The sequence below is a fragment of the Wyeomyia smithii genome, chromosome 2 (assembly GCF_029784165.1).
Source record: "Wyeomyia smithii strain HCP4-BCI-WySm-NY-G18 chromosome 2, ASM2978416v1, whole genome shotgun sequence".
NCBI classification, from domain to species: Eukaryota; Metazoa; Arthropoda; class Insecta; order Diptera; family Culicidae; genus Wyeomyia; species Wyeomyia smithii.
In genome coordinates this window covers 265,193,661-265,299,795 of record NC_073695.1, presented here as the reverse complement: position 1 = coordinate 265,299,795, position 106,135 = coordinate 265,193,661, and the positions used below count along the sequence as shown (strand labels likewise).

Genomic DNA, 106,135 nt, shown 5'->3' with positions numbered 1-106,135 from the left:
ACTCATCCCGTTCGACGATTCACTCCTCTCACCAATCCATTTGCAGTAAAACACACAAATGACGTCACCTTATTCAATCATGTATGATAGTCATCTCGCTCGCATCAAAGAAGTTCATTCAACTTCTTTCTCGCTTCCCCTTTTGGCTTGTGCAATTGCAACAGTGTTTCCGTGTGTTGTATTAACACGTAAAACCCGTTAAACTTACCACCGTCGTCGTCGGTGCGAAGCCGAACAAACTGGTCTCTTTGCTACTGGCTGAGCGAGCTCGAACTCAATCGTTTCGCGGATTTCGAGCAGAGTGGATGTGGTTTTGGTTTGTTTCCCGCTCGGCGGTGTGTGTGTTTCTCGTTCTAGTACTAGTGCTATCTCGCTCGGTGTCGCGCATTGCGTGTCCATTAAAACCATTTTTTCTTCTTCCTCATGACTCGGTCTTTATTTTTCGTGAATCGTGCGTGCGAATTAAGCCTGGACCATTGAAGTTTCTCGGACAAATTAGTTGGCAGTTTTGTGACAAAAGCGTGTTTGCCTTTCACTGAAAATGTTGGGCTTTCTGCGGTAGCACAACTGGCAAGTCGTAAAAGTCAAACAGTTTTCAGAGGCGTAGAAGTCGAAGGCACAGACAAGCGAAAAAGAAGCAGAACAAGAAGAGGAAGACAATATTTGCGGCTCGCGTCGCGTTTGCGACCCCAAACCTGGCCACGGGCCACAGGAAGAAGCGAAGGAACACAACCAAATATCGGTGTATATAAGTGGGCTGTGTGTGACTCTTCGGTGGCCACCTTGCCCATCATCAGCAGGAGAAGCTAACTCGTGAGCGGTGTATCATCATCATACAAAATAAAAGATTTACAAAGGTGCTGCTGCAGGTTGCGGCAGCGAATTTGTTTTTCTTTTTATGCTGTGCAGTGCGTTAACGTGTGTGTGTGTCTCCGTTTGTGTAAAATTTACAACAGTTCCTAAAGAACCGCTCATTGCGGCACGCCGCGCCTGACAGTGAACAACAACAAAGCAACCAGTTCTCTGTGCTAAAGAACAACAGTTTGAGGGGAGCATAATATTGTTTTATTTTTGATGAATGATTTCATTCTTTTGCTCGTGTGTTGGTGAATGTGAATTGCGACAATAACAGAAGAGCCCGTTTTATTCTTTTTTTTATTGTTTTCATCAAAGGAGTATCTTATAGGAAAAGGTAGTAAGTTAGGGGTAAAGTGCAAATTTTGTGTTTATATGAACAACAGTTAACAGATTGTGGTAAAAAGGTGGTGTTGATGCCGGAAAAATAAGTGACACCGGAGCGCATTGCAACAGGAGACAGAGAAACAGCGAAGCGGCAAACGGAAGAAGTGGATCATAAGAGCATAAAAAGAGCCTCACCGGAATACTTAATAAGGTACAGTGAACAGACCAACCTTTCGTTGTTGCTTCACCTCACCAGCACCACTACAGCAAGCAAGCTCGAGGGAGGGCTAAACGCATGAAGAAACTGGATATTCGGCTTGCTAGTGTGGTCGATATATGTATAGTTGGCAGACTTTCAAAGTAACTTTTATTCAGCCACCACCCATTGATGATGGTGATGATGAGTGGGTTGTGTGGTTGGAGTGAGTTGGGTTTAGTAAAAATGTAGTTTAGGCGTTGTCGAAAAACTATAGCCCTCGTGTCATCACTGGCATGGCGGTTTAACCGTTTTTTGACTTCGAAAGAAATAATTTAACGATGTTTTGTACTTGAACAAACTTGTTTAAAGGGTTATGATTATTATACCATGAAATAAATGAGTTATATTTTATTTTGCTGACCTACATATGTCAGTAACAAAGGAATTCAGAAACGTTCTTTAAACAAAGCTTGAGATTTCTTACGAAGTTTTGATTTGGAGAACATTCTGTAACATCGGGAATAAGATTTTATATCAGATTTCAAATGGTTCAAATGGTTATAGTAGCGCCTATTTTTATCATTCGGAAAAACGGGCCTCAACTTCTGAATTTTGTCAATATTGACAACTTTAATTACTTGAACGAAAAGTCTGATTAACTGGCTGTCTTACGAATACCTAAAATACCGTTCAACACAGAATTTTTTTAAATAAACATCAAACGAAAAAATCAACCAAAATTGCAGTCATTCAGACCATGTTCGAGGGCTGAAGAAATTCCCCTGCAAAACAGATGCAAACTGCCCTAAATAGGTTCGGGATGATTAGAAAAGTGTCCCTCGATTGGGAACTTTAACCCTCTAGTGCCCAAATTATTTTCTAAACGGACTTCGATAAAACCACTATAGACCATTTCAAACACTTTTTAAGTATTTATTGAAGCTTTTCGGAACTTCGACTGAAGTCCGCCAAATGGCGGTATTGGGCACTAGAGGGTTAATTGATTACACTGTGCAACAAATGAAAAAAAAAATGCAAGAACTTCTGAAGTGACCTAATGTAGGTTGTAGGTCTTGTTGAGTGTAACATTCGCTCATACTAGAAATTTTCCAAACACCCCCAAAATCTGTAGTTTGGTCAAAATACGATTTTTTGGACTTCGGCGCATATAATATTTTTTAACTCAGTCATTTGTGAACCGATTTTTAATATAAAAGCAGTTTTTAGAAAGAAGACAAATAGAGCTTTCAAAATATATACAGGTTTGTTCTAATATCAATAAAACATGTTGAGTTATTTGAGTTTATATCTAATTTTTTAGACTTTTTCACGCAATTTTTCAATTTAATTTTAAATTTGCCGTCTATTTTTGTAAGAAACATACCACAAATACACTATAATTTTGAAAGTATATTCAATTCCGAATTAAATGAAAGCAGTTTTGTGGAAATCGGTTGATATTTGGCTTAGTTATAATTTTATAAAGAAAACAAAAATTTTTGGCTTCTATCGCACATTTATTTCACGGTGCTACAAATGATGAAAAAATGCAAGAACTTTTGATGTGACTTAGTGTGGGTTGTAGCTTTAATCAAGTGTTACTTGCGCATTTACTTGAAGTTTTTCAAATACCCCGAAAATTGAAAGTTATGTTTAAAACCCTGTTTTTTACCTTAGCTCTCATTTTTATGTTCAATGCGGCTATTTTTCAACCTTTTTTTTATATTTTGGCTGTTTTGGAAAGGCGAAAAATAGAGCATTATTATAAATATGTCTAAAAAGTTTACTTATATGTGATGGATAGTTTTAAACTAAATAAGATAGTTTATGATATTTTCAAATTTTTCCAAATTTATTCGCAATTTTTAACACATTTTTGTAATGATGCAGCTTCAATTGCTGTAAAATTTGGAGAGTTCTTTTTAGCACCAAACGAAAACAATAAATGTTGTTAATGAAAATATGTTATAATTATGCTGAGAAATGATTTGATGAAATCTAGGTTTATGGTGGAAAACATCAAGTCATATCTCAGCCAAATTATAACAGATTTTCATAACAACACTTACTTTTTTCGTTTGGCACTAAATGTACTTTTCAAATTCTACAGCAATTAAAGCTCGTTGATTACAAAAATGTGTAAAAAATTGCGAATAAATTTGGAAAAAATTAAAAATAACATAAACTATTTTATTTATTTTGAAACTATTCATCACATATAGGTAAAATTAAAAAAAAATCATCTTATTTTATTGAATATAAATCATCTTATTTTATTCAAAACTTTCATCACATATAGGTAAACTCTTTAGAAGTATGTATATGTTTCAAGAGTTCTATTTTTCGCCTTTCCAAAACAGCCAAAATACAAAAAATTGGTTGAAAAATAACTGAAATAAACATAAAAATGTGAGCTAAGGTAAAAAACCATAACTAATAGTTTTTGGGGTATTTGAAAAACTTCAAGTAAATGCGCAAGTAACACTTGACTAAAGCTACAACCCACACTAAGTCACATCAAAAGTACTTGCATTTTTTCATAATTTGTAGTACCGTGAAATAAATGTGCGATAGAAGCCAACAATTTTTGTTTTCTTTATAAAATTATAACTTAGTCAAATATCAACCGATTTTTACAAAACTATTTTCAATTGATTCGGAATTGAATAAACTTTCAAAATTATAGTATATGTGTGGTATGCTTCTCACAAAAATAGACGAAAAATTGACAATTTAATTGGAAAATTGCGTGAAAAAGTCTAAAAAATTAGTTTTAAGCTCAAATAACTCAACAATATTTTTTTTTGAAATTAGAACAAACCTGTATATATTTTGAAAGCTCTATTTATCCTCTTTCTAAAAACTTCTTAAATATTGAAAATCGGTTGATAAATGACTGAGTTAAAAAATATTATATGCGCTGAGGTCCAAAAAAGCGTATTTTGACCATAACTTCAGATTTAGGGGGTGTTTGGAAAATTTCTAGTACCTATGAGCGAATGTTACACTCAACAAGACCTACAATCAACACTAGGTCACTTCAGAAGTTCAAAGTCGCTGTAGCTCAGTGTTATTGATCAAGTTTGTTAACTCATTTTTACAACTTGAAGACAGAGAAAGGTAGAGAACAAATTGATATATTTATGTTTGAATTTTACCCAATACATTTTAAGTACTTCATCTCAAAACACAGGCGGTTACTTAAGCTGCTTAAAATATGTCCCCTACAAGTTTGGAGTACTCAGTTTGGATATTGTAGCGCCCCCTGAATTTTTAGCATCACCTAGAATAGGCAGATATCACGTGTTTCCGGAAACCTGGAAAGTTGCGGTTCTCAGCAAATTTGTTCAGAGGATCAAAAATCAATTTTTTCAAAGAAAACAATATGGCGGCTAAATCCAATATGACGACCACCAACTTTAATATTTGCAAAACAAGGCCCTATATTTTCCCTTTCTAATGATGGGGCTTATAGCTCTTTAAAATTTATTTCTTAACTACAAAAGATTAGCTAATGGGTGCCTGTCCGATCATAGAGAAAGGCGAAACAAAGAAGTTTAAATTGTCCAAAAAAAAAATTACAGTGATCTAAGAATTCAAAATAGTCTCAGGTGTCGATTTTTGGCTTCTGTGCATCATCTTGATCATTTTAAGCTGTTTTCTAAAAAAATTGGTTGAAATATGTGTTTCATTTGTGTGGGACCTTTCCCCCCATCCCAGAGTAAGGAGGGGTGTAAAATCATCGTAGAAACATTTTTTGTACTCTGGAATCCTTACATTCCAAGTTAAGTTCCATTTACCTGATTGGTTATAAAATGGGTTATGTAGAAATCTGTGTTTCATTTGTATGGGAGCCCTTCCTCTCTGAGGAGGGAAGGATATTAAACCACCATAAAAACATGTCTTGTCCCCTACCAACCTTCAATTTGCTTGGTTAGTTCTCGAGTTATATAGAAGTTTGTGCCCTCCTCTTCTAGGAGTGGAGAAGTCTCGTACAACCACATATAAATATTTCTTACTCGTCAAAACACCCACTTGTCAAATATGGTTCCAAATGCTAGATTAGCTGTCGAGTTATGCAGAAATTTGTGTTTCATTTGTATAAGACCTCTCCCTTCCAGAGGAGGGAGGATTGTCAAACCACCATAGAAATATTTCTTGATTTCAAAAACATGCTAAATTTGGTTCCATTTATTTGATTAGATTTTGAGTTATGCAGAAATTTGTGTTTCATTTGTATAAAACTCTTGCTCCAAAAAACTTCTACGTACCAAATTTGGTTCCAATTGCTTGATTATATCCCTTAAGCTGGAAGTACAAAGTCAGCAGAACAAAGAGTTAATAGCATGAAAATTTAGTGCTCAATCGATGCTCATTTAATGCCATATCGCCGAATTTAATGCTCATTCATTTCTTTGAAAAATGCTCTTGTTTGCTAGCTTAAGAAAATAGCTAGCAGACAATATAAGAAATTTTTAGTCACAAAACAGTTCTGTAACGGTCAAAAACATTTAATGCTTATTTAATGCTCTTGAAAAAACCTGATGATCATGATAATTTTATTGATTTTGTATAAATTTTTCAATAATATGATAACCCGATCAATCAATTATAACAAACGGGTATCACAAATATATCTGAACTTGATAGAAATAACAAAGCCTGCAATATTCTTGATATGCCAGAATGATAAAAAGTACAGAATTATATCATATTCTGTTATCATACACTTGAATGTTCAAAAGTGTGTTTTTCTAAAGCATATTTATAACAGAATTTATTATTAAATTGACAAAATAGTGTACATTCTAACTACTAACTACTAACTAGCTTAAGAAGAAAGTTAGCAGAACATTGGCCAGAAACAGCATTTTTAAGCAATGAACTGTTGTAGAATGGTCATAATAATTTAATGCTCATTAAATGCTCTTGAAAAAAACCTGATTTTCATGATAATTTCATCGATTTTGCATTAATTTTTCAATAATATGATAAAAACATGATAACACATAAATAGCTTCAATTTTTTCAAACATTTCCTCTGAAAACAATCAGAATCCTTTTGATACGATTAGATACCAATTAAATGCTTCCATATGCGACCAGTTTCAATAAATTAAATGCATTTTCCATCAAATATATAGCACATCAAATTCAGTACCCAGCGAATCACGGGTTGAAACCCTTATTTCGTACCCTTTTCTATAACAATAGCTTCTCTGGCTATTTTCTAGCAACTGTTGGTCTCTTTTTTCGATTTGTTGGGTACTGTTTGGTCACGTTTTACATCAACTTAGTCACTAAAATAACTGTTTCTGACATCGTTGACCACTACCAGCCCTGCTACTTAGGCAAGGTTCAACTATTATAATATCAGTGAGATGTTTTTCAACTGATTTTTAAGTTTTGCACTATTCATTATTTTTTAAACCTTGCGGTTTTGTCGAATCTCCCTATACCTTTCTGTAAACGTAAGATGTTTAAATACTTCCCTCTCTCACTAAATCCTTGCGTAATTGTGCACACGGTGCACACACAACATGCTGAAGTGATGAACACACACTCTAACGTCAGTGTCAGCTTCAAATGACCAAATGTCCTAAAACATATTAACTATGCTTCAATATCCTATTCACTTTTTTTATTACTCCTACTGGTGAGCAAGTTGCATAAAATCTCCTGTCTTTATCCTTCTGCACAAAATCAATTTCTCTCTTACCATCGCAAAGCATAATAAGTGACGGGCTCACGAGAATTTTACGCGCGAGTTGTCTCATGTACGCGACGCACATGCACCTCATTCGTTTTGTCAAAAACGAGAGATATCTTTGTGTACGTCGCAAAAGAATTCCCATTTCCATGTGACGCGCAGTCAGGGAAACCAGATGTGCAGATTTGTCTGCAAAACGCAGATTTTAAGTTTCTGTGTGTAGATTTTTATTGCTTCGCAGATATTTGCAGGTTTTCCATAGTTTCTGTAGATTTTTGTCAGAGTCTCCTTATATTTGCGCAGATTTTTTCAAAATGTGTGCAGATTTTTGCAGGCGCGAGCGAAATTTTTTTCATTCACGGATAGTTTTTCTTTCAGATTTCAAGCAGATTTTTCCGGTTTTTCGAGCAGTTGCAGACATTTTTCAAAAACATCTGGCATCTCTGCGCGTAGTGGCGTAGGGTCCCCTGTGCAACATGTGCACTGCACAGGTACTCTGTTACCTAATATCCAAACTCATGCAATAGGGTCCTAAAGCTATACCGGTTTTTATATATCATTCGAAAAAGCCGCGTTTTCTGAGCAAAACGTGATTTTTAAAAAACGTTTATCGTTTTCCTTCGATTTTTAAATGAATAATAGAAAAACTGCTCGAAAGGTCTAAGGTGACGTTTCGCCCATGTACGGTATATGAGAGAACTGTCATTTAAGGCATTTCGAGCAGATTTTTATCCTTCATTTGAAAATCAAAGGAAAATGCTAAACATTTTTTAAAAATCACGTTTTGCTTAGAAAATTGCACTATTCCAGCTAATATATAAAAATCAGAAAACCGTTTAAAACTTTAGGACCCCATTATCGAAGAATAATAATAATTTAAAAAAAAAAACAAGTGAGCATGCTAGCGAGGCCTTTTAATTCAAAGTATGGAACGCTGTTGTTTGATTTTCTTCTTTAATTTACGGAAAAAGAACTTAAGTTAATGTTTGTGTACATGTAGCAAAATCAGCCTCGCGACGCCTTTGGTGACGCGACAAGGCTCGTAGGCCGAAAACACACTGGCGCGTCCTGCCGCGGGTTAATATACAGCTCTACTACTCCGCGGCGTGGGTCGCGCCGGTGTGTTTTCGGCCTACGAGCCTTGTCGCTTCACCAAAGGCGTCGCGTGGCTGATTTTGCTACATGTACACAAACATTAACTTAAGTTCTTTATTATTCATGTATTATCATATTATTGAAAAATTTATACAAAATCAATAAAATTATGAAAATCGGGTTTTTTCAAAAGCATTTAATGAGCATTAAATTATTATGACCATTCTACAACAGTTTATTGCTTGAAAATGCTGTTTCTGGCCATTGCTCTGCTAACTTTTTTCTTAAGCTAGCAGAACAATATTTTTGAAAAAAATATATTTAATGAAAAAATGCACATAAGTTATTGAAACTGCTCGCATATGAAAGCATTTAATTGGTATTGAATCGTATCAAGAGGATTCTGAGTGTTTTTAGAGGAAAATGTTTGAAAAAATTGAAGCTATTCATGTATTATCATATTATTATCATACTATTGAAAAATTTATACAAAATCAATGAAATTATCTGGATCATCAGGTTTTTTCAAGAGCATTAAATGAGCATTAGATGTTTTTGACCGTTATAAAACTGTTTTGTTACTTAAAATGCTATTTTCGTATACTGTCTGCTAGCTATTTTCTTAAGCTAGCAAACAAGTGCATTTTTCAAAGAGATGATGGAGCATTAAATTCGGCGATATGGCATTAAATGAGCATCGAATGAGCACTAAATTTTCATGCTATTAACTCTTTGTTCTGCTGACTTTGTACTTCCAGCTTAAAGGACATTGCTTGATTAGTTCTCGAGGGATTTGTGATTTTTTTCAATAGGGGGGGGATTGTTTGTAATGATATATTTATGTACTAATATCTATTCAGAATTAATATTGTGTGTTCTGTCACAAATGGTGACTTATCAACACTGTCATATATTTATTTGTACGCTTTTTTATATCATTGAATGTTATTAGCTTTCGCAGTTAAGTTAATGTAATTGTAGGAAAATTATTAAACCTACTTGTCAAAATTTGTGAAATTTGTGTTTCATTCGTATGGGACCCCTCCTTTCGAGAGAGGAGGGTTGTCGAACCACCATATAAATATTTCTTGCTTCAAAAAACCTCCACATACCAGAATTTGTTCCGTTTGCTTGATTAGTTCTTGAGTTATACTGAAATTTATGTATCGTTGTGGTGGAATTCCGAACTAAACTAATAACTAACCAGAAGCGCCTTTGAAACAACTTTCCTTGGGAACACAGCTTTCTAAGTGGTTGGATTCACGAGATAAAATTAGTTCGAATAATTCAAAACTACATGCACATTAGCGCCAGGTAGTGGCTGAATTCCATACCAAACTAAACTTATCTTGAACAATCTTGTTGAATTCTACAACTTTTTAGATGGTTCGATTCACGAGACAACTTGTGTTCAAAACACTCAAAACGATATGCACTCTAGTGCGCGTAGAGGCAGAATTTCGAAAAAACTTTCAGCTTTGAATAAAACCATTGATCTTCTGAACAACATTAGTGAAGACTAGAACTTTCTGAATGGTCAAATTCACGAAATACTTGAGACTCAAAATACTCGAAATTGTACCAACTTAAAGTCCATGATATCCTGAATAACTTAGTTGAAGATCGGTACTCTCTAAGTAGAGGAATTCTTGTAATAAATCAAGTTCAAAATACTCTAAACTACATGCACTCTAACACTGCGTTACAGATGAATTCTAAACCATACTATTTGCCGTCCACAAGCCCTTGACCTAATGAACAACTTTGCTGAAGACCAACTTTCTTGGTTGCCGGGATCACAAAATATAATAACATAAATCTGCTGCTAAACTTGTCGACAGGCCCAGATTTAAGGGGGGGAGGGACAAAGGGGGCAAATGCGCCGGGCCTTCCGACTCGAGGGGCCCCTCTAGTCCTGGGGCAGACGTGAAGACCTTTTTTTTACTCGTCACCTGCCAAAGTCATTTCACAATTTGAAATTTTTTTATCTAGAAGTTTTAAGAAAAGAAGGCCCACTGCCCCGGCCCCCCAGTACCTAAACCGGCCCTGCTTGTCGAGGGCTGGCGGGTATTGAATATTGAGTTGTAGACATACAATTTTTTTTCTTTTTCACTACTTTGCTATTCTATCAGATATGAGGGGGTTAGGGGGACAATGGCTGTATGGGAAAAAATTTCATCATCCAATTTCAAAAACCGATCATGTACATTTTGTTTTCTGTCCCAAAAAATGACCTGTTCGAAATTCCAGCTCAATTGGTCATGATTTAGGGGTGCTTCAAAGCGCTCAAAGTTGTGATTTTTCGACTCTCGAAAATCTACAAAGGGGGGAGACATGAAATTGGGAAAATCGAAATTTTTTTTTGACGCCATATAACTTCAAAGTTCATACAACGTCGAGATCTATTGTTGACCCAAGAAAAATTGGCCCGAAAATCGACTTCCTGGGGTTTAGCCGTTGTTTGGGCAACAGAGGGTCCAATAAGGGATATTTTAGAATTACCTTTTAAAATAACTCAAAACTCACTTAAAACCACGTGTAAATTATTCTTGTTTATTAGGCACCTCCAACCAGATTTTCAGTAGGGTGGTTCATTTATTTTTCACTAGAGAGGTCCAAAAAATGAATAAAATGAAATTTGTTTTTATTGAATTGAAAAAAGAAATCTTTTTACATTTCGTTGCCTGCACTATGACTAGCAATATCTATATGGGTCATTCCATACGAAGTGTACATACTTTTTGGACACGACCATCACAGGATTTGCTCAAAGTTGGGTGAATTATTAATCTAGTGTCACTTTGAGAAAATCCCAATTTTAGTGTCGATTGAGACACCCCCTGCTCTGTGGGACCTCCCTCTTTGTTGCAGGATAACGCATTTTTTTGTCAAAACCACTTTTTTCGAATTCCTACAATTTATAGGCGTAAGACGTCCAAAAAATACTGGTGGGTGATTTTTAAAGGAAACAAAGCAGAGAAAATATTATTTTTGACCGGAAGTGTTGCCAGATAGATTATATGTGTCTTTAAAAACTAAATTTGCATTTTCTGGCAAATGTAGCCATTCTTATTTTAAATTTGATAATTTCGTCATACTTCTCAGAAAATTTTCATAAGAAACACTCACACCCCAAAGTAATATGAGCCAATCTCGAGATATAACATTTCATTTTTATGAAAATAGTTTTAAATTTCGTAATTATTTTTCTACAATGTATAGACGTAAGACGCTCGTGAAACACGGAAAGGTAATTTTCGAAGAAGAAAAAACAAGGAATCCAGAAAAAAATACGCAAGTGTTGCCAGATAGATTATTTTTGATTTGAAAAAAAAATTGCATTTTTTGGCAAATTCAGTTAATTTTATGTTGAATTTGATGAATTCATCGTGTTTCTTGGAAAATTTTACGTAAGACGCACTTATCACCACGTGGTAATATGAGCCAATCTCGAGATATAACATTCTTACGGAAAATAATTACGATATTCAAAACTATTTTCGTAAAAATGTTATATCTCGAAATTGGCACATATTACCACGGAGTGATAGGTGTTTTTTACGTAAAATTTTCCGAGAAATACGACGAAGTTATCAAATTTAAAATAAAATTGGCTTAAAAAAATTACAATCATGCCCGGATATGTTCAGCAATGCTATGCAGTTGGTTCGTGTGGAACGCTGCGATCGAATGAGTCGCCCGCTCAGCTTTGCTGTGCTAAAATCAGCTGCTTTTCTGAATTTTGGTGGACGCATAGCTAATTTGACAATCGATTGCTGAATGAAAAAAAATGGTTGAAAACTAACTGAATTTCAAGCATTCGAAAGTGGACAATTTTCGTGAACTTGCTCGATGTTTTCGGTCATTCAATTTGTACCCCTTATATATGTTTGAGCAAGACGCTATTCTACGTCAAAAAAGTAGTCTAAGTAGTTTCTTTTTCCTTGGATAGAATTCCTGACCCTTCCGCTATCAATTATACATGCCAAATGTTTTGGCCTAAGCATGGTAAACAAGTTAGGATCATTTCTTATATTTTGATAACATTTTTGGCAAACTGACCGAATGGAGTTAACTACACAGAAGTCAACATTCCGCTAAGCCAAAAATACAATATTATCAGTGCATTTCAAAGTGTTTCGAAACGTTCTCGTATACGAACAGTACACCATTCTGTGGATGATTAAGTCTAGGGTGGTTCGTAAATCCTATAGTTTTGGAGCAACTCATTTGCTTACAAAACTTGAAAAAACTTGAACAAAGTTTTTTGGTAAAACTATTTCCTATATGAGTATTACATGGGTTATCCATAACAAAACATATCAGCACTAGGAATAACCCTTTAGACGCTTTATTTTTTGGGAAAAAATTGCTCGAGGAAATGTTTGAGTGTTTGCCTCTGCTCATAGAATGGCCCGGATTTTTTTATTTTATATCCTTTTTTATTTTCACAGCTGTATCGTAGTATACGGTACTTTCTGTTGAATATCCCCTATTCAAAATTAAGTCTAGTTTTTTTCTACATTCCACATGCAATCGAATCGAAAACCTCCTAATAAATGCATACTCTGACCGTTAAGCTCGTTGAACGCGTGAACGTGCAACAAAAAATCAGTATTCAATCATTCAAAATTTCGCGGAAATCAGTCCAACACTGGTGCGCAAAATTTAAATAGAAATGACATAATAATCACCCTGGTGACTAGAGCAGTCGTTCGAAACATGAACAATCCCCACCAGAGTAGAGTAGAACACACTGCAAGGTTGAAGAAGCAGCAGAGATGTGAACAAACAGTCAAGAATTTCACGGTTTTCCTCTACCCCGGTCCCTCTATAGTCTCGCCAACAGCAACAACAACTACGACAACGACGACGACGACGACTAAATGAGCCGACCGCGACCGGTCATCAAAGCACTGAATGATGATTAACATTTATATATAAACGCACACATCACACAGTACACACACACTAACTTTTCTGAGCACGTTAACTTGCTGAGCGCGAGTAGGCCCATATCGATCGGACCAAAACATATCGTTGCTGCTGTTTCTGGTGGTATGTCTTACAATGTATAGATATTAAACGTCATCGGGCTTAAGACGGAATGAAACCTCTGCGAACACATACGTCATTTTGGCGCCCAGGTGCGGCTCCAGCTCCACAATTCTCTGGTATGGGGTTGCGATTCGTTCGTTCGTTATGCGGTGTTTCGATGGTTTGGTGAAAAACCTGCCGGAGAAACTGGGCGTGTAGAGTGCATTAGTGTGTCACTCAAACCATCCAATGCAAACAGGCAGACGGGCGAAGGGGGGCCGTTCACTACTTAACCGTCGATGTCACTTGGCGGTACGATGGCTGCACAAACATAGCCAAAAATCCTCGACCGAAACCGGCGGCAACGAGATTGGGTGGTGGCTGTGCAGTGCTGAAGAGTGTTCTGTGTTACCGTTACTCTGCCGCGGAGTGCTTTTTTGGGTAATTGAAACTTTTGCCAAAAAGAAATACGACACGGTTCTGGGAATCTCCGGAAAAGTCAGCGCGCTTTCAGACACTCTGCCACAGGCGACTTTCGGGCTCCATTGCACGGTGAGAAGCAACCAACCTTCAACGGACAATTGTCTAAGTGGTTATACGAAGAGCACGTGCATTGCTGTGCATGCGAACGTTTGAAACTCGTTTCTTTTGATACCGGTTATGAAGTGGTGTATATTTATTCTTTTTGATAATGTGTAATTGGCCTTTGGAAGTTATTAGTTTAGACAATTTCTTATGAAATTGCCATTAACAGTTTCACTATTAAATCTTGCTTCAATAACCCTGTGATCATAAACCTAAGCGTTGTATTCCACGCCCACTGCGTTGGAATATAAAACCTAGTTAATAGTTAATTATAAGATTAATATCACGAACTAATCTTGTACCCGACAAGAAAGAAACTCATTTATAAAAGCGAAATTCCTTAACGCAGTTACTATAACTAATATTGTTCTTTCTGTTTCTGAGTTTTATTAGACTACAGAATAGCAAAATAACACTAAATATGATTATTTTCGTAACCAGAGCAGTTCCACAGGCCGGAAAACAATTCCGAACGCCACTTTGAAGCCCACCATGACAACTTTTGGTTTCTGGAATACTGCTTAAAGTATCCAAACACCATCCCATGTGGACAATCTAAAAAAAAATCTCTGATTGTTTTTTTCTGTTTTCCATAATATTTTCAGCATCAAATGTTGATGCTGGATCTCTACTGATTGGTTTCATATCCGGTCGAAAACTTTTTTCACTGGAATTTCAGAGTTGTGTTCGTCTACGTGGCACTTTTTTGTGCTGAAAAATATCAGGGCAAATTGAAAGTTATGTACTCGGCAATTTTAACACCCGAAAGTGCTCGGCAGGGGCAGGGTACTCGGGTAGCCATGAAAATGGAACGCTTATAACTTTCTCAATCCTTGACCGATTTCGGATCTTGACCCGTCGAGAGATTGGAAAATTTGTTCATTTTCAGTATACGGGCCTTAAAGAACTGTTTTTCCCATATGGTTTCTGTAAATCTGGATCTCTGGGACCATGTTCAAGATTAGGAATCTGCGTCGGAATTACCATTCCGGAGACAACTCAATTAATGAAAAACAACTCCTGGAGTGATTCCATGAATTTTGATACGTTGTTCGGTTTCATTGACAATTGTACTAATCTATTTCACCGGAATATGGTCCCGAAGATCCGGATTTACAGGAACCAGATGTGGTTCTAGATTCCTGTTGGTCCCGGATGCTAAATTTTCCAATCTCTTGACTGGCCAAAATGCAAAATTCAAGAATTGAAAAAGTAAGAATCACCCGAAGCATTTCCTTTCTTGTGGGGTAAAAAAATTCAAAGCCCCTCTCTTCGACTACCTCTTTTGCTTTAAACATTCTGATGATGGAAAATGGTTTATTCCCACTAGTTAGGAGCATTATATGAGATTATATGAGCCAGCTGAGTTTAGGTTAATCTTGTTTTTTTTAACAATAATGTTTGAAAAGGTACCCAGGTACGCTGCCAAACGCTTAACGGCTGAGGTTTTATCTCAGGGAAACTCAGGGAATTTGATTTTGAAAACTTTTTCGCCACTCTGGTGTATTTTTTTTTGTAATAAGTGAAGGAATACGCTCGATTGTAATTGATCAAGGTCTGAAGCGATAAATTTCGGTAATAATTCTCTTTCAACTCTTTTTAACGCTATGATTACTACAGTGAGGAAAATTCGTTTAAACGCAGTCTTATATTTTACCGTTCTGGTGAGTTAGTGTACATTATTAAAATTTATCACTGTTGCATATGTTGGCTTATCCAAAGCATAGTTTCTTGCACTATTGATTTTAATTATAAGTTCTAATATGACTGGGTAAGAGAAAAAATAAGTTGTAATCAGGGAAATTCGTTTAAACGCACGCATTATTTTTCAATGATAACAAAGAATTTATTTACATTAAAACATTAACCAATACTCAATATTTAGTTTGCTTTCCGTTCATACGAATAGTTTCGAAAATTCGGTTCGGCATTGAATTTACGAGATTTTTCAGCGTGTCAACAGAAATTGACTCCCAGGCGTCTCTCACAGCGGTTTCTAATTCCTTAACTGTTCCGTACTGCTTTCCACCTCGGTATACACGTCGAGCGAGGATTCCCCAGAGGTTCTCTATCGGGTTTAAGTCCGGGCTACGTGCTGGCCAGTCCAAAACCCTGATTTCCCGCTCCGAAAACCATTCCATACTTCTTTTGCTGTCATGAATTACCGCATTATCTTGCTGAAAAAAGCAGTTTGTTGGCGTATAATCCTCGATAAATGGAATCAGAACGTCATCCAGCAGTTTCACATACATTTCCGAGTTCATCCTGGTAGAAATGGTACAAATCGGAGTCTTTCCGTGAAGCGAAAAACCACCCCAAACCATGAGTGTTCCGCCTCCAAAGTTTCGGCTCAGTTTAACCTCGGTTTCCTTTCTCAAATCATGCCAATAGTACGCGCAACAGTCAGGGCCATCTAGATTGAATTTCTTTCCATCTGAAAATATCACAGTATCCCATTCATTTCGCCATGTCATATACCTTTTGGCAAAATCCAGTCTCATCTAAATATGACGTTGCGTTAGATTCGGTTTCTTGACCTTTTTTGTATACCTAAAATGTCCAGATCCACGCAGTATCTGTGCAATTCGTTTATTGGTAATCGGGAGTCCAAGTTCCTTCTTAATATCCGACGAGTTGAACTTTCCAGTGCCAGCCAGCTCCAAAATGCGGTTTCTATCACGATTACTTATTTTGGTATTCCCCTTAGTTCTTTTCTTAACACCGTATTTATCACCTTTTTTAGCAAATTTCGAATCACTGTTTCGGATCTATTTACTCTCCTCGCAATACCACGGTTACTTATACCCGTTTTTTTAAGTTCCATAGCAACTTTTTGCTCTGACTCACTCAAGTAAGGTTTTTTCGCCATTTCGTAACCTCAGATCAACAAAAAAGCCAGCATCAACTTGAGCTCCGCGTACTAACACTACTACAATACTAATCTAGATCGTCAAGGTTTTCGATATTGCAGGTGAGCCTGTTGATGATTCTTAATGGTGTGCGTTTAAACGAATTTCCCCCCCTTGAAACCTGTTTTTGTCTCTAACAGCGCCGAATGGTAATTTGAAATTAAAATCAGTACTGCAATTAACTATGATTTGTGTTAGCTAACATATTCTAATGTCTTAGTTTTATTATTGTTCGTCATATTATCGGAAGAATAAAATATGATGCTGCGTTTAAACGAATTTTCCACACTGTATAAATTATCTAAACTGTGCTGGCCATAAAGAAATTCAAAATGGTAACTGGATTTAATTCACGGTCTCTGGGCATCATTCCGACTCCAGAAATACTTATAATAGGTGGTATTCGGGCGTTCTATGCTGTTTTCCAGGTACTGATTTCGTAAGTACTCATGTTAAAAAGGTATTTGGTCATTTTTGGTTGTTTTCTAGAAACATGAAGTAACAATCTTAAGTTTCAAAATGGTGTTCGGGATAAATTTCCGTCCTCTGGATATTATGCCGGTTTCGAACGACATTTGGCTTTATGTTCAGCTCTGATTGGTCCAAATCTTCGGTCACACAAGGCTGTACAATAGTGAATCTTCAGATCAGACTTTTTCAAATTTTGAAAGACACTTAGCTAATTTTACAGTTGGTTGCTGCCAGAATGAAGAAACTCTGTTCAAAACTTACTGAGTGATACGCATTTTTCATGACGTTCTCGTTTTGTATTTTAATTCGCATCCCTATCCCAGAATGTTGCCGTTAGACGTAATACAACGTCAAAAGTCAAAACTTTTTAACTATACTAATTAATAACTCCACTAACAATTTTGGCGATGTAATATAATTGATTATAAATTACGCAATGTTTGGAACAAGCAAATTTTAGATTATGGTCAATATGACTCCTCCAACATTCATGTCTTCAGCTCGTAGTCGGCAGCGAGGATAAAAAATTTGCTTTTAGTTATTAAGATACTTTAGAAAGTAAGCTACCAGATATAATTGGCGCCGTTAAACATTGAATTGTATTTGTGCCGTGTCAAATAAACTATAGATGAAGAAAAAAAAACATTCATGTCTTGTGGCCAACTCACTGTAACCTGTGGTATTTTATCAGTTTGGCCATTCTCCATTATTTCACTTTCCACCAAGTGTCGGACGCAGAATCCTACGTTCGAAGACTCCAAGTACTCGCCGGTATTCTCCTTCATTGATTACAACACTCATGAGAGTCCATTGGTTAATATGAATAGTATTAATATCAGTGACAGGTCTCCCAGATGGTCTTGAGTTACGATGCTGGCCTAACAAGCCAGTCGTCGTAGGTTCGAGTCTCGGCTCGGGAGAGACTGTTAGTGTCAGTAGGATCCCGGAATTGTCCTGTACACTATAAACAGTCGGCTGCGAAGTCTGTGTATAACAAACAGAAGGTCAAGTTCCAAATCGGAATGTAGCATCAAGACTTTGCTTTGCTTTTAACATCAACGGGGTGAAGAAAAAAAAACATCAACGACAAAAAAAGGAGCTATTAGACTGTGCAAGGCTATGATACCGAATCTTTGCACGCCCGCTCTCCGTATTACACTTCCCATTGCAATTTTCAAAACACGCGTCATGTGAAACTGTCAAATCTGTCACGAATGAGCATAATCAGTTCTGTGGGTAGACGTGTTGAGGTATAATTCCCCATTGCGCTTAATTGAATCGTACGCCGCCTTGAAGTCCTTCTGAGAACCCACTGAAGTTCACTGATAATTTACCTTAGACCATCGGTTCTCAACCTGGGGCGCGTATCCCCAGAAATACGTACGTAAATCAGCAATGCAATCAGCAATACTTCATTTGTTTTTCAATATTACTCCTTAAACATACCGGAACAATAAAAAAAAATCATAGTTTAACCCACTCCCCGCGGGACATATGACATCACCTGACATAAACTTTGATAGCAGTTTATATTCTAAGCAGTTAGATAACAGTTTGATCTTCAACAAGCAATATAGTTTGTGCCAATTATGCTTGCAGTTGCTGAGTTATAAGAGTTTGGATGTCATTTTCCAATGTAAAAACTGTATTCTCTCTGCGGGGATAGGGTTAATTTGAAACTTGAGATAGACCACCACATCACTACTCACTACCACTCTGCGAGAACCAATCCAGGGGGTACAATTGATTTGGAAAATATCGCCAAGGGGTACGAAGACAAAATAAGGTTGAGAACCGCTGCCTTAGATTCCCACTCCTAAGAAGAGTTGTTGTATTGCACGAAACAGCTGCCCGCTACCGGCTGCATCTACCGGCTACGAGGCCATTCTTTCTTTACATATGCTGACTAGCTTTTTATACCTTTACAAGCTTTCTTGAACTTCATTCCTGTCAACAGCTCCAATCTCTTCAACAACACCCCAGATTTTGTTTTCAAAGCCCCTCCAGCGTCCCATCGGTTTTCGTACTCCCTTCCCTGTCGTTACACATTGCTAGGAATCGGTACAGTTCCTCTCCCGAAATTGTTGACTGCTTCATAACGGATGACAAATAAAACTTTGGAATTTTTTTAAAGCTCTTTTACTCCACAACACGCTGAGAGGGAAATGAGAATAAGTGTAGTCAATGTTTGGCATAAAGGTTTGATTGCGAAATTGCAAACTTTTAATTTTCCAATTTTCCTAATCAAAATTTTGAAAAATTATCTTACTGATCGAACTCTGCAGGTTGTCTATCAGAATTCAAAATCTGATAGATTTCCTGTCAGAGCAGGTGTGCATCAAGGTTCTGTCTTGGGCCCAGTCCTGTATAACATATTCACTTCAGATCTTCCTGATTTGCCTCTAGGATGCACAAAGTCATTGTTCTGCGATGACACAAGCATTTCCGTAAAAGGAAAAAGCCTTCGTGTCATATGCAATCGATTGCAGAAAAGTTTAGATATTTTTTCTTCCTACTTGCAAAAGTGGAAAATAACTCCCAATGCTTCTAAAACTTCAATGATAATTTTTCCTCATAAGCCTAGGGCTTCTTTCCTCAAGCCAAACAATAATCACGTTGTCAAGATGAATGGGGTTATTTTAAGTTGGTCTGACAAGGTTAAGTACTTGGGACTAATTAACGATTAAAAAACTTATTTTCAAAGAGCACATTGAGAGTATACAAGCCAAGTGCATCAAATATACGAGATGTTTATATCCTCTCATTAACAGGAATTCTAAACTTTGTTTAAAGAACAAACTTTTGATTTACAAACAGGTTTTTTGACCAGCAATGCTTTATGCTGTACCGATCTGGCCAAGTTGCTGTTCAACAAGGAAGAAAACGCTCCAAAGGATTCAGAATAAAATTCTGAAAATGATTTTGAAGCGTCCTCCTTGGTTTGGTACACTCGAATTACATAGACTTACTGGTGTTGAATCATTAGAAGCTATGTCAAATAAAATTATTAAGAATTTTCGACAAAAAATCGTTGCAATCCTCAATTGCTACGATAAGCTCTCTTTATAGCCAATAAGTTAGCATTTAACTTAGTTGTAAGTTTACTTTCCTTTCTTGACAAGTAGGTTTAAATCCCTATGAATGATAAGTCCTAATTGCGAAAGCAAACAAATCTTAACAATTAAAATTACAAATTACTAACAGTATTGAGAAGTCACCATTTGTGATTGGACACAAATACTCATTATTTACTAATATTTATCATAAATACCTGGGCTACTAACAAATCCCCCTATCAAAAAAAAAGGGTAAGTGTAGTAATTACCGAGGAATTCCATCATTATGTGCTGGTTCCAAAGTTTTCGAAATCGTCGTCAGCACAGTGCTGTTTTCATCGTATAGTGACCAACATGGTTTTTATCCTAAAAGATCCGTCACAACTAATCTGTTCTCGCTCAATGGACGCGGGAATGCAAGTGGATGCTGTGTACACGGACTTCAAGGCTGCGTTCGATCCTTCTACGAAAGCTGGATAAACTGGGGCTCTCCGCCATGCTCGGGGTGAGATGGTTTCGTTCGTACCTGACCGGCAGAGTTGTATGTGTCAGTCTTGGGTCGTCACATTCCGAGCCATTTACAACGTCTTCTGGAGTGCCACAAGGAAGCAATCTAGGTGCACTTTTATTCTCACTGTTTATTAACGATGTTGCTACAATTCTACCGCGAGGTACACGACTTCTTTTCGCAGACGATGTAAAAATCGTTCGGATTATAGCCTGTCTTGGAGACTGTTTGGAACTACAAAAGTTGCTTGATGCTTTCAGTGATTGGAGCAAACGTAATCTTCTTACCCTGTGTGTAGGAAAATGTCATGTTATTACCTCCATCAGAAAGCTTCAATCAATTTTCAGCGGGTAAGCCAAGTTAAAGATCTTGGCGTAATTTTGGATAGTTAGCATACATTCCGGGCACACTACGAAGGTGTCATTTCAAGAGCCAACAAGCAACTAGGATTTATTTTTAGAATTGCCGATGGATTCCGCGATCCACTGTGCATGAAAGCTTTGTACTGCGCCTTGGTAGATCGATGCTCGAATCAGCGGTTGTCGCTTGGTGTCCGATTGATCGCATCTTCCTTGGCATGACGCTACGAGGCTACCCCCTGCACCGCTGCATTGGAGACGTTGGAGAGAAGAAGATCTAACGCACAAATTCTCTTTGTTGCGAAGGTTCTGAAAAATGAAATTGATTCACCCGCTATTGTCGCAGAATTGAACCTCTACGCTCCAGAAAGGAATCTGCGGGGACGTCAGCTTTTGAACTTGGAGGCAAGGTATAGTCGGTACGGCCAGTATGATGCGATTAGGTTTATGTCTACGAGGTTCAACGAGGTTGCAGAACTGTTCGACTTCAACGAACCCATCAACACTTTTTTACGTCGCCTGCGGATTCGCCAATAATTTATTGTTATTCGTCTCTAGTTGTTAATTTTATTCATCAAGACAAAAATTGTCAGATGGAACTTTTGAATATACATAACATAACCTAACAAACGAGAGTAAGTGTAGTGACTAGTGAGTGTGGTAAGCTGTTTCTCGCTTTTTTATGTCTGTATTTTTTGTTTAGTTCATGCATAACCAGTACTGTTCAAAATGGCGTTGAAACAAGAAGCATTTCGCAGGTGTATTGAACTACACAAAAATTTTGGCAAAAAGTCGACAATAAACCACTTCAAAAGCGAAAATCGGTTACGACTGCGTATAAATTCCTGCAAAACATAACATTAATTCGCCAGGGAGATAGTGGAAGACAGGTCACTTCAGATTAGACGCTGTTGTGCGCCGCCCAATGTAAAAAAACAGACGTGTATGGAAATTTTATTCACTGAACATTCAAACCATAGCTCTCATCAGGGATCTTAACTATAGTTACTCGTATCCCAGTTGGCACACGGTTTTTTGAAATTATTTTAAAAGAATTCAACCGTTGCTCCAATACTTGAATGTAACACTTGAAATCAAAGGTTTAGTTGTATTGAATAAAAAAAAAACAGAACCAATCATGGTCAGAATAAGTAATAAAATTGAATTAAAATATACAAGGGCCCCTATGCTGGAAACTGAACATCCCAGCCCAAGCCACGCGTGAACCACGAAACCCGCGTTCCCCGCTTGAGTGAAGTTCGAATTGCATAGGTGCACTCGAAGTGTTCGCATATTTCGCACATTCCCACCAATTGTTGTTTGTTCGGTGCGGTGGCGTTGAGTGCTATTATAAAGCACCGAATGAATGGACTACAAAGTGCACTTCTGCAGTTCCTCCACCAGTACCACCGTCACCACCAGCAATGAGTTGTCTTTTATTTTTTATTGGTGAAAATGTCAACTGGTTGGCAGTTTGATAACGGTAATGTGGGTTCCCATTGTGGCAGTCTGACAAAGCTGAGTAGACGACGGACTCGTATCGTGGAGGATTGGTTTAATGATGCGAAACATGTACAATTCTGTGCGAAGCAGAACTCCATTCAGTGCATATCTTGTGCGGAACAACAGTATTCTGTGCCGGTGTCACCCTACCCAAACAGAATGAACACGCGTGTAGTAATTATAGTAGTGTGGAAAGAATAGCTGTAATAAACTATATGTACATAATCAATGGTATGGAGCTCATGGGATAAACGCTGATCTCGCGACTATTATACACAGGAATGGGACCTTCAATTGAAATCACGATAGCAATCGGTAAAATTCAATTAAACGTGAGCTCATTCATAATTGATATTGATTGAAACTATGACAATAGCATTGTTCCCAGTGCCGAGTTTTTTTTTTTTGTTTTCGATTGCGAAAGGCTGTCGGCATCAAAACAGTAGTTCACTGCGCGATGACACCATTCCGAAGCTAAATGTCTAATAAACCGTCCCTCGCAGTATCGTTTATGAATTTTGGTGAGCGTTGGAAGTCGAAGAGGTCGTATTCAAAGAATGACTCAGGCTGGATATTTTAAGCGTGGACTTTGTTGAGAAGCGAGCCAATCAGATGCAGGCCAATTTGACTAAATAATTCTCAACACCCACGCGTGATGCACAGCATCATTTGCTGTAGCAGTAGGCACTTTCTGTTTTACTCTACTTTCCGTTGATTGTTTTTTTCCTCATCTTTGAACGAGTGCAACAAGAGGAAGCATGCATGTGCACACGCTGTGCTGGCTGGCGTCGGATGTATTTTACGGCTACGGGCCCGGGTGATAGTTTGTTTACAACCGATCATCGTTTTTTGAGTAGAAGTACAGTGTAAACATTCACTTAAACGTGGAGAAAAGTGCCGATATAAAACAGAGACAACGAGTTGTTTCAGAACTTGGCCGGCGGATTAGTTGGTGCGCAATGTTTTGGTGTGGTGTGGGTGCTGTCTGTCTTGGGAATGACACTTTGGAAATAGAGCGAGCGTTGGACAAGTTTGTTTATTTTGGTTTGTCTTTAGGTTATGAGCTAATTCTAGTGACGGGATAGGAGAATACAGACAAATATTAACAAAAGCTAAACCCTATAACATCTCTATCTCAACATTCGCGTCATAAACCACTGAAGTTATTTGTGCAATTACCTGTTGACCCTTTTGTGAAGCACAGTTACATTGTGCTATTCTCTGATTGCGGTGCTCCAAGTTCCATTCACTAGTAGAAACAGGTAACCTCAATAGAGCTGCGGTAAATCAATTTCCGATTGGAAATGGTTCGATGGGTGCACGGAGCCGTAAAGACAAAAATCAATCGTCAAACAAGTTGTCTTTCTTTTGCGAGTGTCTAGTCAACTTCAAAAGAAAAAATCCCCTGTTATTCTGTTCATTTTTTCTATGTTTCAAAGTAGTGATATTCGTTAAAGTTCTTTGTCGCTTTTTCTTTTTGTTTTTTTTTTTGGTTTTTGGTTTTTTTCTTTTGGGTTTCGCCAGTTTTCATTTGAAATGGGTTTCGGTGTAGAAAAACGTTCCACTTTAATAGGGTGGCAACTTGTGGAAAGTATAAAAAATAAAGTGCCATTTTCAAATTATGTAAGTTTTTTACCATTAAATGAGATTGAACATTAATGTCTTGTTGATGTTCCGCAAACTTGTGATATGATGATTAGTTTATTTTTTAATAGGCAATCGAATCGTATATCATCATCTTACGACTATCAATCAATTGATAGAACCATACAAATATACTGATAAGCATCCGAGTATCAATGAAGGTCGGAAAAAAACTCAGAGCAAGTGAATTCAAACAGAACTAATCGATATTTAAACGCATGCGAAGGTCAATTTTATTCAAACATAATCCCTGACCTTGCCCTTTTTTTTTTTTTTGATAAATCCTGTTTGTAATTTTTTGCAAAAAAAAAATGTGGAACGGTTCACGATTTTGCGTGTCATCCCTTGGGTTGTGCGCAAGGACCAGCCGTGCTAATCTTAGTTTCTGTATCATTCCAAATTTAGTTCATGCCCTGCTGAAGGAAGGACACGCTTTCCTCGTCGAAGTTAGCTTATATACTTTCATCCAAACAAACCAGTTTTAGCGATGCACAAAAACCACCAGCGAAATCTAAATCTGGCTCATCAGGCAGTAAAAATCATAAAACTTACAGCTACACTACCTGTGCTGTTCTGTATTGCTTTATGCTTTACGTTTATGGAAAACCTCAGCCTTGAAGCGGCACACGTTAATGCACTGCACTTTACCTCGGCTCTGCTTACCGGCAGTCTGCTGATAACGGAAGCCTGAGAGTGTGCGATGCAGGTAAGCTTCATCGACGACAATCAAGTGCACTTCCGCTGACTCTAACCTTATGGGGAAAAAGTTACGGCTTACGGGGCCGTCTCCTTCCCACCACCAAAGCATAAACAGAAATCAAACCTGTGACGCGACGCGACGATCGACCGGAGGCACAGCGACGTTGTGTTGATGACACCGATTGTTTATACTTTAAATCGCCTGGTACAACAGGCAGGCTGTGTTGTATTACCACTACTTCTTCTTCTTCGTTTTTCCCTCAACCCAGCGAAAAGAGGCCAAACAACAACTTCGACACTCCGACCGACTGCAAGCAAAGCAAGCATGCATCGGAACGCGCTTGCAGCAGCACGAGATTCGCATTTCGAGCGCCGGGGCAAAAAGTGGCTGACCTACTTCCGATCCCGTCCGAATGCAACACGTATGCATTCTCTTTCTCTTCCCCCCGCGGTTCGGTACCACAATGAGGCAGGCTTTGCATCGGTTTTGGAATCAAGCGCCAAGCGTCTCCTGCTAGGGAGAGAACGTTGAATGGTTGTATCTTCTCTGAAACTAAGACCTACGGTCCCATCGTGGGTTTCATAAGTTAGTACTGTTTTGTTCTGGCAATCTAGGACTTGAATCATACTGTTGAGGGTGTTCGGAAGTTGCATAAAATGCATTGTGGTATTTTTTTCTAATTCTGTTTTTATCTATGTATCGTGGGTTGGACTGTGTGGAGCTGTTACTGCTCGTGACACTTTCCAGCTGCTTTCTCGCGGGATGCAATCTAGCTATGATTTGTTGCCAGCGATGCGAAAAAAGCAGGGCTCTCAACTGCTGTTGCCGCTTTAGTCATCATATGACTGTCATCATTTCTATGCGTTTCCGTCATAATTACTATTACTAAAACTAATTCATTATTTGATGTTTATTCGATACAAAAGTACGGTATTTTATAAATTCGTAAGACAGATAGGTAATTGAAGTTTTCGTTCTCGTCATTGAAATTGTCGATATTGATCAAAATTCGGGAATTGGAGACCCGTTTTCTTCGACTGATTAATATAGGCGCCACAGCTTGTTCCATTGAAGGGGCGAGGCAAAAAAGAATCCACCAAATATTTTTCTTTATTTCTGATTGTTGCTCAAAGGTCATAATTATCAAGCAGAAAAAAAGGAAAATTGCTGTTGGCAAAACTTTTGGCACTGGCTTATAAAGTGTTAAGCCTTTTCTTAACCTATTTTCTGTCATTATAGTTTAAAGATTAGTGACCAGGAAACTGAGGTTTTCAAGTTATGCTTAGATAATACTTGATGCAAAATTTCTATAGAAAAATTTGAAAATTTTAGTTTGACATTAGAATTAAACAACAGTATTTTAATAGCTCGTTGAAAAAAGGCCTGCGCGAAATTTAGTATGACGCTTTTTAACCCTTTCTAAGACAGCAGAAAGGCCTAAGATTTTTTTTTTGAATTTAAGATGTTTCATTTAGTCTATCTTTCTGATGGCTGTGTTAGAGAAATAACTCTTTGGTACAAAGAAAACCGAAAGAAACTCGCTATGAACGTTGCACGAACATCTGCCAGCAGGAATACGCGTAACTGATATACCATCCGCCGATGCGAAAGTTTTGCTCAAATGCGGTGTCGATTGGCATAGCTTACTCAAAACTCAACTACAAGATATCGACATTCATTCCAATCAAGTTTCCCGTTTTAGAACAAAAGGATCATATACCCTTTTTTAATAATTAACAAATTTTGGTGTAAATACTGTATGTATAATATTGCCTTTTTGCCTTTAAACTGACCAATGTTTTACACGGTTACTTTGCTTTTGAACACATCCCCCGTGTAAAAAAACTTGATTGTACTTGCAATCATTGAATCTACCTTACTGATGTCTGTGCTGGGGAAATAACTCTTCAACACAAGGAAAACCTAACGAAACGTGCACGGAGCAAAAGGGAGACGCGAACTGACAAATTTTCCAAACAACGCAAGCATTACTACTTCATCAGAATTCAACTAGCACTATACTAACTAGCAATATCCTAACGTGTGGAATCATTTTTTCTAAATAGCTTCTTGTTGTTTGCGTTGGGGAAATGGGCCCAATCATATGGAAAATGTATGTAAATATTTGACCTTGAAATTTTTCTTTAATTTTCACCACATAACAAAATGGTGGTACTTCGTAAACTAATTACATTTTTTGTCCTTTGACTTACATTTTAAGTTAAAAAGTAGGTAATGTATGTGAACTTTTCGAGGATGCTAATAATAAACACGGGCTGAGGATGTGATTTAGACTTAGGGACTATACTTAAATGAAGAAGCATTCATGGGGGGAGGGAGGATATCATCATTTTGTGATAAGCTGTGACAAGGGGGGGGGGGGTAAGGTGTTGGATTAAAATCGACGTAGCATTTATTTTTAAAGACCGATTTTTTACCAAAAAAACAATAAAACATTGCACGAAGTTTTGCAGCGAGAGCTATCGAAATCTTTTTATCTGTAGTATTCTGAAAGCTCTGCTACAGAACAATCGCTCGGATTTTTAAACACACAATCTGTTTTGAAAACAAAAATCGATGTTTCTTTGTAGCTTTCAATAGTGAAAATTACAAGATACTCGTTTCTTTTCAGAGCTGGGAAGTGCAGGGATTAGTTTTTTTTGCGAATTCCGGAACATTTTCTGTGTTTTTTATAGACATAGATCACGTGAAGTTGTATAAAAATCTTTCCTTCCCGTACCAAAACACAAACCCTTCGAAGCAAAAAAACATTAATCCAGAGCGAAGTTAACATCATTTGAAATGCTGTCACAAGAGTACGAGTAATGAATAAATTGAATTGGACATGGTTATTCATTTTTTTTTCAAGTTATATTTATTTTGACATATGTTACCATTTATATTTTTGGTTTGAAAATCATGAAAATAATGCTACGTCATTAAGGTATGTTCTCTTAGAAAAAATTTTCCTCGTCCAGACAGGACACGAACCCGCAATCTCCGATGTCTCCAGCATGGTGTTTTTCTTTTCTGGCCAATTAAACTACTCGGAGAGGTAGTTTCCCCTAAGACCAATATCGATCTCCATCACTATTGCTCTATGCTCCACACATAGCTTACATTTCATTTTAGCTATCTAATAATATCTTAAATAATGATTTCAAGACAGTTGTATGAGAGCTATTAGCATCTGAAAACTTCCATTCCGTCAACCCAAACAAGTCATTTCAGTTTTCACAGAATGTACCCCAGCACAGTGAACAAAGACGTAGTCCTACATCAAATCCATTTTTGTTTGTTTAAAATAAAAAAGGTATTGATGGTTCTAAATATTTAAAGGGTTAAAACGGTTTATCGTGTGTCTTCAGCAAAGTTGCAATTTGCATTTTTTTCTTTTCGAATAAAATGATTCATTGAGTATAAAATATCTAAAAATAAATAATCCCAAAAAGCAATTTTTTTTTAAATTTACTTTTTTTTATCTGCGAAATCTACAAAAGGTAAGTCTCACTAGCCACGGAGACATAATAATCCGAACCTTTCTCTCCGACGCAGAGTAGAGATGCAGGGATAAGCTTAGTGTCGGTATGACAGTTCAGTCGAAGATTGCTTGTTCGTTACTTATGTTATGAAAGCATGTCGGAAATCGAGTTCGGTTGATAAATATCGTGATTGATTCAATAACTACACAATGTATACCTCTCAAAAAATCGCGTCTTCCGGAGTGCGTTTGCTTTCTCGAGAGTATTCGGGATAAACAAATGTTTAAACATTTGGATTCATCGGCTGGTGGATGGTTGACGCTCGCTGCTCGTATATATTCGCGGTGACTGACATTAAAGATACCTTGTTCGCCATCGTAATGAGCTAACTTCGCACGCAGCATAGTTCGATTTCGTCACTTGCCGCGGTGATACAACCTTTCCTTTCCGTCACAGTCGTGGAGATGCAGCGGTAAACTCGGTCTCCGACAACAACGGTTGTTACACTTTCTTCCTTACAATATCCTTTCTTACCCTAACGATCGCACACTGTTTCCAAAGCTGCAAAAACGTGATCAAAATTATTTTGAATTAAAAAAAAACTTGATTTTAGAGCCATAGTGCCGTCAGTACAGTTATTCCATCAATTATTCTCCATGTTATAGAAGTTACAGTTTTGTGAATAATCCACATAACAGTGAAAAGCGAATTTTACTTTTTTCATTTTTGCATATGAAAATTCATCGTGTTCGGCAAAGTTGTAGCACATTTTATGAGTAATAACTTTGTCAAAGGCACCATACTTCTATCTGTCTATTTAAATGGACTTATGTGGAGTTTCTACAGATTGCCACTGAAAATCAGTTTTTTAATATAACAATTTTTCAATATAACAATTTTTTAATGTTCTACAATGATGTTAGTTATAACAGAACAAACAATGTCTGCGAAGAAAGTTTATTTTCATCTCACATATTTCTCTGATAATTGACGATTTTTATTAAAACAATGCATTAATTTACTAACAGATGTCTTCAAAATCTGCAAATATCTGCAGACTAAACCATTTCTATATTCAAGTATAACTAAAACATCATTCAATCCAGATATAGGCATTTGTCTCTCGCCGTCTCCTGTGTTTATATCTGTAAGTTGATTGGTGCACTGTTTTAATAAAAATCTTCAATAACTAAATAATTATAAGAGATAAAAATAGGCTTCCTTCGGTGAACTCGTGTGTTTTACTCTACCGGAAAACATTGTAGAACATTGAAAAATTTTAGAAAATCACAATAAAAAGTTATATCAAAAAATGATTTTTAGGGGAATTCTAGGGAAACTTCACAAAAGTTCATTTAAATTGGCAGAAAGAAATATGGTGTCTTCGACAAAGTTGTTTCTTAGCAAATTTGCTTAAACTTTACTCAGCAAAATGAATTTTTATATGCAAAAATGAGAAAGATATAATTCGTTTTTCTCTTTTGGGTAAATCAATCACAAAATTCTAACTTTAATAAAATGTAGAATAATTAACAAAACAACTTTGCTGAAGACACTATGGCTCCAGACTAAATTTTTTTTATTAAAATGTAATTAGTGTGAATGAGTGCATTATTTAAGTAGAAATCATCACTAACTAAAAACTAAAAAAATATGTGAGATAAAAGTAACCTTCCTTCGAAGGAATTGTTCGTTCTGTTATAGGAAACAATATTATAGAACATTGAAAAATTGTAGAAAATCAGTACTAGAAGTTATATAGAAAGAACTGATTAAGACTGAAATAGACAGATAGAAGTATGGTGTCTTTGACAAAGTTGTTTCTTATGAAATGTGCTACAACTTTGCCGAAAACGATGAATTTTTATATGCAAAAATGATAAAAGCAAAATGCGCTTTTCACTGTTAAGTGGATTGATCACAAAACTGTTACTTTTATAACATGGAGAATGATTAATGGAACAATTTTGCTGAAGACACTATGGCTCTAAAATCAAGTTTTCTGGGTCAAAATAATTTCGATCACGTTTTTGCAGCTTTGGAAACAGTGTGGATCGTAGGGACGTGGCCGGCGCCGTTATCGATCTATACAAAGCGGTAGCTACTGAATTGTTGTACACTGAAGATGGCAAACTTATCCCAAGTAGCCATTTACGTGGTTCCTTGTGCAACTTCACTTTCACTGCGGTCGTTCAAGCCTCAAGCTCAAGCAAACAAACTGCAAAAGGTTAGTTAAACATGGATGGATTTTATAGAGAAACTATACTTTTCATCGACTGTTAATTTACTCAGAGGAGTTTTCAGGGAAAGAAGAACTCCTCTTTATAGAGAAACAAACAAAAATAAGACCGAAAAGATTAGTATGATGTCTTCGGCAAAGTTGTATATAAAATGTCTCAAAAAACTTACTTTTTGAAGTCTGAATTTTGCTCTACGAAAACTACACTATGTAAGCTGAACGTTGATAGTTGTTTAACCTAAAGGAATAAAAAAAGGCAAAATTCTCTTTTTTTGACGTAGAATTACGAGCGTCACGAAAAATGTCCAATTTCAAAGCTTGTAATTCAGTTTTCAACGGAATTTATTCATTCTGAGATTCTTGAATCTGAGCCCAAAATGGCTGTATACCACCCGATATGAATATTTCCGGAATAATAATGATGCCTAAAAACCGCAAATCAATTCAAGAAACCATTTTGACTTCAAGGTGGTGATTTCCGGTTTTTAAGGAAACTGTCAAAATGGCTGAATACCATCTAATATTGGTATTTCCGGAACCGCGATGATGCCCAGAACTAGAAAACCAACACCATATGTCGTTTTTAAATCCCTGATGGTGACTTTCGGGTTCCGGAGAACAGCGAAAAGTGATCAAATAGCCCAAATATGAGCATTTTCTAATTCGAAAAGAGGCCAAAAAAAGACTTCATTACCATTTGTAAATCCAATATTGTAACTTCCGGTTTCTGGAAAACAGAGAGAAAAGAAAAATTATTACTGATACTTACCGCTTTCAGATTATCGAGAGTATTTCCCAATCTGCTGCAAAAAATACATTGATATAAGACAGGCTGCTGTAATTCTACTTTGAGCTTGCGGTTGTGTCTCATACACAACCTCTTCAACATTTTTTTTTTCAAAACTTTGACTTCTTTGATGCACAATGTCCGATTGAGCTAAATTTTGCGTGGAGACTTTTTTCGAAAAGACGAAACTTCTGAGCCCTACTTCAAAACGAGATTCGGCACCTAAATTTAGAAAACGCAGAATATCAATAGGTAAATAACACGTTTAAGTAAAGACAAAAACTTTTATGTTTCTGAACTTTTTTTTTCTTTGTTTGGATCACTACTGCGACCGGAATCATTAAGATTTTTTTTGTGGTATTATCTGGATGTTCTGCTGTATTCCGCACTTACTGTTATTGACAGTATCACTTCTATTGAAAGCCTGAAAATAAATCCTTGCTTGAAAAATCCTTGGACAACCAAAATCGATACGTCCTTCTGGTTTGTTAGGAAAGAAAGAAAGGAAATGTGACAGTCGTCAGTAGGAGAGTCAATCTTTTACAATAAAAAGGTCACTCAATTCCCTACTTTAGTATTTTGGTGAGTAATGCATAATTTGCTGTATTGAAACAGTAGAGAAGCTCACTGCCTCAAGGTTACAGAGTCTGCTTCTGTGAGCGAATGGTCATGAGCTCTAATCGATCGTAACATTTTCTTCCTTCCTTCCCTTACCCGACCGTAATAACGTAGCCGGCGCCGTTATTGATCTTTCCAAAAATTAGAAGACACTGAACTGGGGCAGAATTGCCAAAGTACGGTGAGACTTTTCCTTCATGGAAGTTCCATGCCACGTATTTTTTTATAATTTTATATTGGAGTTAATAGTGCAGAATAGCCACGAAAAAACTGCTGAAGAGTTATAGAAAGAGTGTGAAGGCTTAGGTGATGTAACTAGTTCAATTTTGATTGAGGAGAAGTACTCTATGCATTTTTTAGATGTATAATCTAAAATTACACAATGAATATTTGAGCTCTAAATTATACCCTTTCGGTCACTATTTACTTGCTATTCTAACAAAGCAAGTCACTGTAGTCACTATTATTTCATTCCAAGTTCGCTACTAGTTCTGATACAATAAACAATTCTATTTACTTGTTCATGCAGATGCAATTATTTATTTTTAATAGATTCTTCCAACGCTTTTCAAATATGCTTTACTCTTGGAACATCAATTTGGATCAAAGGAAAGCAACCGTTTGCTGATCTTTTGAAGACAAGAGATCTGTTATATTTTTCAACGACGAAATAAAATTACATTATACAACCATTCCTCGTCGTCAGTCGTCGTATTTTATGATTTTGGGAAACAAATGGGAAGGTCCAACATCGCTTGTTTAAACCAAAAGTAAATTTCTTCGTGCCAAATCAATTTTCACGACGGCAGACAGTTTCGTGTGAGTGACCGGTCGTCCGAGCCAGAGCTTCGTCCAGCATTTCCAATTGGATCAATTTGAATAAACACGACTTTCAATAGCTTTACGCAAATTTACTCTGCGCTAAGCTGGCTCTGTTTCCGTGCATTTAGTCCCAGCCACACCGGAAAACAACCAGCCACAACATTTAATCCGGCCCAATTTGCAGCTTTTCCACCGGTTCAACTTCTCGCCGCCCGCCGCCGGCTTCCAAAGTGGGATAAGCTGTTGTTTGGGCTGATCATCATCATCATCAACGTTACATTGTGTTTCCTCCTCCAGCTAGGCGGAAATGACAGCGAGGAAGGAAGAGCATCATCTTTGCCTAATTAGAATATCTTTCCACTCCGTCGTCTAGCGAGAGCGGGTAGAGAAAGTTTTGTCGCAACCGGTCGGCGGTTCTGTTTTGGCGTTGCTTGTTTGATTTATGGTAAAATATTAGTGACACTGTCGGATAAACAAGCGCACATGAAGTGACATATTCTAGTGGTTCCGAGCGATTGGAATAATAAATATAAATATAGAACAGCGGCTGGAACAGTTTTGAAACTTTGTATTTTTTTTCTACTCGAAGGAGGGACCCTTTGTGTATAATAATACAAACCGTGTATTGAATTACCGCGACTTTGACTATGCGTGTGTGTGTTTGTCTGTATTTATAGTTCCCCTCGGTTTTTATGATTTTCAGTGTCACAGACTGGGCGGGTAGCAAATTGCTACCTGCATTAAAAACGTTAGTTTTGTAGAGGTAGTTTTTCCCCTATTTTTTCTTCGTTTATCCATCGCTAGAACTATTTTGTTTGTTACTTTCTATATAAGAATCAACGGAAGCAGCTAGACTTGTCCTAGCTTCGGCTGGACATATACTAAAATTGGAACGATACAGAGAAGATTAGCATGGCCCCTGCGCAAGGATGACACGCAAAATCGTGAAGCGTTCCACATTTTTTTGCTGCTAAATCAAGATCCTGGCTTTTAGGGCTTTACAATTTCATTAAACTGTGTTTTACTCAGGCAAAAAGCATGTTGACACCCACCATCGTAGTGCTGGCGTCACTGTTACTAGACGGTAACTAATTTTTCTGTTGCCTTTGGGGTCCGGAAAAGATAGGACGGAGGTGCAACGGTGGAAATTCGACACGAAAAGCTCGTCTAATGCGTTCCAGCGTCGTCCGTTCGTGCGAGAGCATCGAAAGCCCGACAATGTTTTGAAGTGTTTTAAAAATGTTGCAGACATATCGACGGATGACGATGACTAAGACGACAAAGGGAACAGAAAGAAAGACCATCTGCAAAGGAGTAGATGATGTAAGCGTGCCTCACCAGCAGAGTCGGTATCCGTTCATCAGCAAACTGTTGTTGGTGGTTATTAAAGATGAATGTGTAAGCGTCACGACAGCAGACACTTCACTGACGCTGGAGGAGTAGACGACCGGGAAAGTTGGGAATGGTGAACTGGGCTGTAACATGCACTTCGTTCATCGGAGACCAACCCTTTTTCTGCACCAGTCATATTCGACTCGTTCCAATTGTCTGGAAATGAAATATGCACTGCTTCTATTTGTTTCTGCCTCTGCAGCACCAGGGATGACGTTTCTAAATGCTCACCATTCTTCTGATGTCCCATTTGCCTGGCGATTATTGTCATTTTGTGACGCGCTATTGAATTATTTATGATGACGGAAGCGTTTCATGTGGAGTTCAAAAATCTAGTAAATTAAAACATTCCCGACTGGTTCGTGTCATTCCGGCGGACAAGACGCCATGTAGCGTTCAAATTTAGGAAGTGTGGGGAAGTGTCTTTCGTCAATTCATTCGATTGAAACCATGTATTTATTTTTATCGAGAAGTACGATCGTACGAAATACATTATTCAAATGCTTGTCTAGGAGTTCAACAAAGGACTGATGTAAATAATGCTCACGTAAAACAAGTCGTGATTTGGTGTCTGCGTAATATTCTGTCACGTAACTAAAGAGACTTTTAGCAACTCAATGTCTTTTAAGGTCATCAATTGCTACTCTATGGAACCGACTTTAGTCTAGAGAAGAATGATAACAAGCACCGTAGAAGGAGTCAACATCATTATCAGCACCAAAATAAGCATGTTTGAAACCATCTGAATAAGAACTGCTTACAGCAGATGCTGTGCCAAAAAAATCATTCAAATTTCATTACAACAACAAAATCATTTTGGCAATTTGTATTACCGTTATAGCTTCAGGCAAAAGCGTATTATATTCTGTAAAATATGTTTGGCGAGTACAGTTTATCGAGTAAAAATTAATTTGAAAAAAAAAACGTAGGGTATCGAACGTCTTCATCAGTGGTTTTCTTCGGCAGTTTTTCTGCAGCAATCTTATGGAAAAGGGGGCCGAAGAAAACCACTGACGAAGACGTTCGAAACCCTAATTGAATTCGAACAAAAAATAATTCAAATAAAAGTTTTACATAAACATCTATTTTGTTCATAACTCTTCAATCAAAATCAAGGGTTTCGACAGGAAAATTCATATTCGTACAGTAAATGCTCATCAAAACCCTACAAATGTAGCAAAAATCGTACAAATTGATGAAACCGTTACGGAGAAAATCAATTTAGTTGATTTTCTTTTAAGTAAAAATGTAATCTACTGTTGTTTGATGGGTGGAATACATAAACTAGGAAATTTGTATTCCAAAACTTGTCATGTTAAAGCGGATCACACCTTTCATTTTAACAATTTTGTTAGAAAAAGCTAGAAAAAAAAAACATTTAAAACGAGTTTATTTTTGCAACTCCTTTTCCACTCCTTTTCCGTTGGCTTTTTCAATGCTTCGTTAAAATTATGTTACCTGTATAAGGAACTGCGATATGCTACATGCTCTGTTATCCATCGCTAGAACTGTTTTGTTTGTTACTTTCTATATAAGAACCACCAGGAGCAGCTAGATTTGTCCTAGCTTCGGCTGGACATATACTAAAATTGGAACGATACAGAGAAGATTAGCATGGCCCCTGCGCAAGGATGACACGCAAAATCGTGAAGCGTTCCACATTTTTTGTGGATGCACTAGTCTGTATGAAAATGCAAGATTTTTTATTAATTCTGATTTACCATAACCTACTTAGTACTGATGTCTTGAAAGTAAAAATATTCTGCGTGGTAAACATTTGCTGTGTTGTTGTTCTCAGACTCTTGTTGTTATATTTTTTAAAAAGCAGTGCACAGTATAACACTTTTGGCGTAATCGAGTAGACTATTTTTTTCTTCAACAGTATCAGATACTATTAATTTTTATCTAGGATCTATTTGAAAGAAAACAATGCAGCCGGCCTTGCGTTTTCCTGGAACCGCTATTTGGTCGCAACAAGAATAAAAGGCAAACAGGCGGTAGAATAAGGCCGTTACAAATTTTATTTTCATTTTATGTCACCCCCCCCCCCCCCCCTTCAAAAATTTTGAATATTGGAAGGGGAAGAAAAAAAAGCTCATACCGTTTTATTCATTTTATTTGTTTTCCGACAGCATTAATGCTTAATTTAGCAATGAACAAGTCCAGTGATAGAGGGAGTGTCGTCAAAAGGCAAGCGAAATAGATAATAATAATAATAAAGTGTTATTTTTCAACATTTATTTGAGTGCAAGTTACAAACGTCATAACTTGCACACAAACTTTTATCAAAGATATTTCTTTTTTTTTTCATCTCGGTGTTATTTATTTTTTGCCACCCCCTTTGCTAAGTTTGATAACCTTGGACATAAAAAGAATTCGAAATTTGAATCAGCCTAAATTCAAAACGAAAAGATATCCCAACCCTTTTTTCACTCATTTTAATTTTCTGTAAAAATTGGTAGCTGCTTACCTGTAGGCTATTGGGTGCACAGCTGCACTTACAAACAAATATCAAAGAGTCCGCATCGCGCATATTGTGTGGTACGGCACGCCACACACAAAAAAACGGACAGCTCGATCAGGCTAACCCCCTCGGTTTGGATAACAGGTGTGTGCTTTCCGACCAATGCGGTTTTGCATTACATTTATGAGCCTCAGCATTAAATTGAGCCTTCCATGGCGTAATGATTGAGTTTAAATTTTTCATCCCAAAAACCTTTTACAAGAATTTCAAATTATTTTTTTCCACAACACACCATCCTGAATGCAGCTTTTCTTCCGAATGGTTGGGCGTAGAATTTTCTTTCGAAGCCTGCCTCGGATCGAGAGAACTAGAACCTGCGGCAACAAACAGTAAAGTGCAGGAAAAATGTGATTCTTTTTATTACCGCTACCGGGTCACGTCAAGAGCAGTTACCATTTCACGGTGTGGTGAATTTCTTGAATTCCCCGAGCATATAAATTTTTACCGTCTCTCTCACACAGCACCAAATGAACAGCATAACATTCTAGTTAGTCTTGGAAGTGGGAAAATCGTCGTTCCCTGGGGCTAAGAGAGGAGGAGGGGAATGTGTGTGCTTATTACACATGCTGGAAATTGAATATATACGACGTGGCTGTGTGCAAACATAATTGTACAAGTCACATGACATTTGACACGTTGATTTTGTGCTAATGAGACCCGGTTCGAATTACTCATCAAATATTTATGCTTATATCAATGTTTTTTTCGCAAAATTCGATCTCATTGTTTCCATCTATTTGTATATTTTACTTCCGTATTTTTCCGTATATTTTTTGACCTATGTAGGTCTTACCAACATATATGTTCAACGCTGTGTGAAAATGTTTTCCATTATTCAAGATATTTCATTAATGTTTATTTTCTTTGTTTTGTAAAACAATTTATATTTCATGTTGTCTGTTATTTACAATTTACAATTGATTTTTCTACTATGTTATGTTTTCTTTCACAAATTTTGGAAATTATTTCTTATATTTTACTCGTTTGTGTTTTTCATACTGAAAATTTGATTTTTTAGCTCTGCAAAACTTAGGAGTTTTGTGAAATTGAGGTAATTTTTCATTAGAAGAAATGCCGGCTGATGTATGTATCTACTACTGATGCTGCCCGTTTCCACACAAAGGCAGCTTTTTATTAGAGGAAGTGCCGTTATACCAGATGGTCCTGCCTCTATCGCTGCTGATATCCGCTGCCACTGCTGCTATCCGCTGCTACTGTATGACTAGTTTAGGCAGAAGTATGCTCTTATATATAGACCAAATTGTATATTTCCGATTTACCAGGTTTATAATTCTGTCGACCGTGCTTGGAAAAGTAAGCATCAATCGACAAATCAGAGGTCAAATTTTGCGTTTTAACATGGCTTAGCAATTTTCAATAGTACAATTGTTCGAATAATCAAATTACAATTTTCTGCATTTGGGCGGACGCATAGACGATTTTCCAATCGATTGCTGCAAGAAGGAAAGGAATCCATTAAAAATTTCTTTTATTTTAGATTTTTATTTTACATCCTATGTAGTCGAATTTCCTGAGAGACGTAGTTCTACCTCAAAAGACTTAAGTGTGTTGGAAATCATTATTCCATTTTTCTGATTTAAATCTTTCAATTAAACTTTATTATATATTATTTCATGGATTTTTTGACGTAGAACTTCAACCTTCTCTGGGAGAATGTAGAATTGAAGCTTGAAACCGGAACATGTAATAATTTTTGTCCAATTTCAAATGCTTATAACTCGATTAGTTTTCAACAGCTTTCTTTTTTTTTGCAGCAATCGATTGGAAAATTAGTTACGCCTCCACAAAAATGTAAAAAATTGTAATTTTGTGGTGTAAACTAATGATCCATTGAAAAATGTTTTGAAAACAGATTTCGACCAATCAGAGCTGAAAATAATGTCAAATACCATCCAAGAGAGTTAGAGTAGAGGCCGAAAGTTGACCCCAGATACCGGTCTGAATTCTAAAATGGCGACTTCCGGTTTCAAGAATACAGCTCAAAGTTCTTGAATACCATCCAATAAGTGTATTTCCGGAATCGAGATAATGCCTGGAGACCGGAATTCAACTCCAGACACCTTTTTTGGAATTGGTTGAAACCTTAAACGACCGAATACCACACAATGTTTTATTTTGACCATCCAATGTATTTCCGGAACCAGGATGATGTCCATATGCTGAAAACCAACTCCAGACGCCATTTTAGAATCCAAGATGACGGAGAAGAGTCAAAAATGACAAAATACCGCCTGATATGCGTATTTCCAAACCCCAGAACTTGATAAGAAGTGGCCAGAAATCGATCCCAGACGTCATTTTGAATCTTTTCAGGGCCACCACTTTTTTCTCTAGTTTGGTAGTTGTAAAATTATCAGCATCGAGAATTTCTACCTTGTTGCAGTTTTAGTTTTGTAATATTTCACTTCGTTTAGTCGCTTGTTTGTCAAACATTTTTCGCAATTTCGTTTGGTTTGTATTCTTTTCATCTATTATTTTATTTTCTCTGTAAATATAAGTTTGACCCGTGAGTTCACTTGTTTTATAATGTATTGATTTAGGCTTTCATCTAATATTCCATAATTATTTTTGCTACTTTTACTCATTTTTTTCGTTTGTCATAGTTCCCGAAATTATTTCCTTTGAAACGAGTTCCTTCTAACCATTTGATTAAAAATTATTTCCCTGCATCTAAGTTTAGGTTCTTTGGAAATAATTGTTTTTTTTTTTTCAATTTATGTTTACCTGTCATCAGGCTTATTATTCTCCTCAATATGTAGAATGAGCGAAGTTAGTATTCCCCACTCTCTTCTTACCCAACATGAGCGCTGCGTATAGCCAGTTTTTGCACCAAACTCCATTCTCCTGTTTTGTGCTGTGTTTCTGACGCTCGCAGAAATATTGATACATTTTTTGCACCTACAACAGCTGAGCAAAACAAGAGTGGTGAATCAATCTAGTGAGAATACACAGAAGTACACCGCGGTGCTCTCTGATGAGATACATTCAACGGGTGGCTGAATTTTGTAGCAAGGCAAACAACGCAATCTACTTTCCTCCCTATATGCTTCCCTCGTTTGGATCACTGCGACTATTGTTTAAATTTTTTGTTTGATATATGCTCAAGAGACACACAGTGGAAGCACTTCAGTGAGCTCTGTTCTGAAGTTATTGTGCGTAATTTCTTTTCGTGTGAAAAAGCTCACACCAGTATTGTTCCTTCATTGTTTCATTCTACGTGTTTTATTGTTTCTGCATTTTCTTCGCGAGATAAGATTCTATTCAAATTTTTAAACTTGTAATCCGTTTGTATCTTGGGACGGAAGCGTGAAAGCTCTTTACATTTTTCACGCTCTGTTTTTATTCATTACTTACCATATTTTATTCTATTTAACTTTGCTATTTTTTTATTTTTTCAACTTTTTCAGTTTAGAGTTTTTTATTGTATTTTTTGTGGGTTGGCTCTTGTTTTCTTTTTTTTTTCAATTATTACAAGCAATTTTTATTAACTTTACATTTATTGCCTTATATGTTTGTTATATTTAAGCTTCAAAACGTTTCTGTCAGTTTATTTTTTTATTATTCAATGTGTTCTGATTATTTTCATTGTGTATTTTTTGCAAATGTCCCATCTGGTATTCATTAACTTATATTTTGTAATGTTGGTATAATCAAGTTTTTTCATGTGAGATTTTTTTAATTCATTTAGGTACAATAATTTTTTTTACGCGGGGGATGCGTTCCAAATTTGTATGGGATCACGTGAAAAAAGACTTGAGTTGCGAATACAACGAAGAAAACCGTGTTAAAATGTTTGGACCTTGTTTGAATATGATGGTGGTCAGTCTAGAACTCAACATGTTGAATTTTAAGTATTTACACCAAAAAATGTGATTTCTTAAGCGGATATATAATTACCTTCAGTGATGGAAACGAAACGTATATGATGCAATCATCGTTTAATCTCCACATGTACACATCATGAAGTGTACAGACCGCGACTAAACTTGAATCTTCTCAACACATAATGAAATGATGATATGGTGCGTAGGTTTCTGGGAGAAAACAAACACATGCCTAGACTACATCTGCTCTGAGAAGCGATTCGCTCGTTGTGTTTGTCTCTCTATATACCGGTCGTTAGGGGAACAAAGAATAGCAGCAGAAGAATATCATGTCGCCTGAGCAGCAGTAGAGGTATGCTGCGGTGAGAGGGAAAGTGTGGGGGAAGGGACTTCTTCGGCAGCAGTTGACTTGAGCGAGAGTAGGAGAGCATACATTGTCATTTTCTTTCTTTTTCTGACAAAAAATTATATTCATGAGTCAAATGAGTAAGAACATAACAAGATCTTATCGCTCTGTGTAACAGAGACGAAAAACTTCATATACCGAGTAGTGCACATTGAGAGCCATATGTTATGGTGTACACTAACGACATGCAATATATCGTAAAAAGGAAATCAAAGAGAGTGAACCAACACCGATACTTTGTTATTCGCATACTGACGACGATGTCAACGCATCTTAGGGTTGCTTTATATGTATTCAAAATCGCTAGAGGTGATTTTTTTTCATCGCTGATTACCTTTGGCCAAAAAAGCAACCCATGTAAAAAAAAACCTCACTGTATAATTATTTTTGTTATTATGTATGGTTTTTTGCATTTTGTTCGTCTTTAATGTTTATATTTGACATTCTTGATTTTTAGCATACTTTGTCTTGAATTATTTATATTTCTATATCTCAAAATCTATGTTTATTTGTTAAGTTATTTTATTTATTTTATGTAATTTTTCTATATACTCTACTGGCGCTTGCTTTAAACTTTTTATCACTTTTTTCATTTTTTATGGAATATCTCGCCATTACAATTAGTTACAACTGTTTCTCACTAATTTTTTGTTGTTAGTTTGTAACTTACTGTAGTTTCCGTTACTTTTTATAGGTAGAAAAATTAAACTTATACTGAACTTTTTCCAGCCAAAGTACAGTTTTTTTGATGAAAATATATCAACGCAGCTCTACCCAGATTACATTGCTCGACACAGGTTTTGCCCTAGGAGTTGAACTGGAAAAATATGAGCAATTCCCGCTGGGACCGAGCCACTATTTGCATGGCGGTATTGAAAACGATTCAAGTTATGTGTTTTTAAGCTCATGTTGGACAAGTAAAGAAACTGCATTTGGTTAATCAGGTCAATTAACCCGTCAAAACTCGGCGCACAAAAATTGCTCTAGCTCTTGAATTTATCTATAGAATTGCACAAACCTATCGCCACTATCGCCTGACGATTTTCAATTTCAATCTTTTTCATCCCCGTCGTGATAATGGGTCGGTTGGAGATGTTCAATCAATTTGATCAACCAAATGTTGTTTCTTCACTTATTTAATATAGGCTTCCAAAAATATAACTTAAATCGTTTTCAATGCCATCACGTAAATTGTGGGCTCGTCTCAGCGGGAATTGCTCATATAAAAAACACTTTTAATCCTGAATTATTATGCGTGAGGTAGTTTGAGTTACAACCCAATTTCTCTGGTTTTAAGCAATCTTCTGTCTTATATTTTTTATGTCTCTGACTCTGGATATGTTATATAGCTGGACATTCTGGAAACTGTATTCTGAAGAAAATTGGTCAAGGAAACCAGAAATATATAAATTTTGAGCGGCAGTGTTATCAGATATATTCTTTTTGCATTTGAAAAGTTAAATTGCGTTTTCTGGCGTTTTTGACAATTTTATCGTATGTCGGAGAAAAGTTTACATGAAAAGCACTCATCACTTAGAGGTGTAAAGAGTGAAACTCGAGTTACTGCATTTTTTAAAAAGTATAGCAAAATTCACTCTGATTTGCTTGATATTTCTATTCCTATCTCGCTAATGTCTTTGAAACTCTTCTGATTATGGACGTTCTGGATAAGATCTAGAGGAAATCAACCATGGAATTCAAAAAGTATACAATTTTTGATCAGAAGAGAAATATAAAAAACTCTGACTAATTTTCTTCAACAATAATGCGTCAGTTTATTTCTAGACACTTTGTATTTGGGGTCATAATAAAAATAAAATAATAGTTTTCGACGCAAAATGGCTCTTTTAATAAAAAAAGAAAGGTCCCACGGAGCGAGGGGTGATCCAATCGGCATTTTGGCCCAGTGACCTTCATTAAAAACATTCCTTAAACTTGACGTCTAATCTGATGTTGTCCTTTACACTTTTGTACTTTTTTGTGCATTTGAGATTGAATTACTCATATTGAACCTCTGAATTATTTAGAGTAGATAAAGTAGATTGATATTCCATTTGGGCCACAAATTGTACCAATTATGCTAATGATTTAAACATATGTTTTAGGTAAAAATAAAAATTAACTTTGGGTCAAAAACACTCAATTCCTATACAATACAAATAGGAAAAAAGTAAAATTTTAGTTAGGAATTCATGCAGTAAAGTTGCCAAACCTAACCGCTTTTGTGAACGCGCCGCATCCGTTAGCTCTAACCTGTACACTAAACCACATACCCGTTAGGTGCTGCTCTACCGGACCTATTAGAAGGAACCTTAATCGTTATTTACCGCAACAACTTCCCGCGCTGTTTCATGCTATCCACGGGAACGGTGCCATCAGGTGCATCGGCACCGATTAGATAGTGAGAAAGTGCCGTATAAAAATGAAGCTTGACTAACATCGCATTACAAACATCTTATGTAGAGAACCATACAAATGAACCCGTCTAATAGATTTTTTTACCTCTCAATTTCAGGTATGCAATTGGTTTAGAACTTAATGGAGAGGAAATCTACCGTGGGTGGAACATTTAGTGGAATCTTCTGGCTACCGAAAAGGTAAAACAAACATTGTGATTCAATTAGGACGCCACAAATAGCCAGCAAACGTGGTAAATTGAATACCTTTGTCTCCGCACGCCCAACCCGGGGCTGAAAACGGAATCAATGGAATCAAACCACAACTAAGTTTTCCCACCGTTCGCTATTGTGGAGTAGAAATATGGTTCAGCGTTTGAATATTGTATAAACAAGATCAATCCAAACGGTTTTTACATGTCACTCGGTCTGCGGTTACGTGAAGCGCGCAAATCAGAGATGAAACATTGTTTTGAATTCAGATTTTACAAATCACATCTCTGAATGCGCTCTGCTTATTTTTAGCGTTGACCAACTGCAAAGAAGAAGCAAAAAATAAAATATCGGTGACATCATCAACAGTTGTCGTCACTGTTAAATTATGACTACAGCAGGATCACATCATCATAGGCCTTCAACTGAACGTTACAGCGCGCCGATGGAAAGTAGCGTGTAGCGATGATGTAATTATACGAAAAAAAAGTTTATTCGATTTGCACCAGACATCGAAACGTCGTTCCACGGTGGGTGGGAATCATCGCGGCTCATTTCCGGAGTGAGTAAATCTTTCCTCAGCCTGGTGCAAGTATTAACAATTCATTTATAGAATAAATAAAAAGCGCATTTCTCCGGCAGTTGCAGTTCTTTCTATCGCTCTGTCTCGTCGAGGTCAAGTGATTCGAATGAAGATGTTAACCAGTACTTGACATGAATATGTGCCGGTTTCGGTCTACCGAAGACAAGGACGACGTCGACGGAATCATTCAAGTAGAACCAATTGAAAGTGATCTTGCCCTTTGGGTGTTGACCGATTTTTTCGTTTCAATGTATTTTATGTTTACAGGAGACGTGTCTCTGGACGCGCACCCTACATTGGATTACCAACACTAACTTTTTGACGTGGTGAAAATATGGTGATATGTGATACTAAATTCGACTAGTCGAAATTTGGACGGTCATTTCTATGACATCATCTTGGTCGGCTGGTGCTTTGTGTTCACTGAAAATGGCACGAATGCTAGCGGCTGATTGAGGAATTATAGACTAACTTTGTTCTCTTGCGTAAGTATGGCCTTCGGATGGTTGACCTACTTTCCTACAGACCCAGTTGGAATTCTTGTCACGCTTTATTGAGTTATAAACAATTTAAACCCGTGCTTCAAGCGCTGTTGGAGTGTTGAACCTTTCCCAAGTGATTAATGTTGGCTGTTGTTTTAGTGAAAAAACCGGGAGAATATTGATTATACACTAAGAAATTATTTATTAGGAGTAAACGTTTTTTTCCGATTTTTCCCCGGTTCGTGATAACAACAATATCCTCGTCGCCAGATAGTCCCAGTTTTTTTTATTCATTTGCGAATTAATTCTTCATATACCGTCATTTAGGCAGTAAGAACTGGATGAAAAAATGTACGTAATCCAGTGTAATTAATATTAAAGTTTATTTACGCAAGAGTTATGAAATAACATTCTAAAAATCAAGTCGATTAGAATTTTCTATTTTATTTTATTAAATACATCATTTGTTTTGTACGTGCCACCAGTGCTCTAAAAATTACAATTGATGAATTCCAAGATAATTCAACAGTCCTTGATTTAGCTCACAAAATCATCAATTTGTCAAGGTAACATATTAGCCTTGATCCAATCCATGTATTCTGCCACATTGGTATAAACGGATGGTTTCAGGCCGCACGCAGTTCCAAATGAAGATATACCGAACTGTACGAATCGTGTTCCGTACAGTTTCGCACCGTACCCCAGTGGACCTCCGCCATCACCTTGACAAGTGTCCACATTTTCTCCGCCTACGCACAAATGATTTTCACTAAGTTGAAAATACTGACTGGTTTTGTTAAACCAATCCTCGCATTCGGAAATGTTGAACGGTAAAACGGTTGCCTTTAGCAGAACGTCCGAAGTCTCGCCTTGATAATCTGTCCTGCCCCATCCTGTGATGATATACCGTGGGGGTCGGTAGTTTCTCAGTTCCGGAATGTGCGGTAAGCAGATTGGTTGAACATGATCTGTGATCGATTGAATATAATAAATATAAAAAAAAACACGTAAACCCAGTAATAACTTCATCCAATACCTTCAAATTTTGCCTCTTCACTCAAACGTATCAACGCAATATCATTATTGCGAACCCGGAGTGAGAATTCTGGATGTATAGTGATGCACTCAATGTTGTAATCTCGAACTGGTCGGGCACAGTCTCTGTTTCCCAAGTTGCAATCTTTATCCCGACCAATTGTATGTTCTCCTAGACGTACTTTATTTCTGGAAAATGAAAATCTTCAGGTCGATTCGCTGACGTTCAATACCAACCACTCACGGTAATGGATTCCGAATGCAATGAGCTGCTGAAAGGATGTAACGATTGCTGATCAATGTTCCCGCACAGACAAAATCCCTGTCTTTCATCATCAGTATCGCCATCCAGGGGAATTCGAAAACTTTCGTTGCTACTCCACCTGAGATGCGGTTCGGGATATAGACACCACAATGTCGAGGCAGTAGATCAGGATATGTTTTTGCTCCATCCGGTTCGACTGCTTTGCAAATTTTCACTTCGTCATTTTCTGTAACAGCGTAGCACTTTATTAGGACAGAAATAAAAAAAAATAAAAATTTAACTCACCCTGAAAACGCATTCCAGTTATTTGACTAATCCACGGTAGATAGTGTTGAACCTTCACGAACGCCGCATAACCTTTCGTGTGACACAAATTTGATCCGTCCGATCGAATTTGTGAGAATGACACGATACCGCCTAAGAACCACGTGTTGGCCCTTTTGAAAACCAAACCCCCACCACTGTCACCATTGCAGACGCTAGTTCCATTTGTGTAGCCAGCGCAGAATAGACCATCGTCCAGAGATTGACCGAATAGCACTCGATCACTTTTCAAACAGGTTACGGGATCTATCGCGGGTATGTCCGCTTTTTTCAAGATTGGGGACGTTTCATCATCTTCTGTCAATCCCCATCCAACCACTGTACCAATCTCGCCGGTAATATTCTTCTCTAAATTAATGCATGCCGGTAGGACGTAATTTGTGAATTGAATAAGTGTACTCAGTTCGATCAATGCAATATCATGCACTAATCGCGTGAAGTTCTCGAACTTATAAATCTTGGCCACTTCATGCTGTTGCGCAAATTTTGTATTTACCACATCCAGATCGTGAATTCCTACACGGGTAAATACACGATTCGGCGCTAGCTGGTAACTGTTGGCCGAGCTAATCACACAATGGGCTGCTGTCAGAATAAACTGCGGGTTAAGAATTGTCCCACCGCAGGCGTAGTCGATTGAACGGCCTTTCCGATGATAAATCGCCGCGTGCCACGGCCAATCACCTGGGGCGGTCTCCTGTCCGTTTAAGATCAATTCCACGGCATCGTTTTTCGGAATTCCACACTCCAGCAGGTTGTTTCGACTGCAACTTACAGTAGCTAGTACCGCAGATAATACGATTCCTATGAGTTGCATCATCTCTTTTGTGAAGTTTAATTAAGGGTATGAAAAAAACACTAAGTCAATATGAACTTTCTGTTATGAACCGATCGCGTGGATTGCTGGACGTCAACTGTGGAACTAGATGCTTTTTGTAACAACTTATTGGCTAGTCTCCAACGTGTGTTAGTAACATTCGACGATGGAAGGATCGGAGATTGCTCTCGACCCGGTTGTAATCACTAAAGAACTGTTATCAGTAAGGAACATACCCCTATGTTGGGATTAGGGACTTTCATTTCATACTTCAATGAAATCTACACACTGACTCAACTTTTTTATTGAAGATAGGCAAGTTGCCTCCGTGGGCGAAGCAAAAGGTTTTAATCTTTCCGATTTTTGGTCTCAAAACCGCCTTCTGATACGGCAGTCACTTGCTCATCAGTACTTCACTTTTTAGTCATTCCAACAGTACTCGTTGTTGATTGTTATACATTTCGCGAGATAGCCCGTGCACATTCCTGAATACAGAGGCCATGACCTTAATGACCTTATTAACAATCTCGTCTGCTGCATTGATATACGCAATTATTTCACCACTGTTATTGAAAAAAGGTTTTTCCAGACTTTGATACCAAAATGGGGCATTCTTGGAAGAAAATTTTCGAACAGATTTGACAAATGGTCTCATGATTATATGTGTAAGAATCATGATAATGTTTGTATTGTGTGCTACAAGTGAAACGAAAGACCGAAATCTTGCACGCCATTTGAGTTGTCAGTGATGAAACACTGTGCGAGATTGTTAGTAAGTGTTTTAATCATGGCCAAACATACCTCCCCAAGTTTTTACACAGCAACATACTGCATTGATATAAATCAAATTCAGAACGTCTTAGAGAGGATTTAAGATGCCTCATAAGATTCATGTTTTTCTTAAATGTGTTATTCGCTGTTTATAAATGGGAATACAACTCCACGATAAAACTAATCCTTACAACTACAATAAAACTTGTGTTAAAGGTTTTTCATTGTCTGGATTGAGAGGACTTTAGAATCAACATTGAAATAGTTTGGTCCATTGTTGACTTACGTGAGGTCATTGATAAAATCGCCAATTTGTTTACAATTGCGAGCTGCAATCATGACTGATAAGTGAGAAAAAATTAAAAATAGTGGTAACTTCGAACGGAAAACCAAGAGAAATTTTCTTCTTCAAATTCTTAATTCTCCTTCTGTCAATTGTCAATAATGGCATGACAACATCACAAGTGCCATTCAAGATGCTTTTGAGCTTAGGTCGCTTTCGACGGTCTGCACAATCTAGCACAAGTTGCATACCGAACGATTTTGTTTATGTTTTTGACAGTAGCATCAGGTAACAAAGCTGTAGAGTGCATTTGACCTAGTGCCGTGCTACCAGAAAACTTATTGGTTTTTTCAAAACACATAAAGCGCAGATCAAGAGTAGTATTTCTGGTTTCAGTTTTGTTGAGGTACCGTGATGAAAAAAGTATTCTAGAGAAGCCGTAATAAAACCAGCGAATAATTTTTTTGAGCTTGAAGAGTTGAAGCGAGACCTGAAGAACTTACCACAGTAGAATCCATTATCATTAGGAAATGTGTAAGTCGCTGAGACACTGCTCGGTACGCCATGTTATATTCTAGAATCGAAATTTCACGAAAAATTTCCCTGAAATCCAGAAATTCGTAATGTAAGAGGCGTAGAGCTAATTGTGGTAGATGATGTTCAAACCTAGCACTAGATAAAGAAATGCAATGGTCAATCACTTGGTGCTTAGTTAATTTTTTTCGTAAAAATTTTTAAGAAGAATTTAAGGGTAAGAATTTTATTATAGCCATTAAGATTTATCCCACTGAAAAGCAGATTTAAGAACACTGACATTACAGCGATGTCGAGAGTATAAAAAACTTTTAATGTTACCTAGGCTTTATTTATATAAATGGGGATTAGGGTGCCAGGCAAAATGGTCATCTCGAATTTCAAAAAAAAAACCTATACAAAATGTTCACCTGCTCGAAAAAACACCCTGTGCAAAATTTCAGCTCAATCGGACTTAAAATGGGGTGGCGCAAAGCGATTGAAGTTTGGCTTTTTTGAAAACCGAAAAATCACCCAAGGGGAGGGGGGGGGGGTACGTGAAATTTCTGTTTTCGAAATTTTTTTTTGATGCCAGATGACTTAAAAACGCATGAAACGTCGAGAATTGGTGGCATCTGGAAAAAAATTTTTTTTGCACAAATTTGCTCTCTGGGACTTAGTCGTTTTTTCAATTGTGGAAAGCGGAGTTCAAAATGTTTAGAATTTATTTTTTGAAATTGATCACTAGTCTCTCGAAATAGCTTGTATAATGACATACACTATAACTAGCATCGAATACATTATGTTTCATTAGAGTGGTTCACCACCCTATGCAAAGTCGGCATAGGGTGGTTCATAATATTGTGAAAAATGAGTATAAAATAAAAAAAAGCACTTCGGTTCGTTTGATTGCTGTGACGTTCTCGACGAAGTTGTAGATAATAATTCTGTATTTTCAAAAAAATTACACTCAAAAAATTATTCATTCAGAAGTTAGAAGAAAGATTAAAAATCAATTGTTCAAAAGGGCTCATTTTTTAAAAACTTGATTTTTTCAATAAAACCTACGAATGATTACCAAAACAATGAAACCAGTCCCATCGTATAGAAATTAAGAAAAATAAGTTATCATTTTTTGAACAAAAAAAATTTTTTTTTAAAAAAAAAATATTTTCAATTATTTTTTTTAAAAGGCATATTTTTTTTTTTTTTTGGAAGGACAAAATATTATCTACAACTTTGCCGAAGACACTATGCCGTTTCGACTGTAGACATATTTTTAATTTCCAATAGAGCACTCTATGAGGAATCAAGAATATTTCTACAGTCAAAACGGTATATTTGATTGGCATAGTGTATCTGGCAAAGTTGTAAATAATAACTTCGTTCCTCCGAAAAAATGTACCCTGTGAAAAAAAAAATTAAAATATATAACTTTTTTCCGATTTCTCCATGGCCGGTTTCGTTGTTCAGGTCAACTTTCGAGGTTTTTATAAAAAAATTAGTTTTTTTAAATGGGCTGTTTTCGATAATTAATTTATAACTTTTTTTATTTTATTTTTCAAATTATTATTTTGTTTATATTTTTTTTGAAAAACAAAACTATTATCTACAACTTTGCCGAAGATGTCACACTGCTCAAACGAACCGTGTTAGCTCTAAAATTTTTTGTAATCATCAATACCTATCCGAAATAGCATTTTCCAATAGCGTTTCAAAAATGAGTTGATTTCAATAAATTAAACCAATAGCACAAAATGGCATCTTTTGCCTATAAAAACGTCTATGCAAAGTTTCAGCCAATGGGCACGATGTAAACTTGACAGAAAATGTATGGTCGAACTGTCAAAACGACGCAAACCCAGAAACAACGAGTCAATTGTGTTGCGTATCTGATTGAGATCCCTAAACTCTCATTATCACTGAATAACATCGATACAGTCTTTTGTCCGATTATATAAGCCAGAGCACTGTGTGTTCATTCAAGTGTTGGCAAAGGACATTATTGTGGTAAAAAAAACGAATAAATTGTCAGGTACAACATTCGAAAGACGAGTGCAAGTGTCTTAGAGAGTAGATTTTTCTAACAAAGTAATATAACATATTCCATCAGTTTCCACCGTTTCATTTAAAAGTTTAAGACACTTGGAATCGAAAACATTACTCAAATATTAAAATTCAATGCACCTCCTGTGTGTGATTTTGCAAATGACATGAAAGCATTCAACATTTTCCACGAGACACAATCTTAATTTTGGTTGAGACAATTTTGTTTTGTGCACAGAGTAGTTTAGTAGTAATATTATATTTTCAGGTTTTTTTTTTTTCATTGGTATTCAGTGAAAAGTGATTTTTTTCATTTTATACTCAATTTTACACAATATTATGAACCACCCTATGTCGAATAAATGAACCACCCTAATGAAACATAATGTATTCGATGCTAGTTATAGTGTATATCATTATACAAGCTATTTCGAGAGACTAGTGATCAATTTCAAAAGATAAATTCTAAACATTTTGAACTCCGCCTTCCACAATTGAAAAAACGACAGTCCCAGAGAGTAAATTTTTGCAAAAACCAAAAATTTTTCAGATGACACCAATTCTCGACGTTTCATACGTTTTTAAGTCATTTGGCATCAAAAAAAATTTTTCGAAAACCGAAATTTCACGTAACCCCCCCCCCCCCCTTGGGTGATTTTTCGGTTTTCAAAAAAGCCAAACTTCAATCGCTTTGCGCCACCCCATTTTAAGTCCGATTGAGCTGAAATTTTGCACAGGGTGTTTTTTCGAGCAGGTGAACATTTTGTACAGGGTTTTTTTTTTGAAATTTTTTGGTCACTTTTTTCCATACGATGATTGGCGCCCTAATGGGGATACATGTTTCTCGGTGTCAGTGATGAGAAGTGAGAATATTATTTTCTTTTAAATTGTGCCGGTCACGTTTGTTTAATGAACACCAAAAATAAAAAATAAAAGAAAATTTAACTTATTACCGTTGCAAAAATGTCTAATAGGGGAACTGCTCCATTATTCATCTCAGCCCATATATTTATCTCATACAACATGAAAACACAATTAAAAACAGCAGAAAACGCATATTTTCTTCTTAAACCAATCTGCTAAACCATGGAATGGATTCTTCTTAGTTCACTTTAGATTCCTTATAAAGTATAATCCTCAAAAACGCACATAAAAACACTAAATTTGACTCGTTCAGCAGCCAACCAAAGTTTTTTTCATCACTAGCGGGCCACTTTTTATTTTAATCACTGAACAAAATCGCTCACTACACTAAGAATACTTTAATCTTTGGAATGTTCACCTCAAATTTCCAAAAACAAGCTTGAAATAGCAGAAATATATGAGAGGAATTTCTGCAATTCCTAAATTTCAACTGTATGTATTTTCATCTGTTTTCACTGCGTTGAAGAAAATCAAAAGTTGCCAAATCAGTTTCTGTTAAAACGAAAAAATCATGCTGAAAATTACATAAATGACATGACATGACATAAATCGAGAGCACTGTAGTGGTTACCTAGGTTACCAATTTTGCGCGTAAACAACTGGAGCGGATATCTAAGTAACCTATAACGACGGGCTGTGGCTACGTTCATTCATGATATTGTGTTTCATTCATGATTAAAAGTGTGATGAATGTGGGGGCTAGACTGGGACATAGTTGTATGGGAAAAAAGCGTTGGTGTAATTTTTTCGCTCCCATGCACTTTTCGTGCTCCTTATGGGTCCTGTAACAACTGTGTAACTTTTCAGATCGATCGGTGGAACGCCTGATTTGCGCCCAATTTTTAAAGTTTCCATACGATTTTATATGGGAAAATCCACTTTTTTAAAACTTATCCTCTAGAAATTCCCAGTTGGCTCCTAAAAATATACCAATACATGATGTTTGTAGGAAATTTTCCTGAGGATAATTCTTCTGAAGACTGTAAGGCGCTACAAAATTTGTAGAAAATGTTATTCACCTTAAACTGATCGAATGTCTGACGAACGGCTCAACATTGAATTTTTCCAGCAACACTGCTGCAGCATGCTGCTGTTGCAAACTCAACAACGTGATGAGAAACAGTTTCGCGTAGAATTAAGCTTGAAAGCGTGATTTTTTGCTCATAGTATCTTCGGAGAAAATGCTTAGAATATCAATCCCTATATTTTGATAGTATTCGTTGTGTGATTTATACCCCTAAAAGTGAGAAATCAGCTTTCTAAACACCCCTACGTAGTGAAAAACATTTTCGTGTAGGATTAAGCTTGAAGGTATAATAATTTGTTCACGTTATCTTCATTATCGGAGAGCTTGCTTAAAATATTAACTAACAAGTTTTAATGTAGATTGATTACTCCCCCTAAAAGAGGGAAATATGCTTTCTAAACACCCACGTCGGATGACAATTTGGGTTCTGGTGCCAATTTAATAGACCATACCCTGGTATCTTTCAGAAAGGAGTTTGGTAGATACATAGCTACAACTTGTACAGATATATGGCCAGCAGGTCACACGACGTGGGTGTTTAGGAAGCTTATTTCCCTCTTTTAGGGGGAGTAATCAATCTACATTAAAACTTGATAGTTAATATTTTAAGCAAGCTCTCCGATAATGCAGATAACGTGAGTAAAATATCATACCTTCAAGCTTAATCCTACACGAAAATGTTTTTCACTACGTAGGGGTGTTTAGAAAGCTGGTTTCTCACTTTTAGGGGTATAAATCACACAACGAATACTATCAAAATATAGGGATTGATATTGTAAGCATTTTCTCCGAAGATACTATGAGCAAAAAATCACGCTTTCAAGCTTAATTCTACGCGAAACTGTTTCTCATCACGTTGTTGAGTTTGCAACAGCAGCATGCTGCAGCAGTGTTGCTGGAAAAATTCAATGTTGAGCCGTTCGTCAGACATTCGATCAGTTTAAGTTGAATAATTTTTTCTACAAATTTTGTAGCGCCTTACAGTCTTCAGAAGAATTATCCCCAGGGAAATTTCCTACAAACATCATGTATTGGTATATTTTTAGGAGACAACTGGAAATTTCTAGAGGATAAGTTTTAAAAAAGTGGATTTTCCCATATAAAATCGTATGGAAACTTTAAAAATTGGGCGCAAATCAGGCGTTCCACCGATCGATCTGAAAAGTTACACAGTTGTTACAGGACCCATAAGGAATACGAAAAGTGCATGGGAGCTAATATTTATTTTTTGTCCCACCCTAATGGGGGCGTCGTGAGATGAATAATTGAGCAGTGATTTAAGTTTTGAGATGGATATGGAAGCGTTGTGAAAAATGGTTAGTTTTACAAAATTCAGGATAAATCTAGCTAAGTTTACTAAATATACAATGCTGGGCGGTTCTAGAGGAGCACGTAAGCGTATTTAGTTTATTTGTTCAATGATTTCATGAAAATTTGGTGTTTAATCCATGCATTATTCGTGAATACCGGCTTAATGAGATGAATAATGGAGCAGTTCCCCTACTTGTTGGTCTTAGAACCTATTTTCGATAATTTGAATTAACTGAACCATCTTCTTGAGATAAACTGTTAATAACTATTGTCAGCTGCATTGCATTTTTTCTTTGGTTGCAAGTAAGTAGATATTGTGTTCAACTTCACATGGCTTGTACTGTACAATACTTTTGTTTGTCTGGTACATGTTTTGCAGTGGTTTAATAAATTGTTTGAAAAGGGTGGTTGTCACGAACTGTTCGGGAAATCTTTACTCTCAAGACATCAAATTATTCTAAGCTCATGGGAGCAAACATTGATTGATCTGTTAGAACGGGGAGATTCTGTCATTTTTACATACAAAGATATCACAGTAGACGGCTGGTGTCTTCTGGTGGCGTCTATACTAGGCATGGTCGCACGGGATTTGTTTAGTGTTCACGGAAGTTCGACCTTTAACCTGTCATCAATTTTCTTCACTGAGCAATGAAGTAATAATGATAATTAACCGTTATGTACTCGACAAAACAAAAACAACCTTACGCCCGATGGGGTAAGTTCTGATAACTGAACTGTTAAACGATTCAGTAACATCTCTTCTTTGAAATTAGTGTCAGCGATGCCTCGCAAAAATTTTCTTAATGTTGGAAATTGGGTTTTCCGAAACTGGCGAATTTTATGAATATTTGAACGGAACAATTATTGGTTCATCACTTTCACAGGTCGTTTTTATGGTTTTGGGTGTCATGGTGATGCCCTCAGAATGGTCCTTCCGGAATAGATTCAACCGGGGCTTTTAGTGGCCATAGAAGCAACTAAATAATAAAAAGCCGAAAACCATCCAACATGAGTATTTTCAGAACGGGGATGATATCTAGAGCCCGGAAAACGACCCTAAAAGCCGTTTTGAGTTCCAAAATAGTAACTTCTGGTTTCAGGAAGAGCACCAAAATTGGCTGAATACCATCCAATCTGGGTATTGCCGAAACAGGGATGATGCCCAAAGACCAGAAATGAACTTCACACGCCATTTTGAAATTCAAGGTGGTGACTTCCGGTCCGGTTCGGTGTCGTTCTGAGGACTATGGGCATCACCCCAATTCTTAAGCAGCCATTTTGAATTTAAAATAGCCTCTAGGTTCATTTTCCGGTCTCTAGGTATCATCCCGGTTCTAAAAAAAGCATTATAAATAGTATTCGACCTTTCAATATTAATTTTTTTCTATAGCCACTAGAAGCCCCGGTGGAATCTTTCCCGGAAGATCCAATATAAGTGCATATCACCATAACACGCCAATTCAAATGGCCTGTGGAAGTAAATTTATGAACACTGAAGCAATAATTGTAAGATTCTGTTCAAATACTCATAAAATTCTCCTGTTTCGGAACATATCCCCGGAAAACCAGATTGCTGAAACTAGGAAGATTCTTCCAGCGCTGGCACTGATTTTAAAGTGGAGAAGTTACTTAATTTTTTAATGTTAAAACTGAAGAAATCGGATGAAAATTGTAAAGGTAACAAGAATTTTGAATTGCGGGTGCCCGGGAACTCCGGCAGGCACGTAAGGGTAAAAAATTTAAGTCCCCACATTGATCCCTCCACCCTCCTTTGTGCTATATAAAAACTCATATAATCAAAAGTTACTTTTTAATGAGTTTTGAGATGTCGTCGATTTTCATCACAATTGATTGAGATGAACCATGGAATTTCGTCTTATGAAATCTAAAAAGGTACCCCGTCAAGCACATAACGATTAACGTACTACAAAATTATTCAACATTTTATCTATCCAACGACATGTTGATACATTAAAATCCCATTGTATTTTTTTTTACAGAATGTTCCCCGCTATAGAAAACAAAGACGTAGTCCTACATCAAAACATACTATTTCATTTGAATTTTACTGGAAAATTAATCGTTCACTCGTTTTGAAAAATTTGTCAAAAAAATCAAAGATTTGGTTTCGAAATGTTTTTCGCCCATGATACACTCTTCACTCAAAATCAATACTTATATATGAGCCGTTGTGGAACAGAGTGGTCTAGGTTGGTCTGGTAAGGTTGGCAGATTAGGAAAATTTCGAAAAATCGAACTTTAAAGCTGATATATACCATGTTGAAATTTCGTCCGAACCAGAATGGTCATTCTGTTTCGGAACAGAGTGGTCTATGTACATAAATCGGTGTAATACTATCATGTAACACGTAACATATTGCATATTACATGTGATAAGTAACATGTCACTTGTTCTGTACATGTCACACGTAATATGTAACATGTTACACGTAATGTAACACGAAAAAAGTAAGATGTAAAATATTATGTAATATGTTATGTTGTGTTACATGTAATGTTACACGCGACATCTTACATGGTACATTCTTTATGTTTCATATAATATGTGACACTAGCCATTTTACACGAGTTACCGTCATTTTCTTCGTCATTTACCAGGTTTGTGTACATAGACTACTCTGTTCCGAAACGATTCGGGGATTCCAGTGATTATATATGAAGTCAGAGTGGTATATGTACATTGGTGAGGTAAAATCACTTATTTCGCAAAGAAACTGTTCATGTTATGTATTCTCACGTATAACCCCTCACAACCTTTATATTAGAATATTTTGTTTGAAAGAATCTGTTGAACAGAATTCTATTCAGAGATTTTTCAAAAATTGCTTTTTCTGAAAAATTTGCTCGATGGCACATAGACCACTCTGTTCCGCAACGGCTCATATGTTTCCCTTCCAAAATATGAAATCCAAATACACCCAAATTTACCTTCGAGAAAAACCAATCTCGCGTAGAACATTTCTAAAGGACCTAAATCACAATGAGAAATTCTCTCACTCTGTTCCAAAAAGCTCACTCACTCTGTCCCAAAAAGCATTTTTGCGATGCAAATGGCCTTTGAAAACTGGGACTTTTTTTTGTGGAACTGCTCTACTTTTTCATCAGTGCGTAATTTCTATCGAGCGACAGGAAAAATCATTGGTGGGGTCGGGTTTTAATCATTGATTTGATCGTTTCCATCGATTTGTGGATCTTGACGAAAGAGTACTTTTATCTACGAGGCCGTGTTTTTGAGATTCCATCCTTCATTCACTCCATGAAAGTTGAAACAGCTGTTTTTTTTTACTTTTGCGTTATAATTCGCGTTATAAAAGCTTCTAGATTTGAGTAGTTTTGTCTACAAAGCTAACTGCTGATTGAACACCGCAAGAGAAGTAACACCCTGTTGGCGAGAAAGTTTTCAATATTATATTCCCTAATATTTCTTAAAATATAACATTAATTTCCCTGATATTCTTAAGCATTTAGCACCAGGCTTGTCTTTTCTCCTCGGAGAAACACTACCGTTGCTTTCACTCTACTCTTCTCACATGTTGAGGAGAATACCACGCATGTTTAGCACAAAAAAGTGCGGTTAGATGAACGACACTCTGAAATTCCAGTGCAAACAGTCGATCGGATATGAAATCAAACACTAGAGGTCCCGCATGAGTCTTTTATGTTTAAAAAATTCGTTTCTGCGCTGATGAGCCGTTTAAAAAGATAACCGAGTCTGCATTAAAAATTTCTCTTTGATTGTTTCTCCGTTTTTTTTATTTCCCTGGTCAAAAAATAAATTCACTGACATTTCCTGATTTTCCAGATTTTCGCCACCCTGGTCCAATGTTTCATCCCTTGTCACCGGCCATACATATTTTTCATCATATTTGTGGTAATTGTTGAAGTCTTATTCAATGTACAGGGTGGCAATGTGAAAGTGCTATACTTTATTTATGTCATAAAACTAAAATCAGTTTTTATTTCTCTTCGGAATCGATTTCAATGACATCTATAAGTAGTTGAATTACAATGTACTTAGTTGTAATTTTACTACTTATAGAGCTGTTCAATTCTTTGTGTTCGATAAAACCCCTTAGACAATTTTCGAAGTCATTGCAAGCCGCACGCACAACTTCGTTCGGCATTTCATCCCTAATCTTCACTAAATGTTTTTTAAATGTGTCCAAACTCAAATGCCTAACGTCGTTCAACTTTCCCAGCATGTATCCCCAGATACTGAAGTCTAGCGATTTCCCATCCGGTACAGGTACAATTTCAGGTTCAGATTTTACAAGTCGATGCTACGTTTTCAGTCTTATATCGTCCTCCAAGTCTAATTTCTTTCACGTCTTGGTCCTAATACGCAGAAGGGTTCAAAATCTGTTTTCACATAGATATTTGGAAACTAATTTAGGTACCTGTCAAATTTACCAAGAGTCTCGCCGCCCCCTCGCCGGTCGCGGACCCCTGGCCTTATGCGCTGGTGCTGAACCCAGTTGAAAGCAACAACTGTCTTTCCCAAAAAGCATTTTTGCGATGCAAATGGCCTTTGATAACGTGTTGCAAGTAGTACTCCTTGTTTATTTTTGATGACCGCAGGAGTCCGAACATCCCGGTTTCCACCAGGTTTCTTGTTGGAAACAACCGTGCCTGTATCCCTGAAACGCTTGATGGTCCTGTAGATGAATAATCTGCTTGAATTTAGATGTGACAGCTTCTTCCCGATCTCGACGTTAGTCAACCCTTGCAGGTGCAAGATACTTATTTGTTCTCTGTTTGAACCCATTGCAATTTTTTCGAGAGAAGAACCGAAAACTGACTGTATTTATTCCGAATAAACAGTAAACGCAGTCATACTTTGACAGAAAATATAACGAGGGGCACTCGAATACGTGTATCACTTCTATGTTGCCACCCTGCATAATCAATATTCTGGTCTTATTTTGTCTAAAAACTGCTAATATGTTTGAAAAAAAAAAACGATAAAGAACTTTTCACTCAAAATATCGGGATAAAATAGATTTAGAAAACGGCATATACACTTTTTGCTTCCTGTTCATAAATTCCTTTCATTTGAGAGTTAACAGTTCGTAACATGTTTTCAACGGGTGACAACTTAAAATTTGGAATTTTTCAGAGGCTCTCTTACTCCTCAACAAAAACGCTCAGAAAGAAATAAGACTATGTGTATGAAAGCTCTCGCTCCTCTTAATTTTTATTTTGCTTGTGCATGCCCAGTTCTGTTCAAAATGGCATCGAAGCACGGAGTTGAACTGCACAACAATTTTGGCAAAAAGTTCACGGTAAATCATTTTGAAAGCGAAAAACTTCCAGTTTCTATTGAGTATGATTTTCTGTAACACTCAACTTTAATCCGCGAGGGAGGTAGTGGAAGACCAGCCAGAGTAGTGGACAGAAAAGGACATCATGGTTAAAGCCTAGTGAAAGTAGTGCTAGAAAAATTCAATGATGAACCGTTCGTCAGATATTCAATCAGTTTGGGATGAATAACTTTACTTTACTTTTTATAACTTTTAAGCATCGTAGAGCCTTACGGTCTTCAGAAGAGTTTTTCCCAGGAAAATTTCCTATAAATATCATGTATCGATATATTTTTAGAAGCCAACTGGACATCTCTAGAGAATAAGTTTTGCAAAAGTGGATTTTCCCATATAAAATCATATGGAAACTTTGAAAATCGGGCGCAAAAATATAGTTCCACCGATCGATCTGAAAAGTTACACAGTTGTTATAGGACCCATAAGAAACACGAAAAGTGCATGGGAGCGAAAAAATAACACCATCGCTTTTTTCCCATATAACCGTGTCCCAGTCTAATGGATATATTCAACTGTTTCAATTTTTTCTATAAACCAATCAGTCAGCACTGAAATATGAAAATCATTTCCTGGAAAATGTCTGAGCTACCTCTCTGCATCCAAACCAAATTATTCATTAATCTCGCTTACCTTTACACGTAGCATTTTGAATGTGTACCACAGAGTAAAACCGATACAATATATCCGAGCCGTGTGTGGCCAAAGGCGCCCAAGAGCGCCAGCCAAATTACATATAAATTAAGTACGCGCTGCAACCTTCACCAATCTACTTGGTTAGTCCATTCGGTCGTAATTTCATTCCGTCTGTCAACCGGTCGCAATGAATCCCCTCCACACACTCGACACACGATGATGTCATCAATATACGCGCCGCTACTGGTCTGTCCGCTGGCTGTACTTTTGATTGTGTATGAATTTAAACTAATTCAATTATACCGAATCAAAGTCAGTGTCGGTTGAGGGCATGAATTCAGCAATGGATTTTCGCTAATCTGGATAGGTATTAAATCCAAAATAAACTGCACGACTTGAAGTGTGGAAGAGCACAGCGACGCAGCACGTGCAATGGATATTTAAGTCTGCTTGCGAGGAAAATTATTACTGCACTCGCTGCGTTAGACAGAGGGAATATGGAGCTTTTAATCATCGCCATCCCACAACATGCAGTGATGGAATTAATTATGCACGCGTACCACACGGGCCGAAGTTTTTAATTAAAATAGTACCGTATTCAGATCGTACTGTGCGCGAAAGTGAAACCGCCTGAGTGCGTAGCTCTTCGTTGCGAAAAATACTCTGGACTGGAATGTAAGTGCATGTTCAATTCGTAGAATTGTTTGTTGAAATCTGAGAACACTTGATGCTAGTTAAAGTTACGCGCCTGATGATTGATCGTGTTGCAATTCAAGAGCTGTAATTAAGGAAATCTATCAATGAGCACGATTGATATGCTGATGCCCTTGCTGGGAATTCAGGACACCGATCGGTCTGGCTCTATCTCAACCGGTAGTTTTATGACCCATACAGTTAATTTTAACACATTCCGCCCATCCATCAGCTCGCGGGTAGTAGCTGTGCGCGACGACGTTATCTTGAAATGAAAAATAACATAAAACTGACTGACTGACTGACTACAAACACACCCGAGCCGACTGAACTTGAGCTCATTTGTGCAGATCATTATAGACACCCGCGATCTAAAAACAACACCGAAAGGCGAGCCGAGTGCGCGCATAACCAAAACAAAAACAAACTTTGCGCGCGACCTTCGTGAGATTCTGTACGATTTGAGGTACACACAAAAAATTAACTTATTGAACATGGGCGTGGATCTGACAGGTAAGTTACTAAGACACTTGCGCGCACGAGTACGAGTTGACACAGACCAGTGTCTCCAGTGTGTTGATTACGCCGTCAGCTAGAGGCGCAACATCTTTACCTTAAATAGCATAAACTGTATACTGTGTGTTCAATTGGTAACGAATACCCACAAGTCTGACAAGTAGCGCTTACAGATGGTTATTGCCTGTCGTACTAGTAGAGGTGCGCCGCTAGAGAGGTTTTGGAATGCCGGGTAAAGTGTGAATCATCGTACTGACACTTTGTGACTTAGCCAACTTAGCCGTTGTTGTTGTAAATGTGATGGATTATAAATGTTTATCAGGGCGTTGACAACGTTTTGTTCGAACGTATTAAGCACGTCATAGTGTTTAACTTAATCGAACAAGTCTTGATCTCTTTTTGTGAACAGTGATGATCAAACTTTTACCTTTGAGTAATTCTATGCGACATGTCGAATATGTATGTTTGTTAATCTGTCTTTTTTGAAATTAGTTAAAATTTGCACAGTTGTTTGGTTCGATCGAAATATTGTAGTTTTGCATTTACCATCCCTAAAAAATCCCCTTGCAAACTGAATAAAATAGGTTCGGAGTTATTGAAATAGTGTCCCTCGATTGGGAATTTCAATTGATTATCATCGAAGTTTGCTAAATCAGTTTTAGTATCTAAAAACAAGTACTGGCAGAGAAAAAGTTAGTGAACATGTTGATACACTTATGTTTGTATTTCACTTTACACATTTGGAGTATTTCGTCTCATAACACAGGATGATGCTTAAAATAGGTTCCCTACCCTGCTTAGGAAGGAAAAACTGTTCTTTTTTCTAGGTGACTTATATTTTTGAAATAAACTATGTGTTACCAAAATATGGCGAAATAAAGTGTTATGAGCTTAATTCAGTTTGGAGCGAAACCGGGAGTAGTCGGTCCGTGACGATTTCACTGAATGGCGCCATTCTGAATAGGAAACCATCTCAGCAAAACTGACTTTGATTGATGCCGAAATACCTTTTTCCTGTACGTATCTTTGACCTAATCTGGATTATAGTTCGAATATAAATTAATACGATTAACGTTAGGTATTCAATGAAATAACAAATACTCTCTACATCTAACTTAATTCATCATTTGCTGTTACTTTCCTCAAATGGCCTACGATAATAGCACCGACAATTTCGTTGCCCTCCTTCTCAAACATCACCAAATTGTTGCCATCAATCAACATCGGCCGGCCCGTCGTTCGTCGTTGTATGTTTTTTCTCAGTTTGGCTAAACGAACGTCGCGCCCCCCCAAATCAGCGATCTATCAGAATTTGTCTCTCGTCGGTTTAACTTTCACGTACAAACGTGCCGTGGTGGCTTAGTAGGTAAAAGAAAAACAAAAAAGAAACCTGTTCCATGTTAATTGTGCATGCGGCCGAAAGTTTTGCCTCCACGCACCCAGCTAGCGAGCCAAGCAAGCACATTGTTTGTAAGTGAAGCGTCCAACGAAACAGTTATTAAACGATTTTATCGCACCAAACCTACGCGCCCGGGTCCGTTTCTTCTCATATTTTAATGTGTTGATGCGCCTTGCACACGCCCCGTGCTACTATTTTTGGGGATGTCTGCGTTGAACGTTGACTGACAACGTATCACGGCAGGGTGTCCCGATCTAGGTTCGCTTGGTAATATGGTTGAGAGACTTTGGGACACCCTAACACAAGCGTAATCTATGTTGACACCAATCAGCCAATGATCTGGCAAACAGTTTTCTTTCCTCAAATATATCAAATAACTGTTAAAATGTCACACCGACACTTTCCATGCTTTGTCTTTCTATGTTAGTGGGGATCGTAAACTCGTAACACCTAGTCTAACGACGAAGTTTTTATGTTGCATACGCCAATAAAAAGTACTTGTACGGACGCTCCAAATATAATTGTTTATTCGAGTAACCGTCCTCGACAGTTAAGGGGTCTTAATGCTTCTGAAGTCCATTGATGCATAACTAATGCCATAGTTTGTAACCAGCTGTTGTTTATCCTATTTAGAAATCAGAAACTATTGGAAATCAGGTAACACGATATCAAATAAGTAAATACCATAGAAATGCGTAGAAAAATGCATCAACTGGTTTGAAAAGTTATGGCGTTTGTTTTTGGATGTGATGGAATAACTTCCGTCGAATGTTTCGGGAATGTGATCGCTACTTAGCGTTGATGGAGCGATTAATGTATGGAAATAAGGAAGAATACTGTTTCATTTTCATTTTAAACCAGTGCAGAAGTGCAAATCATAACTTAGTGCTGTAAACAGGGTGGCGAAATCCTGGAAATTCTATTAGGGGAAATCATGAAAAATCAGGAAAAACTGAAAAAAAACAGGGAAAGTTTTTCAACCCAGTCGCGATTCTTTTTTAAACGGCTTTTTCGTGCTTAAACGTATTTATTTCAGTATAACAGTCTTATGCGGGACCTCTATTTGTATTTAAATTGTTGTGACCAAATTGTGTGTTTGTCTCACTTGCTTCGCGTTTTTATTTTGTACACATACAAATTACTTCAAAAACTTTTGTTTAGGTTCCCCAAAAAATATTATGAATGTATAAAATTATTTTCACTAGCTTCAAGTATCGTCTCTCATTTAATTCTCCCCAGTGGAATTCGTCTTTTCGGCAATTATACGGCCAAATTATATTCCCATAAAAACAACAACAGTCGTGCCGACTGTTTACGTCCGGCCCAAACTAGGTCTGCGCCTCAACAACACTCATCTAACTATAATTTGTTAGAAATAACCGGCCTGTAGAATATCATCAATGTCAAACATCGCAAATGGGAGAGACAGAGAGAAAAGTGTCGAAAATTACTCGACAAGCTTCTTAGCCTCGACAGTGACGCGAAACTTCCAAGGCTGGATGGAATTAGGTGTGTTTGGTTCAAGATATGCGCTTTGTTTCTGTCATTATTCCACTGAAAACATTTTTTTTCTGCCTACAATCTGGGTAACCTATATTTGTGAGCGTAGCTTAAGTTACCACGATAAATATTATTTGGCGCAGACGAAAGCAATAATATGCAAACAAAAAGAAATGTAACACGGAAAATATAAATATAAAAATGCCTGCGGTACAATAAACCGCAGCCCGGCTAGTGAATAAGTTATTGAATTGAATCACTCGAGAGTTGTTGTATCGATAAAACCCAACTCCTATAGCGGAACGTAAGGCAACAACATTGTCGATTAAGATACGAGGGTTGCAATATACCCATAATATGCTTGTGCCTGTGTAAAAATGGGAGCGTTCGACGCTGATTTCCGAGCAACTTGTCGAGTGTTTGAACTAGAAAAAAAAAATCGCGCATATGGCCTCCACATGGTTTATCTTTGATTTTGAAATAATCGTAAAAACAAGACTAATACACTGTCTCAAAAAATTGTTTGCATAGCTTTTGTTAACCTTCGTTTAGAAGTGAAATTCTAGTGAAATTCTTCTGAAATAATCTGTATGGCCCTTTTTTGTCACAATTATTCTTCCATTTATCCATTAAAATCTCCTCCAGCTGGGTAGCGAATTCTGTATCGTACATTCTTGGATTTTTTATTTTAGATGATCCCACATTTTTTACGGGGTTGCGGTGATTGTGAGTGTTGTACAGCAACCATTATTTAACTAGCTTTGAAGAATGTAATGGATCATTATCTCGAGCGTATTAACCCTCACCTTAAAATATCTGGGGGTTCAAAATATCCAGATATATGTTCAACTACGTATATCTGAGCATTTTCAGGCCGCGTTGGATTTCTCTTGAAATGCTTCGATGGTGATGAGTTGTAAGCATTGGTTTACGGCCTCTCCCGAGCAGGAGAAAATATCATTATAATATCACAACCAGATATTGGAAATATACCTCATTTTGATCTTAATATGGTTTACATAGTTGGTAAAATAACAAAAAATAATACCATAATATTGTTCCTCCAAGACTATATGAATAACAAAGCTTGAATTTTCAATAACAAACCAAGAACTTGCATTAAAAATCACGAAAATGACTGATTCAGATATTTTTAACTTATTGAACACTGAATGCATAACTGATACATTATAAATAATCAATATCGAACAATTTTCACTTAAAAACTTACTTTAAATCAGATATTTTGAAATCATCTCAAACATCTCATTGAAGGCATAGCGAGACATGATATCAAAATTTTATGATATTTTCATATGCACGTTTGAAACGTGAATATCTTTCGAATAACACAATAAGTCCTCATAACTAAATATGTTATTGATGAGTTATGATTTTGTTATCCTCTCCTGCCCGGGCTGCCAGAAATTGTCTTCAACGGTTTTGTTTTATAAAATTTGGTGGATTCGCATTCAGAATTTTCGACTTTTATCGTCATTCTCAGTTGAACCTTTAGGTCGTGGTCTTCAATGATGATTAATATTTTTCGAGAATCGTTTATCACGTTTTATAGTTCAGTTGTCGAACTATCTTTCTTATTTTTCAATGACTATAATGCAAGTAAAGCTATTTTTATTTCTTTTTCCCCAGTTAATACATTTTTCAATCGTCAGCTCCACATTTACTGCTTGAAATATAAATAAAAATAGCTTGACTTGCATTATAGTCATTGCAAAATAAGAAAGATAGTTCGACAACTGAAATTTAAAACGTGGTAAACGATTCTCGAAAAATATAAATCATCGTTGAAGACTACTAACTAAACGTTCAACTCTTCAGATCAGACGCTGTTGTACGTCGGCCAAAACTCGTTCCACGTGCGTGAAATTGAATGTAGAAAGTGGTGTTTAGAGTCCCCAACAGCCTCCCGGCACTTAACCGGGACATTCGCCATGACGGACGGAAACATGCGTGTAGGCATGTTTTTGTGTATTTTCTCCGTTTTATTTATTATTTCCTCCTCAGTTTTCGCAACAAAATTATTGTAGTAGATCTTACGCCCAGAAATTTTTGATGGAACGCAGCTGGGAGACGTTGCGCGGGTTCGCCGCCTTAGTAATACATCGATATTCAGTTGCTCCATCTCCACCAACGATCGCTCCGAGTGGTGGGCCGACGCCAGAACCGGCTTTGATGAACAACGCAACTTCTGACAGGCGCTTCGTACTATAATTTCCCCGTTTACGTTCAGTCCTGAGCGAAAGAAGAGCGCTTTTTACATACTTTTTCGCTGATTATCAGCCACATCAGCACCAATGAATTTCACCTCGTACCTTCACTTCCTTCGTAGGGGAAGTAAACTATGGAGCGCCCTGCCAGTCGTTGCCATCCAGAGTGTGATAGGTCTCGACGTCTTTCACCACCGCCACGTCGCGATTTGTTCGGAAAACTGACTTGTCATCTTATTCAGCTGTTGCTTGCAGCTCAGAGACCAGTGAAGGGAACTTCCGTTTCCTGACATGTATGTCCATGTTCGCCAGATACTGTTTGACCGGTTGCATCGACCTCCCGGCAGCGTTGTAGCTACTTTTCTCTCGGTCTTCAGCATCCTTAAGAGCTTCTTGTCGCGCAGGGTCGTCGGCCGCCCGGTTCTTGACTTTCTTTCTATGCTCTGATGGTTGTTGACCATGGCTTAAAAACTATATCGAATAATTACAAAGAGTCCATTATATCAGGTGTTCTACTAAGTTCTCGTTTTTTTTGCCAATAGATAGCACTTACTGGTCGATTTTAATATAGGTATCCAAAACATAACACACTAACATTAATACATTTGTAGCTGTGTGAAAATTGTTGATTTTGTGTCAAATAATCATCCTTTTAGGGAAGTGTTACTTTCTCATTTCATTTAATAAGAGCGGTGGCTGAAACGCATCGAGAGCTTAGGTTTAGAAATATGATGTTCTATGTATGGTTTTGTCGCTTTAAAGACGGTAATCTCGATGCTGAAGGCTGTCTGCGTGGCGTTCAAAGACCTTCGAAGACGTTGTATTGGAGGAATTGCTCGACGAGGATCCATGCCAAACGCAGGAACAGTTTGCTTCGGAGTTATTCACCAAAACAGTTTCAAGCAGTTGCATGCTCTGAGAATCATTCGAGTTCCTTATCATTTGAAGCCGAGGGATGTTGAGCGTCGTTCTTTCTTCATCGCAGGAGCACGTCATGTGTCGTCCGCTCGGTCGAATATTTTCCAAGAAAAATTCGACCTTTTCGTCGATTGATGCCGCCTTAACCATATGTCGACTAATATCCCTAAGTGTTAAATAATCAGCTTAAACCGAAAAAAAAACATCCTTTAGTTTATGATTACCACATTGCACAATAGTCCAGAAACCAAATTTAGGAGGAAATTTGGGTCTAGAGCTCTATAGCATATTTTTAGAGAAAAACTTTCTTCTACAAAGTTGTAACATATGATAAAACGCTTATTGAAAAATTATCGAAAATTAGGATGACCTACATTTTCGATGCAATCAAGTATCTAACTTTTTTATCTTTGTAGATAGAAGAAAAAATTGTTCTACAATGTTATAGCTTCATTAATTTTAAGTAGCTTTGTAAAAAAAGTTTTTCTCTATCTTTGAAAAAACATATTTTGCGCTCATACTTTTTTATTTCAAGTTTCATCTCAAAACCGTTTTTGGACGACTTTGAGAGCTTTTTAAGAAAAACAATTTGCAATGCTAGCATCGTAAATATCTCAATTGTTATTTTTTTAATTTGCGTAAATTCAATTTAAAAACAAGACGAAAATTTCAATAATTTTATACATTATGCATATAAAAGCACCCCGATTTATTTTCTGGTATTTTTGCCTATAACTAGAAGTAATTACCTTCAATTTGACCCAAAAAGATCGAAAATCGATCAACTGGTTCAAAAGTTAAAAATTTTGTGAAATAAAATACATCAAATATGGTCGTTTTTTATGGTCACTCTGTTTCGGAGCTAGCCCCCCTAACAACCCATAAAACGCTTATTGAAAAATTATCGAAAATTAGGATGACCTACATTTTCGATGCAATCAAGTATCTAACTTTTTTATCTTTGTAGATAGAAGAAAAAATTGTTCTACAATGTTATAGCTTCATTAATTTTAAGTAGCTTTGTAAAAAAAGTTTTTCTCTATCTTTGAAAAAACATATTTTGCGCTCATACTTTTTTATTTCAAGTTTCATCTCAAAACCGTTTTTGGACGACTTTGAGAGCTTTTTAAGAAAAACAATTTGCAATGCTAGCATCGTAAATATCTCAATTGTTATTTTTTTAATTTGCGTAAATTCAATTTAAAAACAAGACGAAAATTTCAATAATTTTATACATTATGCATATAAAAGCACCCCGATTTATTTTCTGGTATTTTTGCCTATAACTAGAAGTAATTACCTTCAATTTGACCCAGAAAGATCGAAAATCGATCAACTGGTTCAAAAGTTAAAAATTTTGTGAAATAAAATACATCAAATATGGTCGTTTTTTATGGTCACCCTGTTTCGGAGCTAGCCCCCCTAACAACCCATAAAACGCTTATTGAAAAATTATCGAAAATTAGGATGACCTACATTTTCGATGCAATCAAGTATCTAACTTTTTTATCTTTGTAGATAGAAGAAAAAATTGTTCTACAATGTTATAGCTTCATTAATTTTAAGTAGCTTTGTAAAAAAAGTTTTTCTCTATCTTTGAAAAAACATATTTTGCGCTCATACTTTTTTATTTCAAGTTTCATCTCAAAACCGTTTTTGGACGACTTTGAGAGCTTTTCAAGAAAAACAATTTGCAATGCTAGCATCGTAAATATCTCAATTGTTATTTTTTCAATTTGCGTAAATTCAATTTAAAAACAAGACGAAAATTTCAATAATTTTATAAATTATGCATATAAAAGCACCCCGATTTATTTTCTGGTATTTTTGCCTATAACTAGAAGTAATTACCTTCAATTTGACCCAAAAAGATCGAAAATCGATCAACTGGTTCAAAAGTTAAAAATTTTGTGAAATAAAATACATCAAATATGGTCGTTTTTTATGGTCACCCTGTTTCGGAGCTAGCCCCCCTAACAACCCAAAGGAACAATACGGGTTTGATTATTTTCAACATAGATCCATCCCTGCAATTTTGAGCACAATTGGCACTTTGTGTGACCAACTTCGAAATAGGGTGACCATAGAAAACGACTGTGGTCGTAGTACACTGTACTACGGAATTTACGCGGTATTTGTTTTGCGCGGATTTCGGCTTCCCTTCACTCGGAATGCCGAATTAACGCTGTTTTTTTTTACGCGGATTCCGGAATTTACGCGGATTCCGGAATTTACGCGGTTTTTTTACGCGGCATGTATTCCCCGCGTAAAAAGCGACTTTAATGTATTTAATTTAAAAAAAATCATAACTTTTGAACCAGTTGATCGATTTTCAATATTTTTGGATCAAATTGAAGGTAATTATTTCTAGTTATAAGAAAAAATACCAGAAAAATAAATAAGCGTAATATATAAAATTATTGAAATTTTCGTCATGTTTTTAAATTGAATTTACTCAAATCTAAAAAATAACATATTTAAAAAAAAATCCATTTATAGAGTCAAGTATGCCCTTCAAAATGAGACCAAGAGATATTTTTCATGTTTGCCCCAAAACGAATGACAAACAAATAAAAAACGCATGTTTTTTTATGAAAGCCATTAATAACTTTGAGTACAATTGAGAACAAATTTAGAACAAATGTTTCTTCTATCTACAAAGATAAAAAAGTTAGATACTCGATTGCATCGAAAAAGTTGGTCACCCTAATTTTTGACATTTTTCAATAAGCGCTTTATCATATGTAACAACTTTGTAGAAGAAAGTTTTTCTCTAAAATGTTGCTATAGAGGCTCTGGACCCAAATTTCCCCCTAAATTTGGTTTCTGGAACATTGTGCATTGCTGGAAGTAACTTGACGCGCGGTGACATTGTCACTGATCTTGGTGTTATATTTAACACAAAACTTACGTTTAGGCGACGGTCGATTATCAATAAAACCAACCGATAACTGGGCCTAGTTATGAGAATTGGCAAGGAATTTGATGATTCTGGTACCATGAGACCCCTCTATTGTTCACTGGTACGTTCCATACTGCCTGCGCCGTGTGGGACCCATATAACGAGTTTTGAACCCATCGTATTGAACGTGTGCAAACGCCTTTTGTCCGAAGGATTCGCCGCACCCCGCTATGCTGCCGCCCTATGAGGATCTCTGTTCGCTGGTTGGTATAGCACCATTATAACGGCGACGAAAGAACATCATTGTAAGAACTGCACAAAAAAATCTAACTGGCATCTATGATTGCCCAAACATTCTGTCGTCTCTTCAACTGCACTTTCCCTCGCTCTCAGCGACTCCGCAACGTACTTATTATGGCCTGCTGTACCCATCCGTCATCTCGCAGAGGAGTACAATTTGACTGGACAAAATTTGAATTTTTAGCTCTGGACAACTTTTAATTGTTGGTTTGTATTAAGTTATTGTATAGAAAATTATTGTCATATGTTTGTTATCTTCCTGTAACCAAAATGCTGGGTTTTTATGCCGCTTTAAAAACCGCTACGTGCTTTTTCAAGGCGGTTTTTCCCAGCCATCACTTCATTGAGAGCTTGTGTCGGATGAATTTCAGAAAATAAATAAAAATAATGAGCTGTAAAAAACGAACGAAGCCATCACTGGGGAACGGTATCGACTCTAATTGATGCGATTGGGCCAAGCACTGTGCGAAAGACGGCCACAATACGAGCAGAGTAACGAAAAGTAATTGTACTGCATGACAACGCTCGGCCTCATACTGCCGAAGTCGTTCAGACTAACAGACAGTGAAATAAGACAAAAAACCAAATATTATAGCATTTTGGTCTGTTTGTTTTCTTTTTTTTTCTCAAATAAATGGATCTCCAATACTGAAATGAAAATACAAAAATGCTTTTACTGTGGTTTAGTTTTAGAGCGAGCTGTACGGACAATTTTTCGATACAGTGTATAAAGAGGGATCTGTGCCGATTCTAACTGCCAAACTCGTCTCATACGTGACCAGATGCAACGCGCACCAACATTTAGAAGAGCAATCTGACATTCAATACGGCCACCGGTACTAAAAATGAATATTTCAAGGTCATTTCCATCAGCGAACGATTGTAGCAGTCAACATCTCTGTTGGTATTATAATTTTATGGATATTATTTGTATTTGCTCTGTGTGCTTTGTCGCGCTGTCGTGGCTCACGCAGGTTCAAGGTTGTGAGCATGATGAAAAAATAAACACATTGAAATGTATCAAATATGATTCGACCTCTCTATCAAGACACACAGAGGGTTTATAACATCCCGAAAGTGTCTAAACTTAGACTGCTGTTAAAAAAACGAGAATCAACATAATCGATTGACCGTAATTATTGACTTCCACCTCCATCCTCGCATCCATCATGAACCCCAACTTGGGTTGCCTAACTGTCACTTCGTGGCGACCGACCTTTTCCCTCCGGCCCAGCTCCCAAGAAAGCAACCCATATACTTCTCGCATACGTATGAAATTATGTGTCGTTTCTCATGCGGTCGCGTGCTTCCGTGGCTATAAAGATTAAGCTCCAGGCCGGGAGGGACAAACCTTTTCTTTCGTGACTGGTTGGGGGCCTAACCAGCGAACCCTGACTTACGTGTGAATAGATACCATCACACACTAACGACGCGACCGATTCGCGTTTTAGCACACCGATGATGCCCTGAGGAAGGAGGGACAACAAGCGCGCGGTTTATGTTCGGCTGGGAAAGAGAAAGTTATACGACGACGACGTTGACGACGACGGCGGTGGTAGTAGAGGCCATTCCAGAATTAGGTCATCTATCGGATTGGTAAAAATATGTTCGATTTCGATTCGAGCTCACTGGGCATTGAAAGTCACCAGACCGAGTTTTTTGTGTTATTATTTTAACAGAATCGCAGATTTTCCGGCATAAAAACCCCGTTTCAATTCGCGGAATCAGTCGCTATTCATTGATTTTATTGGCTTCCAGATTAAATCGATATTTGTGTATCGAAACTGTTTCCTTTTTCAATCCCATTGAAATTCTATTGTCAAATCTTTTTCTTGGCTTCAACCCATTTTACTTTTTTTTTGCTGCCAAAAATTCTATATTTTTTGCAACAGATGAGGCTGCTCCCGAAGTTGGGTTTCTTCGAGGCAAATGAAATATTATCAAAAGAAAGGGTAAAAGGCACCCAATTTTTTATTTGAATTGATTCCAATTATGAACATAAAACAAATTGGCTTGTCTTCGAAGCCAATATGAGAGATCTTTCTGACGAATGAATCCAGCGTTGACCGGAGTCCCCCTTAAAACAATATTTTATTTATATTTTTTTCATACGGTTTCCTACTTCTTCAAGATGTTTTTTTTTATTCTTCATGCCCAATTACTCTTTGGAGCGTTAAGGTTGGTCATTAAGAGTTGTAAATAAACTCAGTGCTTGTTTTGGAGATGACTAAAGTCTGAAAATACTGAGGAAAACTGACTACCGATACGAAAAAAAAACTCAATGTTTGGAATGTCTACATATTTTCCCTTGCAAGGGAGTATCTCCATGTAATTTACTTCACCAAAATATAAAATTAAACTGATAAACGCTTTTCTTAAACAGATTATCTTTGCAGTAATTTTCGAAATTATGCTAGCAAAAATGATAACAAAAGAAAAAAAAGCAAAGCCTTGGTGCTACATTCCGTATCGGAACTCGACCTTCTGTTTTTTATACACAGACTTCGCAGCCAACTGTTGAGTGTACAGGACAATTGCGGGGCTAGCGCTACGATCCTACTGACACTAACAGTCTCCCCCGAGCCGAGACTCGAACCTACGACGACTGGCTTGTTAGGCCAGCATCGTACCTCGAGACCAGCTGGGAGAATGTTTATTCTATTTCGAAAAATTGCACAAAATTTATTACCATGTGCAATGCAAAGTTCGCAATAAACAGAATTATGTGTAAATATTGGCCGAATCACTGATGACGAAGAAAACATCAATCATTGTACTATTTTTATGAGAAATGCAACTGTTGCAATCATTGAACACACAATCAAATACCAGTCGGTGCACATCAACGACAATTTGGAATAACATGCCCTGATAAGATAAGAAACGATAAGCATACCGAGACACAGGTCGTTGTTTACATTCGATGGATTCAATTCCACTTCCCCCATAAAATAGCACAAGCAACAGAAGGTGTCATAACACTTTACCATATATTTTTGGTGTTCAACGACCAGAGCTGGCACTATGTTTGAAAAAAAGGGAAAATCCAGCAAAAAGTGTGGCCATAATTGGGTAATCATTTCGTTTTTGCGAAAGAATGTCAAATAAAATCTGGCGCACTATCAAACATCTGGATGATTTTGAGTTTTTTTTTTGTCTGGCACATAATTAGAAATCTGTAGCATAATGACAATTTTATCCATGGCAACGACAGTAAATCTTATAAAACTTTTCATTTAAATTCCATCAACTGGGCGAACTTTGTCCTCGTCAACCGAACAAAAGTTTTTCCAGTTTGTGTTTACCTCGGTGACATACGACATACCACCGGGCACGGCATTCGCTCGCAGCGTACTCAGCCAGCCCATTTGGGCAATTAGGTCTAGCCAGTCGGTCGCCATAACTAGTCGTACACTACTGTAACTGTAGGAAACGTTTCGCTGCGTGCCTGCCTGCGATGACATTCTCCTATGTTCGTCCTTTATTTATAACTCGATTATCTTTCTAGCCGGTGTTCCGCAGTCGGACGCCACTATTAGCAGGCAGGCAGGCAGGAGTGTCCGTTTCATTAATGGTCACCGATAGCAAATAACTCATGCAGAAATGTGGAAATTAAATTGCGGTTCCTCGTCTTTTTCTCTCCTTTTTTAGTTCCGTGCTGCTACAGCAAGCTGTCCTAGTTGGAAGACGTCGCCGCCGGCCAACTTGAGAGACCGATAGTAGCAGCAAACAGCAGCAGCAGTATGCCAGGCGAATCGAAAACGACGGCTCCAGCAGCGGAGCCGATGCCAGCCGCGACGAAACCGAGCACACCGAAGAAGAAGCCCGCCACATCGGGAAAGGCCGCTCTTGCGAAAGTCACAGTCCTCGATGGATCGATACTGGAAGTGACAATAGATGTAAGTTAGTCGTAATCACATTAATGCCATTCGCACTTACTTAGAACAATTCTCATTACAGCGTAAAGCCCGCGGGCGGGACCTGCTAAATTCAGTATGCGCCGGACTGAACATCCTCGAGAAGGATTACTTCGGTCTGACCTACACGACAGCGGCTGATCCACGCGTGTGGCTGGACCTCGAACGCCCGGTAGCCAAATTCTTTCGCTCTGACCCGTGGGATATGAACTTCGAGGTGAAGTTCTACCCACCGGAACCGGCCCAGCTACAGGAGGACATCACCCGGTATCATTTGTGTCTGCAGGTACGAAACGACATCCTCGAGGGCCGGCTGCCTTGTTCATTTGTCACGCATGCCCTGCTCGGGTCGTACCTGGTCCAGTCGGAACTGGGCGACTACGATCCGGATGATATGAAGGATAAGTCCTACCTGAAGGACTTTAAGATCGCTCCCAACCAAACGCCGGAGCTGCTGGATAAGGTTATGGATCTGCACAAGACACACAAGTGAGTGGTTCTTTGGTTTTGTTTTGTTTTATGTTTAATTGTCTTTTTTTTCTGACCACACAGGAGCCAAACTCCTGCCGAGGCGGAGTTGCACTATCTGGAGAATGCGAAGAAACTGGCGATGTACGGTGTCGATTTGCATCCCGCTAAGGATTCGGAAGGCGTCGATATTATGCTGGGCGTGTGCGCTTCCGGACTGCTAGTTTACAGAGACAAGTAAGTGGTATTGATTTGTTCTCAACTTAGGCTGGGGAGAAGTGCGTGGCACATACCTCTACATTTGTTTTATTTAGCGAGGTTCAATATTTGCTTCGATAATGATTGAGACGTGTACATAATTTTATATCACCGTCACCTGAAATAATCATGTAGACAATGCACAAATTTCATTGCAGATCGTAGCTAAGATTTGGATTCTTTATTTTGAATTCGACTTTTTTGTTCTGAATGTAAGAATCCTAAACTACAATCATGTTAGTAAATGCTAGCTGGTACCCGGACTGCGATTTTGCTACTCTTAGTTTATGTCGAGAAACCCACGAAAAGGGTTTTACAAATAAATAAGGGGTTCTATCTATTTTGATAAATGAAAAACGCTTTATATTTTAAATCTTTCGGCATACAAATGTGTATAGTAATCTTGGTAAAAAAATATTGGGTTCTCCGAAAAATTTCAGTTTTCAGACATCAAATTAACCTTCTACGCACACTCATAGTTTGGAAGAAACACACTATTTTAAATTTAAATTTTCATAGTAATCATATTCAGGGCAGGATTAAGGGTTGTATGGGCCCGGGAGATTGGAATTGAAGATTTAAAGTTTCGCAATAGAAGCAATTCATCTTTTTTTTTTAATTTTCGTTATTAAATTCACTTTAAGAACTAATTTCATTTTTTGTCATATTGACTTACATTTTAAGTTTAGTAAAGCGGGCAATTTATGTAGTTTCGCGGGAATGCGAAGATGAACGGGAATAGAAGGTGTGACTAGAATTAGAAAAAATTTTCCCTCGTCCAGTCTGAACGAGGGAAAATTTTTTCTAATTCTAGTCACACCTTCTATTCCCGTTCATCTTCGCATTCCCGCAAAACTACATAAATTGCCCGCTTTACTAAAGTTATTAAATTCGCCGGTCTTTGAACGATCACTTTTTGAAACATACAGTTACATTTTGCCGCAAAAAAAATTTAATGCAATTTTTAGCGCTCAAAAGGTGCATTTTTTTGGGAAAAACGTTTCCGTTTGCACAGAAAACAAAATACTCATAAAAGCGATTGTTCAAGGACCCGGCACACTTCTAAACTAATGAAATAATATGAGTTTTTTAATTTCGGTTGACCCGCTGAGTCTCTATCAGGATCACCGCAAGCCTCTGCAAAAAATAGCGTTTCGGGGAAACGGCCATTACTCCAGTAACAATTGGTATATCTCAAAATCAAACGTATTTTTTTGTTGTTGATAAACTGTACCTTCAGAAAAATACCCCTTTGATGCAATGAAAATGGTGCTATGCACTTGAAAATAGATTCAAACTTCCCTCATTTTTCTCGACCAAGAATGTATATAACCCCTTATCAGTCTTGTCAACTTTCCTGGAATGCCGTTCTCGTGAAGAATTTTCCATAGCTCTTGTCGGTTTAATGTGTCGTTGGCGGCTTTAAAATCGACGACACGAAGGTGTGTATGGACCCTAAATTCGCGGTAGTTTTGGAGGATCTGCCGCAGTGTAAAAATTTGGTCAGTTATAGACCGTCCTTTCATGAAGCCGACCTAGTAATATCCTACAAATATGGAATCTGCTTTTACACCACACTTTTGTTTCACTTCACTTTTTAATTTCTATCACTTTTCACTTATCACTTGCAAATGCGCATTTCAACGCTTACAAACTTTTTTTTCGTTCAAACCCGAACCCGACACTTTCAAAAATTTTCAAACCCGAACCCGTCGGGTACGGGTCGGATTCGGGTTTCGGGTACGAAAACCCGTAACCCGATCATCTCTATGATCCATGCCTTGTCGGGGGATTTGAGGTAGACATTTGAAAAGCCATGAGAAGTGATTACCTTGATCTCTGTTAAGGAGAGTAGCTAGGTTTTGTTTGAAAATTTCCAAACTTTCTGCGACATCTAATTTCCAAGGGAATGTTACGGATCGAACTAGAGTAATATTGTCGGTAGTCATAGGGTGATTTCATGAAAAATATGTTCGGCTATTTTGGATCTAAAATGGTGAGTTATTCCCTTTTCCGAGTCTTTTTCAGCCTTTATGAGTTCTGAAGTATGTTTCTTAAAACGGATGCCTAAATTGTTTTTGGTTTGGCCAATGTAAACCTTATCACAATGTGGGTGTGAAACTTTATAAACATCTGCCCTATGTAATTTGTCAATAGTGTCTTTAGTAGAACTTAATCTTGTTTTGAGTTGACTATTTCTACTACTGTAGATAATATCCCAAATTTCCTAAATTTTTTACGAAGTTGATGAGTAAAATTAACATCATATTCAACAACTACCCTCTTCCAATCATCTGTTAGCGGTTCTTCTATTATATTCATTCTGCTCACCAATTTCAAAAATATATTCCATTTCAAACAAAATCTCCATTTCAACAAAATCTCCTGTGCTCTCAACAGATCGACTTGGGAATTCGTTCGGCATTGATTGAAAATCTCTGACTAACCATTTTTCCGTTGGTGCCCCCACAGCAGAAACGATCTCTCTCATTTCATTACCAGGTTTATGTACTTTTGGAAGGCCTTTTATTCTAGGGAGAGAGGGGCTAAAAAAATATGTTGGCATTCTTTAATATGTTGGCAATATGTTGGCATTCTTTAATAGTTTTTTCAAAATTTTTCATCATGTCGGCAAGAGGGTTGACTCTCTGTTGTCTGTATGGGCCATTATTAATTTTCTCCAACATTCGTTGATCGTAGTCATTTTTGTTCAAAATAACAATTTTGTTCTCCTTATCAGCTTTTAAATAGAAGACAGGTTTATTTCGTAATTCTTTAATTGTTTGTAAATCTGCGTTATTCTTTACAAGACGTGGAATTTTTTTTGAGATTATCCAAGAAGGATGTACGCACTTCACTAGCTTGTGCGGTTGAAAAATTGCAGCTTCCCATCCCACATTCAATGTCAATGATGGCTTGTTCAACATTTGGTTCAGAATAAACAGCAAAGTTGAGCCTTTCGTTCAAAAGATTTTGTTGCTAGTGTGAAAATTCGTACGAAGAACGATTGACCACAAAATTGTCTATATATTTTTCCTTAATTGTCTTTTTACTACTCTTATTTCGTAACAACAATTAGTTGATCTTTTTTGCTCCCAATTTTCGTTTCCTTTCCCCTTCACACTGTTCTGCAACTTTTACTTTGGTTGAATATTCTGGGAACCCAAAAGGAAACTCTTTGGCCAATTTCAAATAAGGGGAATAGCACTCTAAAGTGACTGAACTTGATTTACTATAGAGAAGTTTTACACTATTTTTTATCCGTTCCAATTCCACCTTCTTAAAGAAAAAAGGAGGAGTTAAAGTTCTAGTTCTAATTTTGACCTTATGACTTTTGGGAGTCAATCGGTATTTGACACATTGCTTTAAAAAAGCTATGTCTTTATGAATTCTTGCTATTTTCTTTCTCAATGAGAATGAGAAATATCAGAAAAATCCAATGACACCGTAACATCGACAAAATACACCTTATAGTCAAAACCCCCGCATTCAAAGTTGCATGATTATCGTGGAAGATGTTTTCATGCTTACAGAGTACAAATTGACCCCTCCCCCACCTAATGACATGACTAATATACACATTTTTAAGGCGATCATTTCAGTAGGTTTCGAGTCTATCGGTAACAGACAGGCATTCGCATAGATATGTATATATAGTTATATATGGGACCCTGCCCCCTCCTTCCAAAGGAGGAAGTAGTGTCAAACCATCATAGAATTATTTCTCGTGTTCTAAAATCCTCACATTCCCCCCTTTCAAAAGAATGAGTTATTTTTTTTTTTTTTCTTCACATAACATTTATTTGACACGGCACAAATACAATTTAATGTTTAACGGCGCCAATTATATCTGATGACTTAAAAACTAAAGCAAATTTTTTATCCTCGCTGCCGACTACGAGCTGAAATTAAGTCTAACTTAAAACTAGCAGGGGATTTCCAATCAGTGTTTTGTTGTTGAATGGTCGTCTGATAATCGTCGAATGGCATGTATGGATTCGTTCTGCTGAGCCACGATGTCGTGAGTTGGGACAGAGGCTCGTAGTCCTTGGGTCCTGGTTCTATTGTGCGGGGTCTGGTTGCTGGTTTTGTGCTTAAGGTTCAAACGTGTTCTTGTCGTTTTGTTGGGTGTAGACGGAGGGGAACGGGACTAGACTGGGGCGTGGATGGATTTCAGGAAAACGTATATAAGGGACATGTAGGATAGGTCACGGCTCGCCAAGACATCACGAACAGGAACAGCCGGCTGTCTACCCTCGGCCTGCAGGGAAGCTATTAATTTAGACCTGGCGTCACGGTGTACAGGGCATGACCAAACCACATGCTCTATGTCGTGATAACCTTCACCACAGGCACAGATACCACTTTCCCCGAGCCCAACACGACGGAGGAGCGCGTCAAATCTATAGTGATTGGACATAAGCCGGGACATCACGCAAATGAAATCCCGACCTACATCCAACCCCTTGAACCACGGGTTCGTCGATACTTTGGGGATTATGGAATGTAACCACCTTCCCAATTCCCCTCTGGTCCAAGCATTTTGCCAACTGATGATCGTATTCTGACGTACAAGTGCGAAAAATTCATTAAAGGCAATTGGTCTTTCATAAATATCACCGTTTGTTGCGCCCACCTTAGCCAAAGAGTCCGCTTTCTCATTACCCGGTATCGAGCAGTGAGAAGGGACCCACGCTAAGGTAATCTGAGTAGATTTTTCGGATAAAGCACTCAGATGTTCCCGTATTTTCCCCAGGAAATACGGAGAGTGCTTAACATCTTTCATCGATCGGAGAGCCTCAATGGAACTGAGACTGTCCGTAAAGATGAAATAATGGTCCGTGGGCATTTTTTCGATAATCCCTAGGGTGTACTGAATTGCAGCTAATTCTGCGACGTAAACAGAAGCAGGATTATCGAGCTTATGGGAGACGGTTAAATTGTTATTGAAGATACCGAAGCCAGTGGACCCATCAAGAAGTGATCCGTCAGTGTAGTACATATTGTCGCAGTTGATGTTTCGATATTTATTGGAAAAAATTTTAGGGATCTGCTGCACGCGTAAATGATCCGGGATTCCACGAGTTTCTTCTATCATGGATGTATCGAAAAACACAGTAGAATCAGAAGTATTTGATAAGTCGACACGATTTGGAATATTCGAAGAAGGGTTAATATTTTGGGACATGTGATTGAAATACAATGTCATAAAACGGGTTTGAGAATGAAGTTCGATTAACCTTTCAAAATTTTCAATCACGGGACGGTTCAAGACCTCACATTTGATTAGAATACGAGAAGACAGGCTCCAGAAGCGGTTTTTCAATGGTAGTACTCCAGCTAAAACCTCCAAACTCATCGTATGGGTCGACTGCATGCAACCTAAGGCGATACGCAAACAACGATATTGTATTCGCTCCAGTTTGATCAAATGTGTGTTTGCTGCGGAGCGGAAGCAGAAACACCCGTATTCAATAACAGACAATATCGTTGTTTGGTAAAGCCTTATAAGGTCTCCTGGATGGGCTCCCCACCATTGTCCGGTTATTGTACGGAGAAAATTCACTCTTTGTTGACATTTTTTCATCAGATACCTCACGTGACAACCCCAGGTGCCTTTAGAGTCGAACCAGACACCAAGATATTTGTGTACCAAAACCTGAGAAATCGTTTTACCCATTAATTGTGTTTGAAGCTGAGCAGGTTCATGCTTCCTAGAAAAAACTACTATCTCAGTCTTCTCCGGAGAGAATTCGATACCTAGCTGTAAAGCCCAAGCAGACAAATTGTCCAAGGTATCTTGCAATGGTCCTTGCAAATCGGCAGCTTTGGCTCCTGTAACAGAGATTACACTGTCGTCTGCAAGTTGTCTTATCGTGCATGAATTTGCCAGACATTCGTCGATGTCATTTACATAAAAGTTGTAAAGAAGGGGGCTTAAACATGAGCCCTGGGGAAGACCCATGTAGCTAATGCGAAAAGTTGCCAAATCGCCATGCGTAAAATGCATGTGCTTTTCGGACAACAAATTGTGCAAAAAATTGTTCAAAATTGGAGAAAATCCTTGTCGGTGAAGTTTACCCGAAAGAATGTCAATAGAAACGGAATCAAAAGCCCCCTTAATGTCCAAGAACGCAGACGCCATTTGTTCTTTACGAGCATACGCCAGCTGAATATCTGTTGAAAGCAACGCAAGACAATCATTCGTCCCTTTGGCACGGCGGAAGCCAAATTGAGTTTCTGATAGTAGACCATTTGATTCGACCCAGTGGTCTAAACGACGGAGTATCATTTTTTCCATCAATTTCCGGATACAGGATAGCATTGCAATCGGCCTATAAGAGTTGTGATTAGAAGCTGGTTTCCCTGGTTTTTGTATGGCGATCACCATCACTTGCCTCCAATCCTGCGGTACAATGTTTTGCTCCAGGAACTTATTGAACAAGTTCAACAAGCGCCTCTTGGCATTGCCGGGTAGATTCTTCAACAAGTTGAATTTGATTCTATCTAATCCAGGCGCGTTATTGTTACAGGACAGGAGGGCAACTGAAAATTCTGCCATCGTAAAAGGTGATTCTATCGCGTCGTGGCCCGGAGACGCATCGCGAACAATATTTTGCGCAGGAACAGAGTCCGGACATACTTTCCTGGCAAAATCAAATATCCACCTACTTGAAGACTCCTCGCTTTCGTTGACCGTTACGCGATTCCGCATTCTTCGGGCTGTGTTCCAAAGAGTGCTCATCGATGTCTCCCTCGACGTCTCGTTCACGAACCGACGCCAATATCCACGTTTCTTTGCTTTAGCCAAGCTTTTAAGCTTGGTATCAAGCTCCGAATACCGTAAATAGTCGCCAGGTATACCTCCCGTCTGGTAGGCCTTAAACGCGTCGGATCTTTGCGTGTAGACATCGGAGCACTCTTGGTCCCACCACGGAGTGGGAGGCCGTTCTTTGATCGTTACGCCGGGATATTTCTTCGTTTGGGCTTGCAACGCGGCGTCGAGAATCAAGCCCGCGAGGAGGTTGTATTCTTCAAGTGGTGAATGATGTTGATTCGACTCGACCGCTTTTGAAATCATTTCCTCGTATAACTTCCAATCGACATTTCGTGTGAGGTCATACGGAATGTCAATTGGTCGCATGCGAGTTGACCCGTTAGTAATTGAAATAAGAATAGGCAGATGGTCGCTACCGTGAGGATCGAGGATTACCTTCCATGTGCAATCCAACCGTAGCGACGTCGAACATAAGGATAGATCCAAAGCGCTTGGGCGCGCTGGAGGTTTCGGGATACGTGTCATTTCACCGTTGTTTAAAATAGTCATGTCGAAGTCATCGCAAAGGTTATAGATTAAAGAGGAGCGGTTATCATTGTATGGGGAACCCCAAGCCACGCCATGAGAGTTGAAGTCTCCCAAAATCAAACGTGGCGAGGGAAGAAGTTCTATTAAATCAAAGAGCAGCCGTTGCCCAACCTGTGCTCTGGGGGGAATATATATTGAGGCAATACAAAGCTCTTTACCTTGTATTGTCATTTGACATGCGACAACTTCGATGCCTGGAATCGAGGGGAGGTTAATACGATAGAAAGAATAGCACTTTTTAATCCCTAAAAGTACTCCTCCATATGGGGTGTCTCGATCAAGGCGAATAATATTAAAATCATGGAAGTTGAGATCAATATTTGAAGTAAGCCAAGTTTCACAAAGGGAAAATGCATCGCATTTGTTTTTATTTATCAACACTTTAAACGAATCAATTTTTGGTAAAATACTTCTACAATTCCACTGTAAGACAGAGATAGAATCCTTCATATACGCAGTTGAATTAGGCATCGAAGGATACAATCGCTGCAAGGAGAGGCCATTGGGCAGTCAACTGCTTCAAAAATGATCTAACTGTTGGGAGGAATGCTGTAAGAAAAATTTTAATTGGATCGGGTACATTGAAAGTTTCAAAAATCCAGTCCACAATGTCAGAAAATTTCACTAATCCAGAGTTTGTTTCATCAACTGGGAGTGTAAAAGGAGCAACTGGGGTTTTAGATGTTCCTGGCAGTGCTGGGAACTCCTTCTGGGACTTTAAATTTGCCAGCCCAGGAGGAGTTTGCTTCGGTTTTTCCGCAGCACTGTTTGGTTTGTTTGTAACTTTCATTTCATTTTGAGAAATCTTAGGACCTTTTCTGGGAAGTTTAGGAGAGGAATTTTTTTTCCTCTTTCTAGACTCCCCAGGATTGGCGTAAGATGCTTCCGCTGGTGAATCGTCAGAATCGGTTTCATCAGAGGACAACAGATCGAAGGGGTTCGAAGTAACGGGAGAAGTGGTAACGGTCTTCTTCAGCATGTCAGCGTAGGAACGCTTTGAACGCTCTTTGAGAGACCGTTTTATTTTATCCCTGCGCTGCATGTACACCGCACATGTCGAGAGCTCATGCAGACTTTCTCCGCAGTGAATACACTTTTCAGCGTTAACACTGCAAGAATCTTCCGCATGAGACTCCCCACACTTGCCACAACGTGCCTTATTGCAGCAGTAGGCGGCTGTATGGCCTAACTGCTTGCAATTCAGGCAGTTCATGACGCGGGGCACGTAGAGCCTCACAGGGAGACGAACCCGGTGGATCGAGACGTGGCTTGGTAGTGCAGACCCGGCGAACGTAACTCGAAACGAGTCTGACGGAGTGTATACTGTTTTGCCACCGATGATCGATGCTGACCGCAATTGCTTGCAGTCGAGCACCTTTACTTCGGGACACGTTTTGTTCTCAAAGCACCCTTTGGCACTTTGCAGTATACACTCGACGGACAGACTCGAATCGGTTATGACACCGTCGATCTCCACGTCTCGTGCGGGTATGTAAACGCGATACTCGCGTGTGAAGAGCTCAGAGCAAGCTATATCGTTGGCCTCTTTCAGGTTACCGACCACGACACGGAGCTTGTTAGGCCGGACCTTGGAAATTTCGGTCACGCCCTTGTACTCCTTCGTCAGGTCTTTAGAAATCTGCAAGAGGTTCAACTTTTTCGATTTCGGTCCTGCCTTTGGCCGAAAATAAACAGTATAGCTGCCCTGGGCTCCGTCTGGGTAAAGCCTGGGGCGAGGGGGGACTGAAGAATGAACAGGGGAGGGGGTAACAGAAGGGTCAGGGTCAGAGGGGTTCGGGGATGGTGGCGCGGGAGGCGAGGGATCTACATCCATCGCGCTAAGTCTAGCGCACTAGCGCTGACAAGAACACGTACCTTTTTATTTCTCCCTTCTAGTAAGGTTGGTTGTCCCTTCGTTCGAAGTAGCAGCCGTTACAGCCAGCAGCACCAATACAGCAGCACCAAACAGCCACCAGCAGCGAGCCAGGTGTGAGATCACTCCACACAGCGATACAACTCGCTGACACTGATGGCTTCTTCTTTTTCCTCGTTTGTGTCTCGTCCACTGCTGTAGCACAATCCAGCCAGCAGCCAAATCGGCTTACGCACCAGCTGGCAGTCACGATGCGAAACAGTTGCACAAAGGCACGACCTTGAACCCGGATTTATTTCACTTGACCAGGCAAACAATGCCAACACTTGTTCACACGTCTTTTGTTTTATACTCTATCGGACCGATTACCAAACACGTCCAGTACTGATGCGTGTTCGGCACAGAATGAAGAAGAATGAGTTATGTCAAACCATCATATAAACATTTCACGGACCCAAAACTCCTCATATATGTGGCTTCATTTTCTCGATTAGTCCTCGAATTTTGTAGAAATTTGTGTTTCATTTGAACGGCAGCCTTCTTTAGAGAGGGGTAGGTGTCTCGAACCATCATAAGAACCTTCCCAGGCCCCAAGCACTCTTACATACTCATTTTTATGCTAATCGGGTTAGTAATTTTTAAGTCTGCCTATTCTAGTCTCCATTTTGGATGAAATCCCTAACATTCCAAGTTTCACAATGAATGTTGGCCTTTGATATACAGTGCTTTTTCGCTTTTATCAACAGTCGTTTTTATCACTACTCGCTAAATTCACGCTCGATTTTCTCCCGTTTTTTTCGTTTTTATCACGCTTTAAAAAAAACTTCAAATCAAGAATAATGTACTTCCAGTTGCAGAAAATGTATTCGAAACATCATTTTCATTTGTGCCATGTGTCCTTGCTTGTGTATAGTTTTATAAACTCAATTTATTTGATCAATTTTCTGAGGCAACCAAGCGTCATATCTGTTACAAAACGTTTGTGTCATAATTTTGAGAAAAATGAACCGTAAAATACGTAATTGATTGACTTAAAAGCAAAAATTACGTATTATTCGAGCAGTTGAGAAAGAAGATTTGTTACCAACTTAAAAATCCCTACACTGCCGTGGGACGCATAAGCGTCACATGTTACATTTAACATTTTTTGAGGTTTTAACGCCTAACGTCATAATTTGATAGGTATTTTTAAATTTTTTGGTCAAAACATGACGGTTATTCTAGAAAACTTGAAAAAATTCGAAGTCAATTTGTCACATTGAAACGATTAGACGCATACCTGTAACACCGGAAAGAATGTACGCATATCTGTCACACTGAAAAATGGAGACATAACAAACACACAACGTGGCGCATATCATTGCATTTATTTAAGCTATGACGCAAGTACTGGCACTCGTGACAAGTTTTACACGGTACCAAAAATTAATTTTACATTAAATGGATTAATCGGTTGATTGTTGCTTCGTTGGAATATCAACGAAGAAAAACTTTTCCTCTTCTGTTACAATCGGTAGAACTACTTTGAGAAGAGACGTTTTCCTTTCTTTTTCAATTCCTCGAGGAGCATTTTGCCAGTGTACATTAGACTTAATCTCAAATGTTTCGTTTTTAACTAACTTGAGTTGTTTTTTGGAAAACAACTTGCAATATTTTATTTCTTCGCTATTAATGTTGTCTGTAAATCCAAGCTCATAACGACCTTTTTCGAACACAATTTTCCGCATGGTGTCCACGTACGGGCGGGGCTTGCACTGATTTATCGTGTATTGTGACACGGTGAGTTTCGCTTGGAAAAAGTCAGCAGGTTGCATATCAATAACGTTAACATTGGTCTCAGCATTTCCAACCGCAGCCTTGAAATTTTCAAAAGTGACGACACGTTCATGGCACATTTTGGATTCAACTGCTGCATGGAAAGAGTCAGCGGCCATGAACGTATGTCCTGACTCAAAGTATTTGAATAGTATACGCTCGGTCTGAATTTCGTTACTGTTTATCAATAGGATAACATGTTGGAATAAATTCCAGTTCTTATTTTGCGAACTACAATTATCCATCCAGAAAATAATTGTATTCAGGTTAGCGTACTTCTCAATAACTTTAAAAAAGCAACTGAGGATTTCATTGGCTGTGCGACCATTTACCGACTCAGGCCATATTAGTGCATATACTGGAGAGTAGGCGCCTACAGGTGCGAAACTTCCATTAAAAACCAGTAGCCTTTGCGAGAAGATAACGCTTTTGAAGCCATCTAGTCGTGGAAGCTGTATGACCTGAAAAATTCGAATCATTGAAATAATTAAGTAGGTATGTTAGGCACTGCAAAACTTACTTTTTGCAGATCGACAGAGAAAACTGCTATGCCTGGTAGCACTTTGTCTCCATCATGTCGATAAGCCAGCCGTGATTCCTTTGCACGTTGAAGGTGTAGCGCATGCTCACAGCAGTCGGTGCAGCTACAATTTTCAATTTTGAAGTGTTCATTGGCCTTTTACGTTGCTCTGCAGCAACGCACGACTCACACTCTTCGTGTCCCAGCTTAACAAACGAGATGTTGTTCTGCCTTACCACCTTGCAGTACAACGAATAGCTTACCTTATGCCTTTGCTTGGCCTCATAGTCCTCGTACAAGGACTTTATGCTTAAATCCGAAGGTAAATAGAGACGGTTTGGAGCATGAGCTCGTCGATAGTGGGAAATGCTTGGGCCATATTCAAATAAATGCTTCTCTATGGTTTCGCGTGCTTTCTCTTCTCGTTTGTATTTCCCACGTCGGTATACTGGAGGTTCGTTCTGAGCTACTCGGAAGCATCTATAAATCACATTACTAATTTCGATATAAATATATGTGTAATAACTTAGGCAATGCTTTTAAAAACTTACCCACAAATTTCGCGAAAACCAATTGTATTTAAGAAAAATTTCCTGTAAACAGAAAGAGGGTCGCCACTTGAGCTCGGAAGCGTGCACGTAAGCGCCAGCTGTTTCACCAAATCCTTGAACACTTCTCGGGTACGACGCCGTTTGACAGGTGTTGGATGAACAAACTGCCGGATCAAACATTTCTGACCAATATGGTTCAGTTGCCAATACGACTTATTAAATTCTAGTCTATCATTTCGCGTAAATTTATCGTTGCATTTTTTACGACACCTGCTATTATCCAAAATAGTCGTGTGCGACATGCACCGTTTCCTATACGCGTTTTCACGCTTCATTTCTTTTTTGTTTTTCTTTCCAAATTTTCGCTGTGGCCGAATCTTGAAAAAACTGCTTGAGCTGTCCGTACTACTAGTCCCGGGCTCTAAATCGACACCGCAGCCACTAAGAAGCGATTGATCGGCCTCTGGGACCGGTACTCGTACAAAATCATTCACCGGCTGCGCAGACGCAAATCGCTCACCTGTGGCATTTGTAGAGTCGAACCCGCGGAACTCCTCATCCGATTCACTATCACTGGACAATCCGTATTGCTTTAAATAATCCATTATAGGTACCAAAGCCGAAAAACCACTCAGAAGATATATGAATTTCCCACGCGAAATGTCAAACTAAGCAACAACAACAAGCTCTCAGTTCACAGTGTGACGAATATGCGTTCATTTTTCGCCTGGTCATAGATATTCGCGGCATAAGTGTCACATTCGGTTTTTTATTGAAAAAAGTAGCAAAAAACAGTTATTGTTGGTGATGTGTGAGTAAGGCCCATACGATATGAGTATACTTTGATAGTTTATTGCGGAAAAGTCAATCGAAAGAGCGAAATTGCGCGTCAATAGCAGAAACATTTTTTGAAACTTCAAATGCGTTTTTCTCATTTTGCTTTTTTGTAACATGTGACGCTTATGCGTACCACGGCAGTACAGTACGGTTCTCATAGAGCGTGGTTTTAAAAATTATAAAATCTATCGGTTCCACAATTTCACATAAACAAGCATTAGACTCTGCTAGCTATGCTAAAGAATGAGCAGTACAAATCATATTGATATTGCATGTATAATAGCCGTGAGAAAGTTCGCGAAAATTCAATGGAGAAAAATATCAAAAACTAACCTTCTTGTTTATTCATTTTTATCTTGAACTTATATTCCATTCAACTATGCAAGTGCATCATTTCACTCAAAATACCATAAATTTCAATTGAATCCAAAACAAAAAAATCAATTTGTATCATTTCGCTAAATTCACGGTTTCGCCAAATTCATGCTAATTTTTTTTTTGACCGTGATAAAATCGAAAAAGCACTGTACTTGTTTTAATTTGCAATTAGTGGTGATGGATTCTACGGAATTAGTGGTGATGGATACGGAATCGAAGACTCACAACTGTAAATATTCGGTTTTGTACAACAAAACAAAAACTCCCGGACATCGTTAAAAAAAATGGAATCAAGATTCCAAATTTAAGAGTTCAAATTCTCGATGCTAGATTGGAGCTAACATTTCAAACGCTTTGTTCCCGCTCACTAATATAAGAAAGATTTAATAAACCTCCAACTGTGGTAGGGTTACCATTTGGTCGGAGTTAAAAATCAGGACACCTTTTTTTCTGGCACAAATTTGATCTAAGCTATTTTCATTTTTTGAGACATCAATAAATAAAACCACAATCTAAGATTTGCACTTATTTCTCGGACGATTCAATTCTGCAACATTGATTCATCAGGCGTTAGTAGATACACATACATAAGACATACGTAACACTGGCATTTTTTCTGGAACACGTTGCCCCATAGTACTCCGTACCTTATCCTGTCCAACTACTCGACAAACAATGAACAAAATGAATTTTCTTTTTTTTCGGCTTTATCGAGTTCCAAAGAAAATCTCATAAAAAACTGTCAAAAAGTTCTTTACAAAATCAATGCAGCATTTTTCGAGTGGGAACGAGGTTCAACCAAAGAAAAAATTCGTTCAAAATGAGTCCGTTTCTATCCGGGGTCAAGATGAGTACTGAACAATCTTCACCATTTCTGAATATCTGGCATCATTAATAAAAATCAGGACAGATGCTAAAATATGAAAAATAAATCAGGACACTGTAAACGGGTCTCAAAATCAGGCCATGTCCTGCTAAATCAGGACGGATGGTATCCCTAAACTGTGGCCAAGAGTGGCCCTAAGAGTTCCATCAACAACGAATGGTAGAACATCAGGAAAAAACAGGGATTTCAATTTTGAATTTGTTCCGCCATTCGCCATTTATTCACTATTGACAGGAAGGTTCGAGGTATGAATTGTGTTTTGACGTAGAATACGTCTTACGGCAACATTTATTTACAATGGTTCAATTTCAAGAACCGAAAACATCTAGAGCGTCACAACAATTCTCCGCTTTCAAACGCTTAAAGCTCAGTCAGTTTCCAACCAATTTCCTCCATTCTGACAACAATTGAATGGAAAATCATCTATGCACCCGCCAAAACGCAGAAAATTGCGATTTGAATATTTGAACTATTCTACTATTGAAAATTGTGAAATTCATGCGACCTCTGATTGGTCGCTTAATGCTTCGGTTCCCTAACAAGCTCGACAGAATATTTTACTCAGTTAACCGGAAACACACTCTTTAAGCTATGTATTTTGAAAATAAGCGCCGAAAATTTCTTTTTAAATTTTCAAGAAAACATTTTAAAACTTTTTTATTATCGTTTAACTTGGTACTACCTATGGTACTGGTAAAGTCTTAAAATGTTACGCAAGTAAGGGAATGAGAGAACACGAAACAATGGCGTGGCCTATTTTATTATGTCAGTGCTATCATACGCGGTATGACCACGGGGCATTTATGCGATAATTGAATGAAACTTTCAATTGCAATTGTATTTAGAAGAGCATAATGAATGTTTTTTAATTAAACTACACCTTCGATTGGGAGCCGCTTCTCAAACAAGCGCCACCAACGTGGACAATCCTGAAGTAAATACTCTGTAATTCGAAAGTAAAGTGAAACAGCAACTGAAAGATGTGATAAGAGATAGAGGGATGGTTCATTCAGGAAAGTTGTAGAAGATGCACATATATGAAACTTTGTTGAACAAATAAAAATCCTATCTTCATTAGGTACAAAGTTATGAAGTATCTTATATGGAACTTACTTAAAATTTAGTTTTTTGTACTTATTGTACTTTTGTTAGTTGCATTTCACACAAAAGTGTTGTTCGGGGGAGTTATTAGGGCACATAAAACATAAATTTTTGCCAAAGACTATACATCTCCAGGGCTTTTCCTGACAAAGTTATATCATATTTCAGCTTGTTTTTTTCGATAACTTCAAGAACGTATAGATTAAAAAGGGGCAAGTGAAATCATGATGCCAACACTTTTCTTTGAAGTTAAGCTGAAGTACTAAAAAATCTTGTAGGTTCTATTTATCCCAATCCGCCCATCTTCTTAAAATTATCAAAAAATAAGCTAAAATATTCTATAGCTTTGCAAGGAAAAGTCCTGGAGATGTGTGGTCTTCAACGGAAACGTGTGTTTTGTATTCTTAAATATTTCATTAGAACAACATTTACTTGTAAAATGCTATTAACAAAAGTTGTGTATAAAAAACTAAATTTTAGGTAAATTCCATATTATATATTCTGTAACCCTGAACCCAATGAAGATAGAAATTTTGTTTGTTCAACAAAGTTTCATATTTTTGCACGTTCTAAAACATTGCCAAATGAACCATTCCTCTATCTCTTATCACAAAAAAGTTAGTATTTTCAATATATGAAAACCTACTGTAACATAAGTACAAAAAAACTAAATTTGAGGTAAGTTCCAAATATGTAATATACTTCATAACTGTGTACCTAATAAAGATAAAGATAGGATTTTTATTTGTTCAACATAGTTTCATATTTTTTAATCTTCCACAACTTTCCTGAATAAACCATTCCTCCATCTCTTGACAAAAAAAAGTTATTTTATTTTATTTTTGTTATAGTAAAGTTTTCATAATTTTCGACAATTTGCTATAATGCGGGTCATTTATACAAACAATTATTCCGAAGACACTATCAAGCTAGGGTGAAGGTGAAAGGCGGTATGGACTTAAGTTCCACTTTTTGCCTTATTGGACCACTGTGCACCGGTGTCGGCTATGGACGTAAACGTGATCTGAAGCTGATCAACATCAAATTGATTAACCCCAATCGAGTGTATTCTCAAACCTATTGCAAGAAATACATTGACATAAAACAGGTTGTCGTATTCTACGTTAACTCTGCGGTGCTAAAGAGCTCATAATGTTGGATTTCCCAAATTGCTGGATTTTTGGAAATTTGTTTTGTAATTTCATGATTGTGGATTTTCCTTGATTATTGTGGATAACATGAATTATGACCTCTAAAACAAGCATTTCAGATCTCCAAATTTTGTTTGGGGATCACAAACTTGGGATCCTATATTTCAAACTTTTGATCTTTGATTCCTGTATCTAGATCCTTTATCTTTATTTGAAATGACAAAGTTCTTCATTTTGGAGTCTGCTTTCTAAATATGAAGTTAATCGAAAGGATTTTGGATTATAGCGCTTTTTAGATGGTGCACCTCAAGGTTCAGGTTTCAAATTTCATCTTTGAAGCTTTGATGAAGAATTTTTCTGTTAACTCGATCGTGTATTCTAATTTCTAGAGTCACAGTTTTGGTTTTACGTTAGTGACCAAAGAAGGCAAGACAAACGATTAAGGTTTTTTTTTTTTAAATTAGTTTGAACTATTGCAGAAGTAATGTACAGCCTTGGGAATTAGCAGATTTATGTTCCAGAACTAATAATTCAAACCAATCTAACAAACAATCTCCTCCTCTTCCTCCACAGACTTCGGATCAACCGTTTCGCATGGCCAAAAATTCTGAAAATCTCGTACAAACGCAACAACTTCTACATCAAGATACGGCCGGGCGAGTTCGAGCAGTACGAGTCGACCATTGGATTCAAGCTGGAGAACCATCGGGCCGCCAAGAAGCTGTGGAAAGCATGCGTCGAACATCACACCTTCTTCCGCTTGATGACCCCGGAACCGACATCCAAGTCAGGTCTGTTCCCCCGCTTAGGTTCGAAGTTCCGCTACTCAGGCCGCACGCACTATGAAACTCGCAAAACACCGGTTGACCGGCCTGCACCGGATTTCAAGCGAAGCCTCACTGGAAAGAGACTATCGAGTCGCAGCATGGATGGTAAACACAAATTCTACGTCTGTGATTATTAGAAACTTTGACCTCTCGTTTGTTTTTAGCTCTTGGCCAACAAGAAAAGGAGAAGGCTGCCTATAAGGATCCAAATAAGGACGCTAACAAGCGGCACACTATGTCCCATCCGCCGGACCATATTCCCGATCTGGAATCTCCGACACGTGGCTCGCGAAGCCCAATCAAAAAGGACAAAAAAGAGCGCGTGAGTACTATTTGATCGACACCGATCGATCTTGGTTGACTGAATTTTGGTCTGTTTAGATTACCTCTCCTCAACACCGAAAGCTTGATAAAAGAAGTTGATTACCTTTTCCGTCTATTTTTTTAACCAAACCGTATTGGTTCCTTTCTTGTTTTTCTTGGGATTTTAGGGATCTTTCTATTTCACTTGTTAAACCTTCCTTGAGGGTGGTTCTGCGACTGTTTTTAATGGAACTAATTCGTGTGTATTATATTATCTGTGTACTTTTTCGATCGAAAACAATCACACTTAATCCATTCATCAAACACTGTCAACACTAACAACAACAACAACAACAACTACCATCACCATCAACGTCACCACCTACACGTACGTTACTGCCACCATGATAAAACCGACCCACAACTGCAGCTGAAGCGCGAGTCTAGTACTGGAACTGCTTCAGCGTCGTCACAGAGCTCACTAGAGGGTGATTACGATATCGCTGCGTCGTCGTCTAACGTTGTTCAGAGCCAGGTTAATAAGCAAACCTTAGTGTTCAGCATATCATTTCTAACTTGTTTATTAGTTTTCCTATTTGTGTTTTTCGCCAAAATTTATAGTTTGTATACTTTCGCAAAGCTTACACACACCCCACTGAAACTGCTAGTAATGCAGCGATAAGCTTTGCTGGTCGAACAGAGAAACAGAGGCGGAATGCCTTCGTTACTGTTTCTCTAGCTGTGAGCCATCACCCATACACAAAAACATAGGAATTTTTTCATCGGATTTTAGTTTGTTCGCTAAGACTATCCTTCCTCATCAATGTTTGATTAGTGAGAACAAAAGATGGACTATTGTTCCGCACAACGTTGTACGTCTCGTAGTTGTGATAAAGAGGGTCAACCCAATTACTGTGAATATTTATTCGAATCATGTTTAACCGTTGGTTCCTATATTAGTCTTTCTGTTCGAAATCATTTCCTCAGTTTGCTGGTTTCATTTCGACTCTTGCATGATTTATTTTCAATCTTTCCGTAGTCTTTAGGCAAAACGGATGGTTTTGCAATGACTTGAACTTGAAGCGTAAGCTTTGGTGGTTAGAGTTAATTGTTGCGAAACCATTTCGAGCGGTCTTCCATGCTTTAGTAGATTAGTCGCCTTGTCTGCACTTTACTTTGGTCCTTCTTAACTTCCCATATGTGGCATGCTGTTGTAAAGTTGGTGTTAACCTGGTTTGATATTGTTCGTTTCCAGAAACCTATCGGCGGAATCGCCGTCCTTCCCGTGCTTGGCAAAAAGGATAAGGACAAGGCCGACAAGGAGTCAGCTTCGCCTGCGAAAGACGAAGCGACGGTTAATGGTAATTTGTTTAATTTAATAAAAATTTTCTAATAAAACTAAATTTGATTTTTTTAGGTAACAACGGTAATCAGGAAGCTTTGAACTCTTCTACCGAGGAGAAGACCTCCCCAAGCGGAAAACGAAGAGTAAGTGACACAAAAATAAGACAGTTTTTTGCCATTGATAGGTCTGAGAATTTTTCCATTTTGTCTGTCCTCCTGTTGACTGTTTTTCCTCCTTGCATACTGTGTCACGATTTTGACTTCATAGTTGTTCGTATGACCCTGTATTCTTCCACTTTGGTTTCAACGTAGTTAGACACTTTTTCGAATGTTCAATCCTTCCAAACCCCCTGCGACGTCTAATAAGGTGTAGACCCTAGCGTAAGTTTGCGAAGGTAGTTTAGATTTTTATACAATTTTTCTTTTGTTTCGTTTTCTTTCTTTCCAATTTTTCCAACCTCATAAAAATGCACAATTGTTGTTAAAATTGCACCAAAACCCAAAAACAAACTCTAGGGTTTTCTCTTCTCATCGGGTCGCAAATCTCCGAAGGATAAAAAAACTCCGGGAGGCGCCACTCCGGCTGCTGCGACCAACGGAGATGGTAGCACCCGAAAGGATACATCCCCGGTGAAAGAACAATCGCAAACCCAGCGTGGCCAGCAGCAGCAACAGCAGCAACAAGGCGGTAAACCAGGTTTCACTAAACCGTATGAGTACTCGGAGAGCGATCCGAACACTAGTCCTAATAAGAAGAACGTAAAAACACGTGGCTTCCGCTACGATGAAGACCCAGCGCAGAACCTGCGCGACAAGGAGGACGTCCAGTTGAGTCCGAACTCACAGAGCCGTAGAGCTACCGGGCTGGCATTTAACTACGCTCCTGGGGAGGATGAGAAGGTCCGTGAATCAGTAGAAAAGCGAAAGGCACCGCCTGGATCTGCGGCTCATGATGCAGAAGCGAAGAAAGATAAACTTTCGCCGAAGAGTGCTGCCGGTAGAGGGTTACCAGGAGAGACAGACGCCGAAAAAGGAGTACGAACCAGTGCAAGGTCATATTCACCTAACAAGGGACGCGGTGCCGATGGCGCTTTGACGGGCGCTGGGCTTTTCCGTCCATTGGATGATGGAGCTCAAACAGATCCCAATGCAGCATTCATCAGTGGAGAGCAAGCCGGTGGTTTTGTGCCAGTTGCTGCCTCGACAGAACCCGCTAAGAAGAAGGTGAAAATCATGGTGATCATTTCGAGGTACGACCCAAAAACCAAGAAGGTAGACACATCCCAGGGTGTAGTGGAGCACTCCACCGGTGTGCTCGATACGAAGAGTGGTCAGATCGAAAGTAAATACGGAGTGATTGATCCCAAGGTAGGAACGGTTGTTAATTTCAACCCTCGTACTGGTCAGAACGAAACCTTCCAAGGTCAAACTGACGCTAAAACCGGTCAAATCCATGTTGCTGGTGGTGTTGTTGATGCAGCCACCGGAAAAGTCGACGACACGCTCGGACAGGCGATCATGATTGCTCCGGATGATGATTCAATAGTTGAAATTACAACCATCACTAGCAAGGTTGATCCCAACACCGGCAAAATCGATACAACGAATGGAGAGATCGAAAGAACTCGAGGTATTTTGAACAGTAAAACCGGTTTCATTGCTACTAAATATGGTGAGATCAATCCGAAAACCGGAGAGCTGAGAACCGTTGATCCCAAGAGCGGTAAGGTGAGCTCCCGGACAGTTGCTGTCGATAGAGACAATGGACAGATTACTATAGTCGGAGTAACTGATCCAAAAACCAACAAGTTGGATAACAGTCAGGCCCATCTGATCGCCATCGGTAATCAAGTTGATCCGGTTGTTGAAGTGACCTCTGTTTTGGGTAAACTCGATAAGAAGGGTGTGGTTGACCCGAAGACGGTAGTGTTTGACAAGAGCACCGGTCAACTCGACACTAAGGACGGTAAGATAAATACCAAGTTTGGTCAGTTCGATCTTGTCAAACAAACGATTACCTATGTCGATCCGAAGACAGGAAAATCCGAAACGAAAGAGGTCAAGATCGATCCTGTTTCCGGCCAGGTGCTACTGAAGAATCAAATCAACCCCAAAACCGGAAAAGTTGATAAGGATTTCGGACGAATTGTTTCCATTCGAATTGTACAGAATCGCATCGATCCAGCTAGCGGCAAGCACGTAACTACGGTCGAAGACAAGGACATTCGTATTGATCCAAAAACGAATCAAATTTGGGTACCGGAGGGCAAGGACCCCAAAACTGGAGAAACGATCTTTACCTCAAGCCATGTTGATCCGAAAACCGGATACGTGATCACCATCTATGGCTATCTTAATCCCAAAACCAACGACATCGAGAAGCAAACTAAATTAGATCCTAATTTGACCAAGATTGATCCAACTACAGGTCAAGTCTACTCCGCAACTGGTTTGGTGGATGAAGCAACCGGTGAACCGCTGTTTGCCGCTTCACAGATCAACGAAGAGAACGGTGAAATTTACACCAAGGTTGGCAAAATTGATCCCAAAACGGGTAAGTTGGTGATCATCAAAATTGTGATCCTCACCAAGAAAGACGAGCGCGGAAAACCGGAGGAAGTTGATTTGAACGGCGTAGATCTCGATCCGGTCACTGGTAAGATCAACAATATCGCCACTAAAACAGTGTACGTCTACAAGATGCACGATCCGATCACCGGCGAAACGTACCAAGTCGACCCGAATGACCCCAGTATCGCAGGAGCACGAACGACGGTTACCCAAACTATGACACTGAGCGGTGAAATCGACCCCGTCACCGGTCGTATCAAGTCCGAATGGGGACACATTGATCCCAACACCGGTGACATCGACCCTGCCACCGCTATTCGCGATCCAGTTACGGGTAAACTGATTCTGAACTACGCCGACATTGAGCCGAGCCACTTTGGTAAGAACGTTACCGTCACCAAGGAAACGGTCCCAATCACCCGGGAGCAGTTCTACCAAGGGATCAAACATTTAGGCAAGAAAGCGATACGACGAGACTCGGAAAGCTCAGACGACGATATGGCCGAGTACGAAAACGAAAGTATTAAGGAAATTAACTCGGGAACGCCACGAGCGGCTGCCGGCGGAAAATACGGCACACCGACGGTGGTGAAGACGACAACGAAGCAGGTTATTACAAAGAACGAGGATGGCGTGACACACAACGTAGAAGAGGAGGTACAGAATCTGGGAACCGGTCAGATAGTGTACTCGACGCAGGAACATAAGGTAGGCACACGTCGTTAAAAGGTGTTTGTTTTTGTTTAGTCTGAATGAGTGTTGCTTTTTATTGTTAAAATTATTTTGCCATTTTGCGCATGCATTTTTTACGATTCGGAAAATGCTCTCTCGAAATTGATAATCATAGCTTACAAAAAAAAATGATCGCAGCACTACTCAGTGGAAAATATTCACTTGTCACTACTAAGCTTACCATAAACTTAACCCACCCGATATCTCAGGCCGACGCTCCGAGCGACATTCAGGGTAAATTCCTAACGGCCACAGCCGTAACCACACGAACCGCTACCACCCACGAGGATCTGGGAACGAACGCTAAAACGCAGCAGATGGAGGAAAAGACCGTCGCTACCACCACCACCCAACACGGTGAGCGGCAGGAACAGCGGGTTATCACGCAGGAAGTGAAAACCACTGCCACGGTAACCAGCGGCGATCAGGTAGGGAAACGACGAGAGCGCTTGTCCGTTAGCTTTGTGTTCCTAGCTCATATCGCATCATTTTAAGCATCCTAATTGAATTGTTTTACTTTTACCTTTTTTTTCGTATGTTTCGAAACATTACCAAATCGTTTTGCATGTACGCATTTCGATCCCGCTCGAATTGGCTCCCGCTTGCGTTTTGTTTTCGCTGAATTTACTTATTTGCTCGATGGATGTTGTAAATTATTATTGCACGCCCGGCCGATGGTTGTTGGCCCGTAGTTTGCCCGACGCGATAGCATTTCATCGACCAGTTCCGGCGATTCCGGAACGCCAATCGATGGTCCGTACGAGGGCGCTGACGATGGCTCAACGGTGATCTACAACAAGAGCTACACGGTTGGTATTTGTTTGTTCGTTTTTTTTTTCTGTAGAATTTTGGTAATAAACCCACTGTAAAATAGCTGTTATCAATAGTCAGTCAGGTAACAAAACTTTGGAAACAGTAGCGAATATTTGTTACATGTTTCAAAAGATTTGATTAGTAGAATTTTTGAAAAAATTGCTCCAAATATTCCCGTCTTCCTCGGCTCCGCAGGGTGTTGACGATGTTGCTGGCGCTTCGAAGATCCCGACCGGCCCGAACGTGGAACATCACCGAGTTTTGCTGGATGACACCCAAGAGGGGATATCTGCCGAGGGAGAAATCGTGTCCAGCCAAACGGTTAGCAGCAAAACGCGAACGGTGGAAACTATTACCGTAAGTTCTGTTTTGTTTGTCGGAAAATGAACTCACAATCAAATTTCACATTTCAGTACAAAACGGAACGCGATGGTGTGGTGGAAACGAGGGTAGAGCAAAAGATCACCATCCAGTCGGACGGCGATCCGATCGATCATGACAAAGCACTTGCTGAAGCTATCCAGGTAAGTTAGAGGGGTAGCTGATTATAGCCTTAATAAGTAATGTCAATCCATTTTTTCCACTCATTTGTGTCCGAAACCGGTGAATGAAGCTTCTGGACGATATATTCTGATTCCGTTCGTATCATCACGGGGAACAAAAACTTAGCTCGCGATGAAAGTTTAATTGTTTTTAACACCTTTCTTCGCCGATATTTCTTCTTCTGTTCGTGCAGATTGGCGGTTCCCGCAGATACCACATGCATCCGGAGGAACGCATGAATTTAATTAGTAGTCATTTTTTTGAGCGGAGCAAGATTCCGAAGCTTTGAACGATACAACTTACCGGTTGGTAGAGCGGTTTTGTTCTTAATTTTTTTTCTCCATTCATTTCACGATTCACTGCTGTGTGAACTCATGACTAATATGAATTCATTGAAATATTTTTTGGAGTGGTTTTCTTTTGAGCTTGAAGTAGTTCGATTTGCTTGCACCCTTCTTTCATCATTCCAACTGGAAACTGCCGGAAAAACTGCTCGCAAGCAGCTTCATACATCTTTGGGCTATCACTAGTGCAGACTATGATATAAGTTTCGTGGAAACTCAATAGAAAATCTTGCAGAAGGCGAAGCGTCAATCTCTAATTTATAAACTAAAGATGGAAAAAAGAAAAAAAATGAGATCTATTTTCTATTCTCAACTTTATGTTCCGTAAATGAGTTGGTTTGTCTGTAATGACTTTCTTGAAGCGTCTCCTACCTCGAGAATCGGGAACTGCCAATTTTTTCACTTCGCGATCTTTTCTAGTTAATAGCAAAATTAAGCAGATTTAAATATAACGAGGAAATATACAAAATAATACAACAACAAAAACATAAAAATGATGAAAAAAGTGGCAAACATAACCTCAAAATGCCTACACATTTAAATCGAAAAGCAAAAATTAATGAAAATATTAAACACAGAAATAACAGTGAGCAATACAATTTACGGAACAGTTTGTGAATTGAAGCCAACAATTAATTTTAATGAAAATTACAGTGAACTGAACAATGAAACATTTAAAAAGTGCAGATTCCCAATCAAAATTTCCCTCTACTGCCAGTTATTACAAACCAGACACACAATAACACACACTCGTATTTTCTCTATACGCGATCAAATTTAGAACATCGTATAATTTAAAATGGAATCACAAAATTGTTAACTAACTTAACTGGACTAAAAAATATGACATACTTCATCACAAACTTTATCGCTATTTGCTTACGTTATTTCGAACATCCACATCTTTTTTGACTAAAAATTACTACCTTGATACTCGAACAAGCTTGTATTGATCAAATCGTTTTTTTTTTCCTTATCAAATTCCAGGAAGCAACCGCCATGAACCCAGACATGACCGTGGAGAAGATCGAAATTCAACAGCAAACGCAATAAAACAGCACGCGGAATGCCTCCCGAGTTGGATTTCAGTGCAGTGAGACAGGCTTGGCTTTTATTTTGCGAATCACAGAACGACGAGGTTTCTACGCTATATCTTTACTGAAGAAGAAACAGTATCAAAAAATCTTTTGGTATTCTATTTCACTGGTAATAAGTTTAGGGAAGGCACGGCAAACAGTTGAAAAGCAGTCACAAGTTTGATCGATAGAGGAGTCGATATTGCGAGAAAAAAAAACGCAAAATCGAACACGGACAGTTGCGTAGGTTAAGCATTTACTAATTTTAATGAACCAAGAGAACAAACATTTTCGAAACGCGAACAGAAACAATCAAATCGCTTGATGTTTGGCAAATAATTAGTTCGCTAAGAGCAAACAAAAAGTATAACACAAAAGAAAGCAAAGCAAAGTTGTTGAACAATATTTAACAATATTTACACACACCGAAGAGAATGACAAGCTTATATTGATTGGTGAAAGAATAATTTCACACGCTAGAAGTGAGCAGAATATCGAGTGTTTGCTTTCAATGTTTCACGTTCGCAAAGCGCCTGAAAGAGGAGACATTAAACGTGAGTTGTTTTATGAAGGAATCGCAATGATTAAAAAAAGTTTACTAATATTGCTGACAAAAAAACAAGAGGAGAATTTTAGAAACGTTTTCTGTGCTCCTGCTGCCTGCTACCACTAGTGATTGTACAACATACACTCGTAGCTAAATATACAATATACACATTTTCCCATTTTTCAACGTACCTAAATCAGAATTGTAGCCAGAATTACATTTTTCCTAGTCGCTGTTTAAATTCGCTAACCTATATAAACAAGCAGAACAGTTTAGCTAATCGTATTTAGTCAACAAAATCGTACGTACCATCGTGTTCATTGAATGGCACCATTGAGATAATTCATGGAAAATCTGAACAAGTACCATCAACTCTTATAGCAACAATCAGACGAGACCAATAATCAAGCTAGGAGCCGAAAATGAAGCGACACTCGACACAAAAATTGCAAGTTGCCTTATTTTAGACCCGAGATAACTCCCAAGAACGTTCGGTTAACGGTACCGCTGTGTACCTGCAATCGACGATTTCTCCTCTATGACAAACGTGTTGTATTCTAGTACTTTTAATTATCCTTTCCACTTTTGCAGCGTAACACTAGCAAACGTGTTCCTTCACTTGCAATAAGTAACTTTGTCTATGTTTTTTTCAATTTCTATTTATTTCATTACTTTAATTAACATTCCGAGGTAAAAACCACAACAAACTCATTGCAACCGTTCTAAAACAACCCAAACGTACTAAACCCCACTAATTTATGTTTTCACAATCTGTTTTTTGTTCTTTGAACGACGGGACGAAAAAGAGTCTCCGTGACATTGAAAGTATAAAATTTGGCTTTCTTTCTGCAGATCACTTTGTTGAAGGTAAATTTCAGAAGAAAAAATAACCTTTTCTTTCCTCTCGGCAGAGTTTACCACAGTTTACAAAGTAATATATTTTTGTAATCAAACATTTTTTGCGTAAATATAAGGCACACAGAATAAAAAAACTTGCTTAGCGAAGATGAGGGTACGTGCTGTGTGCTCTCGATTTCAGTTTGGCAGACCGCTCGTGTCGTATAATATCGACCATGTATGTGCGTGTGTGCGAGCTTTGGACCCGCCCCTTCCAGGGGTGGACCAAACAATTATTTGTATTTTTTTATTTTGAATTATGTGCTACAACGACAGAATAGTAACATAGTTTTTTAATTTTGTTTGTTTTTCTTTGTTTTTGTCTCTGTGTAATCCGATTCTTTCGAGTACATTGCGAAAAAAATAAAACAAAACAATGTTCTAGTGTTAGGTCCCGATTTGTTTACCCATACAAACTTTTTTTTTTATTTTGTAATCATTCTATTATTTTTGTTTTAAGAGAGATTTATTTATGGCGAAGTAAGAGTAAACTACACTTTGGATAAAATCTTCACATTAGTTTTTAGCGTCCATTTTCGATGTAGTCAGCTCGTAATAGAAGAAACAAGATAAAACAGCAAATTTTGAAACAAATATATTGGGCACCAAGCAACATGTGATGGAAATACTAAATGAAAACTACAAAACATAGTAACGAAACAAAGGTGTTGCGATAAATGTTAAACCGAGCGAAGCGTGTTGTGAAGCTGCTTGATGATTTAAAACAAAAATGCAAATAAGCAAATTCAAAGGTACAGCTGACAAACGCAGAAGGAAAAATAAAACGGTTAAGTCTAGCTTATGTGACAAAAAAAGGTTGATTCGATAAGATCACATTTATGCCGAAATTTCCCATTTTTCATTTTAGCACAAGAAGACGAATTGGAATCGATCGTCGGTATGTCAACGGAATTACCACCAAGCCGAGGACTCAAGACTCGAAATAATAAAAAAAATGTAGCAGTGAATCCTACGAACAATATACAACAATATCGCACGCAAGCCTGGGGGGCTTATGCGGTCTCGATCAACTAGATTAGTTGAGAGAATTCGTTATCGATATTGTTTTTGGCACATTTTGCATGTGTAGGATAAGTACAACGATACACCGTGTCCCAGTGCTGAGTCGAGAGAATTTCCAGCTCGAAAAGATCCTCGACCTGATCGGGAATCGAACCCGATATCACACAACCGTGTGGGAGAGCTAGCCGACCGACATCGCTAACCACAGAGCCACGGGGACCACTACTGAATCCTACGAATGTAAACGAATTTTAACATTACATTTTCGGTAGTTGACAAGGACGAATAAGAAAATGAATCCGAATATGTATTGTAACCATTGCTAATATGTTGGGAAGTGTGAGACATTCGTAAGTGTACTGTGATATATAGTTTACGATTCAGTTGCACTAAGAATCGAAATAATTTCCGTTTTCAGATATAATTCCACTCATGTGATGGTGTCATGATTATTGTGGAAGTCTTGATAAATTAAACAAAAAGGTTCGTTACATTTTGGGTGAATGTGCTAGTACTGGACATTATCAACAGGGGTGAGTATTTACTTGATCAAAGTTACTTTTGATTGCGCCAATATATGCAATATAGAGAGAAGCTCTAGTTTTATTAACGACTAGCTGGTACCCGACCAGTATTACTGCGCTCCTTAGTTTACGATGACAACCGCGAAAAGGCCAAAATTTCAAACGAATCTATATTTATATTTATAAATGGGAATGAATCTCGACAGCCTTGGATTTCCGAAAGTATTTTTGTTTCACTTTGATAAGAAATTTACTGTTAAAATTTGGTCACAATCTACGCTTTCCGTCATCTATTACCAACCAATTCAATCAGTTGCTCACAATCAAATTGAGCATACTTCTGCGCTAACAAGCTATAATTAAAACGGCGTAATACCTTTTAAATCATACTATCAGCCATAAGTACTATGCATTTCGTACAGCATTCTACTAACAACAGATGAAACTCACTGATAATTGACGCAGCGTAAACCCACCTGATCTTCTGAACCTCCTCTGGGCGTTGTTAGGCTAAAAGGTCACCAACAACACCATAATCTTTCCGTCCCTTCGACGCAGATTGTAAATGATATGTTTAAGTTTAATCGAATCGGATTTAATGCGCAATTATGAGATTCTGCCAGGTCACACTGACGAACACGACGCCTTTGTTCTAATGTTTTAAGGAAGTTTTACTAGGATTACAATTTTATTCGTAAAATGATTATTTAAAATGATTAAAATAAAAGTAGTGATTTTATATTATTTTATTTTTTACTGCTTACACAAAATTTAAAAAATGTTGATGAGATTCTCAGTTTTATACATAATCGCAAAGAAATCGACAACAGTTTACTGTTGAATAACTGCATCAATCCCATGCATTACTTTGTAGCTGCACAGCAATCACAAGTCCGGTCGCAGATGATTTGACTTCACGCTTGCTCTCGAAGATCACTTAGTTCGTTTCCTCTCGCGTAAGTTGAACTTGATTAAGGTCGAATAGTCTTGATTATTTGTTATACAATCCAACTAGTGCGTAAAATGTACTATACTCTAGTCAAGCAGAGCAGGTACATTGAGTCTGGTTCAGTCCAGTTCTAATCGCGGCTTCCCAGCAAGTTTGTTCGGATGCCGGCTTCGGCTGACGTACGCAATCTTGCACTTGCTATATGTTGTTCTGTCATTCAGTGGCATACTTGCCGGGCACAAAGTGTGAGTACTACTGGCGGGTCATGATCCCAGATAGGAAACGAATCTGCCCGTGCTGAACCGTTTGCACACTTTGCAACAATGAGTGTCCTTTTCATTTGCGAGAGCTATTAATATCACGGAAGCGGAGTATTTGTGATGTATAATTGAGATTTTTGTGAGCTTTGCCCCAATTTTTTAAATCACACATTCTTAACTTATTATTGAGTAACTAAACTAGAAACAGCACAAGAAGAAAGTGCGCGTTGACCCAGTTTTTTGCCAGTAACGTGGACCATCGCCGATTGGATGTCCCCTCCAAAGATTTTTGTAAATGCTCCATTATCAAATAGTTATCAATCGTGACTTAATTTATAAAATACTTTCCACGATAAACGTTGTTCAGCTTGGTGATAGTTGTTTATATGTTAATTCATGGCATAATGACTCTTCTTCCTCTTTCCTTAAGGGTATATTTTTTGGATTGAAAAAAAAAAAACTTATCGATCGTTTATGATTCTTATAAGCCTTCCTCTGATAGGTTTTTTTTACAGACTTTTTATTAGAAAGGACAAAAGTTTTGCTATAAATTACTAGCGCAGCATCTATTCTATTTAAACTTGTTCGATTATACAAATTTAAAATCTCAACATCACAAAATATAGTTGACTGAAATTTTTAATCACTGGAAAGTTTTATTTTATTCATGGCCTCCCAAACTGACAGCTTAAATTTTGCTATAAATTGCGAAGTATTCATGAAGAGTTTTTCTGTTTTGTTCAATCTAAAACTCGTAGAATTTTCACATTTTCGAGTGAATCTATAGCAAAATGAGTTTCCAGCCAAAACCATATGATTTTTCTCGAACAATATCGTATTCCTTAGAGATATTAGAAACGATCTTTGAAAAAAAATTTCAAGTAAGCTCATAGCAAAATCAGATTCTATGGAGCATTTCCAACAATTTTTATATTCACTTTCCCTCGAGGTCCGGTCGTTTCGAAGTTACAGAAAATTTTGAACTAAGAACAATTTTTTTAAACGATATTTGGAACTCGTGATGAAAATCATAGCGGACGAATTTTTCGGACGCGTTTGTGACGTTAAATAGTCTGAAACAACAAGGTAACGGGCTCTCATACTTTCTGTTTAGCATACCTTTAGAAGGGCTTCATACAGATTGCGAAGCCAGCTTGAGTCCAGTAGCATACAGATCCGTACAAAATTTGCGCTCTACAGGACTCTGATTCTTCCGGTGGCGCTCTGCGGCAGCCATGGTGTAAACACTAAACCAGGGTGCTGCCCGGGTGCGGTTTTCGCATAGCAACACAAAACGGCGTGTCTTGCAATCACCTTTCAGTGTTAGTGTAAGACAAACGGCATTGTCGGCTCGTCTCCGGTGTTTACCGAGGCTGCGGCACCGGAGCCGATCATATAACACTAACACTGGCTCCGGTTGTTCAAGTTTCACCTTTTTGTCTGACTCCACCACTGAGTGGCAATTGCAAGATATATCCCTCAGTGAAAAGTGTGTTTTTTTGTTCACAAAACATTTATTTGACACGGTGTGTGTTTTGGATATGGACATGAATCGTGGACGTGCAAGGCTCTCAGCGTCAAACAACTCATTGGACGTGTTTTTTTTTTTATTCTCGCTTGTTTTCCGTTGGTCTAGTTCCGCCACTGTTGTTGTGCCAATCACCGACGCCCGGGGAGGTGACTCCACCCAGGGCCCTAACTCACGACCCGTTTATTAACGGACCGGCGCCAACGGCTTTACTTCCTCATGCGATGGAAGGTGTGATCCCA

General features: G+C 38.1%; 2 protein-coding genes, 2 non-coding genes and 1 pseudogene across 13 annotated transcripts; 3 read left to right on the top strand and 2 right to left on the bottom strand.

The window, feature by feature from the left end:
* Nucleotides 1-220: 220 nt before the first annotated feature.
* LOC129720983 (protein 4.1 homolog) lies at nt 221-102,418 on the top strand. 10 transcript variants are annotated; one of them, XM_055672978.1, is made up of 16 exons: nt 221-316; nt 1,174-1,393; nt 74,143-74,390; nt 74,452-74,897; nt 74,961-75,113; nt 92,186-92,544; nt 92,604-92,761; nt 93,173-93,277; nt 93,998-94,103; nt 94,160-94,230; nt 94,603-97,365; nt 97,599-97,817; nt 98,082-98,198; nt 98,398-98,559; nt 98,616-98,726; nt 100,077-102,418. In XM_055672978.1, the coding sequence occupies exons 3-16, from the start codon at nt 74,235-74,237 to the stop codon at nt 100,140-100,142; spliced, it is 4,992 nt and encodes a 1,663-aa protein (XP_055528953.1). In that variant the 5' UTR covers nt 221-316; nt 1,174-1,393; nt 74,143-74,234; the 3' UTR covers nt 100,143-102,418. The 10 variants fall into 10 exon arrangements, with proteins under 10 accessions (XP_055528953.1, XP_055528951.1, XP_055528958.1 ...); XM_055672976.1 differs by having other exon boundaries at nt 226-335; XM_055672979.1 differs by having other exon boundaries at nt 237-335; nt 1,187-1,393.
* Nucleotides 24,566-24,687, bottom strand: LOC129726213 (U6 spliceosomal RNA; annotated as a pseudogene).
* LOC129726270 (U6 spliceosomal RNA) lies at nt 33,764-33,870 on the top strand. Its single transcript, XR_008728314.1, has one exon. It is a non-coding gene; the product is annotated as a U6 spliceosomal RNA (small nuclear RNA).
* Nucleotides 35,858-35,964, top strand: LOC129726269 (U6 spliceosomal RNA). Its single transcript, XR_008728313.1, has one exon. It is a non-coding gene; the product is annotated as a U6 spliceosomal RNA (small nuclear RNA).
* On the bottom strand, nt 45,110-47,570 carry LOC129720985 (polyserase-2-like). The gene is made up of 4 exons (XM_055672986.1): nt 46,333-47,570; nt 46,027-46,273; nt 45,784-45,971; nt 45,110-45,715 (listed from the first exon to the last, which is right to left on the bottom strand). The coding sequence occupies exons 1-4, from the start codon at nt 47,189-47,191 to the stop codon at nt 45,309-45,311; spliced, it is 1,701 nt and encodes a 566-aa protein (XP_055528961.1). The 5' UTR covers nt 47,192-47,570; the 3' UTR covers nt 45,110-45,308.
* Nucleotides 102,419-106,135: the final 3,717 nt, after the last annotated feature.

Excerpts from the sequence above, each read along its gene's own strand:
- LOC129720985 (XM_055672986.1), bottom strand. The coding sequence starts at position 47,191 with ATGATGCAACTCATAGGAATCGTATTATCTGCGGTACTAGCTACTGTA. Across the intron at positions 46,274-46,332 it reads AACTGGAATGCGTTTTCAGG|AAAATGACGAAGTGAAAATT; the intron begins GTGAGTTAAATT and ends ACGCTGTTACAG. Across the intron at positions 45,972-46,026 it reads TGCATTCGGAATCCATTACC|AAATAAAGTACGTCTAGGAG; the intron begins GTGAGTGGTTGG and ends TTCATTTTCCAG.
- LOC129720983 (XM_055672978.1), top strand. The coding sequence starts at position 74,235 with ATGCCAGGCGAATCGAAAACGACGGCTCCAGCAGCGGAGCCGATGCCA. Across the intron at positions 74,898-74,960 it reads GATCTGCACAAGACACACAA|GAGCCAAACTCCTGCCGAGG; the intron begins GTGAGTGGTTCT and ends CTGACCACACAG. Across the intron at positions 98,560-98,615 it reads GAACGGTGGAAACTATTACC|TACAAAACGGAACGCGATGG; the intron begins GTAAGTTCTGTT and ends TTCACATTTCAG.